At 36.0% G+C, this 134,121-nt stretch overlaps 5 protein-coding genes across 12 annotated transcripts; 3 read left to right on the plus strand and 2 right to left on the minus strand.

Annotated features, from left to right (window-relative positions):
- Positions 1-2,516: 2,516 nt before the first annotated feature.
- On the plus strand, positions 2,517-17,707 carry LOC148299755 (uncharacterized). Its single transcript, XM_088275733.1, has 7 exons — positions 2,517-2,698; positions 9,390-10,893; positions 10,977-11,075; positions 11,886-12,004; positions 15,608-15,769; positions 16,060-16,221; positions 16,540-17,707. Exons 2-7 carry the CDS (start codon positions 9,711-9,713, stop codon positions 17,005-17,007), a joined length of 2,193 nt encoding a protein of 730 aa, XP_088131859.1. The 5' UTR covers positions 2,517-2,698; positions 9,390-9,710; the 3' UTR covers positions 17,008-17,707.
- Positions 17,708-23,506: 5,799 nt separating this feature from the next.
- Positions 23,507-33,377, plus strand: LOC148299756 (vitellogenin-like). The gene is made up of 13 exons (XM_088275732.1): positions 23,507-23,588; positions 24,067-24,147; positions 25,133-25,335; positions 26,295-26,546; positions 26,927-27,145; positions 27,228-27,712; positions 27,796-29,022; positions 29,107-29,323; positions 29,416-30,409; positions 30,491-31,444; positions 31,522-31,717; positions 31,810-32,500; positions 32,802-33,377. The coding sequence occupies exons 1-13, from the start codon at positions 23,558-23,560 to the stop codon at positions 32,949-32,951; spliced, it is 5,700 nt and encodes a 1,899-aa protein (XP_088131858.1). The 5' UTR covers positions 23,507-23,557; the 3' UTR covers positions 32,952-33,377.
- A 16,432-nt stretch (positions 33,378-49,809) lies between these two features.
- LOC148299757 (hexokinase-1-like) lies at positions 49,810-83,918 on the plus strand. Of its 2 annotated transcripts, XM_088275734.1 has the most exons (12): positions 49,810-50,066; positions 71,105-71,197; positions 77,567-77,720; positions 78,242-78,353; positions 79,652-79,758; positions 80,454-80,588; positions 80,753-80,838; positions 81,277-81,497; positions 81,775-81,930; positions 82,125-82,398; positions 82,527-82,609; positions 83,479-83,918. In XM_088275734.1, the coding sequence occupies exons 2-12, from the start codon at positions 71,114-71,116 to the stop codon at positions 83,492-83,494; spliced, it is 1,428 nt and encodes a 475-aa protein (XP_088131860.1). In that variant the 5' UTR covers positions 49,810-50,066; positions 71,105-71,113; the 3' UTR covers positions 83,495-83,918. The 2 variants fall into 2 exon arrangements, with proteins under 2 accessions (XP_088131860.1, XP_088131861.1); XM_088275735.1 differs by lacking the exon at positions 83,479-83,918 and having other exon boundaries at positions 82,527-82,613.
- Positions 83,919-90,127: 6,209 nt separating this feature from the next.
- Positions 90,128-112,067, minus strand: LOC148299758 (protein dawdle-like). Its single transcript, XM_088275736.1, has 6 exons — positions 111,359-112,067; positions 93,490-93,614; positions 93,281-93,401; positions 92,701-92,873; positions 91,954-92,154; positions 90,128-91,209 (listed from the first exon to the last, which is right to left on the minus strand). The coding sequence occupies exons 1-6, from the start codon at positions 111,780-111,782 to the stop codon at positions 91,051-91,053; spliced, it is 1,203 nt and encodes a 400-aa protein (XP_088131862.1). The 5' UTR covers positions 111,783-112,067; the 3' UTR covers positions 90,128-91,050.
- Positions 112,068-114,951: 2,884 nt separating this feature from the next.
- On the minus strand, positions 114,952-132,736 carry LOC148299759 (procathepsin L-like). 7 transcript variants are annotated; one of them, XM_088275730.1, is made up of 9 exons: positions 132,458-132,736; positions 118,902-119,006; positions 117,251-117,394; positions 116,997-117,119; positions 116,804-116,919; positions 116,593-116,725; positions 116,353-116,513; positions 116,144-116,278; positions 114,952-116,049 (listed from the first exon to the last, which is right to left on the minus strand). In XM_088275730.1, exons 3-9 carry the CDS (start codon positions 117,251-117,253, stop codon positions 115,965-115,967), a joined length of 756 nt encoding a protein of 251 aa, XP_088131856.1. In that variant the 5' UTR covers positions 117,254-117,394; positions 118,902-119,006; positions 132,458-132,736; the 3' UTR covers positions 114,952-115,964. The 7 variants fall into 7 exon arrangements, with proteins under 7 accessions (XP_088131856.1, XP_088131853.1, XP_088131852.1 ...); XM_088275727.1 differs by lacking the exon at positions 132,458-132,736 and adding an exon at positions 119,570-120,079 and having other exon boundaries at positions 118,623-119,006; XM_088275726.1 differs by lacking the exon at positions 132,458-132,736 and having other exon boundaries at positions 118,623-120,079.
- Between the last annotated feature and the right edge of the window lie 1,385 nt (positions 132,737-134,121).

Here is a 134,121-nt window from a genome sequence, read left to right on the forward strand (position 1 = left end):
AAAGTTTCTAGGTATTTTTTTTTAACTTGAATGTTTTTTGTAAATACTTTGTGACACATTTCATAAAACTTTATAAAATAAACAAGAACTGTGTCTTTTACCACTTTATTTTTGGTACTTTTCTCCAATCGATTTCGACATCTTCAGAGATGGACATTTACATGTCCATTCCTGAAGATGACAAGGTTTATTCGAAACCAGTTGGAGAAAAATACTAAAAAAGAAATGTGGTTAAAAATAAACTTCTCGTTTTATTTTATTAATTTCGTATTTTTTTCTTATTTTTTTTAATTGTTAAAATAATACAATCTACCAATAAATAAATAAAAATATGAATAAAAAAATATGATTTCTCAAAAATTCCTTTTCTGTGTGACCCTCTAAACTAAGAATGAACTACCCCTCCCCCTGAAAGATGTAACTTCAAGAAAAGCCTGAAAAAAATATCAATATTTTCAAGATATCTGAAGAGAAGTCTGTTGAGGCGAAAAATAAAAGCTTGAGAATTTACAGGGCTTACGACTCGTCTTGGCTAGTTTAATCACTTTATACACTTTATAACATTTACCATTCTACAACCTATTTTGAATTTTGCACAAGTTATATAAATAAATGAATAAGCTCGTTACACTTTGAGAACCTCTGTTACGGTATACACTTGTCTCGATTCTTTTATCTCTTACACTTGGTGTGGTAATTCCTTTTTTACCGTTGCAAGGGAATATCGCCCCGAATGCCTCCTGGATGAGGCGCGGCAAGGATCACTTACGCGTGTCAATTTTTTACTAGAGCAAAATGTATTTTCATATTTTTGTAATTTACTTTAACTGAAATTAAAGCGCAGATCGACAACAGTTTGGCAACTAACGGATAATATTAATTGTTTTATAAATTTTGTTAAAAATAATAATTTACAACATTTGGTGAATGTTACACGTGTGTAAAGTGATCACTTAAATCAGTCTATGACGGTCGTTAACCCTGTAAATACCCAGCTTCCATATTCTTCTTCATCTATATTGAGATGTCAAAAAATAATATGATAAATAATGTTACAGAATGTCTGTCTGCTGTGCTGGTCGGGATTGTGGTGGCGTCTATGCACCAGACATCTGTTTGGAACTAGGATCTAGCTGCTTAATAGATTTTCGCTACGAAGTACGTCAATAAAATCGTATTCAATAGGGGTTCTAGATCTTCTATGTCAGATCTGGGAATACGGTTGGAGCTTTCAATAAAAAAATGCGTCAAGTTTATTTCAGAAATAACGCTTTGTTTACGTTCTGAAGACCTATGAAGCGAGCAAGGAGCTATTCTGTGCAAATCACTCGCAAAATTCAAAAATCAACGCACCTTCTCACAAATTCATACTTCTGTCTACCTAATTTCTAGACTTAATCCCGCGTGTTCACTTTTTCTAACCTTCTCCGCTTCAGAAATAAATAAATAAATGTCTCATCTTCTCCGTCTTCTAACTCAATTTGAAAAGTCAAGTTGAAAAAAGTCACTAAGATCTATATGATTAATTATGTTGACAATACAGTATTACAATTTCGGAAGCAAACCGGAGGTATGCAAAATGGGTAAAAAATATATTTCATTTCGAGAAATAAAAATACTTTGTGTTCTGATCCACTCACATTTTTATTAACCAACTAGTTTCGGCAACAACCTGTTGCCCTCTTCAGGGTTTAATTTAACCCTGAAGAGGGCAACAGGTTGTTGCCGATACTAGTTGGTTAATAAAAATGTGAGTGGATCAGAACACAAAGTATTTTTATTTCTCGACATAATATATCAATATGATCCACAAAGTTAATGCTTTCAATATTCCAAACATAAAATATATATTTAAATGTAGAATTGAGTCGAGTGGGGTGGCGTTATTAAAAAGAGCTTTTAAAGTGGTATTTGAAGTCACAAATTAAATATCTGTATTAGTAGATACATTATTATTTTTCTTTAACCTCGACTCGTACACGAATGGTGTATAGTGCGCCGCATTGTTATGAAGCGGATTTCTTGCTATGAAGCAATATCTTCAAACCAACCGAAAGCAGGCTAATCATATTGGGCTAAAATGAAGGGATTTATGACGTAGAATATTACAGCCATAATGGAAAGGAAAGGAGGATGAAGAATGGTTACAAGGAGAATATAATATAAGAAGAGGTAAGACACTCGGGGTTTCATACCCGTGCTCGTGCAGACTGGTGTAATTTGGATACTGAACTCAATACTTAATACGTACGAAGTCCCTGAGGTAATCTTAGAAGATTATTTAAAAACCTTTTTTTCGTTTTGGTTTTGAAAATAAATTATATGTAATAAATTCAAAGTCTTATCATAATTTACCTGAAAAAATACATTATTGAGGTGAGATTTTTTTAATAAAAAAAGGTTGTCGATTGTTTTCGTTTGCACAAAATGATGTAGCATCTGTGGTAAAGATGGAGACTGTCAGGCCGACCGAAACGCAGCCATAGATAAACCCCTTCTGCTTGTCAAAACCCTCATTTCGGTACTGGCTTTCCAATCGACAATCATCTTCAGCTAAATAAACTGTCACAAACAATCAATATTATTATTTGTGGTTTATTTGTAAAAATAAATAAAAAATACTGTGAATTAATTTCAAAATAATAATCGAGAAAAAGTGAAATAATTTTATCAATATTTGGGTTGTGCGAACTTCGAGGTGAGTTTTTTCTATCTATTTAAACTTTTTTTCAACCCTTATCCATGATGTGAAAATTTAATATGAATACGTCACCAGAAGTACTATGAATACATGGCATGATGACCCAAAAATAACGAACGGGGTTCTAACTCACAAAATAACTAATGTCTTTTAAAAACTTTATTATAATGTCAACCGGTTTCGAGGTAGATTAAAAAAAAATGACAAATATTGCAAAAAAAGCTTGCAAATATTTTAAACTTTTTTTAATTACAAAATACAGACTAAATATATTTTTTTCACTTGTAAAATAAGATACTTTGTACCTTAATTGTTCATCATACATCCTTTCCTTGAATCTTCTCCCTCTCTCCCTCTCCACCCTTAACTACTTAACTGATCCTACTTTCTTACTCTTCCAATTTTTTCATAACTTTTGGTATAATAACTAAAATACTATTTTTTTATACTACAACTTGTTATAATTTGTGTTTATTTCTCATACTTGTATACAAGCTTTATTATTTAAAATACCTTGACCACTATGAGCTTTTGGTTAGTTGAAATATATTGCTTCATAGAAAGAAGTCCGCTAGTGTACACATATCACTTCTTCTTCTTCGTCTTCAATCCCTTATCCCCACCCTAATGGTGCATAGGGCACTGCATTATATAAACGCAGTGTTATCTTGACCGTTAACACACGAAGGAAAGGTGATCAGCCTTCCGCGTCAGGTACCAGTCCAGGGTAATATTGAATAAATATTAGAGTGAAAAAATCATTTATATTTATTTGACTCTCCCTGGGAATCGAACCCGGGACCTCCAGAACGGTAGACGAGCGTGCTGACCATTACGCTACGGAGGCGGACATTGATTGATATTTATACTATCGTATATTTTTTATACTGTAACTCGTTATAATTATTGGTGAGATGTAAAGAAGCTTTTTTATTAAGCAGAAACTCTTATATTAGTATGTGAGATCCGAATCCCGGATTATAATCACACACATGAGAAACGCCAGAAAATACCATTTTCATTTTTATTATTAAGCTTATAATTTTACCAGATAATTTATTTACAACATTTTGAGTGTGTCCAAATACTTGTTCACAAAATCTGGATTATCTCCAATTACAGGAGTTATTTTCATATTATTTTTTGACATTTCATCAAAGATGAAGAAGAATATGTTTCTGCTTAATAAAAAAGCTTCTTTACATCTCACCAATAGATGTCTCTAGTGAAGTTCTAGTGATTCAAGAACAAAGTTTCTAAATTGGTTCGTTATAATTATGTTTATTTCTCATACTTATGTTTACAAACTTTATTATTTAAAATACCTTGACCACTATGATAAATCAGCTTTTGGTTAGTTGAAATATATTGGTTCATAGAAAGAAGTCCGCCAGTGCAGTGTACACATATCACAGAGACAATAAATTAAATAAATAAACAAAATAAAATTACAGCCAAATATTAATTGAAAGTGATCAGTAAACATTATTATGCTTTAGTTAGGTGTAGACCATGGGACGTAAGCATGTAAACTAACTAACTAACCATCACGCCGCTTCCCCGCCGGGGTAGGTAGAGAGAATGAAACGCCACACCACTCTACTTTGCAAAGATTCTTCGCCTCTCCCACGTTCATGTATCTCCTCATGTAATCACATAATATTGATATTATTTTTTGACATCTCATCAAAGATGAAGAAGAATATGTAAGTCTGGGCATTTACGGGGCTATAATATGAATATAACTCCTGTAATCACAAAATCTGGAGATAATCCAGATTTTGTGAACATGTATTTGGACACATTCAAAATGTTGTATATAATATTGACATTAACGTATTAAAACTGATGGGCATCGAACTTGGGACTTCACATGTGGTGGACAAAGACGCTCACCACTAGTTACAGACTAGGGAGGGACGCATGATATAGTGGAGAGTAAATAAAATGTTTTGCATACATTACGAGTACATACATATATATGTACAAAGTATTATATGTGAGGAATAATAAGGACATGTGGCGTGTCAGATTCGTTCAACCATTTCATCTCGTCATACTGCACATTGTAACAGGATAGTATAATATCGACGTGCCCTACGTAAAGTGCTCTAACTACATTTTTGTCAATTTTGAGATATTTGGTGTATGTTATCAACTGACCGCTATCTACAAATATAAACAACCAAAAAAATAAAATAACTCCTGTAATTGGAGATAATCCAGATTTTGTGAACAAGTATTTGGACACACTCAAAATGTTGTAAATAAATTATCTGGTCAAATTATAAGCTTAATAATAAAAATGAAAATGGTATTTTCTGGCGTTTCTCATGTGTGTGATTATAATCCAGGATTCGGATCTCACATACTAATATAAGAGTTTCTGCTTAATGAAAAGCTTCTTTACATCTTACCAATAGATGTCTCTAGTGAAGTTCTAGTGATTCATGAACAAGGTTTCTAAATTGGGTCATATATATAGAACTTCCAAGAATTTGAGTAGTGTGGTTGTCAATAATGGGTAGAATTGGTGAATGTTACACGTGTATAAAGTGATCACTTAAACCAGCCTATGACGGTCGTAAGCCCCGTAAATGCCCAGACTTCCATATTCTTCTTCATCTTTGATGAGATATCAAAAAATAAACAAAAAAATATATAAAATAAATTACGCCTAGTTTTCATGGGTATAAGAAGCTATATACATGGAATTTTCGAAATGAACTGAACTCCTAAATCGCTAACTACATAATTTTGACAAAGCATAAAGTTTTAAAATGATTTAATACATTATTTTATCGTGATTTGGAATGAATAATACTAGTTTAGAATTTCAGATAAAACCGTTAATTAATAAAAAAGAATACGTTGAAAAAATCTTCTAAGCTCTCTCCTGTAAAGTAACAGATTTGCAGATAGAGTACTTTACGTAGGGGCCGTCGATATATACTGTTCGTTTATGTAGGTATTCTGTGATATTGTTGCAAGTTTGACCTAGCGATGAAAAGTCCTAACAAAAATTTAGATAAAACGGAAAAAAATCTTCCTTCACATAGGTGCCCATGCGATCACATTCCTCCTTCAGGTAGATATTTCTTTTGCCAACGAGAACTATTGTCGATGAAAATGTAACAAAGATATTTACGAGAAAAGTTAACAATTTTATACAAAATTTCTATGAATGCAAAAACTAAATAATTTTGTAAACATTATAAAATAAAACAACTTTGTTTTAACCACTTTTTATAGGTACATTTTTTCCAACCGTTTTCAATAAGAACCTTGTCATCATCAGGGTTTATGCACTAATTCTAAAACATTGAAATACTCATAGTTAGGTTATAGATAATTACCCTTCTCTTACGATGCCAAAAACGTCCACGCACTCCGTACACCATATGAGTATTTCAATGTTTTAGAATTAGTTCATAAACCCTGATGATGACAAGGTTCTTGTTGAAACCGGTTAGAAAAAGTGTACCAATAAAAAGTGGTTAAAACAAAGTTGTTTTATTTTATAAAGTTTATAAAATGTGCTACAAAGTATTTGCGAAAAACATTCAAGAAATAAATAATTTTGGTTTATTGACTTGTTGAAATAATTGTTAATTGATTCGGCAGTCACTTTGTGGTAAAATCTATCCATTTTTAATAAATGTTTTACTTGGTAAATACCACTATTTCTTAAAATCACGTGTTTCGATGCATTCCGCATCATTTTTAAACACCGTATGTACATATTGAAAATGATGCAGAATGCATCGAAACACGTGTCACAGTAGATTTTAAGAAGTAGTGGTATTTATAAATATATAAAACCGTTATCCGCACCTCAATGGTGCATAGGGCACTGCGTCATATAACGCAGTGTTATCTTGATCGTTTTTACACATGAAGGAAAGGTGATCAGCCCTCCGCTTCAGGAACCAGTCCAGGGTAATATTGAATAAATATTACAGTGAAAAAATCACAAATATTTATTTGAACCCTCCTGGGAATCGAACCCGGGACCTCCAGAATGGTAGCCGAGCGTGCTGACCATTACACTACGGAGGCAGACAACCAGACCAGACTGGGGGGGGGGTATTTACTAAATAAAACATAAATTAAAAAAGAAATCATTTTGGTTTATTGACTTAAATAATTTCGAATAATTTGGTCCAGTACGAAACATAAAAAAAGAACAGATCACATTTTTTGCACTCTTGGAAAAATTATGTCCTTGAGTTAGCTTGTTTTATAATATCAACAATATAGTATATTCGGGCTTCTTAAATATAATATAGGGTGACCCGGATATCTCTTTACTATTAAAAAATCAATATTTTTTAACGTTTTTATTTTTGTTTCAAATTTTAGTTTTACTTATATATTTAATGAGATAATGAGATATTGCTAACAATAAGTACATCCCAATTTTTTTCTTATCAAAAAAATTATGACCAAATATTTGAATAAATTATTGAAATTTTTTGTAAAAATTTTATATTAATTATTCAAACATAGAGAAACTCATGTGGCATATGGGACCAAATAGAGATCTGAAAAGAGTGCAGTCAATATTGATGGATGATTCTCGGATTCTTGAAATACAATATTCTTTTCCGTAGGACACTGAGGATCACCCATCTACGAACATAAATTGCACTAACTTTTGTCACTATTTAGTGCAGTGTCTCCCATGTGTTAGCGTATTAAGCTACCATGCTGGAGGTCCCGGGTTCAATTCCCAGGGGGGGGGGTTAAAAATCAATATTAGTGATTTTACACTCTAATACTTATTTAATATTACCGTAGACTGGTCCCTGAAGCGCAAGAGCAATCACCTTGCTTTTATGTAAGTAACGATCAAGATAACAATCCATTAATACGCGACAGTGCCCTATGTACCATTGGGTGCGGATAAGGGTTAGAAGGTGTGTTAGAAGAAGTATTCCATACTACGCTAGATACTCTTAATTTTAAAATAAATTGTGGGAACTATTTCTATTTTCATTATATTAAATTAAAACCAACCCAATAAAATATGAAACAAATACAAAAAATGACCATTTTTTTAAAAGGTAACGCAAGTCCTTGACCATCCTGTATATAAATCGGCATACAAATTTCATTGTTGATGCGCAAAATTTGGACGTTATTAATCTTTAATCTATGTAGCTTGTTCGCTCTGGCTTTTTCAATAAATATTTAGATAATATATCGCTACTATAAACAGAAAACCCGACTCTGTTTATGTTGCAAAAAATATACATTGTGGAACCGAGAGGGTTATCTTTTAACTGGCAAAACACTGGCTGTTGTAATATTTTATATGCCAAAGTTGACAATTAGCAACCGATAATGTCGTAAAATAAATTGTGTGATTAATTTTTTTGTTTTTTTTTTCATATTTTCTTCGTTATCTGACAATTTTCGTCCAATATTATAAATGTAGATAACTGAAAATTTTAATTTTCAGGGTGATGGAATATATGATACAAGTTATCAACTTATGGCTATTCATAAGTTATACGTTTAAATTAAAAACGTTTCTACATAAGTATTTGAATATATTTTTTTGAAAAAACAAATAAAAACTTAAGTAAAAAAGTAGGGTAATCCTGATTCTTTCATTCATTCGAACCCTTATCCGCACCCCAATGGTGCATAGGGCACTGCATCATATAAACGCAGTGTTATCTTGATCGTTAAACACACGAAGGAAAGGCGTTCAGCCCTCCGCTTCAGGTACAGGGTAATATTGAATAAATATTAGAGTGAAAAAATCAATTATATTTGTTAGACCCCCTTCTGGGAATCGAACTCGGGACCTCCAGAACGGTAGACGAGCGTGTTGACCATTACACTACGGAGGCGGAATCCTGCTTCGGAAATATGAAACATTTCAATGTCCGATAGGATATTGTTTAGTATTTTGTTAGCTTTTCCACCGGCAAGTTGGTCCTGTATTTTAAGAATGCGAAACGATCTATCCTGACACTGCCTCTACCAGGAACACATAACACAATGAGCTGCTACCTTTCAGATCATATCGTGATGAACTGAAAAAATGCGTCATCAAATACACATTCATTCTTGTCACTAAACTAATGTAGAAGAAGAGCCATGGATACTGCATACCATAGATTGCTACATTTAATTGATCCATTGACTTTGGTCGATAATAGTATAAAGAAGAGAGGTGATCAGTCTTATGCTTCACTTGTGGTACCATCAGACAGTTTCAATGCTTCAAAAAAACTTTTCTAAAAACACAGCAATTATTATAAAAGTTTTTAGCCAAAGACATTTTTTAAATGTTATTGTCTGCTATGAAGAAACAGAAATGGTGTTGTGGCTTTTTCTAGGGTCGCGGTACTCGAGTGTACTTATCTCTTTCCAGCGATTTTATGAATGCAAACAATATCCATATTTGTAAATCATTGATTGTCACCACTTGTAACTACATACATACTATAGTTTTAATAATATCTTTATATCATGCTTCAATGTTTTTATGTAACACGTGTACAGTACAGTTTGTGTATAAAAAAAAGTAAAGAGCGCTTCTTCTGGTGTAAATGTGGTGTCTAATGACCATATTTTATTCAAAGTACTCGAATGCTCGACTCCAGGGCATACTTATATGTATTGTAGCCCGTTACAATCGAGTGAATTACTTATACCACGTGTTTTGTTACAGGCGCGGTCAGCGCGAGGTTTATTTTCATTGAGAAGGCTGTTTTTTACGCTGGTACAAAAGAAAAAATAATACAAATAAAATTGAACAAGTGCTGGCGACGCGCGCAGCCGAGATCAGAATAGCTCCACTGACATCTGGCGAGGCGGGGGGCAAACAGACTCTCTGATAGAAGACAATTCGGTTTCTCTACCTTCGATATTAATAGCTTTCTCAACTATTGAATGGGCGATGACTTCATAGATTCGAAAGAATGGAAGCTAACATTTTATTGCGGTGTTTACAGTAAAATACCAAATACAACTGAGCAATATCATTAGTACAATGGAATCAGACGCCTGTTATCCTCTTTTCATCCCACCATATTTTCCGTCAATTTCTAATCAAACGTACGCAGATAGGATCTTAGAAGAAGAACCGATTTCTGATCTGGAGCTACATTTTAATACCCTTTTTATGCTGGAGGCAGAAAAAGGCAAATCGCACAATCAGAAATCAAGCTACAACATTCCAACTTTTGATAAAAGCTACGCACTCCTGGATGACTTTCAAATCAACGATAATAACTGGGAATGCAATTCTACAACTGCGGACAATCATCACTCTATGAACTCCTGGTGTCAAAAACCCAAAGATGTTGAATATCGTAATGAAATCAGTCAAAAAAGCCAAGAAAAGATATCTAATTTGAGCAGTAGAACAGACAGCTTCAGTTCTGAGGTGTCTGCTTGCAGTCATGGAACAAGCGACTATCAATGGTCTGTTTCTGACTACGGATCATTTAAAAATTGCTCCGCCGATGGTGCTGATTGGAAATTTCCAGATTCGAACTTTACTCAAAACGTTCCAAGTCACACCAACGTCGGCGACGCGTGGCTCAATGAAAAAAACACAAAAGAAGATGATTTTTTCTTCGATAGAAACTTCTCTGGTAGACTTACTCCGGATTCGTTACCGGATGAGGTGCTGGCACCTAGAGGTGAGGTACTATCCCCCGTTATTAAAAAGTGCCCGTTACCACCTTTAGAAACAGCATTCTCAAAACAATTCAGAAGAAACCAGGAAAGAGATGCTTCCATACCTCAAAACGGAGCGACTTGTAATAACCTAGATTTATACTTCACACCAGATGAAACTAAAGCCCTTTGCATCGATAATTTAGATAGCTATTACAACCCTAATAACGTTACAAATTTTGCATCAAATAAATCAGACAGCAGAAAAGGGGAATTTAACAAACTGTTCGATGATATCGGCTTCGAAGAAAAAACTGACGAATTGAACCTGGATACAGTTAGTACGCCAAAGAAACACCTTGATTCTCAGACCGAGACAGACAGCTTGATAGAAGACTTGGATTCCCTCGGATATTACCAGGATGACGATGACGACATGATTGGATTCGAGGAGTATTATTCGCCTAGCGACAATGTCAGCGAGTTTTACGAAGATAGCAATAATTGTGTGGAACAACTGGACAGCAATTCCACCTTCAATAAACAAGCAGGTACACTAATTTGTTCACTTCTGTTTTTTTTTAATATTGCAATAAGAAATAAATATATAAGTAACTATTTATGTTTTTTTCAGATGAAAGAATATGTTTTTGGCTGAATTGCGATAAAAACTTCTCTAATCAGACTACTCTTGTAGAACACATTGAGAAGGTCCACGTGAATACATACAAAGGTACGTTTGATAAATTTATTCATTAATTAACGGTTTTAATTTTTTTTATAAAAATTTCCAATTAGTAATAATAATAAAATTTGGATAACATTGCGCCATTTTCGTAAAATAATACCTCAAGGGCGCTTTTATCTTGACTACTGTTTTTTATTACTATTTAATCAATTTAATAATCAAAATTTTGTATTAAGAGTGATCAAAGAGCAAGGAATACCATTTCAATGCCCTCGAGCTTGTATACATATCGCTCACTCTTTTCAACAACGCCATAAATCAAAAAACTTGATTTTTCGGGAGATCATTTTTAAAGTTTGAAAATATAATACAATGTATTACAAATAAATATCAATCCACTTATTGAATTTTTTACTGTGCAATAGATCTTTTTAGGTAAAACCTGAAGGTTTTTTCTACATTTGAAAAATATTAAGTATATTTAAAAAAAATCATTTAAACAATACATTTTCTTCAAAATCCTAAAACAATACTTTCTGCCCTGTAGCAAGTAAATATTAAGTTAAAAATATGCCTCTTTTGCTGGGATATAGTACATTTTCTGGGCATTCCGAAAACAACTGAAAATTGACAATTTTTGATTTATGACGTTCTTGAAAGGAGTGAGCGATATATCAATATATCTAAATATGTATTCAAACAAAAAAAAAAAAACTATGTACATACATATAAATACATATACTGTTTATATTCATTAAAAAATTATTAACGTAATTAACTTTTTTTGGAATAATGTACACACAAAAATAAAAGATATTTTTTTTTAAAACTATTTAACAATTTTGATTGTTCTAGGTGACGAATTCATATGTTTGTGGAGTTGCTGCGCTCGCGCTGCTAGGCCATTCAACGCCCGCTACAAGCTGCTCATCCACATGCGAGTCCACAGTGGCCACAAACCCAACAAGTGCATGGTAAGAAAAAAATTTTAAAAAATAAAAAATATTATATATGTATATATATATATATATATATATATATATATGTATATATATATATATATATATATATATATATATATATATATATATATATATATATATATATATATATATATATATATATATATATATATATATGTATATATATATATATATGTATATATATATATATATATATATTTAATTATATATTTTCATTCATCGTTAACATTGTGTAATACCACTTTAAAAAACACTACGTCGTGATTACCGGTTTCGGAATAATCATTCCATCATCAATTCAAATGTCGATTAAAATGAAATTTTTATGGTCTGACATTCATCCAAAAATATGATTATTCCGAAACCGGTAGTCACGAGGTAGTGTTTTTTAAAGTGGTATTACACAATGTGAACGGTGAATGATAAAGAGAGTGTTATTTGTGTTTTTATTTTTTTTTTTAATATTTCAATTTCATACTATTTCTGTGAGCCTAAGCGGCTCATTATTAAATATGTGTATCAAATTGTGATGGAGTGGGTTCGAACCCAGAAGCTCTGACTCAAGAGTCCGCGACACTAACCATGGGACCACACCCCGACACTGGTATCATTACGACTTGGGAGTGCAGAAAACTATCTGCTTCCTTCCTTATTTGCATCCAATGGTACAAAGAGCTCTGGATATAATCAACAAAGTGCTAACTTGATCGTTAAATAGTATGTAATAGTAAAGTAAATGAACTCTTTGTATTTTGACCCCCTCGGACATAATGCATAGTATGCTAAATAGTATCGAATTGTGCTAACGATTTATTCACGCACCAAGTTATAACCAGTATCACGCAATGATATGATTATTAGAATTTTGAACCGTCCACCGTATTACTGAACTGTTAGGGCGCTTGTCCACTACACGGAATTACATGGAATTTTACCGTACGGCACGTCAGTTAGCGTTTTAAAACAACGAATGGCTTTTGCTTTTGCCCATCTTTCTTCGGATTGGTGCTCTTGATCGGTGCATGAACACGTTGCGCGTAAATTCGATCACGCTAAACTGTCGTCACTTTTATTTTTCAAAACCGGACTGCCGGACGGTAAAATTCTGTGTAGTGCACAAACGTCCTTAGATTCGGGATTCACTAGTACTTTCAGTAGTATGCTTATGCATAAATGATTAAAGTAATGTTTTATTCTCAATATTATTAATATTTAAAGCATTTACTTTGTGGTTAGTCATTTTTATAAAAATGTAAGTAATATTAGTATATAACCACTCACCGAGATTTTTATGTCTACCGGTTTCGAGAGGTACCCGTCTCTTCATGAAGACAATCACTACTACAGCATGCCAACAATACTACCCTTCACTATTGCATGCTGTCGTAGTGATTGTCCTGACGAAGAGACGGGTAGGTACGTCTCGAAACCGGTAGACATAAAAATCTCGGTGACTGGTTGTATACTAATATTACTAACATTTTTGTATAAAAAAAGTTTAAGTAATGCTGATTGGGATCTCGAATATGGATGGACTCTGATGTTTCATACACCTTCGCTACAATATGGTGAAAATGAAAAGAATATCTGTGTTACATATCGTTCACTCCTCTCGAGAACGTCATAAATCAAAATACTTGATTTTTCAGGAGAACGTTTTTTAAGTTTAAGAATGTAATACAATGTATAAAAAATAAATATCACGCCACTTATTGAACTTTTTACTGCGCAGCAGATCTTTTTAGGTAAAACCTGAAGGTTTTTTCATCATTCAAAAAATATTTAGTATATTTAAAAAAATAATTAAACAATACCTTTTCTTCAAAATGCAAAAACAACACTTTCTGCCCTGTAGCGGGTAAATATTAAGTTAAAAATATGCCTCTTTTGCTGGGATATAAAGGGTCCGCCAAATAACTTTTTTTTTTTGAAAATGCTATAAAAAAAAAACTAACTAGCTTCGGCTGTGTGGCACGTAGCGCCGTCCTGTTGAAACCAAATGTTGCCAATATCCTCCTCTTCAATTTTTGTGAACAAAAATCCGTTCAACATGGCCCGATAACGATCGCCATTGACTGTAACGGCCACTCCTTGCTCATTTTCAAAGAAAAATGGCCCAATTATGCCTCTGGACCAAAATCCGCACCAAACAGTGACTCGTTTTGGGTGTACCGGCTTTTCAATGTATGCGTGCGGGTTTTCTGTGCCCCAAATACGACAATTTTGCTTGTTTACATACCCGCCAAGATCAAAATGAGCTTCATCCGAAAAGATGATTTTTTTGGCAAAATCGGCATCTTCTGTAAGTCGATCGCAGGCCCACTCAGCGAAGCGAAAACGCATTGGATGGTCAGTTGGCTTCAACTCCTGAACCAATTGGACTTTGTATGGCGTCATACCAAGGTCTTTATGCAAAATTCGTCTCAATGATGTCTCCGAAATGTTCAATTGTTGAGAACGACGGTGAATTGATGTTGATGGCGCTTCACGCACACTTTCTGCCACAACATCGATATTCTCGGGTGTACGCACTGTTTTTGGCTTTTCACGCTTTGGTTTATCGATGAGGATGCCAGTTTCTTTCACTTTTTTCACAAGATAACGAACATACGGAGCTGACGGTGCTTCTCTTCTTCCAAAAACCGTACGCAATTTTCGCACACATTCTGCAACATTACCATGATTTTCAAAGTAATGTCGCAATATTTTCCAGCGTTGTTCAAGCGTATACACAACCATATTCGCTCAGCGGAAGGATAAAACTAATTATCTGTCAAATCAGACATGAGCTAAGTGTTACCATTCACGAAATAAGCACTAGTTGAAAAAAAAAACTTTAGATGGCGGACCCTATAGTACATTTTCTGGGCATTCTGTAAACATGCACAACTGAAAATTGACGATTTTTGACGTCATAACGTTGTTGAAAGGAGTGAGAGACACAACTGAAAATTGACGATTTTTGATTTATGACGTTCTTGAAAGGAGTGAGCGAATATATCGACCGTTTTCTGCTAAAGGAGCATGATGATAAATATGTTTTCAGGAGACACATTTGAAGTGCTAAACTTGTGTTATGTAGTCTTGTACGTATTAAATAGAAATTTAAAATAAGTATTAAAAGACACAAGTTGATATGTTGGACATGTAGAACGAATGAGTGAGGAGAGAACGGTAAAACAAATTTATGAGGCGAATGTAATTGGGAAAAGAAGCAGAGGAAGACCGAGAAAAATATGGCACGATCAGGTATGCCAAATACTTGAAAGTGGTCAGTTAAGGAGTCGTAATAATCGTCGGGTATGTATGAGGAGATGCATGAACGTGGAAAAGGCGACGAATGTTTGCAAAGACAGAGTGTTGTGGCATTCTATTCTCTCTGCCTACCCCTGCGGGAAAGCGACGTGATGGTTAGTTATTAGTTAGTTAGTTAGTTATTAAAAGACACAATAACTAATAAAAAAGTAGCATTTTCTAAAAAGTAGCCTTTTGGCATTTTTAAAAAGGATTAACTGACAAAGCCAAGAGGCTTGGTCTACGGGTAGGGTAGTAAGTGTACCATACTATATAAGTAATGTGTGTGGTTGTTCGCAGCATCCCGGGTGCGGCAAGGCCTTCTCGCGCCTCGAGAACTTGAAGATCCACCGGCGCTCCCACACGGGCGAGCGGCCCTACCGCTGCCAGGCGCCGCGCTGCCACAAGGCCTTCTCCAACAGCTCCGACAGGGCCAAGCACCAGAGGACGCACTTCAACGCCGTGAGTACCTACCTCCACTTCCTAGTTCATGAAACCCATCCTCACTTTTATATCTCCTCAAAGATGAAGAAGAATATGGAAGTCTGGGCATTTACGGGGCTGACGACCGTCATAGGCTCACTTTACACACGTGTAACATTCACCGATTCTACCCATTATTGACAACCACACTACTCAAATTCTTGGAAGTTGTATATATATATATATATATATATATGAACCAATTTGTAAACGGACATTGAAAAATATGGTTCATTATCATCACTTATACGGAAGTTTGCTTGTTTCAGCGACCATACGCGTGTCAGGTCGAAGGATGTGTGAAGCGGTACACCGACCCTTCCAGTCTGAGGAAGCACGTGAAGAACCACTCCATCATCAGCGCCAAGTCTGCAGCCAGGTTTGTGCCAGATACAGACAAGCACCACTACAAGAAGACCAAAATCAGTCAGGTAAATTGGACTTCACGATTTTCTAAATTCAATGTCAAATATTTGGTATTCTTAATGAAATACCTTGACTCGAGATTTCGTAAGCCAATTTAACTAACTAACCATCACGCCGCTTCACGTAGGCAGAGAGAATAGAACGCCACACCACTCTGTCTTTGCAAACATTTTTCCTCTCTTCCACGTTCATGCATCTCCTCATACATACCCGCCGATTATTACGACTCCTAACCTGACCACTTTCGAGTATTTGGCATACCTGATCGTGCCATGTTTTTCATGGTAAGCCAATTTTATGATGATATATTTTTAATTTTATAGAATTGCGAGAGATCATCCACTACACCCGTACAAAAAACCAGCACGACAACTCAACCGCACAGAAACTCAAAAGCTGTCGCTTTAGCAGTTCAGGAAAAGATACACAGAACCTCATCGTTGAAACAAGAAAGTCTTTCCAACAAAAGATTAAATACCATTCCGGAAGAATGCGAAGCTACTTCGAGCAAAAAAAGAAGGAAGGACCAAAATCTCCACAAAACATATACAGAGTTTGCACAAAAGAGCGGACCAAATATTGGAAATACTTCTAAGACAATAACTCATATTTCTAACGCAGGATGTCACAAAATAAATGTCGTAGATGATAGGCAGGTGAATTGTGTAGAAGAAATAATAGAAAATGGAGGGTTTGGACCAGCGGAAACAATTGGTAATGAATGTGATCAGTTTTATTTGGAGAAAGAATTGAATATCTGTTATTATGAATATGATTATAATCACATATAAAAATATATAATAGGAAATACATTATAAACGTATCGAGATACATACTCGTAGAATATGTTAAAGTTAGGAAGGGCGCAGAAATACGGTTAGAGAAAATTAATTCATAAGTATTAAAAAAAATATTGATAACTTTAAAAAAATAGAAAAAGTTACTGACTGGTGGCAAAATGGATAATGGAAATCCGGATATTTAAAAGGAATATGGTCTGATAACAATGATTTGAAATTAAGACTCACAAAATGTTTTTGATCTGAAATTTAGCCAGGCACTTTCTATTATATGAACTAGTTCGGGAAAATCTTTCATATATCGCTCACACCTTTCAACAACGTCATATATCAAAAATCGTCAATTTTCAGTTGTGCATGCCCAGAAAATGTACTATATCCCTGCAAAAGCGGAATATTTTTAACTTAATATTTACCGGCTACAGGGCAAACAGTGTTGTTTTTGAATTTTGTAAGAAAAGGTATTGTTTGATTTTTTTTTAAATATACTAAATATTTTTTAAACGGAGAAAAAACATTCAGGTTTTACATAAAAAGATCTGTTGCACACTAAAAAGATCAATGAGTGGCTTGATATTTATTTTTAAAACATTTTATTATATTTTTAAAGTTTAAAAACGATCTCCTGAAAAATCAAGTTTTTTTATATATGACATTGTTGAAATGAGTGAGTAATATAACATTACAAAAATTAAATACAGTACTGATAACAGTATTGGAAATATAAATTTCTTTTGAATTTTGAATTGAATATTGGAAATGTGAAAGACTTTCTTTCCTGACCTAAAGAAATCTTTATTACAGGGGTGTTTCTCGAATATAATGTTGAACATTGAAACCAATCATTAACAGGTCGTAAGATCTTTCAAAAAATGAAATATATTCCCATCCAAATATTTTTTGTAAGTGTACAGATATCAATAAGTATATCTATATAATAGTTTTAACTAAATTGACTTATGTAAGTACAAAGATGATGTTTATTGGCATTTAATGATCTCAAAATGGACCAAATATGTAATAAATCATAATGATAGTATTCTGATTTATAAATGGATTATTTTGTAAATAAAATGAAAATTAATGTTGTTTATACCATGTTATCAAAGTGCTCGTCACTATCGCGTACTTAATATTTTGTTTCTAGAATTTATAAAATAATCTCTGTTAATTGCTTCAATTATTTTATAAATGTAAAACATTTCATATTTTGTATATAAATATATATTTCGCTTATTGATGTAATATTCCCATTATCTTATTTCACTTTTCGTTTCTATGGCATTTGGCCAGAGGCTTGCACACTTGCATCTCAAGGATCGGAATACATAAATTAATTAATTGATGACGTATGGAATGTGTACATATGTATGTATTTTAGGGTCAATTGAAATTATTCATATCATTCCCTTTGTACTACTTTTTAAAAAAAATGTATTAAAGGAAAAAAATATCAATTAAAAGATTATTTTATTATTACCATTGACGAAATTCTCTTGATCTCAAATAATATGAAATTATGAGTAGAAAGTTTAAAAAAGTTTTTTTTTACAAATTATGTATATATAAGTACTTATGTGTATAAAACATAAGTGCAAATGTTCATTGTTATTTTCCTAGAAAAATAATTGATATAAGTTTTATATTTTGATAAAAAATAAATAAATGTGTAAATCGATTTTATTTTATTTTTTGTTTAAAAATGATTTTATTTTCCGGCATCCTATATATATGTATGTAAGTAGTGATTAGAACGTTTAGATGTAATTCATAAGGTTTTGACTTCGATTTCCGATTGGGTTAATAATTTTTTTTTTATTAAATAAAGGGAATATTTATGTTTTTGTTTTTTACATAAATTCAATTTTATGTTATTTCTGTGAGCCTAAGCGTTTAAGCCCAGAAGCTCAAGAGTTCGCGCCACTTACCATGGGACTACAACCCGACATATAATGTAATGTTAACATAGGCTGTCACTTGAAGCGCAAGACTGACCACATGTCCAGCTTGCTAATAGATGTGAAGTATATAAGGAAAGGAGATACCCAAAAGAAAGAAATATTTAGGAATTACATCCATGTCAGATTGAGTAAAGTCACACTAAAAACCTATCAAATGATGGAAAAAATATTTGTGTAGGTTTTTTAAAAATAAGGTCCATAAAAAATGCCGGAATTAAACAAATATGAATTTCATAGCCTACAAGAAAAACGCCTGTACTACAAGAAGGTTGCATTTTTAATATTTATAATTTTTGGGTTGTATTTTTAATATTTATAATCTTCACTTATAATTTCAAAATTATACATCGGAACATCAAAAGTCCAATAAAAAAGCAACCTACTGTTACAAATTGAAGTTAAAATCACAAACTTATTTAATGAGGAAATATCCAATATATATTTCGACATACAATTTGTATTTCTAATTCTAATGAGCCGCTTAGGCTCACAGAAATAGTAAGAAATTGAAGTATTTTTGTGAATAGTAAAAACACAAGTATTTGCCTTTTCTTTAAATAATAAAAAAATACAAATCATGTTATTTGAAACAATTTTTTTAAATTTGTAATTTCATCAGGACAAATCGCTCACTCCTTTCAAGAACGTCATAAATCAAAAATTTACAATTTTCAGCTACGCATGTTTTCGGAATGCCCAGAAAATGTACTATATATCCCAGCAAAAGAGGAATATTTTAAACTTAATATTTACCCGCTACAGGGCAGAAAGTGTTGTTTTTGCATTTTGAAGAAAAAGTGTTGTTTAATTATTTTTTTAAATATACTAAATATTTTTCAAATGGGGAAAAAACCTTCAGGTTTTAACTAAAAAGACCTGTTGCACAGTAAAAAGTTCAATAAGTGGCTTGATATTTATTTTTAATACATTGTATTATATTTTTAAACTTTAAAAACGTTCTCCTGAAAAATCAAGTTTTTTTTATTTATGACGTTCTTGAAAGGAGTGAGCGAGATGTCAATCGCTATCTGTCTTCTCAATTTAATGTCTGTTCGTCTAAATATAATGGAAAATTTTGATATAATATAAATGTCCTAATTTAATAATGCTGACCAACCGAGTTAAAGATTATTATAATTTTCTTTAGTATTAATAGTTACATATTTCAAATAGTGTCACGAGCTACTTTATAATTACGAACGTTATAAAGTAAACATAATTATTAACGAAGAACAGAGGCAGATCTAGACATTTGCAAACCAAAGGCAAAATTATTCAAAATCTTAATAATTAGGTCGGTTCCTTAAACCCCGTTTGATTTTCAGTTTTTTACCGAGGCTCAGAGTATTGTATTCAGTGCTCACAGTGTTGTGGCTAGTGCGTTTGGATTAATTTAAAAAGAAAAATATTTGGGTTCTTATTAATTACAAAAATACTTCAATTTCATACTATTTCTGTGGGCCTAACTATTAAAACTAATTAACCATCGCGCCGCTTCCCCGCAGGGGTAGGCAGAGAGAATAAAACGTCTTCCACCTCCCAGGAGCAGACCGGAAAATGGCAGAAATAGTCCTAAAAGAAGAAGAAGAAAAAGCAAAAATCTGATGATGCCTGTCAGTTAATCAAGGAGTCAATTAATGTTACCGTGTCAGTCTCCGTAATGTATTAGTAAGCGCAGCCACAGTGCTGGAGGTCCCGGGTTCGGTTCCCAGGCGGGGTCAAAATGAATAAAGGTGATTTTCACTCTCATATTTATTTTAATCACTCCAGAGGAATTAGATGATCAACTGAACATTTCATACTTCGATAAGATGAGATAAAACAAATGCGATGGGTAAAATAATATTGCCGTACCCTTGCTGTTGCAGACCCGATGGCATGGAAGGAATTTTCTTCCACTAGCAGTGAGAAACAGTGAGAGTAAGATAATTTTTAAAGTAAAACGTTATTATTATTATTATTATTTTATTGCACTTAAACACTGGCCGCTCACACGGTAACATATCAAGATGTCGTAGTCATACAGGAGAAAGTGACCAAGTGCATTGTTTTACAAAAACGTGATCATTGACTACTTGATATCTTGCTAGCTTAATATTGCCGTGAAAAAATCGAAAAGGATTTTAAACTTGGAAGTATAATATATTGACTTGTTAAAAATGACTAACTGCATTGGTGTTTATTTTGTTGCCAAGCAATAGTGACTTAAATGGCCCTCCTGAACATTTTACGTTTTGGTAGTTGGTCACATTTTCCTGTACGACTACGATATATTAGTTATCTCAATAGAGACAAAGTATCTTTTCATTTGAAGAGATAGATTTCTATTTTACAATTTAATCAAAGCGAACTTGAGGTACTTTTATTTATTGACGAATCAAAAAATCATTTTTTTTATTGATACAGATCCAACACTGGTAATGTTATTGAATTGATAATTTCTTGCGCGTATCCTTTGCTCAGCGGACAAAGATCGCGAGAAACTGTACGTCATCGGTCATCCTATGTAGGTACTCGCACGTCTTCTTCCTCCAACATGTGAGTATCATCTGTTACCTCATCTGTTAATAGATACTTCCAGGATCCATCCCTCAAGACTGAGTATGTACATACTGCTCCATCATCAGGTCATTTCACGTGGTTATTTGTCTTGCATGAGGTATCTTCCTTTCAGCTTCTGAAAAATGCAGCTGGAGCCGCGAGCAGGAGACTGGGTGAGTACTGGTAAGGACCCATATAAACACATGGCAGGCCTAAAGAGTAAATCCACTCACAAGTAGGCATAGGCTATTAAACTTATAAAGTTGAAGCCTGAGTAGGGACACGATAAACGGTGTTGCATAAGCCGTAGCTAGATTTCAGAGTCACTTGGACGTTAGGTAATTAAAAGAAAACATTCCTCGAATGGGATGTAAGGTTTCTTGAGGTTCACATTCCTGATTCTCTTGGAGAATATACTGTATACTTTTTATCCCGCAAGCAAATGGCGACTAAAAAAAGTTCCTTAATAATTCATTCGATTTCATTCGAACCCTAATCCACACCCCAATGGTGCGTAGGGCACTGCATCATATAAACGCAGTGTTATCTTGATCGTTAACACAGGAAGGAAAGGTGATCAGCCCTCCGCTTCAGGTACCAGTACAGGGTAATATTGAATAAATATTAGAGTGAAAAAATCACTTATATCTATTAGACCCCCTCTGGGAATCGAACCCGGGACCTCCAGAACGGTAGCCGAGCGCGCTGACACTACGGAGGCGGACAAAATTAATAATTTTCCTTAATAGTTACTAACGAATATTTTCATAATCGGCCATATCTGACTAATATTCTTTTCATTAATTGATTCGGCAGTCACTTTGTGGTAAAATCTATTCATTTTTAATTAATGTTTTACTTAGTAAATACCACTATTTCTTAAAATCTACTGTGACACGTGTTTCGATGCATTCCGCATCATTTTCAAACGCCGTAATGCGGAATGCATCGAAACACGTGTCACAGTAAATTTTAAGAAATAGTGGTATTTACTAAGTAAAACATTAATTAAAAATATTTTTTTCGTTAACGTCATGGATTACAAGACTTTGATTAGATTCTAATCCTGGTGGTCGTTGACGATATGAGGAGCATCGAGCAAAGAAAAGAGCGACACCATTAAGTGTCAAGCTTACCACAGGACTATAATAATAGTCCTGTAATATAATATATCTTTTTATCAGGGAACCTCTAAGAAGGTGCAGAATCGATCCGGATGCAACGTGGTTATCTCTCGCTCGTGTTACACCCAAATTGTTGATAAAGAACTGAGTTGATCACCGTTTCATATAATTTACGATCAAGATGGCACTGCATTTTCGTATTTCCTTTAGTAACGGTTAGCTGCTATAGACGCACATGAAGAAAAGAAAAATATTTGTTAAATATTAAATAAAATATCAGGAAATGTTACGACAAATTTGTTTATTACTTTGATAATGAAATTTCAATGTTGCTTTGCCTAAATGAAATTTCTTTCAATTTGACACTGCACCTTTTTATACCGTTTCATACTGCAATGCAGAGCTTTTCTCTAAGTTTAAAATCTTTTTTTAAACATCTCATCAAAGATGAAGAAAAACATGAAATAATATGAAAATAACTCCTAAAATTGGAGATAATCCAGATTTTGTGAACAAGTATTTGGACAAATTCAAAATGTTGTAAGTTTAAAATCAGTCAAAATGTTGCCAGAAATTCAACAAAAAACATAAACGCAGACAACTTTCATGTTTTTTTTCCAAAAATGATTTTTTAAAGTTCTAAAAATGTAGTGGTTATTAACCGCATAAAAAATGCATATGTATTGATCAATTAATTAAAATTGATATATAGAAATATGTCAGCGAATTGAGAGATAACGCACTTTCGCTGACTGGATTATGTGTGCATCGGGGGTCAGATGTCACAACAACAGTGCTGGTTGAATTGTTGCAGCGTTAGGGTTTTCTTGGGGTATATAAGGGCTGGGATCCGCTGCAATCTTCAGACGGTCCTGATCTGTTCAGACTCAAGGTACCTCTCTAGGAGCTCAAATCATGAGGCCTTTCTTCTTCCTGGTATTCTTGGGTAAGAGAAACTCTTTGTTTTATTTTGTTACTTCCTGTTTTCCGATACAATTTGTAAAGGAATGTCTCAAGGATTGAGTCTGGATCTCTTGAAATATTTTTTGTTATTTTTATATTCAATCTGATGTATTAATTGTCTCAAAGGTAGTCGATTCTCCGAAATTATTCCAAGCTGTAATATTTTGTACTTAATATTTTAATTATCTGTTATTTTCCTTGTTTTTATTTATTTTTTCCCTTTCTTAATTAAGGATTGTTTGCTTTTAAAGTTCTTGTAGTTCGTTATATGCCCCAAAGTCATTGTTTCAATATTATTTGAGACACAAATATATCATATTCACACATATGAATTATTTTATCATGCTTTATTATATTTTATGTTTTCTTAAAATTGTATGTTATTCTTTATTTTATTTGATGATATTATGAGCCCGAAGGTTTACATGACCTTATTGAAAAACAAACTGTTTACTTTCCAGCTCTGGCCATAGCAGCCGTTAGCTCAAAAGACCAGAAATATGGACAGTCAAATAATGATTATCAAGGAAACGGACATGACCGTGAGTATAATATTTATATTATTGCGTATTCAAATATTGTTTTTTTTATTTAAAAGACAACTCCAAGAACCCTTTTCGTAACCGTATTAAATGTCTGGAACTGTCAGCAGCGATACTAGTATTTTAAAATCAGAATTCTAATTCCTTTACTCAATCAAGGGATAATAATTTATGCTTTTATTTTTAACGTTCTTCATTCAGACTGTTTTTTTTTATTATTTTATATTGTATGTTAAAAGCATTGTTAACTTTCTGGTATGATAATATAACACTCTCCTTATTATTGCCATTGTGATTCATTCATCTTCTTTTTCTCTCTTTCAAAATTTTATTTTTTGTATAAATGTCAGACCGTAACAATTTCATGTTATGACATGATGATGGAATGATTATTCCGAAACCGGTAGTGTTATTTTTAAGTGGTATTACACAAAGTGAATGATGAAAGATTATGGGAGTGTTGTTTTTATTTTACGTGAAGTCACACTATGTTTTTGTGGATATATTTTAATAGTACATTGATATTTTCGCGTATGTTATTAATTTTCTATGGTTTACAAAATACAATTCGGTTGGTAATTTAAAAAGCCCATTTTTAATTTCAGTTTTACTAAGTAAATACCACTATTTCTTAACATCTACTGTGATACGTGTTTCGATGCATTCCGCGTCATTTTCAAACATACGGTGTTGAAATAGTGGTACTCACTAAGTAAAACTTAAATTAAAAATGGATATATTATATACCACAAAGGGTTTTGAATATTGAAAGCATTAACTTTGTGGGTCATATTGATTTATTATTTTGAGAAATAAAAAGACTTTGTTTTTTGTTAGTGAGTGAGTGTGTGAATGTGAGTGGATCAAAAAGTATTTTTATTTCTCAAAATAATATACCACAAAGTGACTGCCGATTCAATTAATGAAATTAAAGCCCGGTTGGATTGGGAAAAGACCAGAAGATTTACAAACTAGCGCTTTGCAGAGTGGAAGTCCGGAGTGTACTACTACGAGACGGACGTGCGCACGATGACGTCAGTGCGCGACCAGTGGACCGGCGTGCGTCTCCGCCTGCGCCTGCAGCTGCAGTCCAAGGGGGACGGCAGGATCATGGGCTCGCTGGACAACGTGCACTACGCGCACCTCGACCACGTGCAGCTGCCGCAGGGACCCGAGGGAGATCTCCCGGTATGACGAGAACCCGATACGTGCCTTCTTCTGCTTCCTGGCTACATGCCAGCTTATTGCCCTTGTAGACTGCTGGGGTCAGATCTCCTCGTCCTCAGGCTGTAGGTCCTTCTGCCCTGGACAACGTCACTTAGGCCATGCCTTCGAATCATGTTATCTTTCTGCATCACCCATGAATTCCTTGGTCTTCCTGTACATAACTTTCGAGGAAGAACCATTTCTATTGCCAATATATATAGCTAGCTACTCTCAAAATGGAGATGGGTGTTGCAGAAAGATAACATGATTCGAAGGCATGGCCTATGTGACGTTGTCCAGGACAGAAGGACCTACAACCTGAGGACGAGGAAACCTGACTCCAACGGTCTACAAAGACGATAAGTTGGGATGTAGCCGGGAAGAAGATTCTCAAAATGGAGATGGATGCTAAAATGTAGTCAGGACAGCAACAGCCACTGAATCCAATCTGATAGTAGGATACTGAGAGTAAAAATTAACTGTAAAGTGTCGCTCGGCTACCGTCCTGGAGGTCCCGGGTTCGATTCCCAGGGTGGGGTCAAATAAATATAAGTGATTTTTCACTTAAATATTTATTCAATTTTACCCTGGACTGGTACCTAAAACGGGGGGCTGATCACCCTTCCTTCGTGTGTTAACGATCAAGATAACACTGTGTTTGTATGATGCAGTTCCCTGTGCACCGTTGGGTGAGGATAAGGATTTGAAGAAGAAGAAGTATGGTATCGAGAGTTGATATTTACGTTACTGGTATTCCTTCATCTTTCATCACAGCTTTTTTCATCTTCTCTAGACTGTAACTAGCTTCTGATTTCCTTAACCAGGAGTTAAAATTTTGTTAATATTTTATAATTTCTAAAACTATACATAATCATTTTTAATTATTCTTCCATGTGAAGTTTTTTTTGAAATATCTGTATGATATTATTGTTAAATTCCAGTCTCTCGAACCCCAATCGTACCGCGAGTTGGAAGGCAAGTTCTTCGTCGCTCACATGAGCGGAGGTCTCGTGAAGCGACTGGAGGTGCCTCAGTCCATGGGGGTTTACGAAGAGAACATCCTTAAGGGAATCCTCAGCACCCTGCAGTACGACACCAGCAGCCACAACCTCGCAGGCAGATCCTTCTTGGACGACCACAAGGGAGATGGAACTTACTCCAAAATGGAGTCTGACGTTACTGGCAAATGCAAGGTTATTATTTAATTAGTCTTATTATATTTATCAATACCTAATTCGAGTTGTTGCTTGACATTCATATGACAACAGTTAACCGATAATATACTCGTATCTTTATATTATACTAGATCATTGTAATACGATACGTTTGAACTGTGCAGTTCAATAATTTTGTCGACTAAATAATAAAATAGAAAAATTGTCATATAAATGAAGTGCAAATGCAATTTTTGAAACGCGAAGTAATTCAAACTATATATGAGCGACAGTTTATAACGAACCTTTAAAAGATAAAATGTTGGGAATGAAAGGTAGTTCAATCAAAGATTGCGGGGTTGTTATAAAATGTTCGATAAAAAATTATAGATAAATAATTATTGTATATCTCTTTATAGACTTTGTACACCGTTTCTCCACTTCCCCTGAATGTCCTCCTCCGCGCTCCCCACTTGGCTCCCCTGGTAGATGTCGAACAGCAGAAGCCCGGAAGACTCTTGGAGATCACAAAGACAAAGGACTATTCAGACTGCGACAAGCGCGTCGCTTACCACGTCGGCGTCTCCAACGAAGCTCGCTGGAAACACGCCTCAAAGAATGGCGAAAACTTCCTCAATGTGAGTATTATTTAACTCGTGTAACTCCAAGATATAGAGTAAAAACAAATTTAGGGTTTTAAAATATATATGAATTTTTCAGAGAGGTACCCTGTACAGAATTATCTCCGACAGGCAAAACAACACCGTGTACTCTGCCTACTCTTCTAGCAAAGTAGAGGTCAGCCCCGTCATGTGGAGCGAAGAAAAAGGAATGGTCGTGAGCAGTATCAACATGACTCTCCGGTCGTACCAACACTCCGGCGACATGACTGCCCAGCGATCCACCTCCACCCGGAACGCCGGAAACTTGATCTACAGGATCGCTCTCGATGACAAGGATGGTCGTAATGATGACTCTTCGAGCAGCTCTTCTTCATCCAGCAGTTCTTCATCTTCGAGCAGCTCTTCCTCGTCTTCTTCCAGCTCTTCCAGCTCAAGCGAAAGCAAAGAATCAAGAAACCAGAAGCATGGAAAGCAAAACTATAACAAACAGCATGGAAAGCAGGGCCATAACGACCAACATGGATATCAAGACCAACATGGATATCAAGACCAATCTCAAGAACGCGGAGGAAGGAGCAGGAGGTAATAAACTGTTCCTTAATATTTTAAAAAATGATTGTCATACAACCCTTTCTCTTTTGTTCTCATTTGAATAATTATTACAGATCCGCCTTGCCCGATGAATATTCAATCAGAAACCACAACAACAAAGATCAGAATAAGCGAGGACATAACAAGTCGTCCGACTCCAGCTCTTCTAGCAGCTCTAGCTCCAGTTCTAGCAGTTCCAGCTCTAGTTCCAGTTCCAGCTCTTCTTCAGTATCCTCGTCAGATTCTTGGGAAGACAAGCCCGAAATGGAAAATTCGCCGAACACCTTCTTCAGCAGGGGGGTTTCCAAAGACGTTACACGCAAAGAACTCATCGACATGATCTATCAGATCGCTATTGAAATTCAAAAGGATTTGGAGAAACCCAACAATATGCACGATGCTGACACCGTTACAAAATGGAACAGGCTTGTTAATTTTGTATTGATAATGAACGCTAAGGAATTAGACCAAGCCACCAAGAAAATATATCACTACTCCGATGCTCAATCTAATATAGCTTGGAGGGTGTACCGCGATGCCGTCGCCCAAGCTGGAACTCAGCCCGCTTATTATCAGATCAAGTCTTGGATCAACCAGAAATACATTCGGGGTGAAGAAGCCGCTCAGGTGATCGCATCTCTCCCAGAGAACCTTCGCTACCCCACCAAAGAGTTGCTCTTAGACTTCTGGAAGCTCGCCATCAGCCACGATGTCACGAACCAACGGTTTTTGAACAGTTCCGCTCTCATTTCCGCTACCAAATTCATCCGCGTAGCTCACGTTGACAACCAGACCGCTCACAACTACTACCCGACCCACACCTATGGACGTCTCGCTAAACAAAACTACCAAATCGTTTCCGAGCAGGTCCTGCCCTACTTGGAGCAGCAGTTGAACGAAGCCATCAGGAATAAAGACAGCCATAGGTATCAGGTGTATATCAAAGCCATCGGAAACTTGGGTCACCCGGCCATCTTCCGCGCTTTCGCTCCTTACATAGAAGGAAAACGTCGCGCTTCTAAATACGCCCGAACACAAATGGTCGAAAATTACCGCCATGTTGCTCAGTTATTCCCCCACGAAACACGAAACGCTCTATTCGCCATTTACCAAAATCAAGGAGATGACTACGAAGTTCGTGTAGCTGCCGTCTTCCAGATGATGAAGGCTCGCCCCACTGCCGCCATGTGCCAGCGCATGGCTCAAGCGACCAACACCGACGCCAGCTACCAGGTGCGCTCTGCCGTGCAATCTGCCATAAATCAGGCTGCTGAGCTCGGAGCGCCTCACTATAGGCAATTGTGAGTTCATAATATTGCAACAAAAACCAATTATTAAACCAATTATTTTCCCTGAAAATATAAATACGTATTTATATTTTTCAGATCCAGATATGCGCAAGCGGCTCAGCCAATGTTGAGTCAGAAGGAATACGGAGTTCAGTATTCTCGTAAATGGATGGAGGATTATCAATCGGAAGATAACGATTACGACGCCTATTTCCAAGCATTCAGCTATATCGGAAGCGATGACAGCATCATTCCCAAGAGCTTCAGCTATATTTACAATGCTAAACTGCAATCGTGGATGAAATCACCAAAGGTAATTTATACTCGAGATTTTGCAGTTGTCATTTTTGCGTGCTACTATTTATATTGTAATGTTATAATTTCTATTTTAATCATATTTTGTAGCTCGCTGGAAGCATTTCTAGTGTTGGGAAATTATACGAACTGCTCACTAATGCCTATAATGAGAAACAAAAGCACAAATATTCTAGTTCCTCTAACAGCAAAAACAACATCGAATCTCTGCTCAAAAAATTGAGCATTCGAGGAGACCCTGAAGATTCCTTGGAAGCTAACTTGCTCGTAAAAATCATGAACCAAGAACGTTTCTTCGCTATTGGAGAAGATTACTTACGTTACATGACAAACAACATCAATTCTTGGTCCAGTGATCTCAGAAGAGGAATGAATTACAACTACACTAAATTCTTCAACAAAGAGAATGTTGAAATTATGTTCCCACTTGTATCCGGTCTTCCGTTCTATTATAAATTCAAGAATCCGGTTGCCATTAATCTCGACAGCCATGTCAAGGCTCAAATTCAATCTCACGGATTCAATATTGCCGCTTTGAACGTGAGCGCCGAAATTCGTGCTGTTTATGCCAACGATTACGATGGTCGCGTAGGATTCTACTGCCCCATGGGAAGGAGACACATTCTCGCCGGAGTCCAGCACAAATCTCAAGTCCACGTTCCTCTGCGCATGCGAGTCGACTTGGACTTTGAAAACGCCGATGTTTCGATGGAAGTTGGCCTGCTCAGCCAGAAAGAAAATGTAAAGATCTACCAATACAAAGTGGTTCCATATACGGCCAACTTGGATGGAAAACATCCTCAAATTCCATCTCAAGATCCTGGAAGAAAGAACGCTGGAAATCGCTACCCGGAATTCGCTTACAACAAAGTATTTGGACAGCAAACCACCGGAATGGCTTTCCGTGTCCACTATGAGACTGAAGAAAAACCAGACTTGCCTTCTGTCTACCCTAAAGAAGAATTGATGCTCACCATGATCAACCCTCACCGTGCTGCCAACTCTCTTTCCCGCGCTTTAGGAACTGTCACTTTCTTGGCTTCCGAATCATCAACCAACAAGATGAAGTTCTACGCATCATACAGTAAGTTTTTCATAATGCATTTATCTTTTAATTGTAACTCTGCAGAATGGTAACTAAAAACATAATAACATTTTATTCCAGATAACAACAAGTATAACAACGTTAAGCCTGGACAGTGGGTAGATGGAAAACAAAATGGAAAGCAGTGGAGTTCCCCCAGTGAAGCTACCAAGGACGTACTCTCACGAGTGCCGATGCACATTAATGAGCACTATGAAAAAGAACAAAGAAAAATGCTGGACAAGGTTTCCGAAGGTATCCGTGGACCCGAAGCTCGACTCCTCGTTGTCAAATTGGACTTCGAAGGACAAAAGAAGGCTAGTTACGCTGCTGTCGCAGTCGGTGCGAGCAGCCCCGTTGACAAGACTGTACAAGGATTCTTCTTCTACACAAAGAACAATGTCAACGGCAAAAAATTCAACGTGTACGCTGCTGCCTCCGCTAAAATGCCATCGAGCCCGATGTTCAACTACGAGAAGGCGCTTCGATTCAACACCATCGCCGATGTTCAAATGCACGTCGGATATGGTAGGAGCGATAAGATCGAATCTTCTATCGAGATGAAGGCTCGCATGGAACAGTCTAGAGAACGCAAGGATTACTTGCAAACCACCCCAGAAGCCAAGCGGTGCCAGAGGGAGATGTCTCGCGGAAACTACTTGATGCCTGCCTGCAGGAATATCACAGTCGAAGCCAATATTATGGATGTCATCAAGCTACAAGCCGCTTATGAAAACATCGGCGAAGAAGCTAAGAACTTCACCTACCAGATTTATGATCTCGCTCGCCACTGGAACTTCTACGATGTAGAAGAAAACTGGGTTGACTCCAGAGGAAAACAAAATTACATCGAACTGGAAGCACGTCTAAACAACGAGTACACCGGTCTGAACGCCTCTATTAGTACTCCTCACGCTGATTTGCATTTCAAAGACATCAGTTTGTCTCCCATCACCGCTGCAATCTTTTCATTCCATCCGACTAAAACTCCTTTGTACTTCATTAGGGAATACATCTTTGATGAGAAATACAATCGTAAGTAAAATTTTGTTCATTAACTAACCCAATTAATAATTACTAAAATTTTAACCGATTGTTATAATATTTTTCAGCCACTTGCTCCATCGACAAGAATAAGATCAACACTTTCTCCAACTTGACATACGAATACCAAATTGATAACTGCATGCACACCATCATGTCCAATGGATCCAGCGAAGTGGATGATTGGGAGGAAGGCAAGTCAACCACTATTCTCATGAAGAGAGACGAAGGCAAGGAAGGAAGCACTGTCCGTCTTTATTACAGGTAAATTTATATTACTTTATTATTAATAAATAAATCACTTATTTTTGAAATCATATGAAAGCATAGTTTTTCTTCTATAATTTGTTTTTTAGGGAATCTAACGGTGATTATGTTGATGTTGAAGTCAGCAAAGATCATTTGAAGGTCGACAATCAAGTCAAACAACTGGGACAAGAGCAAGTCACCGAATATTGGGGCCAGACCGGTCAAGTACGACTCTTGAAGGCGTGGAAACTAGGAGAAGAAATTTCTTTAGAAGTCGGAGACGGCAAACTCTGGATCTTGTTCGACGGAGAACGCCTGTACATCGAAGGAACGCAGACATACCGCAACACAACCAGAGGCATCTGCGGAGCCATGTCCGGTGAAAAATACGATGTAATCTCCACCAAAGAATGCTTCCACAGCGACCCCGCTTACACCGCAGCCTTATACTCTATCCCCAACACCTCTTGTAATGGACCTTCCGCCAAGAAAGCCGAATTTGCCAAGAAGCAGCCGTGCGTTCCTCGAATGTACCAAGGCCCATCTCTCTACGTTCCCAAATACTACAATGACGGACAGAAGACTTTCTCTCAAAGCCAAGAGAGGTCCTCCAGCGAGGAAAGTAGCGAGGAACAAGGAGGAAACTTGAGGAAGACCAAGGCATACGGCAAAAGCCAAAACAACCACTTGCAAAACCGCGTTCAGTATTACGAAAGCAAGGGAAAGATTTGCATCACATACCGTACCCTCCCAGCTTGCCCGGACAACTCTCGCCCTGATGGAGAAACTCAACTCAGAGTGAGTCAATTACGATTCTAATTTATGACTTGATGGTACTCCTTTATAATATAAAAATATAAAGTTCACCACTATATAATCAATACATTTATTTTGATTATGAAATGCATGTTTTCTTATTATTGTAAGGCTAAGCATGTTTGGATGAAAAACAGAAAAAAACAACTTTTCCACAATTGAAACAAAAGCTTTTTTAGTGCCAATGGTTCTTTGTACACTTATTTAAACCAACCATTCATTGAAAAAAATTCAATAAGATTATACCCAAGACCCATTCTTAACGATTTTCTTTTTTCTCCAGGTGAATGTCCGCTGCGAGTCTTCAAAGAATGAGCAGTTCAAGCACTTCAAGGACCAGATCAAGAATGGACACAATCCTCAGCTCAACGAGAAGCAGCAGCAGCCCAATGGTCAGGAATACTTCAGAGTTCCAGTCGCATGCAAGAACTAAACTGTCTCAACCCATCGAAGGACGACACCCAGTCAATACAGAAACCCAATCGGTCCAACCAACCCATACCGAAACCACACCGTTCTTACCAAAATCTAACTGGTCTTTACCGAAACCAAATCAACCTATACCGAAACCTCACTAGTATTTACTGAAACCAAATCAACCCATGACCAAACAAAATTAAATCGGATTATGTAGTATATAAGACACTCTCAGGCTACCATAAATGACTGGGTAATGACACCGGCAATGTATTAATATATTGATTTATGTGAATATATCTTTAGTGTTTAAGAATTAGTTAATTAAGATAACAAAGCATTCTTTCGGAACATTTTTGTAACAATTTTGTAATAAAAGAACTGTGATTGTGTAAATTTAAAAGATTGCAATAAACCAAGAAAGTATTATCATATTATCATATTTATTTTGTTTTCATTTTACACTTACCTGTGTACTTGCCTCAAATTCCATGATATTCTTGATTGAATTTACCAAATGGAAAAGAAAACTATCATTTCTTAATGTAATTCAAATGACAATTTGGAAGTAAACAAAATACTTAATTAATTGCTTCCTTGTATTTATTTTGACAAAATTGGTTGTACTTTTAAAATTATTCATATATTATTTTTCACTCTGATCACTTTAGAAAATACATGTGTAAATTTTCAGCTTTTTGCATAATAAAAAATAAGTTATATCGATCATAATTCGGAAATCAATTGAGAATTTTCTTTGCTTCCAAATTATGTCAATAGATGGCAGAAGTCATCAGAAGGCAAATTGATCAACAGTTTCTATAGAACTTATGAGTAAATGAAAAAAACTTCTAGCTATCGATTATTTAGCAATATAATATGAATACATATTTTTTATATGGCATTTAATAAAAGACAAAAAATTACTAAATGAAAACATTAAAAAATTAAATAAAATTGATGAAAAACAAAATTAAAATCCTCTGGCTATTTTGACACTTTAAAAAGTAACTGACGTGGATGTAAGATTTTGTGTCTGAATTCCTTTTTTTAATTCCTAATGTCAATGAAGTTCTGATATTGGCAGCAATCAAGTATCTAATAACAAAGGAAATGGTAGCGTTGTTTGTCCATTGACACTTTATGCTGTAAATACCAAAGACATTTAATTTTAAATAGAAAAATGGAAGAGTTACAGATGTTCATGAAATTAGGTTTATTATAAATTAATTTTGATAAATATTGGATATAACTTTATATATAATTCGTAAAGAGATTATGATAAAATAAATATGTTTGTTTATATTTCGTTTCAATATCCCTTTGAATTAAATATATATTTCAACACACGTGCCGTTTTTGCACTACTTATCCTCACACAATTAAATTTACTGACATCTGTGTTTCAGTTTTGACATTAAGATTTTTTCTATAGAGAAAGGTTCCTACTAGATATATTGCCAAACTATCTGTGCTCTCGCAAATGAGTTACCATGGATATTTTAGTTTGCTTGTAAATAATTCTGTACTTATGATATGAGAATATTTCTATTCCTTGGGACGGTGACATGAACAAGAATCAGACTATGCTCGTACGGGCAAATCATACGTTAGAATAATAAATAATAATAATAAACCATATCCGCTCCCTAAGTGGAGCATATGGAGTCCACAAACTGTCTCCAGGCTTTTCTGTCGGCTGCCAGCTCCCTTGCATCCTCCCAAGTCAGATCCGCGTCCCGAAGTTCTGACGAGAACTGCTGACGAATTGTCAGCAGTGGTCGTCCTGAGCGGCGCGAACCTGATGCCTTGTAAAAGAGGCAAGCTTGATTAAGGCTCTCAGGAGGCATGCGGAGTACGTGGCCAAGCCAACTGAATCGCCTTTTCTTGACGTCAGTTGTGACTAAGATTTGCTGCGTCCTACGCCTTATCTCCTCATTCCTCACAAAGTCAAACCACCGCACGCCTAAAATTCTCCGCAAACACCTATTCTCAAAGCTTAGTACACGGCTGCTCTGGGCCCTTGTAAGGTGCCATGTTTCACAGCCGTATAAGAGAACAGGAGCAATGCAAGCATTGTATAGGCGGCATTTGGTCTTCACCGAGTATAATGTTAGAATAGTGAAGATAATATTTACATCTCAAAAAGTACCCTCGGCGACAAGTCACTTTGAATATGGGTAACATTATCTGTAATGCGTAAGTAAAACAAAATTGAATTTTATCAAAAAAATGTTCAATGTCCACGGACAGTATGAATATCAGCACATAAATACCAATATGATGAGTCAACTCAGCTGTCTCGGCCAATTTAATAGCATATGGTTATTTTATAATGAGTGTGAATGAAAATGTTGCGATAAACGTCAATTCAGCTTTAAAAGGATAAAATGCAGCAGAAGATTGAAAGTTTCTAGGTTTTATATATTTTGCTAACTTTAAGACAATCCAAAATGATTAATAGGATTCAATTTTACACATTTGTTACCTGTTGAGAGATTTAAAAAAATTTAAATATTCAATTTATTTCATACAGTTACAAGATTTTTAAAAATAATTTAATTCATTTGCTAGAAATTCATACTTTTGAATTTTTTTAAATCATAATAGCTACGCTGTTCCTCTCCAAAAAAGAGACTAAGCTCTAGTGCTTGGAGAAGGACTAACTCATTGTTTACTGTTTAAACTAATGAGTTTTTACGCTTTTAATAATGATATTTATAAACAGAACTATTTTATATACAATAATTTTGAAGTGAAATGCACTGCTCCCAATTATAGGCACTGGCCGCATCTGTATACTTGAACGGTTCAAAATATAATAATAATAAAAAACCTGATTTACTAAGGGCCATTTTATGAATTGAGTATGTAGTCCACTTGCAAACCATGTTATGTAAAAAAATCATAAAGTTTTTCAGAAAATGGCTCCGATCGGTAGAAAATATTAACTTCCGTATTTAACATTATCTGCAAAAACTCGTTAAGTTAGGAATAAAATGGAATAGAAAAATCAATACTCTTATAAAACTCGCTATGCCGATGGACAATTCACGTTCTGAAATCTCTCCAAAAAGTAAGTTTAGTTTCAAAAGTAAATAATTAGAATATACACTAGTAAAAAGTTAATTCTTAAGGAATAGGACTTGTGTACTGAACATTTATCTGCTTGATCGCCTATCAGCTTTACACAAACGTCTCTGACAATATACAAATCGCACCCCTATATCAAAAGAGTTTTTTTCATTCATTTATTCGTTCGCCTCCATAGTGCAATGGTCAGCATGCTCGGCTACCGTTCTGGAGGTCCCGGGTTCAATTCCCAGAGGGGTCAAATAAATATGGGTGATTTTTTTTCACTCTAATATTTATTCAATATTACCCTGGACTGGTACCTAAAGCGGAGGGTTGATCACCTTTCCTTCATGTGTTAACGATCAAGATAACACTGCGTTTATATGATGCAGTGCCCTATGCACCATTGGGTGCGGATAAGGGTTTGAATGAAATGAAAAAAAATATCAAAAGAGTAAAACTCAAATTCAACTCAAAAAAACTGTTTTTTCAAACGAACTGAGAGACGAAAAACGTATAGTGATGTCACCTTATGTAATACAAGTTTTCTGTTTTCTTTCATGAATGGACAATGCATATAAAATAATATTTACATTAAAACATTTCATACTAACTAACTGACTAACCATCACGCCCCTTCGCCGAAGGGGTAGGCAGAGAGAATCCAACTCTTTTATTCACCAAAAGGAACATATAGCGCTATAATATTTTGAAGAATATTTAAGATATTGACAAATCGGATAAATTGATATATGCATCTTCGTTTGTAGAATCCGAATAAGTGATTATCTAAAATATCATAATTTTTGAGTTGATACAGTTTTGATCTAGGTGTGCCAAATGTGTCGGCGGTACCTACCCAGAGTTCAAAACATAATTTCTTGAAACTGGATTCAGATTGTAATATTTTTTGTTAGCTTAAAACTCGATATATTATTTATATTGTGTTTCGATATTTGCTTGAAGAGTTACAAAGTAAAATTTGTTTTTTTTTTGTACTGTATTTAGATTAAATAATTCATAATGTATACCAGAAATATTATGTGTGGTGTTTTATCCTCTCTATCACCAACGATAAATTGTGTGAATTGGTGGTCACATGGTTAAGAAAACTTAACATATTTTATTTTATAAATTATTTTGTATAGTACTGTCATCTATGTATCAAAAATGACACTATTATCATTTTTATATTACGGTTAGTGTAAGTTTTCAAAAAATCACCAGATGTCTCAAACGCTAACTAATATTTTTTTATTATTCAATAATTTAATTATTTAAATTATTGAATTCTTCCCTTTTTTTAGTAGATCCTTTTATATTTTATCTATATTAAATTTCGACTGAAAATTGCATAATATGTTAAAAAAATATAAAATATTTTATTTTACTAATTATTCAGCATGTACTGCCATCTATGTTACGCTAGTAAAACGTTATTATCATATTTATAGTTAGTGTAAGAATACATATTAATATCAGCAAATGTCTCAAACTCTAAGTAATTAAAAATAATATAAATTTTTAATTTACTAAATTTAAAATTATAATAAAATCATCGAGAATAATAATAATTTCAATTATGGTAATTTTTTGGACATTGAAATTAAAAGGATGGTTTTAAATAAAAATAATGAGTGAACAAATACTAAAATGGTTTTCATATCAGTATTTGCAAATTCTGTTAATGTTTTGACCCAGTAACGACAATCTTATACAAAAAATATATATTATGCTGGTATTCATCGGCTGCCCAAATTTAAAACACAGTAAGGGACATTTTTTGTAGTAGGTTTTTTTTTGCATTTGTGGACTAAGTAGACTCTACTTAGTCCAAAAATGCAAAAAAAACGTACTACAAAAAAAATGTCCCTTACTGTGTTTTAAATTTGGACAGCCGTCATACCGTGTATCGTTTCCTCATCCAATTAACATATTCTTTTTTGCGAGAAAATTATAATATTTATTAAAGAATATGATGATTTAATATGATGATAACAATATTTATTAAAGAATATGATGATTTTGACTGGAGGATTTTTTGCATGGCGTTTTCGTTACTAGGTCAAATATTAATTACTGGTACTTTGTAATACGGATGTAAGTGAACGAAGATTCAACCTAATTGGTAGATTTAAAGAAATCTGCCAACATCTACTTAACTAACTAACTAACTAACCATCACGCCGCTTCCCCGCAGGGGTGGGCAGAGAGAATAGAGCGCCACACCACTCTGTCCTTGCAAACATTCTTCGCCTCTTCCACGTTCATGCATCTCCTCATACATACCCGCCGATTATTACGACTCCTAACCTGACCACTTTCAAGTATTTGGCATACCTGATCGTGCCATTTTTTTCTCGGTCTTCCTCTGCTTCTTTTCCCACTAACATTCGCCTCATAATTTTTTTTACCGTTCTTTCCTCACTCATTCGTTCCACATGTCCAAACCATCTCAACACACCTTTCTTAATTTTATCAATAATGCTCATCTCAGCTTTGCATTCCTTCCTTAAAGTTTATTTGAATAAGCATCTAGTAACACATTTATTACTTATAGTGCAAGTTAGTGCGTTTGAAGCATTATAATATTAACTAAGAACAGGTTTTGAGGATTGCCATTTAAAATTTTTCTTAGAATGTTTATTGAAGAGACAGATTTAAGCTCCTTTTTCTTGTAGACGTAGCACTCATGTAGTACATGAGTGCTAACATTTTACTTTTTCATCTTTTTTTTAAAAGTTTTTAATTGTATTTTTATTTTTTATTTTTAACTATTTTGTTTTCCGTTAGTCAAGTATTTAAAATTTTTTGTATTTTATATTAACACTATTATTCTAGTTTTACATCTTATAATATCTTTTGCCAGTGCTCTTTACTATGACCTAAAATATAATGTATACCCACACACAGGCCATGCCTTTATGGGATCTTTTTTTGCATTTTTTATTTATTTGTATTTTATATTATGTTTTGCATGCAAAAGAATTTTAAATAAAGAAAAAAAAAGGTAATAAATAATCAAGAGGAAGACAGAGGAAAATTTGGCACAATCGGGTATGTCAAATACTTAAAAGCAGTCGAGTCAGGAGTTGACATAATCGGCGGGTATGTATGGGGAGATGCATGAATGGGATAGAGGCAAAGAAGATTTGCAAAGACAGGGTAGTATGGCGTTCTATTCTCTCTACCTACCCCTGCGGGAAGCGGCGTGAGGGTTAGTTAGTTAGTCAGTTATCATTAAGCACTGTATTAAAAAGCCAACCTATCTTTGAGTAACTTTTTTCCATTGTGTTATCACAATTTGAAAGAAAATAAGTTTTTACAACATAATAAAATAAACTAAATTACTACACTTATTCCGCCTCTATAGTGAACACATTTGGCGACTGGTACCTGAAGCGGAGGGCTGGTCACCTTTCCATCTTGTGTTAATGATCAAGATAACACTTCGTTTATATGTTGCAGTCCCCTATACACCATCGGGTGTGGATAAGGGATAAAACAAAACGAGCATAAATCTTTTTAAGTAAACTGATTTGAAACTAAGTTTATTAAATCATAAGTTTTTTTAATGTGCTAATTCATCGTTAGTAAAATTATAGCTTTACAGTGTCTAAATACAAAACTTAGACATTTCTATGACATGGACTTACGTATTGCTATTAATTTTCTTATTTAAAAAATGATAATAACTATCGCGGAGTAAACAAATCCTATCTGAATTCTTATTTTTAATTATTAATGATAAACCAACTCTTTTTTAGTTAATTGCAAATATACAATTTAGCAATCAAAGGCAGGTCACGCGTGTCATAACAGATAAGTGATCACTTCTAAGAATTAATAATAATAAATAATAAATATTTTGACACAAAAAAAAACTTTGGAGTCGAGCAAACATGTCGATAAAACCATTTTTGGAGGAATAATTAATGAAAAAAATAATTACACAAGCGTTCCTTTAAGTACAATATTTTGCAAACTTCTCGTCTGTTTTTTGTTTTGTTTTCCATCTTGTTTTATAGTTCAAATCGTTCAAATTTCCGTTTGAGTTTATTTTTGGGAATGAAATCATGATCTAACAGACAATTTTTATTTTTAATTAACACACTCAGTAGGTGATTGTCTTTCATATAGTATTGCTAAGGAAAAAATGGTAAGGAAAAAAAAGTGCTAAAAAAATGCTAAGGAAAAAAAAGTGACCTGGATGCGGAAGGCGGAGGATCGAAGAGGATGGAGACTCATGCGGGAGGCCTACGTTCAACAGTGGACGGACACAGGCTGATGATGAAGGAAAAAATTAATTTAAAATGGTTATTTTAATCGTATTTTTGTAAGAGGTATCTTCTTTAACTAAACGTATATACTATTAAGGTTCTTCTTCTTCTAACCCCACTCACAGCCAATGGTGCATAGGGCACTGCATCATATAAACGCAGTGTTATCTTGATCGTAACACATGAAGGAAAGGTGATCAGCCACCCGCTTCAGGTACCAGTCCGGGGTAATATTTAAAAAAAAATATTTCTGGAGTGTTTTTCGCAGATACTTTGTGGCACATTTTTATAAACCTCATAAAATAATACAACTTTTCTTTTAACCACTTTTACATTGGTACATTTTTTTCCAACCGGTTTCGACAAGAACCTTGTCATCATCAGGGTTAAACATGATCATGTTGCATAGGTGATGGTGCATAGGGCACTGCATCATATAAACGCAGTGTTATCTTGATCGCAACACATGAAGGAAAGGTGATCAGGCCTCCGCTTCAGGTACCAGTCCAGGGTAATATTGAATAAATATTCCAGTGGAAAAAATCACTTATATTTATTTTCACCCCCTTTGGAATCAAACCCGGGACCTCCAGAATGGTAGCCGAGCGTGCTGACCATTACAATACGAGGCGGACGAATTATTTAAACTATGTACTCGATTATTTTTATCGAATTTCTTGTTGGGTATATTCTTTTACTAAACGTATATACGTTTAAGGTTAGCTGTCAGCTTACGTAATATCCCCCAAGTATACTTATAACGGCCTTACTATAGTTTAATGACTCCATGAGAATGGTGATTATTCAATCGAAGATATCGATAAGGGTCAATAACCGATATCACTCTTCCTTTTAGGAATGAGAATGGTTGAATGGATCTAGTCCAAAAAGGAGAATTCCCAGTTCTTTAGGGAACGAAGTGTGTGCAAAATGCAATACGACAAAGTTTCAAGAATATAACACGACACTTTCTTTCATTTAACTAGCATTATAAATAAGTCTGTTCAGTGCTAATTCTGTATCTCATTTCCAAAACAGTATAAAAACCTTGACAGGCTCTTAGTGAGACTTGCGAGTGTTTTTGCCTAGAATTTTCACTCATGAATTACATGAAATTATAGTAACTTTAAACATAAAGAGTAAATCCACTCACAGTTAGGTATAGACTACGAAACTAATAAAGTTGAAGCCAGAGTAGGGACATAATAAACAGTGTTGCATAAGCCGTAGCTAGAATTCAGAGTCACTAGGACGTTAGGTAAAAAAAATGGTGAGAATTGATGATCATCAAAGGCATCTGATATTTTTATGAAAAATAAGTCTTCTTTTAAACAATAATATTCTTTAAAATTTTCAGGTAAGTAGGAAAAAATCAATCGTTCTAGACTTCCTGTTATACGGGACCATTTTCAGGGGATTCGAAACAAAAATAATTCATTAAACATTGATCCGAGTTACGAATAATTCGGGTTACAAATTCACGGAACGAATTTAGTTCATAAGCCGAGGTTTCACCGTATTTATTTATTAGCAGTTTTTTCGGAGGGTTGTTGAAAACCAAATAAAAAACCTTTAACGAGGATGAAAGGAGAGCAGCATTTTCTCGAAAACGGATTTGTCCGTTGTTGAAATTTGGCTGAAATTTCGTGATAAGAAAAAAATTGTTCTAGAAAAATTATCTACAGTAATACATAAGTATGTTATTGGACTATGTACCCCCCCCCCCCCCTGTCCCGCGACTCCTGACTCCCGACACACCCACAGCATACAGGAGATAGCGATGGATGGTATCAACCTATCAACCGACAGAGGTCAACGAAATCAAAGTACACAGAGCATTAAATCACAAATAACACAATATCAACAAAAAAATAAAATAAAGCAATATCGACTAACCTTCATGCAGTGTCCGCAATGGAGTTCATAAGGCTCAATTCTGTTCATCGCTGTGTCGTGATGTCCGTATGTAGTTGACCAACTATGTAAGCTCAGAAGGCCAGGAAAACAGCTCTACGTGGACCGAACTGTTCAATAACAGGGTGTGTGCAGCGGGCAAAGAAGGCGCCTTCGCGTAATGTACGTTATTCATCATTGAATGCAGATAGGAACTAGAGGACTGCACTAAACACAAACACTAACACAGAAAAAAATACACAACTCACTGCTTTCATATTAAATTAAAAACACAATATTATATTTATTCCATATGTACTCGTATTAAAAATTAAAAATAAAACCCAGTCGTCACTCGTGGGACGCGCCCGAATGACGTCGGAATTGCAACTGAAAAAGTTTTGTTGCAAATCATTTCTTATTTCATATAAAACTACAAGCCAAACAAATACCATCAGTATGGCAATTTTGTATTATTTGCAACAATACTATACAATTGTAGGTAGGGGAGACTGAATTTATTTACAAATCTGTAACTTTATATCGGAGCAATGAACGTCTTTGGGACCTGCGATCGCCCCTACATAAAAACACAGCAAAAAATAATGCATATCAAGACATGAACGAACGAACTCTGACTGAAATTGTTTTTAAAAAATATTGCATTGGAAGCAAAATAGTGATTTTATTCAATTCAATTTTTCGCTACACTGAGCCGACAGAGAGCTTGCTTGTAAAGGCACGTGTGTTGGAGCATTGGATTTGAGAATGCTTATTCAAGAGCATGCTTATTTCAAGCGAGTATATACAAAGTAGAGAGCATGCTAAAATAGTACCATGTGTATCTGTACCTTTACAGCAGATAATTCTGAATTAATTTTTTCAAGGATTAAATTTCTATATAACATATCATGTTACAATATTGCGATTTTAATAAAAATGGAGATTAAACATGCTGTCTCCATATAGGTACTTCTATAATTACATAATAATATTCCGATTTCATTATTATCTAGCATTGATCAGGTATATTACGTAAATAACTGGATGAATAAAGAGTTTATAGCTGATAAAGTGTGTGGAATCCAGTGCGTATCTATTTTGTTGATCTTTGATCAAATATTTACCGGTTCTGAGTTGCCTTATTGTTTATTTGGTAAAATAATGAGGTTACAATAAATAATCATAGAAAATACAGCTGTATTTTCGTATATTATATATATATATATATATATATATATATATATATATATATATATATATATATATATATATACACATAGGAAAGTAAATAGGAACTAGGAACATCTAGGAATGGTCACCGTATTTTTCATCAAACAAACACACCAACGACGATCATCTCGAGAGTTCGATACATTGGATACAACCTCTGCATTTTATTTCTATGCAAATGATGTAATAAATTGTTAGTAATAATAATAACAAAACACCAATGGTAGTGCAAACGACAGCTGACAGCTCAGTTTAAAAAAAATGCCAGTAAAAGTGGGGCATATATCCTTGCTCTTCTTCTAACCCTTACCCGCATCAAATGGTGCATAGGGCACTGCATCGTATTGGCGCAGTTTTATCTTGATCATTACTCATATGATTGCAAGGTGATCATTCCTGCGCTTCAGGGACCATTCCAGTGTTTAATAATATTAACATTGCGTTTGGCAATGTGGATAGCCTGAAACGACTGGTAGTGATCGGTAGCCTGGAGAGGAAGAGAGGGAGAGGAAGAGAGGGAGAGGAAGATCCCACATGATGGACCGATGGAGTTAAGGCAGTAGCAGGCGCCTCGGTGGTTAGAGCGCTTCGTGCAGCGCAGTCAAGGGATAACTGGAGAAGAATCATTGCTTCCAAAAAGGTCACAACCCTCAGAAATGAAGATAAGACGGAGAAGACCTATATTGTAGTATGTGGTAAACGAAAAAGCTCGAAGTCAAAATTCCGCATCCCGTGATGCACCCAATTGATGCACGTTTAACTTGATTAATTTTTAATATGTATCGAGAATAATATGTCATCCAACTAACGTTTCAGTCACCCATGCAAATGCCTTCTAGAGAATACTAAATAAAAATCGGACCTCAAATTTTTGTATTAAATCAAATTTTGTAGCCTGTGATCGAAAACATGTCGCTCACTCCTTTCAAGAACGTCATAAATAAAAAAAACTTGTTTTTTGATTTATGACGTATGAGAACGTTTTTAAAGTTTAAAAATATAATACAATTTATAAAAAATAAATATCAATCCACTTATTGAACTTTTTACTGTGCAACAGATCTTTTTAGGTACAACCTGAAGGTTTTTTTCTACATTTGAAAAATATTTAATATATTTCAACAAATAATTAAACAATAACTTTTCTTCAAAATGCAAAAATAACACTTTCTGCCCTGTAGCAGGTAAATATTAAGTTAAAAACATGCCTCTTTTGCTGGGATATAGTAAATTTTATGGGCGTTCTGAAAACATGTGCAACTGAAAATTGACGATTTTTGATTTATGACGTTCTTGAAAGGAGTGAGCGATGTACGATCGTATTTTTTTCAATATAACGCTTAAGATTTTTTGATTCTCACATCGATACTGTTGTTTTCTTTGTTGTCATGCAACAATAATTCGGTTGCAAACTATTTCATAGAATCAGACTCAGTACAGGAAAGGTTACGACATTTGCTAGTGTGTGTTTTTAAATTACTTTTAGACTCATATTATTTTTGACATCTCATCAAAGATGAAGAAGAATATGGAAGTACTTTTAGACTCAATGTGAATGTTTATTATCTGTAAATTATTTGCATAACTTGTGTTTTGTGATGTCGACTTGAAGAGGATTAATTATGTATGTAAGTACCTTTATCTTTTTATTATTATAAGCTTTTTATTAGTTTGTTTGGCCATGGGGAATCGACTTGTTGTCCAAAATGATTTTAATTGTGAGCCACTTCATCGAATCCATCTGAAATTTAATAAAATAATTTAGATTAAGTATTTTTGTTAGAAATTAATTTAAAAAAATAGCGTACGAGTTCCATTTCAATTTTTTTACTCAGAAATGTCAACATAATTTATGTATGTTACATTACATTATATATTTGTTATTTTTATATCTTTATATGCTGATATAAGTATATACACACATATTTTTCATATCATTACAACAATTAAAAGGGGGCTTGAATACAAATAATACGTAATTTATTAAGACAGGCACCGTGGCTTAGTTGGGTAGAAGCTCGACTGAGAAACTGGCATCGCGGGTTCGATCCCGGCCAATCGCAAAATAAATTCAAGAAATATTTATTTTCAATTGGTCTGGGTGTTTGTGATGCCTGTTTTACATTTACCTTCCCTATCTTCACTATCCTACCTGCAGACAAGCATTTTAAAGTAGAGGCTTTGCGGTTTATTCCTTTAAAAATAAATAAAAAAAATATATAATGGAAACATCAGTATGCAGATGTTAGAATGTTCATATCGTAGTCGTACAGGAGAAAGTGACCAACTAATATAACGTAAAATGTTCAGGAGGGCTATTTAAGTCACTTTTGCTTGGCAAGAAAATAAACATCAATGCAGTTAGTCATTTTTAACAAGTCAGTATATTATACATCCAAGTTTAAGATCTTTTGGGATTTTTTAGGGCAATATTAAGCTAGTAAGATATCAAATAGTCAATGATCACGTTTTTGTAAAAACTGCACTTGGTCACTTTCTCCTGTATGACTACGATATGTATAATTTAATTTTGTCAAAAATGCTCCCCATTTAAAAATGTTTTGTATTGACATATATAAGTGGAACTACATTTTATAGAATAAAATATAAATTTTATTTGGCCAGCGACCGGGATTCGTCGTTCAGTGTGATGATATCGGTCAAAATTTATGTGGAAAAAAACTACATACTTATAAAGTATTAGTATATAGTAAATTTTACTATAAGTAAATTTTACTGTAAGTATATAGTAAATTTTACTATATAAAAAATTGTAAAAACTGGGTTTAAAATAATAATATTGGTTAATTTACACCACGGCTTCTCTCGGTGTCCCTGTATGATGATGTACTCTTCCCAAACAAGACTGTCAAACACTCCAGTCAGGAGGCCTGAGGATGCTGGCTGGACCAAATGGAGTAGTTAGTGTTGTGCTCGGTATGCAGTGGCGTGCACAGATTTTTTAATCAGAGTAGGCAGTAGGGTTGGGTAAGGATAAAGTATAGTAAGCACTTTTTATTGTATCTGCAGACAGTTGGTAGAATTCCATATTGAATTGTTGGGTAATATATCCAAAATTAAACAAGGTTTATTGGATTGAATTCTACATTTATTTATGTATATGTTAATACGTGACGCGTTTCGTCTTAATAAATGTAGAATTCAATCCAATAAACCTTGCTTAATTTTAGATATATTACCCAACAATAGTAAGCACTGGTCGTGTTTCTATATGGATCGCGAGTAATCCAGGGTAGGCACTGTTTTTCTGCCTATATAGAATTCACGCCTCTGTCAGCATGTGGCTGGTCCAGCGATCTCATCCTTACCCTTCTATTTCCTCAGCGAAGACGTTTTGGATGGAGATATTGTCCACCCATCACGAGATACTGTCCGCCGTGACGTCACGGCACCCGCGTGACCGCGCTCGCTAGTATTGTGGTAAGCGCACACATATATTAGCGATTATACTGTCGATCTGACACTCTAAATGATTCGTTATTTGTTTACCAGAACCCAGACTACACGGTGTTTCAGAAATCAAATATTGGAATCTTTAATCGTATCAGTGCATATAGAACAAGATGCATTACTGGTGTCGCAACAGATATGAATCAATTTATAAACAGGGTATTCGCAGTAAAATAATATAGAAAAAAAATTATTTGTAAACAGAGTATCTGTAGTAAAATAATAAAGAAAAAATGAGAGAAGAACTCAACTGGTTACTTATAAAAAAGAGACTTATATATTATGTATACTAATATAATATGCTTATCTTTATATACATTTTTTTTAAACTATAAATTACCCAAAATGTTTTAAGGATAAAATAGTTTTTATCAAAATTTTTCATGATCTACTAGAAATACTAGAATTACTAGAAATAAGGATAAAATAAGACTGCCATTTTTGAAAAAAACAGAGTAGCAAAATTGTTTAATGTATAAGGGTTTCAAAATGTATGATGAGATGCCTGAATGTATGAAGAATGAAAAAAGTCTGAAAGAGAAAGGTAAGCCGGTGCTACTTAGTTTAAAATAGTTTTCCAGTACATAAAAGTTATATTTTCAGAAGCTAGCATTTTATGTTTTTCTTTAAAGCCCAGTATTCGTTAAGTCGCAACTTAATTTTCTCTAAATCATGGTAACATTTTAATTAAATGTTTTTTTTCTTAAAACACCGTTTGTGCATTGAAAAATAAGTTTTCTTCGAAATAATTATATGGTTATGAAAAGAAAAGAGTAAACTTACAAATCCCTCACTCACCACCCTGTGGTAGGTACACACAACGCGTAAAGAGCGTTTCTATTTCTGAGCGAATTGAAAAATGCCGCGGCCGCCATTGCTCGCGCGGAAAAACATTTTCTTGGCACAAACACACGCGCGCATATATGTACATGTATGCACATGTGTGTGATGCATTAACACTGTCACTGCACACGCCTCCGTCGGCATCTCCATCCATATAAATAGTCAAAAGGTTGAAAGTATTTTCCACAACTGTTTGTTTTAAACCATTTTTATAGCTACTTTATTACAGGCTTTATACTGGGACGTGGGTTGGTACGGTGCGTATTTTTGCAGGATGTTTTACATGCGTACATTAGTTTTTCCCACCGAATAACCCAATCATGGAATATTTGGATGTTTAAACTCGTTGGCTTTGAGTATGATGAAAAAGTAAACGTCAGAGGTCGTGAATAGGGACGTTGTTGAAATACCTGATCAGATCAAATTACTAAAATGCACAGGTGTAACGTACATAACGTACGTAACGTAAGTTTCAACAATTTTTTCAAATCTAAAAACCATTTACGAAATTCTTATTCAGATAAAATTATAACAAAACATTAACGCTGTTAATGGTGTAGAAAGTTTATATTATATGTCGATTCGGCATTGACTTTGTGGAATGACATGTTGATTATTTAAAAAAAAACACCGTAATGAAATAGAATTCAATAAGTGGTTTAATACATGTGTTTATTATTTTTTTAAACAGATTGATTTTGTTTCAAGACGTGGAATAGATCAATGTTAACAGCGGTTCTTGGAGGGTCACAATATGTGTGATTGGTTAGCTTCATGCATGTTCAGTCTCTATCCTCCTCTCATCTCTTCAACTCGACGGTATAAAAGCTTAATAAAAACATTATTCATCCTGCCATAGATGTCTCTAGTGAACTCCCGCATACTGTGTTAAGAATTTGATCTATCTAGAAGTTTCAGGAATTTCAGTAGTGTGGTAGTCAATCTTGGGTAGAAATTAGTGAATGTTACACGTGTGTAAAGTAATCACTTAAACCAGCCTTTCACGGTCGTAAGCCCTGTAAATGCCCAGACTTGCATATTCTTCTTCACCTATGTTGAGATGTCAAGAATAATGTAAAAAAACTTATTTATAAAAGTGCAACATTTTGAGTGTGCCCAAATACTTCGCTCACTCTTTTCAAGAACGTCATAAATAAAAAAAACGACAATTTTCAGTTGTGCATGTTTTCGGAATGCTCAGAAAATTTACTATATTCCAGCAAAAGAGGCATATTTTTAACTTAATATTTACCTGCTACAGGGCAGAAAATGTTGTTTTTGCATTTTGAAGAAAAGGTAGTGTTTATTTATTTTTTTAAATATACTTAATATTTTTCAAATGGAAAAAAAACCTTCAGGTTTTACCTAAAAAGATTTGTTGCATGGTTAAAATTTCAATAAGTGGTTTGATATTTATTATTTATTTGTGCTATATTTTTTAACTTTAAAAACGTTCTCCTGAAAAATCAATTTTTTTGATTTATGACGTTCTTGAAAGGAGTGAGCGACTTGTTTACAAATCTGGGTTATCTCCAACTATAGGAGTTATTTTTTTATTATTATTTTTGACGTCTCAACATGGGTGAAGAAGAATATGGAAGTCTAATATGGTCGTAAGCCTCGTAAATGACCAGACTTCCATATTGTTCTTCATCTATGTTGAAATATCAAAAATAAAAATTTCATATGAGTTTCTCAACCATAAGATAAAATTTGAGTTCATGTTGTCTCAAAATTGTGACACCACTTTCGGGTTGTAAAAATACCAACATTCTCAATGCATTTGTATGCACATTCCTCGCGGCCAATTTATCCCGTCCGGAGAACTTGAAGCAATTCTCGCGGTAGAGCAAAAAGTTTTACGGGAAAGTTATGCGGAGTTTCCTCGAGTTTTCTCGCCTTGGGTACGGGTCACAAGGTGGCAAGTAGGGAAATGGAAATGTATTATATTCATGTCGCGGGTTTTCCCCTTTTGTGGTCTGCGAGTGGGAGTGGGAGGGGGGTGACCTTCCTCGAGTCGAGCCCCCTCGAGCGCCAGTGAGCGCGCTTCCCGCCAACATCACATTTCGCGCATTCCGCAGTAAGGCGACGGACTCGCAGCGCATGGCACGTGTGTGCACTGTTCACTCTCGATAATAATCAAACCCAACTATCGATACATTTATATTCTAATTGTTAATTAATTTACAATATATAAGACGGGATCTCATCTGCGAAACGTAAAAAAATCTGGACTGATTTCGTAAAAAGTGGCTAGTTTTCACAGTACAAAAAAAAACGGTAATATTTTGATTTGAGAAGTTGATATTTTCATCCCTTTCGCGAGCTGAAATTCGGTAAGTTTAATTTTATTTTATTATTTACGTATTTTTTTTAATTGTTTTTATTATTTATTATTATTATTTTGTCATTTTCTATCCTGAAAACTGTAAAAGGACAATTGCTGAAGTGTTGTCATGTTTGTAAATTATTTTAGATACATATTTGTAAACTACATATCTAAATAGGAACAAATTTTTATTTTAATTAATTGATTCGGCAGTCACTTGTAGTAATATCAATGAATTTATTATAAATTAATTTTTACCAAGTATATACGAAGTAAAATACAAATAAAATTAATAAATTATCATTATTATTCAAATTATCATAATAACACGTCTTACATTTTTTTCAATATTTAAATGAATATTTAATACAAAGTTTCGATATTCATTTAAATGTATTTTTTATCGTAGGTAATAAGATAAAAAAATCTATGTTCGTCATGTGATGCTGTATCTGAGCAAAAACTAAATTCCAAGGGATCAATTTTTAACTGATAATTAGCTAATTGATAACAATAGAACAAAAAAAGTATGTTGATTTATGAAATTAAATTTTTTTCCTTAAATAACGTTATTTATTAACAATGTGTTGAAAAAGTAGTATTCGATTTGTGAAAAACCAATTACAAGAATGTGAATGAATTCCGAAAGTTGTTCACCTCTAAACTTGTGTTTTGTTTTATTATGACATGTAGACATAGACGCATACGTACCAATATATTATTTAATATAAATGTGTATACATATAAATATATATATATATATATATATATATATATATATATATATATATATATATATATATATATATATATATATATATATATATATATATATATATATATATATATATATATATATATATATATATATATATATATATTATTTATATATATATATATATATTTATAAATATAGGGCTTTTTTTTAACAAAAAAGGTCCCGGAACACACTAAAAAATATTTTTAAATATCATTTATATATTCATTACATAAATGTAGATTGTAATTACGTAAGCACAGACATTGTTTCGTCTAATTGAATTTGTAAATTAAAAAAATATATATCAGTGAAAAAAGGTGCCGGAACGCCGTTCCACCACGTTACATGAAAAAAAAAAGCCCTGTATATATACATATACTGTATATATACACACATGCCTGTAAAAATGTAGACGAAATTGATTAAATTATGATATAATTTTTATCTCAAACGACCATAATATTCTTGTCGAATTTCTCTTATCCATAAAAAATTTAAGCCATTTTTAAATATTTGGTAAATCAGAGATAGGTTTTAAATTTGAGAAAAAAATAAGTGAATAATTTTTTATTTAATTATTATTGAAACGGAAATGGAAATATAGAAGTTAGGGTATAGTATGACTTACGACCTATCATTGTCTGGCTTAAGTGATTACTTTATTCTCTCTATCTGGTCTCATTCCTGCGGATTTGTCTGCAGCAACAGATGATATCTCCTTCGCCATTCTCTCCAGCTCTTCATACGTCGAGCAGCCCATGTCCTCGTATAAGTCTCCTAAGTGATAATATCTAAATATTCGCGGCGTGATACTTACTGTATACATATCGCTCACTCATTTCAAGGACGTCATAAATCAAAAATCGTCAATTTTCAGTTGTGCATGTTTTCGGAATGCACAGAAAATGTACTATATCCCAGCAAAAGAGGAATATTTTAAACTTAATATTTACCCGCTACAGGACAGAAAGTTTTGTTTTTGCATTTTGAAGAAAAGGTATTGTTTAATAATTTTTTTTAAATGTACTAATATATTTCAAATGGAGAAATAACCTTCAGGTTTTACCTAAAAAGATCTGTTGCACAGTAAAAAGTTTAATAAGTGGCTTAATATTTATTTTTAATACATTGTATTATATTTTTAAACTTTAAAAACGTTCTCCTGAAAAATCAAGTTTTTTTTATATTTATGACGTTCTTGAAAGGAGTGAGTGATATGTTAGATTTGCCATTCTTCCTATAATTGTACAAATTTTTAGATTTTTTTTTTTATAATTTATAAGTTGTTAATATAATTTATAATATTTCGTACGAAATATATACAACTCTGCACTATTCCGTGTCTGTCTGCTGTGCTGGTCGGGGTTGTGGGCGTCTGTGTACCGGCCAACGTCGGGTCGGAATCGAATCTAGCCGACTAAGTGAACTAAATACTAATCCCTTTCACTGCCTTCACGGGGGCACTTATTTACAAGCTTGTATTTATTTAGATTGGCAGTGACAGGTGTATTGAAAGATTTTAAATGTAAATTCACAGTAAAATCGGGATCAGTTTTATGTTGTTTCACATTTTCAATAAATTTCACAACTTAGTTCAAAAAAATAATTGCTTTGCAAGAGCAGATCGGAGAATGCGGTGGGACAGCTTTAAAAAAAATCGTACGAAAATCTCTTTATATTTCCCAATACAAACCTCATGTTAGACATGTAAAGTTTAATATTACAAGTTGAATAATTACAGCAGAAACCTTTACTTTATGCTTCTTATATTATTTTTCGAATTATTCTACATACTGGGGAAACGCGTAAAAATAATTAAAGTATTCTTAAATCAATTGTTTGTATATTGGAAATATTTATATTGTGTTAAGAAAACGGTTTTTAAAAGGTTTTATACTGAATAAAAATAAATCATTTTCGTTATACTACGATAATAATTATAATAATCGATAAGGTAAAATAAAATAAAATATGTAGTTACAATTTGAAAACGATGAGATCAAATCTTCTTAAAAGTTTTTCTTGTAAGTTTCACTTATTGTACTTAGATTTTTAATCAAACAGAGTACTTGTAGGGCTTTCGTTGCTATTACTGTGCTGATTGCGAGAAAATTTTCCAAAACCAAACACTTTTTCCGAGAATGCTCTATGAAGCCATTCTATGATATGAAAATATCTTTCGTACATTTATTTAGTTGTATCTATAAAAAGACATGTATTGGATAAAGAAAATAAGACTATACCGTGTTTTTTAAATATATGCATATAAGTATATAGTAAAATTTAAAAGAACTCTATTTTCTCATTATTATTCAGCATTCACAAATATTTTTAGAAAACGAATAAAATTAAATTCAACTGCCAAAAGAAAATCCCATAATGAAAGATTAAGTCCTATTACTGTGTCGGGTTGTGGTCCCGTGGTTTATGTTTCGGACTCTTGAGTAGAGTTTCCGGGTTCGAACCCTCTCTACCACAATTTGATACCTATTTTCAATAATGCACCGCTTAGGCTCACAGAGATAGTATGGAATAAAAGTAGTTTTGGTAATCATAAAAATAACTCGACACTGACTAGAACACTCAAGATGGGTGAACAGCCACTAAAAAGAAGAAGAAGAAGTTAATCATACAAACTCGAATTTATTTTATTTAAAAAAAAATATTCACCTTATTTTTTGACATCTCAACATAGGTGAAGGAGAATATGGAAGTCTGGGCATTTACAGGGCTTACGACCGTCATAGGCTGGTTTAAGTGATCATTTTACACACGTGTAACATTCACCAATTGTAACCGTGATTGACAACCACACTATTAAAAAATATTGTAAAATTTCACCCCTTTAATGATAGATATTATCTTAAAAGAACAAATTTCACGTTTTTAGCTTGAAGATTTTGAACTGGGAACTAGGGTGTTGTTGGACAAACGCGTTTCGTGAGAGTACTTCCGTTCAGTATTTACATATTTACTAAATATCGTAAAGTTCTAAGTAAAACATCACGTTATATTTCATGGCTAATTATTGTGAAACTGGTAATGGCCTCCGCTAAATACTAAATTGACGAAATACTCGGACATGTTTGGTTAGAGATGTGTATTAGTGTCTCGTCTCGTCTCGTCTCGCTTCACGTTACGAGTAGGGGAGGGTGGGGCGTGTTGTGACTAAATTACAAAAAAAAAATTGTTGAAAATATTCTTACATAATCCAAGAATTAATTGCAAAAATAAAATAAATGATTCTTAACCTACAATATTTTGGTATTATATCTTTTGTCTCCAAAAAAACAAAGCGATAAAATGAAGTTTTACAAATTATGGAAACAGTCACAACTTGCCCCATCAGGGGGGCCAGTTGTGACAAGGGTGGGGCAGGTTGTGACGAACAATATATTTAAGTATTTAAGAAATAAGTTTTGCAAAATGATAAGAAATTATTAAAACTATTAGTAGATACATGCAAAATATGATTTGGGATCATCAAATAAACTAAAACTGTATTAACTTTTGTAAAAAAATCTTATTTCCGATTAAATTATTCTGTTCTAGTCAAACAAAAGTCACAAATAAATTCAAATCGAAATCCTTAGAGAATATTAGTTGGGTTGTCAAAGAATATGCCCACGTTGTGCTTGTTAAAGCTTGTCATAACCTGCCCCCGTCACAACTCGCCCCACCCTCCCCTACTGCCATACAGGTTCTGGTTGTCACCGGTCCGAACTAAATACAATACTCGCTATCAAATTGTTTGCACAAACGGTAGTGTGTACCTAAGTATAAATTTGTCGTCCATTTTTTTATATTTCTCGCGATTATATTATTATATTCTCGCGATTATATCTGATTTAATTCCGTCCATTAAGATAAATTCGTCGAGACTGGAATTAAAAATAGGTGTCTGATTATTTAACATATGCTGATATTGATTTTATCTCTAAAGAGATAATAAGCCAATTAACGCTCGACTGCGAAACTGGCGTCGCGGGTTCGATTCCAGCCAATTGCTAAATAAATTCAAGAAAGATTTATTCTCTGTAGGTCTGGGTGTTTGTGATGTATTTTTCGCATTTACCTTCCCTATCCATACTATCCTACCTGCAAACAAGCCTAAAGTAAGAGGCTTTTATGGTTATTCTGATAAGAAAAGCAAAACAAAACAATGTTTCGAATAAAAATACTTAACAATACAATATTACACATTATTTTCATGCCGGACCACAGAACGCTTCCGCGACATTAGAATGGTTACTGGTGGATACAAACGGTGGATTAAATTCTAATATTACAATAATTTTTATAGTGCTTAGGAGTATGTATGAATTTTTATTAAGGCGCACTAAGCGCCCTTGACGAAGATTGTAATTTTTTTAAAGAGTTTCATTTTATTACACACGACTAGTTTCGAAAACTACTGATATTTTCATATGCAGGTGAATAGTAAAATGTAACGCGTTGGAACGGCGTTCCGGCACCTTTTTACAAAAAATTAAAATCAATTAGACCAAACAATGTTTGCGCTTACATAATTAAGGTCGATATTTATATAATTCGTCAATATGATAAAATACGGTATAGTAATAAATATTTATATGATATTTTAATATATTTTTTAGTAAAAAGCTTGACATGAAGTGAGTTCCGGGACAATTTTTTGTTTAAAAAAAAGCCTTGGTTTTACTTTTTACATGTAGATGAAAACAATATGTAGTTTCGTCGAAACTAGTGGTGTGTAATGAAACAAAACTCGTAAGCCCCGTAAATGCCCAGACTTCCATATTCTTCTTCATCTTTGATGAGATGTCAAAAAATAAATAAAACTCAATAAGTGGCATTATGCAAGTGTTTAATTAAAAAAAACAATAAGTATATCAATCCACAAAGTGACTGCCGAATCAATTAATGAAATTTGACACTTTTTACGTTGTTGTTCTCTCCTTGAATCCTTCATTTGTTCTGTCCATCTTTGAAGAGACGGTCCTCTTGTGAATTTTCCCTTAGTTCTCTTAATTACCACAAACATCTCGAGACTCTCTTCGTTCTTTTTGGAAATATTCCAAAGTAGGAGAAAATCATTTTCGTGCAATTTGTTGAGGGTCTTCCGATACCTGCTAGTTTCTGAAGGATGGAGATGTCTAAGTACTAGGCTGCGAGAGCATTAGCGGAACTTTTTGCAAGCGTTTATTAAATGCGAGTAGCGTTTGATAGCGGGTTTTAATAGCTGTTCATTGCCAGTTTAGTGAATAGATCTGATCTGGGAGGAGTGTGAAGTGCCACGTGACCGGCGCAGGAAGTACACACTAGTTACTTGATCTTTTGCCCTACAGTATCTCCCAGGCAAGCAAACATTGCTTAGTGAAACCACGCGTCCTTCTCCCTGGATACAGACATTTTATTAATACTTTTTTCTTTAAAAATTTCGGGTTTATTTTTTCGGAGATTTAAATTAAATAAATCATTTCTTTTACCCCCCAAAACATAAAAAATATTTACTTCTTCTTCTCACTCTAACCCTTATCCGCACCCAATGGTGCATAGGGCACTGACGCAGCCTTATCTTTATCGTTAGTTGTATGAAGGCAAGGTGATCATTCTGCGTTTCAGGGATCAGCCCAGGGTAATATTAAATAAATATTGGAGTGTAAAATCACTAATATTTATTTTCACCCCCTTCTGGTAATCGAATCCGGGATTTCCAGCACGGTAGCTAAACACGCTAACCATTACACCATAGATGCAAACACTTAGCGTATAAAAAAGATTATTATAATTACATATATGTATAGGGCTATATGTCACTATGATCGCGGATCGATTCCTGCCTGGGGGAGTCGAAATATTTTAGTTTTGAGTACTGGCATATTTAAATTGCCACTTAAAGTATAAAACTGATCACTTCGCTTACATTTAATTCCATCTAATTACTTCACTATCCGGCATAGTGCCATATGCACAACTCAGTGTAATATTACATATTATTCTTGACAACATAGATAAAGGCTTTAGTAAACGGCGTTTTACGGGTGATTTTATTTTAAAAGAAAATGTTTTGAATAATAGTTTGTCCTCGTTTTTCCTTTATGAAACATGGTAACCCTATTTTACAACGTAGTTATGTAGTATTCATAACACGTGCTTACTTATAATTATGTACTCTCAGAAGCAATCGCTTTTATAATGTGTGGGTGCAATAATATTATATCTATGCACGTTTATTTTATGTTTACAAAACATGGGTCCAATTCTTGGGTTTAGAAATGGTAAATGTTTTATAGAATACAAATGACGTAAATGAAGGAGGGTAAAAGACATAATGGATCTTTGTCAGACGGGAGGAATATCTAATTTAACATACTCAACCTATAAAGGATTGTGTTAGACTCGTGAAGTGTTTATAACAGCCGATTAATATTTTTATATATAATTAATATTTTCATTCATCACTTTTTTTGGAAAATTCGCCTTCCAAAAAACGTGCAAATAATAATAATGGAGGATTCAGACCTCACAAACTAATAAAAGAGTTTCTGCTCAATAAATAGCTTCTTTTCATTTCACCAATAGATGTCTCAAGTGAAGTTCTAGTGATTCAAGAACAATGTTTCAAAATTGGTTCATATATACATACATTTCGAGTATTGTAGTTGTCAATAATGGGTAGAATTGGTGAATGTTACAAGTGTGTAAAGTGATCACTTAAACCAACCTATGACGGTCGTCAGCCCTGTAAATGCCCAGACTTCCATATTCTTCTTCATCTTTGATGAGATGTCAAAATAATGTTTTCTTTTAACGAATACCGCATAAGTATGTGTACGAATCTCTCGAGAAAAATGTCTGGTTATCTACCCTTCGTGTTATTTACAATCTTATAAAAGGCTTTAAGCATAATTTGGTCGAATAAAGGTTATAAAACCAAGACTTATTATAATTATTGATTGTTATAGATTTTCCTCTAATCAACGAGCATAATGTTGCTGTTTGGTCAATACTATTTTCGTTGTAGCGGACATTCCAATGTTTACGTTTTTCCATTTATGCGTATTCTTTCACTGCCTTTTAATTATTAAGCATTATTTTGAAACTAAGGTTTATCTTACTTTTACACGATTGGTTATATTTGTATTGAGAATGAACAATCAAATAATTATGCAATTTCTAAGTCATGTATATACGAAATACCATACAGCCATTGATGGGTTTTCTTTGTTTAGTAGAAAAATAAATACCAATGCACACAAACGATGCAAAAAGAAGGGTAAATCCCTAGATAAATAAATGCGCGTCGGTCGACATGTTCAATGAGTAATATTGAGTGTAGGTACATCTAATGAAATCGGAAGGACATCCAGATTCAGAGTAAACAGGAAGTAAAAAAGAGAATGTTGGAATCTCGCTTCCTGGACTTGAAAACTCATTTTTTGCAGATTGCAATGAGTTAGTTGAATTATTTTAAATCTTGATAGGCGATGAGTAAATCCATATGAGGGGTGTTGCTTTTTTATATACAACCACCAACCAAACCTCGATCAATCAAGGTACAAACAAGCGTAGTATATTTTTACGTTCAACTCAAAGTCTTGTGTTAGGTTGTGGTCCCGTGGTTGGTGTCGCGGACTCTAAAGACAGAGTTTCTCTGTTAGAACCCACTCTACCACAATTTGATACCTATTTCTAATAATGAGCCGCTTAGGCTCATAGAGATAGTATGAAATTGAAGTTTTTTGTAAAATAATAAAAGCACAAATATATATTTTTTTTTAAAAGAAAACTTAACTTTTTTTTGACCGTTGATAGTTATAAATCAATGTCAGGATGGCTATTAAAAATACGTAATCAAACATTTTCATATAGGTATTGTCTTTGGTGTTGATATATATGTAGTTAGCTTTGATTGAAAAATGTTTTTGGTAGTGTTGCATTTCTCTTCTTGGTAGTATGCTTCATCACCGAGGAAGGTTACTTATAGGGAAGCCAAGGTTTGTCAGTCATTTCCACCCTCATTGTATTGGTAGCGGACGAAGCGAGGCTTTCACTCAGCTCCACTATCTGGTCGCTCCATAATGGGTGATAATTTGTTTGTATTCCAGGGAAACATCTTTCCGCAAGTCATTTGTGGTCGGTAGGCATATCAGTTTGCGAATTGAGTAATCGTAGAGTGGAAAGGTTTCAACTTGTATCGATAACCCGATAGTCAGCATCATAACATGTTTAGTATTATTAGTTTATAGAGAGAAGTCAATAAAGGTTAGAGAAACATCTGCCAAAAAAATTACTAGTAGAAATATGAACCTTTCATCATCAATAATGTGATTTGAACAACGTCCAGTTTATATGTTTAATATGAATTGATTTGACCCCTGCTCGACCTGGTGTCGCATACGTATGATGTGTTGGGACCGAGTGCTGTGTACGTACGTGCAGTTATAATACGGTAGATATATTAATATTGGTAAATCGAAGCATGATTGATTGTTTATAGTTTATTTTCCTTCTGTTGTCGTGTGCAATGTGCGCGGAATCACATTAGTCGAGTGCGCAGCGGTCGAGATCTCGGCGTTGTGATCTGATCGATAACGAGTTATTGGCTGTCGGCTCTCGGCTGTTGGCTGTTGGCTGCTGCGGCTTGTGACGCGGTGTTATGATATTGCAATGCACTGGCACCCGAAGAGGTCACGTTATTAAGAAAGATTTATGCGCACTCGTTGATGGAATAACATATCAAGTTGTTTATCGAGTTGTTGTGTTGTTTATTTCTCAGACAACGTGATACGTATAACGATGCATCGCGGAGACATTAGTTTATTCTTTTAGATTTACAGGGGCCGTGGGGTCGCTCAGCTGCGAAACTGACGTCTAGGGTTCGGTTCCTGCCAATTTCAAACGGCATTCAATAAATATTTACTTTAAATCGGTCTAAGTTGTTAATCTATCTTTAATCGGTTGTAATGCGTATTTTACATCTACGATCGCTTCCCGTACTATCCTACCAGTAGACAAGTCTATAAAATAGGGGCTTTGCGGGTTTTTCCTTTTAAAAAAAATAAATTATTGATGTTACAATGTCGTCAAAACGGTGTTCCTGAGCAGTCCGTATTCATTCCAATTCATTAATATTTTATTGATTGTCAATCTTATACATATCTCTATTATAATACATATATCTATTATAATACATATCTCTATTATAATACATATCTCTATTATTATGTGAACAGTATAACTGTTTCGTTCACTGTGTAATGCCGATTGCAAAATTAAACAACTTACGATTGTTAATATGCTCACGACGGATTAAAAATTAATTCCGTAAATTGTCAGCCAATTATTTACAACGAGAATTTATCGCATTTTATGAGATTTCCGAATTCTTTTGATCTTGAACAATCGACCGCAGTCGCTTTATTATGAACATTGCCTTCAAAATATTGGCATGAAAGGTGTGTTGCGTTGTGGGCCCGTCGGTCACGTGGTGTCCTTCCCCTCTCTCCCCTTCCCTCGCTCCTCCGACGTCATCGCTGCACTCTTTCGCGTGCATAACAGAGACTGTCCACGCTCAACCCACTCGCGCTGCAGCGAGATGGCACCTTGCGGAAGAGGCCATTTACACTTTTACATTCGAATTCGGATGGTGCATTTGTGGGAACCATTTGGTGTGGTGGAATGAATTTGATAGTCATTTTAGCATGATGCGTTTACTGCACAGAAGCGCCGGAGGCACGGCGTTCGTTAGTAAGCGTGAACCGGTGTGTTGACGTTTCAGGGCGTCGTGTCGCTTATACCTGTTTGTTGACGGCATAGTTGTTTAAACCAGTTCAACTAAATCAGCTTCTCTGATGACACTAATAATAAATTTACCTATTTTTTTTAGAAATTAAAATAAACTTTTGAACTATTTCTTGTATAATCTGACAATATGCGAAGTATAAATTTGGTAGGTAACTGGCCAATAGACAGGCGCCGTGGCGTAGTTGGGTAAACGCTCGACTGCGAAACTGGCGTCGCGGGTTTAATTCCCGCCAAGTGCCAAGTAAATTCGAGAAAGATTTATTTACAATAGGTCTGGGTGTTTGTGATGTGTTTTCCACATTTAGCTTCCCTATCATTCCTCTCCTACCTGCAGACAAGCCTCTAAATATAGAGGCTTTGCGGGTTATTCCTTAAAAAAGTACCTCGTAATATATCGTGAAGATTTCAACGAATCAAATAAGTGACAGATACCAGACTTGGCTATGATGTGTGGTCTGGCTCGGTAGCCAGGTTGCCATTCCCGGACGCGAGATTTAAAACTTTTATCTCGAGTGACGTACGCAAAAAAATTGGCAGAATTTCAAAATACCCCTTTCTACGCCCGAAACTAAAAATACAAGTTTGAATAATGAGAATAAATCATTTTAATGGATTGTAAGCATTGCTTTTCATCGTTGCATCATGGATATTATTCCTATAAAAATACTTCTCCATTTTTATGTATTTATACTAAAATCTAAACACTCGCATACTAATCTACTTACCAAAACTCTGTCATTACCTGCATAATGTATTTGGAAAATGTTTTGTAAAAGTTTATTACTTATATTGTACCTATCACCCAGCGATGAGAAATACCATATTCTTTTCGAAACCGTCAATGTTTAAAATATAAAAAGGGAATTGTTACAATTTCTTCATTAATGCAAAAGTTTGTTAATGGTCACGACCAGTGCTATAAGTTATTCCTTCGTCTTGGAAGAAGCCTACAATTATATGTTCCAGTCTTCCGGTGTGTGTACCACTACTCTCATTATTCATTTCGGTCTGCAGAATCAAGTAGCCAACTCTTTAAAGCTTGGAGTAAATTTTCTCGATTTGGCTTTTGAAGTGCTTTCTAAATACAATACATGTATATTGAATTCTTAAAGTAACCAGCAAACAAAAAACTAAAACATATCTTGCCAGATACGAGTTCTACAAATAAACTTTATTAAAACAACATTTTTCAACTGGGGATCAAAACGAGTGTGAATTATTATTTAACGCGGGAAAAGAAACTGTTCTCTGTATTTCGCAAGACGAAAATATCCCGTTTTTTGTAATCCATTTTCGTATATTGGACGATATGCCGGGAAATTACGCACTTGGCATCGCGGGTGAAAGGAAATAACTCTCGCGGGCGATTTACGAAGCTCGGGCGTTCCTATCGCGGCCAGTTCTTATGTCACCCCGGACGTAATATGTTTCCAATAATGAACAGTTTTTTTTACATACTTTGTTGAAAATAATTTCGTAGCACATATATTTAGATGTCTCATATTGTTTATGTTTTTTTATTACTCTCATAATGGATAGGACACAATAATTAGAAAAACGCATGACTTAAGTGAATAATTGGTGTATTTTAAATTATCCATATGTCTAATGATCTTCAAAACACCCTTTGATAAGAGAGTGTTTGGAAATTATAAAATTGAATTTTTTTTAACCAAATAACAAAAGTGAATAAATATAAATTTTAAATGACTTCTCACTACAATTAAATATTTTCTTTATTAATATGCTTTATTGAATTCTGTAATTTAGGATTATTTATATGAATCTTAACACAATTTGTAATTCTACCTAATTTGACCAACGATTTTCTACATATATTCACTCGCACATAAAAGAAGAATCCAATTGTATTGACTGCTTTCAAGAATTATTTCATGAAAATATTTCTGTTTTTTCGACACTGTTTAACAACGCCCTGGCAAGGCAAAACAACCGTCACAAAAATAAATTAATTCAATAAAATCATAAATTGTGTTTGTTTAAAAATATATTATGCCATGGATTATTTATCTATACAGTTAACAACGAATTTTTTATATCGATTGGTAAAGGTCAATTTGAAAAAAAACGTTTGAATTTGTGTATTTCGGATAACAATTCCGAGAACGAATATTTTAAACACCACTTTAGATGCAAATGTGTTATTTACATCGTTTTTGGGTTCACAAAAGCTTGTCTATCACCGGTCTAGGGTGTGTCTGGTATAATTAGTACGGAAACATCCGCGAGTGGCGCTCGCTGGACGCTGGACGCCGGACGCTGGACCTCGTGACGGGTACACGGTACACAGTGCCTACGCACGTAGACTTGTAGACCTACCGAAAATAATCTAATTGGAACCTAATGTCTTGGCAACTTGTTTGTTTTGGAATTTTCGCCGATCCCGATGTGCGTCAGAGAGAATTGATAAAAAACATTTACTCGAAGATATTGTTACTGAGCGATGTAAGTTTATTTTGTAGAATACCATATTCAATCATTGTTAAACACAGATCACGTTATTTCATAGTAAATAAAATAATATAATAAATTCTAAATACATACGTCAAGATCTGTTATAATATTTTGAGTTTCACAAAGTAGTCCCAATTGTTCTTCTTTTTAACTCTTCACATCTTCCTTCTTCAGAACTAAGGACATCTAGAATATTCCTGGATACTTGGGACCGTACATTTCCACGTTGTATGATTATTTGCTCTTAGTATTGCTTCTGGAATTAGGTACCCAGTGGTGAATGTCCCGTTCCATCTAGCATCTAGCAAGAGCCCTTCTTCGTGATATTTTTGCCTATGTAATAAGCCTAGGGCCAACAAGCCTTTCCAAGTGTAGGGTGCCTTCGAAATACGATTTATGACCCTATTAATTAGAGTTAAAAGATGTAACCTTTATCCATAACGTAACCCAACTTTTGCTTATCAAACCCAAAGGGTTTAGTGTTTGATTTTAATATTTAATATATAAATTAACCTAAAGGGATTTGATTAAGAAAAGCAAAGATTTAGTTTCATTCGTCTGCTAAGTATTGTACTGAATCTTACTCAATTGATTATATTCAGTAAAAAATATTTATGAACACTTTGCATATATTAAAGTCTGCGTTCGTTAAATTGACGTTTCAAGGATGCTGCTATTTAATATTTAATACAAAATTTGTGTTTTTTTAAACTATATTAATAAGTTAAGGCAATTCTCTATTGCCTTAACGTGTCGCATTCTGTTTAAGGGGAATAGGAGTTGGTTTTATCTAGTAAAGGCGTTGACCTCTTCTGTTTGGGAAACGCAAAAGGAAATCTGTTATTTTATTTGAGTTTGGCTCTAAGAATTCTTTCCGATCAACTGGATCGCATATTAATGAGGCTTTATTGCCCAGAGAAGAAATCGTAGTGACACCAGATGGAGCTGTGCGTGTATGTATATGTGCATATTGAACTAATACGAACCAACACGATTAGATGACTTAAAGAAGTATTTGTTATTGTGACACAGTCTGGAGGCCCGCAGGCCCGACAGGTGGTTAGAGCTATTTTTAATATTAATTTAAAAATATTACATTCAAACGTACACATACATATGTATGTTTAGTGATAGCCTTTTTTGTCGCGTATGTTATGCAAATTTACAATTATGTCAAGAAATTCACCCGAAACTTTTAACCGATGTAAACTATTAGATTATACATTAGTTAGTAATCGAATGTCAAATTCATTACACGCATTATTAATCAGTCACTCGAACTGATTTTATTTGAATTTACATAATTTTAAAGGGTAAAAATAACAAACGAATGGGCACTAACAAAAAAATAAACGATTAGTGATTTTATTTACTTAGGCTTTTTTTCGATTGATGAATTTTTTAAACAACTTTAAATTTAAATGTCTGATGCGGTAATACAAACTATTAGCAAATAAATCTTAATATTTCGTTTTGATGTATTATTGTTGTATATTTTGTTTTTTTTTGTGGACTAGCACTGATCGCTTGTGAGGTAATACTTGACTTTTTAAAAGTTAGATGTATATTTTGCATACTTGCTTTTAAAGCGTATGTGGTGTATATGTCAGTCAAAAAGTTTGGTCCTTCGTTTGTGTCTTCAGTGTTAGGGACTGAAGGGATGAGTGGTCATGAAAAATTTATGATAAAGTCACTCGAGTTACTGAGGAACTTTCCGTGTTTACTCTTATGACAAGAAAACCATGGAAAACTCTTCAAGAAAATCTCAACTGTTAATGGGCGTCGAGAGTGCTTTATGTACCATTATGTGTATGCAGAGAAAAGATGTTGATTTTACGAGAAAAAATATCAATAAATGCGTAAACCTGTAAGATGATTCTGGCCGTAGAAGCTGAGAGACTTTATGGAAATCCACTAAATCCCTGTTTCATAAGTCCGATAGCCCTAAAAGAAAAACCTCTTGTAGAAGAGAGTACCTAGAGCAGTAAAAAAACACAAAAATATGTAGTAAAGCCATTTCAGTAATTAAAAAATATCTGCAAAATTCCGACACCAGCTTAGTACGCAAGTAATTTAGAGAAAATTTCGGGTTGACGAAGGTAACCAAAATGTGCTATTCTTGGAAAAGTGAAATATGGCGTAGTAGTAATAAGCCGAGCAAACAATCTGAGACAGGTTCCTACTAATGAACTGGTTCTTGGTCAAACATTCTGCTGCAGTATACCGGTTACAGAATAAACGTTTATTTCAAAATGTTGTTTGTATTCTTTACCTGTTTAAGGTGCGTTAGTTTGTGTAGTACTTATGTATAATAGAATCTACACGTTCAAATTACATATTTAACGATAGTAAAACTTGACTTTAATGCTCGTCATGTCTATTTTATAGTATCACGTTTTCTACATATTGAATTTCAAGAAATCTCTGGTTCTCTAAATACTCGTACATTTTAGCAACAAAACTCTTCTATTGTTGCAAAGTATTTAATGTAAATTAAACGAAAAGTTAACACAGAACTAGAGATATCAAAAAAATCTTTGAAATACTCTTTCCACATTTTTCTTATTACTATTTCCATTTTTTTGCAAATTTAAAATTGTTATTGTGTATGATGAAAATGTTAATCATACTCAATTCCAAATATGTTTTTTATAGTATTTTTTCACATGCAAGACGCATATTGCACAACAGTTTGTTAATAAAACATAAAATAGTTTTCCAGTACATAAGAATTATATTTTCAGAAGCTAGTATTTCATGTTTTCCTTTAAGGCCCAGTATTCGTTAAGTGGCGACTTATTTTTTTCTAAATTCAGGTAGAATTTTACGTAATTGGTTTTTTTCCTTAAAACACCGTTTCTATTTTAAAAAAAATAGTTTTTCTCAAAAATAATTATATGGTTTTGAAAAGGAAAGAGTTATTGAAAGGAGGAGTTTAAAATTCTTTATATGTTCTAAAAAACAATAAAATATCCAATAACCTTATTTTGAAAAATCGGGCGTGAGGCATGTGACCTCTCTGGTGGTCGCCGGTGGAATGAATTCTGTGTTTGCGAATATCCCCTTAACCGTAGTATGTTGCGAAGGTTAGTCACTCTGCTGACCTTAGGTATTGATTGGGAGAGTGACGTCACGAGCCCTCCCGAAGTGACGTAACCCGGCGAGGGCGCGTCTCGGCGGAGCGCTGTGATAGGTCCAGCCGATCTGGGACCGGCCGACCACGTGGTGCTTCCAACATTTTATAGCAGTGTGTCTTTATTAACACAAATAGGGAATTACCCCATACTGTGAAGTTACGAAAAAATATTTAGTAAATAGTTAAAAATGCTAAAAATCTTATTTCCTCATATTCTGATCAGTAGATAAAAGAAAAAAACCTCAAAATATTATATAATAATCGCCCTTATCAGGACTTTTTTCCAGTGACCGAGTTTCGTCGTAACCGGCATCATCAGACTGGTGGTTACATTATCAGATGTCGGTTATGACGAAACCCAGTCGCCGGTCAAATAAAATTTATGAGGAAGAACTACCTCAGATGTTTTTTTTATTTTATAAAATGCAGTTCCACCAACAACTGTGTATATTTTTAAAAGCATGCAAAGTGGCACATGTGCTTTTAAATTATAAATGGTATTTTTTTATTTTTAAATACTACTTCATATTCTTCATTTGTATCCTATTGACTATTGTATATTCCACAATTAAGAATCTGGAACGCGGAACTAATCAACTCGCTTTCATATATGAGCTCGTAATTAACGTTAACTGCAGTACCCTGCGCACCATCTGGGCAAGGATAGGGAGATAAAAAAATATTAAATTTTAGGGTAAAAATGTATTTTGATAGTATCGAAGACTGTCGAACGATTTAACAAAACGATCCCCCATAAGAAGCCATACACTCGTATATTGTTAACTCTATGATATAATTATTAACATTTTGATTTCATAAAGAAATAACCTACCCTGTAGGTCAGACATAAGAAAACTCCTTCAAAAAACCTTTTGAAAGGTTGTTAAAATCACGATGTGCCAAAGGCCATAATGTATAGGTAATATATTCATTGATATATACAAAAAGTCGCAATAAGTCTTTTGCGCTTTTGAATTTCACACGATTTTAATGAGATATCCTTCCATATTATTTTTTAACATCTCGACAAATATGAAGATGAATATGGAAGTCTGGGCACTTACGGGTCTTACGACCGCCATAGGCTGGTTTAAATGATCTCTTTACACACCTGTAACATTCACCAATTTTACCCATGATTGACAATTGCACTACTTAAATTCTTAGAAGTTCTATATACATATTATCCAATTTGTTAAAAAATAATATGAAAAGTAACTTCTATAATTGGAAATAATCCAGATTTGTAAACAAGTATTTGGACACACTCAAAATGGTGTCTACATCGTTCCAGTTTCCAATTTTCTGTTGTTGTTCGCAACTATTTAACTCTACTAAGCTACTAAGCTAGGAGGCATTCGCCTCTCGGGGAATCGGACTCACACCCTTCTAAAATCGTAAGCTACTAAATTTAATAGTCTTATGACCTCTACAGAGTACGATACTATTTTAACGAATGTATTTGAAGCCGATCTGTGCGTACTCGTATAACATGCATTGTGGATATTGTCGTGTTGACAGATTTTATTGGCAGTCTTCACTATGTGACGTGGCATGGTGGGGCTCGGCAATATAGAGCAGTTTATATTATCACGATATTATAAATATCATAATAAAAATAGTACTGTTTTGTTGAAATTCATTTATTTCATTACACCACTATGTTCACGTTTTAACGTGATGTCGTTGAACTTGTAAAGAACGTTTTTTTAATGTTGTACGCAGTAAATATTTAATTCGATAATAATATTACGATATAAATGTATTTTATTTTCAAATTTACTGTATGATTTTTATCGATCTTTTATAAATAAATATAACTGCCATAATATAATTTCATAAAAGATAGCCGGATGATGCAAAGCGTATATCGAATTGTCTCATAAGTGTATTAAAAAAAATATAGTATCAAAAACTTCAGAAAGTTCTTATCAGACTCTGAAAACGAGATTGTTCTTCAAATCGTTGCGTATTTTTATTGCCGAATTTATTTTAAAACAGTACGAGGTTATAATATAGACGCGATAAGCACCTTGTTTGCTTTTAAGTCTCCTTAAATAATCTTGACCTCTTAACCTTCTGTTGATATTTTATCAAAAAAAATATATCTCATTTAAAAATATAATTTTAAAGTACCTACACAATATAATGTGATAATTTAATTTAAAAAATGAGATCACGGAGATTGGTAAATGTGTGCATTGTAATTCATTTGAAATATTCAGAGATTCGAGACTCGAGTCAGATTCTACTAGTTCAGCTATCATAGACACTATTCATTGTGTCCGTGACTTCAATACGGATGTTATTTTTATTATAAAATCTGCACGTTTTATTATACTTTTCTTCGAGCTCAATCTGCACCCGATGGTGCACAAGGCATCGAGGCATTGGATAAAGTAGTATTATAATGATGGTAAATTACTCGATGATAATGTGATGCACGTTATGACCGATCTTTTTATAGGGTAGGTAAGGTATTAAATACACGACTGTTACTTTTGATAGATGGCGAACACCGGGAGAATCGAATATTAATCTAATCATTATCATTACTAAAAAGTAAAAACAATACACGCTTTATTTTTTGATGAACGTCTCACTAGGCAGAGCCCGTGACGAGACGTCCATTTACAATTATAAAGAAAATATTATTTTGAAATTACAAATACATGCTACAACAAAAATGTAAAATAAAGAGAAATTAACAAAATAAGTACAGTTTAGTGCACTGAGAAATCGTCAAGTATGCGACAATAATAATGACTCGCTGACTTGATTTAGGTGGGGTGACCAACTGTAGGCAGCTCTCGAGTCCCATATCATGAAGCCACTTTTTTTCTAATTTTATTTTATGTGGCGCAACATTGTTTGGACCTTAGGCTCGGTAGTCTAACACGCTAATCACTACAATGTGGAAGATAATGTAGTGGATGAATTCGCCAATGGCCAAGTGTCATGAGGTGAACTTGTCTCGTCCGTCGAGCAGTTCCCGCGAGCTCCGCGCCGCGCGCCGCGCGCCGGCGCCAATTAATAATCGCGAATTTTAAAAAAGAACACCACAGTCACGAGTCGGGTTATTTTGGTCCACCTATCAGAATGTGCGGACTAAAATAATGCTCGCTTTTCGCCAATTCTCGCAAACAGTCTGCTGAGATAATGTTTCTGTAAATTCAAATCATATGACACAACAGTAAAATACACTGACTTAAAATGTCTAACCTCTCTTCTAAATCAAAGTCTCATGACTGAAAATGGGTCACATGGGATTGGCCCGAGGGCCTGTGGGCATGCCTCCGCCAGATGACCGTGACCAGGTCGCTCCATCACACTCCGTAGGATAGTGTGTCAGCCGCTGCATCCCATCTCGGGGTTCGCGTTCCTACCTGGGACTGCAAGCTAGGACACAATATGCCGAACCCTCTTCTAGTGGAACGGAAGGTCTGTTGATAACAGTCAACAATCCGCTTTCTCCTGAGGAGTGCAACGTGGCTTCCTCCCAGCAATGAGCAAATGCTGACAAGTTCCTGACTGGCTCACACTAGATTATCCCTCCTATTTCCAAAACAGATTTAAATAAAACATCTTTATTTAGTTAGAATAAACAAAAATCCACTTTAATGACCTTGTACATAATAGGCAAGGTAAATAATAAACGCAATCCCATCTCAAAAAAAGGTGGCAATGGCTAGTGATCGAGGATCCTATCCGAATTCGATGGTTGAAGTCAGGTTGTGGTCCCGCAGTTAGTGTCTCGGACTCTGAGTCAGAGTCTCCGAGTTCGAACTCACCTACCACAACTTGATACCAATTTTTTTAAACGAGCCGCTTAATCCAGCGAAAATAAAATGAATTAAATATATTAAATATAACTTTGTTTTAAAATGCCTATAAATATTTTATTATAACTCAATTATATTGTCTACCGGTTTTAAAGCTAACCGCTTCTTTTTCAAGACTGATTATTACTAGTATTAATCAGTCTTGAAAAGTAAGCGGTTAGCTTCGAAACCAAAGACATTATAATTTAGTAATAATAAAATATTTGTAGTGATTTTAAAACACTCATATTTTGATTATAAAATGGAAAATCACAACGTTATTGTTTCAAATATAAATAATAAAATAATATGAAACTGAAATATTTGTGTATATATAATATTTGTTATACAATAAGAACACAAATATTTCTCTTTAATAAAGGATGATGTATAAATCCATATAAAAGGATTTAAAACTATATTTTCACCTATCGTCAGCTGTGACTATACTGCTCCATGAGTAGTTCCTTCATAGAACTGTACTCATTCGACTGTAGGGCCAGCTTTACCATTCACTTTAAAGAGTTTAAATTCTAATAATTCTGATTCATTGAACAAGTCACGTTATCCTAATATCCATTTATATCATCTAGTTGCCGCAGCTAAGCGGACCTTTACATGGTGGGCGGGTGCGGGGGAATGGAGGGGGGGTAGTGGGGAAGATAGTAGAAAGTGATTACATTAGAAATGGAAATAGAATGGCATGATAATAATTGCTCAACACTTGAAGGGCTTCACGCTACATTCATTAATTCAAATTTTCCAACGCTGAAATGGTTTCTGTCGCGACATTACCAAGAGGAAAATGTTCAGTCAGAGAATCAGTTCAATTGATGGATTTTATTCATTAAAAAAAAAGATAAATGTTTGTGTTTTTATTATTTACAAAACTACTTGAATTTCATACTATTTCTGTGAGCCTAAGCGGATCATTATTAGAAACAGGTATCAAATTGTGGTAGAGTAAGATAAAACCGAGAAACACTAACCACGAGATCACAACCCGACACTTACCTTTCATTGGATTAAATGAAATTAATGGTGTAATTGTTTTATTGTTTCAGTAATTCAGGATGAGTGACTGCCATGAACAAATCTTCGAGGCGCAGTTCCTGGCGCCTCCTCTCATACTGCAAGACAAGGAGAGAGCTTCGCAGGTTTTTACCCTTTTGTTTATATTAACACTAATGTAGTTTAAAGCTTAAGTTAACACAAAATAGATTATTAAATAAACATTTATAGTAACTTCATTTGAAAATAACATGCCTAAACTGAAATAGAAATTGATCTTCAGTAAAACTAAAAATAAAATCCTTTTTAACTTACGTAGATATAAATTTGACCGAATTGAATAAGTGGTGAAAATGAAGTTGTAAAGTTTGATTTTTAAATTTTTGTAACCTGGTAAAAAATCATCAGTTGGTCCATAAAATATCTAACACCACCCGGACTGAGTAAAAACATTGTTATAGAATTTTTTGAGTTGAATTTATGGATCCCAATATGTAATACACTTCATTGTGATGTATAATATACCATTGTATAACAAACATATATGTAGAATCAAAAAAGAATACGGATTGTAAATACAAAAATATGAAGTTTAAATGCAAATGTTTTACATTTTAAAAAAACTGAGATTGCGTAGCGCAATCATTAGCGACGAAGCTACCAATCCAGGGATTCTAGATTTGATCCAAATTATGTTAATTTAATCTAAAAAAATAGTTTAAAAAATAAACGCTTTGTCATATTACTTAATTCTTTTGCAACACGCATTTCTTGCTTCATCGCACTATATATTTGTAAAGTTGTATGCACTATTGTGTTAAAATGTTAAAAATCGATATGGAATATTTAAAAAAAAAAATTATATTTATTATGTCAATACATATTATAACTGCAATGCTTGGCATTAAGTAATAATTATAGCCCCTGATATAAGGTAATCTCTTTAATCACATGTATTAAAAAACAACAATATTATGATCTCAGTACCTACTTACTATGTATATATTCCTGGATTGTTACAATAAACAGAAGTAGGGATCTGAATACCTCCTGATAATATGTAATCTGATAATAAAACATTGTTACTGTGTGATATCATCGAGTATTTTGATAATCTCGTGCGTGTTTTAGAGCTTCAGTAATTAATAATCCTACCATTTAGGATTAGAGAACGGTAAAAAAATATTGTACCAGTATTACATTAACATAGATATTATCATAGATAGGGCTCTAGAAAAAAGAACACTTCGTTATTCATTGTCTCAAGCAATGGATTATACACCCTACATTATCAATAACATATGTGGTAATGTATCAAGACGATGAATCTATTGTTTTTTTTTAAGAGGATGAATACCTGTGTAACGTTTACCATTCTGCTCATGTTTGAGACCCTTTCAAATAACACAAATTAAGTGAGAGTTTATTCTCCTTAAAACAAAAACAGAAAGCGATATACATTTTTTAGAAAAAGTATATAGAGAACAATTTTAATGATTTGAATTATAAAATGATTTATTGAACAGACTATCAGAGAACTTGACTGACAGGAAGCGTAGATCGAGTACTAAAATTGCGGTATATTTCTCCGTGTGTTTTCTCAGATAAGTTTAGAAAATTGAAAAAAAAAATAGTTCAGAGGATGTATGCTGCAATGCGATTTAATTGCTAGGATTAAGAGTAATCGCCTAGGTAAAGTCTTAACCACACATCGGCTGTCCAAATTTAAAACACAGTAAGGGACATTTTTTTGTAGTAGGTTTTTTTTGCATTTATGGACTAAGTAGACTCTACTTATTCCAAAAATGCAAAAAAAAACTACTACAAAAAAAATGTCCCTTACTGTGTTTTAAATTTGGACAGCTGACATGGTGCAATCATCTAATATTTACATAGGGCTAACCACACATAGCACAACTGCCTTGTTAAAACAATCTCGCCAGTATAATTCTCTTTGATTTCTTTTTAACTGTTATTATAAAATCTATAATCTTTTCGTAAATAACTGTCTGGCAATTTTTTTTATCCAATTACTTTTCTCTTTTATCTGTCTACAGTACTCAGAGATAAGTTTGATATAAGTTAGAGATAAGCTTTATCTATTAATCTTTTAATTAGAGAAGATACTCAATAATTTTTTTTAGAAAAGTAGGTAGTTAAAAATATTTACTTCGATAATATTATTTCAACTCACCACACCAAATGTGATCTTAGTTCATCCCTAGATACTCGTATAATAATTAGGTAGTAACCAAAAAAGTTTCTGCGGTTGTATCAGTAATCACACTAAACGTAATATATTAAAAATTATGTTGACGAATTACTCCGTTGTCTTTTTTTGCCTTTTTGTATCTTATCAAGACCTGAGATAATACCTTATAATGATATTAGACCAAAGACCAGCGCAAAATTTTTACGTAACCAACCAACCCGAAAATCACGTTTTTATTTTATTTAAAATTTAAGAGAAAAGATCTTGTCCGTGCAGTAACTTTCACCGAAAGCCGGAGAGTCTAAAGATGCTGGTAGTCACAAGGAGACTTCTGCGTTAGCGAGTGAGAGGCTGGCCTCCTGCGAGACAGGAACAAGAGGAATGATAGCAATATAGACTACAGCACTACTAAGCATTGAGCGCGACGATGAAGAAAAGTTAATATGGTCACCAACAGCATGTCTTGCCGGTTATATTGCCATCCATAAGACGAGAAAGATGGGGAAAAAAGAAGAATTTGTTTCCAGATTCATTAGCATATTCCTTTGAATGGCAGTAACTGGTAGAATATCGCATTTCACATTCAATGATTGGTAATGACAGTCTTCCTGTTTCTCTTATGGAGCGATCTCATCCTTGCGGATGGACTCTGATCCGTGCTGAGTGATCATTATCAAGTACTCACAATTTTGCAATCACTGCAGCCATTCCTTGTAATTGTGCATGACAGAAGTGATTTGTTCGCCAGATATGATCTAACCAAACGCAGTCAAACTTAATGCATCATAAATTTATAAAATCAAATAATATACAAGGATTACAATACAAACAATTGCTACATTTTCAAGGTATCATTCTCTTTTAAAATATTTATTTTTAATTCAGAAATTTGAGTGTTTGTTGTATCTTCTGGTAGTTGAAGTTTTTCATATTGTCTTAAAGTAGTCTGGGTTTTACTTATTTTTCAATCATGCAGTAGTGTGTAAAGTGTCCCTCATTTTACCAGTACTTAATATTCTCTTGTTGTAATAGACAGATTATCGGCATTAATATGTTTATATTTTACAAACTTTGGTTTGATATTGGTTAATTTGTTTCTTTGAATTTTCTTTCAAAGCGTAGATTACAAGCACAATTTTCTTCAAATAAAATTAGAATTTGTAACATTGACAGTAGAAACCAGTATTGTTGATAAGTACAGGTATTCAATAATCATTCTCCGAGTTAGTGACAATATCAGAACTTGATTAAACTTGTTGTTACGATGGTTCCATTTAATTGAAACTGTAATTAAATAAGTTTATAGTTAGCAACATGCTGATGGGTGATGTAGACGTTAATATGCCAGAGGCCGTGACATTTGGTCAACTCAGAAGTGTGCCCGGGCAATATGTAGTTACTTTGTTCTATCTGTAAGCTTATTATCAGTAATGTTTGATAAGGATGCTTGATCATGAAAATGAATTTATATTTAGATATAATTCCTGAAGTGTGCACATATAATATGAAGCAAAACTATTGTACTTTTTATAATAATTCTTCCTTTGGTCATCATATCCTGAAATTGAATACTGAACCAAAATTTCCCAAGTTGAATGTTTCTCAAGTGATTCATCACTCTATAGTATTTGGGTACTCTGAATTGAGCTTCTTTAAAAAAAATTATTTTTGGTAACAAATGATGGTCAGACCTCTCTGTACAAATTGGGGAATTATGTTTACCAAATGTACTAAATTTCCCGCTAAACCGCAGCGTTATTTTCAGGAAAAGCATCCCGAGATAAAGGATAAATCATCTGATTTTTTTAAAATAGGAGAGAAAGTTTTGGCATTATGAAAAACTGTTATAATACTTGCTTATTAATAAATAATACTTGTTAAATCAATAATGAAAACTACTGGAAGCTTCATACCCTATATGCCACCGAGTACCTTGTACCTCGACCTGGTAATACATATAAATTAAATTCGAATTGTAATATCTGAAAAAAAACAAACATGCGGGTTTTCGGGTATATGATGTAGTCGACATTGTAAAATTTCGGGAAGGTTCGTGTTGTAACATTGCGCAATAGTTCTAACATATTTCATCAGTCTTTTATGACAGAAAATACAAATCATGTTAATGTTATCTTCATCAACTGGATTGATGACGTCAGTAGTTTTGTCAAGTAGACTGTCCATTTATACAATATGTGTAGATAAAAAATAGTATTTATTTCTTCTGTTCATATGAGTAAAGAGGGATTTTGAAAGGTTTTAATTAATTTATAAAGAGTTGATTACCAGTGAATATGGATTTGTTGAAAAACTATGGTGATTAACCCCCCTGTAATATGTAATGAATACATACGCTGCTTTTGTAAAAATTCCAATTGTCTGCTCGTAAATGTAATGTGTACCGCAATTGTGTGCCATGCTGTAGTTGTCTTCGCGAAGATGCTAGCCATTACTTGTTACATGACAAAAACATGCGTCATTTAACATGAATTCATCTAAATTGATAGCAATTACAGCACCTAAGTACTCGATATAACACACATAAGTAATATATTGTATTCGCCAATTATTATTACAGTCTCACCATCGAATTCAATTGATTTATGGGCTTACCGAGAAATATACATACTTAGTACAATGTAACCAGTCAACTGGTTGGGAGTTTAAATGGCAACGTTTCGGTTAATGTGTTTGTCTACCGTGCATGAGGTCCCGGCTTTCAGGCCGAGCAAAATAAATATTTGTGATTTTTTTACTCTATCACTTGAAGCGCATGGTAACTTATCAAGTTAATAATGCATTGTAACATACATATATAGCATTTTACGCAGATTAGGGTTAAAAAAAGAAGAATTATAAACATTTAAGATTTGGAAAGGTTGCTGTTTTTTAACAATATCCACAAATATTTCAAATTTATTATAAAATAAACTTGGGTTCAAATATTTAAAAAAAATGTCTTTATTACATTTCATTTATTTATTTAGAGATGGAAATAAGAAATTAGGACATGGCGATTGGTTGTTTGTATTTATTTGCTGATAAAAATGATAATGCATTATTATTATTGCCTTTATGAAGTGCAATAAATTTACATCTAAACAATCCAATAAATATTAAAGTCTGTTATTTGCAAATGATGATATAGCTTCACCTTTTCGGGGGTTATCTAGTAAGAAATTACTGCCATCAAACTAGCAATAACATGGTTTGTAGTGGCGAAGAATTAGTTGTTATATAAACATAGGGTAATAAAGACAGATGTATTTGTTATCTACACATAAAACATCAAATAGTTAAATCAAAAGGGCATTTAAATGGAATATCTTATTTGCAAAATAGTTTTTTTATGTGTAGTGAAACATTACCAGAATATATGAATGGAATAAAAATGGAATAACTGAGGTGAAACCTTCTCATTTGCCATATCGTACCTAATGGTATATGCTAGAGCACTGCATCAAATAATGTACCCCAATGCCCTGCTTTAAATAGATGTAGTATTAATTCCATCATTAGGTAATTTTATGAAAGGCTTTAATCCTAAAATTACTCTTTACAAAATACATTTGATGTGTAGTGGGGGTATATTTGCACATATCTACAAGTGTGCAGGTGTATTAAAATACAGTGAAACCTCTATCTATCGTTTTTAAAGGGACCTATTAAAATAAACTATGAAAGCGGGAAAACAATGAATGTGGGATTAAGAGGCCAATACGCAAATAGATACGACCGAGTAAAGATACCGTCCTCCCAATCTACATAACCATTCGTAAGCTAAAATTCTAAGAAGAATACATGTTTAAGATGCAAATGTATTTATTTAAAAAAAAAATACAAACCTGAATAGAATAGTAAATAGTATTTTTTTCAGCATCGGTTATTGAATGTGCGTTGTAGAAATTTTTCTTCAAAGAGTGTGCACGCTTCTGGAAATGCAGGTACAGGCAGCGGCTCCTTTTCATCAATATCGACCTCTCCTGCTATCGGTTACACAAGCTTTTGATAGTTTCTATCCCATACGTTGCCGTTTAATGTAAGAAAATTGGAAATAATGTAAAAAAACAGACAAAATGTATCAAATATGCAGCTTAATTCGAACTATAAATGCGGTAAATGGTGATAGAGAAACGATCGATGCGGTTTAGTTTAGTATGAAATTAAGTCGGGATAGAAGAAATAAACGACTTATTCCGGAAAACGATTATTTGAGGAACGATAGATCGAGGTTTTACTGTAATTAAATATGTATGAATTGCCTGAAAAATATGTTTATTGTAATAAAATATGAAATTCCTAGGTGGAAGAGGTCACCCGGGGGCTGAGGGTGACAGGAGCAGCTCTGAGAAGAGTCCAGAAGATCTTCACAGACGAGATGCAGAGAGGGTTACTTCAAAAACCCTCGTCCCTGCAGATGGAGAACACATACCTTCCAGAACTTCCCGACGGCTCCGGTAAGCATCGCCCGATATGTTTTATAACCCTAACTATCATCACCACATGTTGTATTTATGTGGAATCTACAACATCAAATTAATAAGCAAATATCCAAAAAACTTGTCAATTTACACCCTATTTATTTAATTTAACGTGACACTGGGTTAGGCCTGCCGCTTAGTATATTCAAATTGTGTTGTTTATGTTAACCTGGATTGTTTTATTTTTTATTGTTCACATTGCAAGCTTTATGATGAGATGTTGGAATACAATACCCGGCTAACTCCATATAATATTTTACACTTTGTTATTAATTTCAGTGAAGTTATCTATTCTAAATATTCGTAACAAAGACTTAAGCGTACTTTACGAAGTGTAGTGGCGTCTACTTTATTTGAGCTAAATATTTGTTTAGCTGGATCCTGCGACTGAGAATGCAGAATTGTATCGGTTAATGCCATTCACAAAAACATGGAGGGTAAAACATTGATAAACATTAATGATAACAGTTGTGATAAAATAATCGGTTTGATTACAGAGGCAGGTAGATTCCTGGCGTTGGATCTCGGCGGAACTAACTTCAGGGTGCTGCTTCTGGAACTCAGTCAAGGAAACGTTGTCAGGGAGGCCGTCAAACATTACCACATCAGGTAATGTTCAATTAAACTTATTATTAAGGACAATTCTAAATTATTATAATTCAAACATAAAAAACAAGTTTCGAGAGCCATAATCCTTGATTTTCACAAGATGATGAGCTTTATAAAATTATTAGATCATTTCTAAATACACTTTCTGTTAGACAAGCGATGGGCGTAGTTGGGTAGACGCTCGACTGTGAAATTGGCATTGCGAGTTCGATTTCCGTCAATTGCAAAATAAATTCAAGAGAGATTTATTTTCGATTGGTCTGCGTGTTGCGATGTAATTTTAACATTTACCTTCCCTGTTCTAACTATCTTATCTGAAGATAAACCTCTATAATTAAAGACTTGAGGGTTATTTATCTTTTTAAATGCATCAAAATCATTAAAGATTATGTAGATGATACCAATAACTCTTCCAACACACATCAAAAGTGACAGTTGATCTGTCAAAGGAAATGAAATAAGGTGTGATGGAAAATAATTCAGGAATATATGTACATGACAACTTTTTTATCATATTGGGATTGGCAATAGTTGTCATGTGTTATGAGGTGCAAATCCCTACGTTCAATGTTCCCAATTGTTAGAAACATATATCACCGCAATGCATTAAATCAATCATTTAATATTGTTTAAATACAGGTACATTGAAATTACTTGCACAAGATTCATGTTTTACTGCAAAAATACATACAATTTATTTTATGATTTATTTTAATTAAAAATGTTAGTTAATGCAAGTATAGATTTTCACATGTACATATATCACCGGTCTTGACCTAACGAAAGATAAAGAGGATAATAAAATAAATTACAAGAATCTCTCCTTGTACATAGGTGACCTATCTTACCAGTTTCAAATTGTGCACAACGTACTTCAGTAACTACGTATAGTATCCAATCCTCTCCCAAGTCTAGGAGATATCTATGCGTCCTCATTGACGGTTTTGTGGTAATAACTGAATAAATCCGGAATCCTCAGTTGAAGGCTAATATTTCTGTACCTTTTAACAAATATTTATAGACAGAGACTAATTGACTTGTTTATAAAACTGCAGTGATTGGGTTCAGGTCGATGTTCGTCGAGTCGCCCTTCTGTCCTATCTCATTAGACTTTTCATTATTAATAATTCATTATTTTACTCTAGAAAATGAGCTTAGTCTTGGAACACGACAGAGCCGTCGATAAGTGTAATCAGTTGATGTGCAACTTCTTTTCATATGAATTTAACTGACTGTATCATTCAACTGAACACATATTTTTGGCTTGTTTGATTATTTGTTTTTATTTTTATTTCCAGTGATGAACAGAGAGTTGGCTGTGGAGTTAAGCTGTTTGACTATTTGGCAGAGTGTGTTGGTGACTTCATCAAATTTCAATCTCTTCAGGATACTCAGCTTTCTCTTGGTAATTATTTTATATCCAAGAATACCATTTACATATTTTTTAACATGGTTTATGATTTTTTTTTCATAAGAAAACACTTTCCATTACTTCATCACTATCCTTTTTCAGCAGTCTTTTTTTCTATGCGGTCTATCAGGTGATACCTCTTCCCGTGATGCACCTGATATCTTTCAACAAACCATAATGTCTGAAATCTAACTATTCGTTCATTGATTTCTAATCCTGCATGGATACTTACATTTGTTCTTAAATATCTATTTTACCCATTTTATTTGAAAAGGCTATGCAGTTGGTGGTTAAATTTCATAAATTACAGTTTCATCGATAAATTATAGAAATATTTTTTTCTTTCTAAAAAGTAAGGTCTAATCACACATTTTTATTTATTTAAACCCTTATCTGCACCCGATGATGCATAAGGCACTGCGTCATATAAACAGAGTGTTATCTTGATCGTTAACACATGAAGGAAAGGTAATCAGCCCTCCGCTTCAGGTACCAGTCCAGGGTAATTGAATAAATATTAGAGTGAAAAAATCACTCATATTTGTTTGACCCCCCCTAGGAATCGAACCCGGGACCTCCAGTACGGTAGCCGAGCGTGCTGACTATTACACTACGGAAGCTAAAATTTGAAACCATGTAACTTGTATTTAACTTTAATTCATATTACTAACTTGTATTTAATATTCTAGGTTTTACTTTTTCCTTTCCTATGGTCCAACACTCCTTGAACTCTGGATCTTTGCTGACATGGACCAAGTCCTTCAAGTGTAGTGGAATGGAACGAGACATGGTCCAAATGCTTCGAGAATCACTGGAGAAGTGCGGTAAGTTTTCTATACTCGCAGATATATCATTTCCACGAAACTGTTAAGCTGTTGGAAAAGCATCTCTTCTTACTGTATTATTTCTTAAAGCCTAAATTGGTTTATGAAGCTGAATTTTAAATGTATCATTATTTTTACTAATCAGTTGCATTTATTTATTACAGGAACGTATAATGTGAATGTTGTGGCTTTGTTGAATGATACTACGGGAACTCTGGTAGCTGGAGCGAGAATGGACCATCGCACCGGTGTAAGTATCATATCTAATAGTTGGTTTGTAAGTTGTCTGGGTTGTATTTGATTACTTATTTATTTTATTTATTGTAACTGCACAGTTGGTAGAATTCCATATTGAATTGTTGGGTAATACATATATCCAAAATTAAACAAGGTTTATTTGGTTGAATTCTACATTTATTTATGTATATGTTAATACGTGACGCGTTTCGTCTTCTTAGTGTTTGATAATGTCCTAAGAAGACGAAACCCGTCACGTATTAACATATACATAAATAAATGTAGAATTCAACTAAATAAACCTTGTTTGATTTTGGATGTATTACCCAACAATTTACTTATTTATTGTTTGAATTGTTAAATGATTTTGACAGTTCATCATTCGGTATAACACACAGCTCACTCGTTTAAGAATATGTGTTTGATGATGACATGTGACATATTCCTCTAGATCGCGATGATCCTGGGCACCGGCAGTAACGCGTGCTTCGTGGAGCGTGCGGACCGCGTGTCGCACTGGGAGGGCGGGCAGTCGGCCGCCAGCCTCGCGGCGCAGCAGGTGGTCATCGACATCGAGTGGGGCGCCTTCGGAGACAACGGCGTTATCGATTTTATCCGGACCCCTTTCGACAGGCAGGTGGACAGTCTGTCTCTCCTCGCCAACAGCTTTATGTAAGTGTTTGAATATCTAATTGAACATTATACCATTCCTCCCCAGAACATCCTCGCACCTGTCGATTGCTCTAACTTCTGACCTGTCCCTTTTCCAGTTTTTGCAATTCCAATAATCAGTCATGCCTTCTTTAGTCTTCTTCGGTTTTTATACCAATTATGGCTACGATATCAGATTTAATCGTATGTGTGATATCTTCATGTGTCTCAAAGTCAAATTCTTTAGTTTAAAAAAAAACTAACATTTTAAAATTCAAAACACATATTTGGATTGCAGGTTTGAGAAGTACATCAGCGGGAAGTACCTGGGGGAGGTGGCGCGCTGTGTTCTGGAGGGACTCATTCGCGCGGGACTTCTTCTGTCCGGGGGGAGGGCCGGAGCCCTACTGCACCCCGCTTCCTTTTCCACGGCCAGTGTGTCCGAAGTTGAACTGTTAGTACTGCTCATACACATATTTCATCAAATATCGCCTCGAATCTGTTCTTTTATATTGATGTTGTTTGCGCATAAAACACAGAATAACATTCCAAAGGATATCATCAACAGACTGCTTAAAAACCCTATTGATACACGTACATGTAGACCATTGACAAAAGTCATAAAATAATCAAACGATCGGTTTCCAGCGACAGTCTGGAGGGAGAGACGTGGCGCACGGAGCAGCTGATGGCACGACTCGGCGCCTCGCTGGTCGGGGAGGAGGTGCTCATTGTGCAGCACGTGTGCACGCTGGTGTCGCACCGCGCCGCGCAGCTGCTGTCCGCCTGCATGGCTGCCCTGCTGGAGCGCATGTGCTGGGAGCACGTCACCGTGGCCGTGGACGGCTCTCTGTACAAGCACCACCCCAGGCTGAGACACCTCTTCTCCAAGTTCACCTCTCTCCTCGCTCCGGACCACCAGGTATCTATCTACTACTCTCCTGTTCCGCGTGGTCCCCTCACTGAACTAGACGTGCTGTTCCTGACTGTACACATTTGATATATGAGATGTGTTTATATGTTTGTCCATAACTATTTTTTTGTTTCCAGTTCAGCTTGCTGTTGGCTGAGGACGGGAGTGGAAAGGGGGCAGGCCTCACTGCTGCGGTGGCCACGAGACTCGCTTCACGAAGGTAACTTTCTACAAATAGATAACATTATTTATTTCTGAAAATCTGCACTACGTTTACTATAAAAAGCCGGGTATAAGACTGATGATACTAGCTAGATATTGACATAGATTACAGAGTTGACAGTCAACTCTTTATACTTGCTTGAATCTTGTGTACTGTTGATTGATTTGACTCATTAAAACAACCAAGAAAAGCATATCAGTATTTGAAGGATGGTAATAACTCATGATATTCGGTTGGCTCACTAGATGGCTCGGTTAGGACTTTTTTTTATGTGCCAACAAAATTAAATATTATTCGAAAACTGTACGTCTCGGCTATAGTTCCGACCCTTGCCTTTGGTGGTAAATCAATATCTAAACTTGTCAGCTTGATGTAGCAACATTTATAGTAACAAGTTGTTTTCTGAAGTCGGCCTTGTCTATAAAAACAAAAATAATCATTTGTTGCCTAAAAACGCTGAGAAAGTTGTGTTCATTCATCATAATTTAACTTTAGTTAACTATGAACATTAATAAATTATTTTGTGAGCTTGTACCCGTATATTTCCAACAGTAAAAAACTTAAATTTACAATTTTTTTATTCCTTTGGCACTATTTTATTACTGATTCAGCATTGTACCCATCTTTTGTAATATGAAAAAATTGCAATTATTCAATCAAAATTAGATTTTTTTAACTATCCAGTATTCGGCCAGATATTGACATACTCTCCGGTATCGGGCCGGATAGTAAAACGAGGCCAGATAGGGTGGATACCGGATAGTTACCGGATATCCGTTTCATCTCTAGGAATAATCAAAATAAAATACTTCATTTATTAATTTATTTATGAATTTTTAATTACTGTTGCATTTTTTTTGTTCCAGAATGTCGCTGAAGTGAAAATTTATCTCATGGAAGAAAAAATAATTTAACTTTTAAGAATATTATCTATAATATCGACTGAAAACTTCACGAGAAATTCGGTCAACTGGTGCTAAGTGGACATCTCCTAAGAGTGGTTCAACATTTTACTAAATACTTATCGTAATATATTATTAATTAGTAAGTTAGTCACGCCCTTATGTGCCATATAACGTGCTACTGCAGTCGACACTTCACGGTTTGCTTCAAGCAATTCTGTAATGATGACAGATATTATATTAATATCTCTTCGTCAGGACCATATTCAAATTGATACGATAATACCACAAACTTAAAAAGTACAGCATTCTACCAAATGATGAAGGCATTTATGTAAGTAAGCAATTTAAGGTAATCTATTGCGCAAACCTGTTGCTTACCATAAATATACTGTGAATTAAAATAACTAAAATTGGGTCTTTTTGTATCTATTTTAAAATACACTGTTTTGACACAAAGTATTGGATCACTTAATTTAACGATGAATACAATTCATTTGCGATATTTTTATGAAAATTGATTATAGAAATGTATTTTTTAAAAAAACTATTTAACTTTTCGATTGTGTCTCTTTTATATCTAATTAAAGAATGGAACATATTTTTGTGGGTTGCCTAGAAACAAAAATAATAATCAGACGACGTGGTAACGAAGTAACTAGTATAGAAGCCAAAACGGCTATCTCCAAAATAGCAAATTTTTAATTGATTCAGCTCATTCATACTTTAACAAAAAATGTAAAATCTAGTTGAGGGTTAAGATGCCGATGGTGTGGTGGGTCGAACGGGTACATTGGACCCTATATCGCTCACTCCTTTCAAGAACGTCATAAATCAAAAAACTTGATTTTTCAGGAGAACATTTTTGAAGTTTAAATATATATTACAATGTATTAAAAATAAATATCAAGCCACATATTGAACTTTTTACTGTGCAACAGATCTTTTAAGGTAAAACCTGAAGATTTTTCTCCATTTGAAAAATATTAAGTATTTTTTTAAAAAAATTAAACAATACCTTTTCTTCAAAATGCAAAAACAACACTTTCTGCCCTGTAGCGGGTAAATATTGAGATAAATATATGCCGCTTTTGCTGGGATATAGTACATTTTCTGGGCATTCCTAAAACATACACAACTGAAAATTGACAATTTTTGATTTATGACGTTCTTGAAAGGAGTCAGCGATATATGATTTATGTAGTTAAATATAAAATACTCACGTACCTATATTTTTTTTGTGAACGACTTGACAATTTTGATAGCAATCGGCAAAATTTATTATTTTTTAAAAATTTATGGTAAGCTATATTTTGTAACATAATTTGTAAATCCTAGTTTGTTAAAATTATCTAAGTGTAATCTAGTAATGTGCCTTAATGTAACACCCTTATTCTATAAATGTATATCCGTATACATATAAACGCTAGCATACTACACTAGTTAGTTGCCGTTTTATAATATTCCTAATTCACATTTGCTCAATAATTAGTTTAAGATATAAATCTAGAAGTTATATAAAGATCTTTGTGTCATTTCCCATACTACAAAAAATGTAATATTTATTGTAATTTTTGTTTTGGGTTTTGAAACATGATAATACTTATAGTAAAATTGTATATGGTTTTGTAAGATTATTTAACTTACAAAACCCTCGTTACATTATGAAAAATTATTCTTTTTGTTTTGCATGACGAAAATATGTTTTATTAATGACTTTAAGTCATATATGTTAAAAATTAATTCAAAAACAAAGATGTCATATTATATATTCTAATTGTTATTGACACACCTTCTAAATTAATTAAATGATTTTATATTGATTTATATGTATATGTAAATTTATATCCTTAATGGATTTGATTTTATTTTCCATGGAAATGACGGGAACGGGTTGCTGGTTCGACTCTGTTCTTTGTAGATATGTACCTTCAGTTTTCATTTTGTAACATCTAAAACGAGTTTTTACGTTACAATACTCCAAACTCATTCTGAAAAGTGAGTATATTATTGATTTACTGGTTGGTAAGGGGGTAGGTGTTGTGACGTGGATTGGTCCTGCAAAAGGAGACTGTACCAGGTGCAACAATATTCACGAGTACCTGGTTCACGTGTGAATTATATCTTTGTATACTCTAGATACTCCTTACGGTACAACACAATTACCGTAGAGTTTCCTCACTTGACTGTGTTACCCTAAACTACATAACGGATTCAATATTTCAACAGTGCCTAATGCGTAGTTAGAGGCCTGCTGCTAATAATACAAATGAGAAGAATAAAAATACAAAAAACATTTTAGGTAAAAAAATATTTTTACCCAAGTTCGGCTTTTAGCCAGCAATGTGAATTTTTAAAATTTTACTATACGTATAAGTATTTCCTGAGCCCTGTACAATATTACAATTTTACCTATAAAATTTCATTATTCCTTGTTATTCGAAAAACAAACGACTGGTAATGTTTACATATTAATTTGACTTTAAATTCTTGAATGCATCAAATATATAGCCTAAAAAATGTTTGCAGTATAGTTACTCTGAACCAAATATATCATGTATTTCATTTGTATTTGATTAAAATATTTGTATTTGTGCATATATGGTTTTTAATTACTATTTTCAGTAATTAGCGCTGCTACTAATTGAACGTGGTGATATTTTAAAGATAATCAATTTATTTTACTGTTAATCCTTACAAATCTTCTAAACGGAAATAAAATGTTTTTATAATAATTTTTTATAAATTTTTCTCTTTCGGAGAATAAGATGATTTTTTGTACATATACTTTATTTAAAATATATTAAAATAATTTTTTTATAAATTTAAAGAGATTTTATTTCGTCATTCCTATCAGAAGTACATCTCCGCCATTTTCCTTTCGCTTGTGACACTCGTGACCCCTACGCGTGCTGGACTGCGGAAATATAAACGTGTGAAATATCAGATTTTTATCATAATCGAGTAAATCGTTGGCAGAGAATTGATTCTTAAATAAACGTGTATTTTTACTTATTTATAATAAATGTTTAAAGCGCTGTTTTTCAAAAACAAATGTCCATATTACAACAAAAAAAAAATCTAACCCAATAAAATTAAGAAAAATTTACGAAAACATATTAAATTGTATCGTGAATCTAAATTTGATGTTATTCGTTTGAAGTCACTCTTATCGTGAATTTCTAACACATAGTGAATGACAGTCTTGTGAAACCTCGGCTTTCGAGAGATTTTTTGTAAAAATAAAATAAAATTGTGATTGTTGTAATGAATGAGTAATATTCCTATATTTTTACTGCCATTCGATACTAATAGTGATTCTTTAGTTGTTTTGTGTTGTGTTGTGTTGTCGGCATTTCTCATCTAAAAGAACCTGCAAAATAACTGTAAGTACCTATTTTATTATTATAATTAGTACTTAAATGTCGATAAAAAATATTATTTTTGTTAGTAGCAACATTATAGCACTGTATTACTGTCACGCCTGTCACTTACTTTACCCTATATGTCAAAATAAATTTTTGATTACACGGTTATTGTTCGTTCTCTCGTCGGTGTAAATTATAGAAACTCGCGGGTGACCGACTTGATATGTTCGTTTATTAGTAGGTACCTGAATCCAATAAACAAGAAAAAATCCAAATTGACGTAATGATTCCTGGCACATCAGCTCAGATGATGGGCTCTACAACATAACCTTAAAACGTCAGCAAGAAGTACAATGACAAACGACAGAGTAAACAATAAAAACGCTATATCAGTAATGTGAAGCATGTTATTATAGATATTACTACTGTAGTAAAAATATTATAATATAATGACAACGTTTGGAAAAATAGGGGTTGAAAAAATATGCTGGAAAAATAAGTATACTATTAAATATTTAAGTATTTATTTCAGATAATCATTGATAAATGAATACTCTCTGCACCTAAATAATTTTTAAGAGAAATGTTTCCAACGTCATTTTCAAAACATCCATTTAAGTTAAAAAAGTAAAGTAATCTTAAAACTTTTAAAAATCGCATCTTGTCCGGCAAGATGCACTTACACGCTTTTTTCCTCGTCGAATAATTCATTGTTTGAGATGTCGCAACAAGAGGGAAATAAAAAGTCAAATTAAATAAGATAACGACTTAAGAGTTTTTAAATATCGCTCACTCCTTTCAAGAACGTCATAAATCAAAAATTGTCATGTTTCAGTTGTGAATGTTTTCAGAATGCCCGGAAAATATACTATATCTCAGCAAAAGCGGCATATTTTTAACTTAATATTTACCCGCTACAGGGCAGAAAGTGTTGTTTTTGCATTTTGAAAAAAAGGTATTGTTTAGTCATTTTTTTAAATATACTCTTTAATTTAAAATATACTTTTTAGGTAAAACCTTCAGGTTTTACCTAAAAAGATCTGTTGCACAGTAAAAAGTTGAATAAGCGTCTTGATGTTTATTTTTAATACATTGTATTATATTTTTAAACTTTAAAAACGTTCTCCTGAAAAATCAATTTTTTTGATTTATGACGTTCTTGAAAGGAGTGAGCGATGTGTAGTTTTAAGTAATATCTCCAAAATAAGTAATGGAAAGATTAAATGAAATCTATAATGAATTGGCACTTGTTTTCATTACTAATATTGTCCAATGTGTAGTAAATAATAGGTAGGTATGTAAACAAGATAAAAAGAATGTTATTATACAGACCTGAATGATGGAAGTTTAACTTCTGAAACATGTAGTCTTTAATAAAAACTCAAGTGGTAAAAAACAAAGTGTTTTCTTTAATTATTGTAAGATAAAAAGTAGTTGGTAAATTATTTGTCACTTATTACTTTATTGAAGAGTCTCATATCTCGCACCGTCCCGACTGCATCCGTTATTTTTAAAGTTTAACTTTAAAATTCATATCCAGTATTTTAAAACCAGAAATAAAAAGAATAGATGATTCCTCTCCCTTCTTATTTTCTGCCTATGCCTTTTTAAAGTGTTTTTCTTTGCAAGAATAAGAAAACATAGCAACGAATAGGTACTTACATTTGATTTACAAGTATGAAAACACTTTGTGTGGATTCCATATAAATCGTGAATTATTTCCTGAATTAAAAAATAGGAAAAAACCATGTGTCACAACAAAGCACCCAGTGACGCATGGGCGAGTTCCTAATTCATATTTTTGAAGACCACTTTAAACAGATTTTTATGCAATTTGCATAAAAAAATATTTGTGTGCGCTGAATTGAATTTATATTTAAATAAAAAACTTTTTATGAGAGCAACTGAATTTTTATTATGTACATTTGAAAATTTTGTTGCTGTTGTTTTGGAAGATCATCCTCTCATCAGAGGTAAAGGAATCTAAGGGTAGGAGGAACAGATGCAAAATACTAGAAATGTAATATACACAAGTACATACTGAATACAATAGAACATATTGCAGACAGGTGGGTAGAGCGATGGGAGACTTCCGTTAGGGTTTTTAGTTTACATAGTATGTTTGGTACTATTATATATAGAAAAAAACTAACTAACTAACCATCACGCCGCTTCCCCGCAGGGGTAGGCAGAGAGAATAGAACGCCACACCACTCTGTCTTTGCAAACATTCTTCGCCTCTTCCACATTCATGCATCTCCTCATACATACCCGCCGATTGTTACAACTCCTATCCTGACCACTTTCAAGTATTTGGCATACCTGATCGTGCCATGTTTTTCTTGGTCTTCCCCTGCTCCTTTTTCCGCTTACATTCGCCTCATAAATTTGTTTTACCGTTCTTTCCTCACTCATTCGTTCTACATGTCCAAACCACCTCAACACACCTTTCTTAATTTTATCGATAATGCTTATCTCAGCTTTGCATTCCTTCCTTATTTCACTATTCGCACATCTATCATACATCGTTTTGTCGCACATTCTTCTGAGAGATCGCATTTCGACTATACATTATATATAGTATATTTATTAAAAAGTTTTCTAGGGATGGAAAGATTGATAAAGACATAGAAAGGAGAGTGAATGCTGGGAACAGAGTGAATGGTGCACTAAAATCAGTTTTAGCAAATAAAAATCTATCAGCGGAAACTAAACTGGCAGTACACAATGGAGTTCTGGTTCCAACCCTTACGTATGAAAGCGAAGTATGGAGTTGGCAAAAGAAGGATGAAAGCAGACTGAATGCAGTCGAAATGCGATCCCTCAGACGAATGTGTGGCAAAACGATGTTTGATAAGTGTTCGAATGATGAAATAAGGATAGAATGTAAGGCTGAGATAAGCATTATCAATAAAATTAAGAAAGGTGTGTTGAGATGGTTTGGACATGTGGAACGTATAAGTGAAGAAAGAACGGTTAAACAAATTTATGAGGCGAATGTAATTGGAAAAATAAGCAGAGGACGACCGAGGAAAACTTGGCACAATCAGTTATGTCAAATACTTGAAAGCAGCCGGGTCAGGAGTCGTAATAATCGTCGGGTATGTATGAGGAGATGCATGAATGTAGAAGAGGCAAAGAATGTTTGCAAAGATAGAGTGGTGTGGCGTTCGATTCTCTCTGCTTACCCCTGCGGAGAAGCGGCGTGATGGTTAGTTAGTTAGTTATTTATTAAAAAATATACATTTTTGTGATCATATTATATATGTTCGAAACAGAGAGAAGCTTTCCAAAAAACAAGACATTCAAATTTATGAAATAATTATGTTTCATAAAAATGCCAATTCCTGAACTCTTCCTGTTCAACATTTGAAATTTATTTAACAATACCGAAGTTTTTGAATTGCGTCTCAATTTTTTTAAATTGATTTAAGTACATTAATAATTTTATGTTCAAATATTTTTTTTTAAAACTATTTATTTTTTATGTTACGCCAAAAAATATTTTATAGTAACTGGTGTATAGATAGGGAGTAAATTTAAGCTATATTCACTTAACTAAATAAATACGAATAAATAATTTTTATTTCCTAAAAGTCCATCTAAATCATTTAGTACATTTTACCACCGGATAAAATAAATATAAAATCCATCAATAATTATAATAATAGATTAGTGACAGCGCCGGATCTAGCACCCCGCCACTCGCAAACAAAGGACAGAAATACAAGTCTGTAAATTGGTACGAACATATTACGTTCCCATCCCTCGCGAGCGAGTGGCCGGGCACCCGCGGCGGGGAACCTACGGCGGTTCGGCCCCAGCTGGTGATTACACAATTGCATTAATAAAACACAATTTACTAAGACTTGTACGGAGAAATGACACAAGAGAAGGTCTGTCAGGAAGCCTAGATGCTTCTGTATCAGATCTGGGAATGCGGTGGGGCGGCTTTCGATGACACAAGATAAAACAAGCACATCCTCAGAGTCTCGCGTTCTGTCAGGACTAGAGATACTCGTACGCATAGCATGCCTCCGTCAGTAGCAACACAGTCCTTATTTAAAACGTTCCAGAGCTGCACAGGGTATAACGTATGTATGTATATACACCGAATCACAGAATTTGGTAAAAACTCTCGAGGCTGTTGTAACGGCGCGAGTGGAGGCTACAAGCAGCCGCACGACTCCACGATCATGTTGGGCAGAGTGGTCTGCGTCACGGTGAAGTTGGAGTCTCGGTACAGCAGCTGCATGGAGGAGAAGGTGGTCGGAGTGCAACACGGCTTCAGCTCCACGCGCCGAGAGCCCGTTCCGTGAAACAGTTTCTGCGCATACACAAAACATAACTTAATCATTATATTATCTTTTAAGATTTGGTCTCAGATATTTTAGTAATCGGAATAATGTATTATTTTGAGAGCTACCGGTCTGCCAGTTTTGTCTATCACAGTACCGTTTTCCTAAATGGGAAATTCATTTTCCTTTGAATCTTGAGAGCGAATACACCGATACAAGCATATAATAATTTTGAATGGAAAATGTTAACACTTGGCCTTTTTAGCGCATCTCTCTTGTCAGACTTTCATCTTAGCAGTCTGTGTTGGAAATTAGTGCTGAAATTTTTGTTCATTTATTAAGGGCTCATTCAACAAGGAGACAAATAAGATTATTGTATATGCCTTTCACAATTATAAGATGACACAATTAAGCTCAACTATTACATCAGAAATAGTGACCTTATTGTTTCAATAGCTGATGTAATAGTAGAAGAAAGTTAACAATAAAATACAGCATATTATTTTAAAATCCTCATAATTAACACTTAACTTCAAGGAAATTAATTTAATCTAATCGGATTCTTCTTCAAAAATAATATTTTTGTACACACACACATACATCTGTGCATAAAACAACAATAATAATAACAATACAATGACATCAAATATGCGTGTATCTGGTGGAGACAGGCAACGAGTGTTGAATATCTGCCTCACCGAGCGGAGATACTCTTCATATTCGGGATAGTGGACGACTCGTTGGTATGATGTGAAGACTGTTGTTGCACCCACCTTGATGACGGAGTGGTGGTGGCTGCCGCTGAGCGTGACGGCCGCCACGGAGGAGCAGGCGCCCCGACAGAAGTAGGCGTGGTAGCCGCGCGGCTGCAGGATCCAGTCGTCCCAGCCCAGCTCCGCGAAGGACACGTACAGCCGCTCCCGGCAGCACTCCGTGATGCCCTCCGTGCACTCCAGCTGCCGCACGCGACGCTTCTGGAACACTCCAACATTAATCATGGACTCGTTCCCTCTCTTACACCTATCTTATCCATATAGTTAATAAAATCTTAATATTTCTGTACCGATTATATTTCAAACCTTCACTGATATTCTGAAGGATTTTGTAGGTACAATAAATTCCATAGTTTATTCATTTATCAATATGACAATTGTAAATGTCTTTCAAAAGTTTTTGTGCCAGTTTGATTCTTTACCTTGTTAAAAACAAATAACTCTACAAATAAATACTTTAAAAAATGGGTTATTTTTTCAATTTGACGAGACGGTATAATTTAATTTAAACAAAGTATAATAAAACGCGGGATAAAATATGATGAATCAATAATGAAAATATTCTTTAAATTTTTATTTGGTAAGTATTCTTAATTATTTATACACATAAATTTCGGGATTAGAACGTGAAATATTCTCTATTAAATAAAATATTTCCCGCACACTGTTAACTAAATACACCAGTTTTTTATTTGTCGCAGTGTTATGGGAATGTGAAATAGTATGTGTTGCAATAGCTGTATTTACCTTGGCACTGTGTCGCGTGTTGATGACGAGGAAGGGTCTCTTGGCGCCGGCCAGCGCAAGCGGCGCGCTGCTCGGGTGCGCCCCGCAGGAGGGGCAGGTGGCCGCCAGGGTGCTGCGCCCCTCGTCCAGCCACAGCCCCACGGACCACCCCACCTCCGCCTTCAGCCACCCCTCTGTAACGGAAATTCACTGGAAGCGCGCAAGACTCGTATTCTGGTTTACTAAATACCTGTGGTTTCGTTGGCACAATTCGCCATTCAAACTATTCCGAAACAGCCATTAGATAACTATTCGGTTCTTCTTTACTTAATCATCACAGGCGTGATGTGTAATAGATCAAATTATACTTCTTAGATTCAGACGCCGTTTCTGTAACGATGCTGAAACGTCGACTACTGGAATGACGTTATTAGGAGCTAATGATCGAATTACCTCGATATAACGAGGAAACATCAACGTCTAGGAATCCCCAAAGAAGATCCTTTGGAAGTAATACCCCTTTTGGTCGACAGTAGTTGAGTATAATTTGATGCAAACATCGTTACCCGAGAGCTATATTCCTAATAATACACGGTCTTACCTTTGAGGTCCGTCTCGGCGATGGCGACGGGTCTCGTCTTGCTGTGCAGGTGGCTGTAGTCCCAGTGCGCCGCCTCCGTGACCACGAACGTCTGCTTGAACCCGTCCAGCGGGTCGGGCTCCTGCGGACGAGCGGGCGGTTAGTGGGCGCGGGTCGGGTTAGGTTAGGTTAGGGGGCTACAGGGCGCGGTCGGGCGCTAGCGCACTCACCTTGTACATCCAGAGCTCGGCGGAGCTGACGTCCTGCGACTGCAGGTCGCGCGGCATGGTGAAGGAGAAGCAGGCGGTGGGGTGGCGCCCCTGCCCGCACTTGCTGCTCTCGCGCTGACTCGAATCTGGAACAGAAGAGGATCGATCGAATAACACCAATATTTATACAAACGAGTAGATACCTGCTTATGCATATACGAAACTATCAAGGACGCGCAGTGGTTACTTCTAGAAGGGATGGTGAGAAAAAACATTAGAGGTATTTAACTTGTGTTACTTGCGGTGCTATAATATTGATTTAATGTATTGCCCTAGTAAAATACCATTAAAGTTTGTAAATTTACAGAAATACATATACATAAGCGTTAAATATAAATCACGTTTCAAAATAGAATAAGTTTATTCAGTTGGATAATCATGAAATTACAAAATCTAATTGTATTTATGAATGTGCGTGCATACATAGCTACATGGCTATCTTTTTTTTCATCGGCTCAAACTTTGATCTGACGTATTTAATTCGAAAAATCGTCGATGACAATCGGAAATATGGCCTTCTCTTTCAACATCGAGGAATTTGTAAATCTATCTGAGCTCACCATCTGTGAGTTGGGTATTAATGTTTTAAATTTGCTGCTACATAATTCATGTATGTCGGGGTATTTCTCAGCCAAATTTAATAAAGAACAGGGTTAATTATTTGATTTTTGCAATCAAAATTAGGTTTGGTGTAAAATAGCATAAAGCATAAATACTGAAGGTTATATTATATTTAAATAAACAAAAACCTTTTTTGCGTAAAATTATAAAGTTTTTTGTTTTTTGTTTTAGCTGGTAAAATTTAAATATATCGCTCACTCCTTTCAAGAACGTCATAAATCAAAAATCGACAATTTTCAGTTGTACATGTTTTCGGAATGCCCAGAAAATGTACTATATCCCAGCAAAAGAGGCATATTTTTAACTTAATATTTACCCGTTACAGGGCAGAAAATTTTGTTTTTGCATTTTGAAGAAAAGGTACTGTTTAATAATTTTTTAAAATAAACCAAATATTTTTCAAATAGAGAAAAAACCTTCAGGTTTTACCTAAAAAGATCTGTTGCACAGTAAAAAGTTCGATATGTGGCTTGATATTTATGTTTAATACATTGTGTTATATTTTTAAACTTTAAAAACGTTCTCCTGAAAAATCAAGTTTTTTGGTTTATGACGTTGTTGAAAGGAGTGAGCGATATGGGTAAAATACAGAAAATAGGCTTTTGTCACGATGTTGGATAATTGGCTAATAAATCAATATGAAAAATCACAAGACTATCGGTAACATTCTTATTGAAATCTGTAAGTAACTAAGGGAGATATTATAGTTTTAAACTTTAGATATTTAAATAAAACGAAAAACGTGCGTTTGCATACGTCATAAAATTTTCATCATCAAACGTTTTATGACGTCATATGGTTTATTGTCTATGGTTTATAGAGCTGTAATAGTAGCAGTACGGATTGTTTGTTTACCACTACACTACCATTTGTGTTATACAAATATGAGGGGAGGGAATAATTAAGCAACGACACCAACATTAAAATAACTCCATCGTCTCTGTGACGTCATTCATTGCCAACTTATGAAAATAATGTTTTTTTTAAAGGCAAATTTTCCAAAAGAAAATGATGAATGAAAATATGAATATTCATTCATGCAAAACGATTCTAATACAATCCTTTATAGGTTGAGTATGTTAAATTAGATATTCCTCCCGTCTGACAAAGATCCATTATCAACAACAAAAAACTCTCACATAAAAATACGTTTTCATAAAGTTTATCGTACAGTATAGTTAAAGTGTTAAATGATAAGTGGATAATTTGAGTTTTGTTTTTTAGTGTAACTTCTGGTATAATTTTAGGCATATATTAGTAAAAGTAGTTTGTATTTTAGTGTATTCATAGTAAGAATGAATTCATAAGTTTACTATTACTACTAATACTACTACCATCACGCCGTTTCCCCGCAGGGGTAGGCAGAGAGGATGGAACGCCACACTCTTCTGTCCTGACATACACTCCTCGCCTCCTTCACATCCATACATCTAGTCATACATGCCCTCCGATTACGCAGACTTTTGACACCGCCAGATTTTAGGTTCTGATTGATCTGATCGTGCCAAGTCTTTTTCGGTCGTCCACGCTCTGTTTTCCCTCTCACATTCGCCACATATATTTTCTTAGTCATTCTTTCGTTATCCGTTCGCTCCACATGTCCATACCACCGCAAAGAACTCTTCCTAATCTTTTCAATTATTCCTCTTTCAGCCTTACATTCCTTTCTTATATTGTCGTTTTTAATTCTGTCATACAATGATTTTCCACACATTCGTCTGAGGGAGTGCATTTCAACAGCGTTCACTCTGCTTTCGTCCTTCCTTTGCCAGTTCCATGTTTTCGCTTCCATACATTAGTGTCGGTACTAGCACGCCGTTGTGAACCGCTAGCTTGGCTTCCATGGATATATTCTTATTCCCAATCACTCTGTTCAAAGCACCATTTATTATATTCCCTGCATTCACTCTTCTCTCAATATCCTTATCCACTTTTCCATCCCTTGTGAACATGCTTCCTAGATATAAAAATTCTTGCACCTGTTCTAGGGATTCATTGTGCACGATAATCTTGCATTCTGTCAAATCTTTCTCTCTTTCAAACACCATGACCTTTGACTTACCTTCATTCATTGCCAGATCATTTTCCATACATACGTCATACATTCTTGACACTATTAGTTGCAAATCCTCTGCGCTGCTCGCTAGCAGTACGGCGTCATCCGCATACAGCAAGCAGCTAACAGTTATATTCATCATTTTCGCTCCGACTCCCATACTTTCAATCTCTTTCATACAATGGTCCATATAGAGATTAAACAACCATGGTGACATTACACATCCCTGCTTTACGCCTTTGGATATTGCAAACCATGATGTAATGCCCCCATTCACTCTTATACTAGCTGTGCTGCCCTCGTAGAGGGAAGCAGCTGCTTGTATAAGTTTATTGTCTACTCCATATTTTTCCAGCACGCTCCATAATTTTATCCTATCAACCTTATCATACGCTTTCTGCAAATCCACGAAAGCACAGAAGAGTTTCTGATTTTTAGCCAAAAACTTTTCCTTCAGCATTCGTAGTGCAAAAATTTGATCTGTGCAACCTCTTCCACTCATAAAAGCACCTTGCACATCCCAAATCCGTTCTTTCGTCACCATTCTAACTTTTTATAAGTTTAAGTATGTGTAAATAGTTGATAAAAGTTGAGCGAGAGAATGCCGTTACGTAGCAGTGAGGCTCACCACCCACTATGCAGCGTCTCTCACGGGGGTGCAAAGAGGAGGATGGAATGCCGCATAGGCGCGTGGAATATCCGAGGAGGAATGGATAAAAAGATGAATGAGTTGTGTGAAAGTATGAAGAGCAAAGCTCTAGACATTGTGTGTGTAAGCAAATGCATGAAAAGGGGAAGTGGTACGTTGAAGCATAATGACACGCTTGTTCTGTGGTCTGGAGTACAGGACACAGAGCGGCGAGTCAGGGCGTCGCGGCGCTACTATCCCCGAGAATGGTAGTGTTTGAAAGAATACAAATGTATCAGTGCCAGGCTCATATGGATCTCCTTCAAAATTGGAGTCACGAGCATCCTTATCGTAATAGGGTATGCTCCTGTGAACTCATCTTCTGAAGATGTGAAACGGGAGTTCTGGGAGAGTGTAAGAGAAGTGCTGACAAATAGGAGATCGAATGAAAGAGTGATTCTGGCAGGTGATTTTAACGGATGGGTAGGCACTCGGAGGGATGGCTTCGAATCAGCCTTAGGTATGTTTGGTGAAAACGGAACGAATGGGAATAGTCTGCTTGAATTGTGTCTGGAATGGAACCTCTTTATTTCGAACAGTTTTTTTAATCACAAGGGAATCCATCAGTATAGATGGGAGAGAGGGAACAAAAGGACCATAATCGATAATGTTGTTGTTGACTCGACATTGAGGAGAAAAACAATCGAATTCAGAGGGGCTGAAATGGAGTCGGACCATTTCCTCGTCTTATCGAGAGTAATTCTGTCCCGTGGATGACGGTCCAGGAACAAAACTGTTCCGGTTTTATCGAGAGTCAAAGTTAAAAAACTACAAGTCGATAATGTAAGTAAGACATATGCAAGGGAAGTGAGTGAAAGATTAAATATAAGGAATATGGATATGAATATAGACGATACCTGGGAGCACATCAAATCGTGTATGTATGAGTCAGCAAAGAGTGTATGTGGAGTTGCGATCCAAGGTAGAAAAAAGGAGATGCATGGTGGGACGAGGGCATGAAAGAACTTGTCTCTGAGAAGAAGAATGCTTGGCTAAATATTTTAGCAGTTAACGATGTTAAGAGTGAACTTGTTGTCCGGAATAGGGAAGGATGCAAAGAGAACAAAGATTACCTATTTAATTGAGTTTATTTAATAACAATATACGTGTTTTTCTAATCGACCGACCACTGTCGTAGATCTCCTTATTCACTCTGCGCCGCTCTCTAGCCCACCTCTGCTTGCTTACATCCGACGCCCACAGATGGCGCCATACAATATTTTCATTGCTTAAATCTAACACCCCCCCTCAATGAAAAATCCATACAAAAAAAAACAATAATAAACACCCGCATACTACATATTACAAATTTTCTTTAGCAAATACTGAGCCCTAACTTTGTTAACAATCTTTGTACAAATATCTGCAATTTGCTCGTTAGTTTTAATATAATTTAGTACTACCGACCCATCTTCAACTTTCTCCTTGATAAAATGATATCTTATATCGATATGTTTGAGTCTCTGCGTCCCTGCATTGAATGCAGACTTGATCGCACCTTGGTTATCTTCAAATATTAAAATCTTTCCTGTAATGTTAATTTTAAAATCATCCAATACTCCCCTTATCCAACACGCTTGTAATGCTCAAGGCAGTATATTCAGCTTCAGTAGATGACAAACTGACGCTTTGCTGTTTCTTGGATGCCCAACTTATGCAACAATTAAATACTTTACAAATATATCCTGTCGTGGATTTTCGATCCGTTTTATCGCCTGCCCAATCTGCATCTACATATCCCTCCAAATAACAATTAGAATCAGCAGTATATATTAATTTAACATCAGGAGTGGCTCTAACATATCGCAGTACTCGTTTCGAGGCTTTATACAAATCAGAAGATGCTTTGCTCTGAAATCTAGCCAATTTGTTAGTAATAAAACACAAATCTCTTTTCCTTGGGGATGTGCACATATGTATCGATGTCAATTTTTTTTAAATGATCGAATTTAAAACTCTTTTGAAACCATAACTCGAAAGGTGTTACTCTTTTCTGTGTACTTGGGCCTGTTTGATTTATTACGTAAACGCTTGCATTCACCGCCTCTGCCAACAAAATCTTCGGTAATTTTCTAGCACTAAGCAGCGTTCTTGCAGCTTCAACTATCGTTCTCATTTCTCTTTCCGTTTTTCCATTTTATTCAGGCGTATACGGTACTGTCTTTTCGTGCTTAATCCTATATTTATTTAGCAATGTTCTCACTTTAGTGTTAATAAATTCTTGTCCGTTATCCGACCTCAAGGTATTAATTTCATTTCCACATTCGAATTTTGCTCTCTTAATAAAGTGATCAATGTTTTCTTTAACTTCGTATTTATTTTTCAAAAAATATACCTTGCGGAACCTCGAGTAGTCATCCTTCATGAGAAGAAAATATCTTGAACCGCCTACCGAAAATTCTTTCATCGGACCGCATATATCGGCGTGGATCAACCCTCCCGTACGCAATGTTTTACTTATACTGTTGTTAAAAGGCAATTTTTGCTGCTTACCTTATATGCAGACTTCGCAAAAGAAGTTCGGATCATTTTCATACGATACATTATTTACATTCAACACTTCTTTTACATGCTTAATGTTCTGGTGCACCAACTTTTCGTGCCATTCTTTCAACGTTGCGGAAGCGAAATTTGCATATGAAATTGTAATTTGTATATAGTTTTTCTTCTCTGATTGCTACCGTCGCCACAAGTTTTCCTTGCATTATTTTGCATTCACGCTTATTGGATTCGAACGTGAATCCTTTATATTGAACAGCGCCCAGTGAAAATAGATTTACCTTTAGTCGAGGTACACATAACACGTTATCGATTTCTGTCTTGATCCAGTATTTTCCGTTGAATGCCTCCAATTCTACTTTTCCAATTCCCTCAATCTCTAAGCTTGTTCACAAATGCCTCGGGCACATTAATAAATGCATTTGTTTCTTTGGTCTCCTCCGGCTGTCTGGGTTCTGAATTTTGTTTATTCAGCCTTATTCTACAGTATATTATTTGATGCCCTGGAATACCACAGTAGTGACACCTTTGTACCCCGTTCCCTGCAGGTCTTGCGCCTCCTCCGCCTCTGAATTTACACTCACTCTTGAAGTATCCAAAATTTCCACAACTAAAACATTTTATTTTGCTTTTTGCCGCAAACGCAACTACGTCTGCACGTTTTTCCTCTTTACTTTCTTGCATGCTTGCAATATTCCTGTCTTCTTCTACCAACAATCTGGATGTTAGTGCATCTAGCTCCTGCAATTCCTTAGGCACCGAGTCCCATGCTGATACGAAGTGTCTGAATCTCTCGGGTAGTGACATTAAAATTTTAGTTCTTATCATGCTTTCTGAAACTGGTTCACCAGCCTGTTCCAAGTTGTTGGTAATCGTATTAAATTAGTTATAAAATCCACCATCTTGTCCGTCTCGTGAAATTTAAAATTATACAATCTTTGTTGCAGTAGATGGAAGCTCAGCTCCGACTTTCTTTCGAACACGACCTGCGATTTCCTCCACATTTCTTAGGCTGTGTCACATGATATAAGGTGAGCCATGCTGGATTCATACTATCGACAATGATGCCCTGCGCCTTATTGTCGCACGTTTGCCATTCCTTCGCCTTCTTCTCATAGTCAACTGACGCACTGCTCTGCCTTGGCTTCTCAAACGCACCGTCCACTACATCAAATACACCCTTGGCCTTTAGCGCCACTTTTGTTTGAAATTTCCAAAGATTCCAGTTCTCGCTGGTAATCTTCACTGCCTTTACACTATGAGTAGTGTGATTTTCTTGCATTTCGAATAAATTTTTACTCTCGACCACGCGTAATTCACACACAAACTTAAAACGACCGCGACACCCGCATTTTTCTTCCGACCACGATGCCGGGTAACCTCTTTTTTTTTCTAATCCACGAAAATCTTTGCAACCTTGCTAACCTGTTGTCGGGAATAGGGAAGGATGCAAAGAGAACAAAGATTAACTATTGAATTGAGTTTATTTAATAACAATATACGTGTTTTTCTAATCGACCGACCACTGTCGTAAATCTCCTTATTCGCTCTGCGCCGCTCTCTTGCGCACCTCTGCTTGCTTACAACCGACGCCCACAGATGGCGCTATACAATATTTTCATTGCTTAAATCTAACAGAACTTTTTAAAATAATGAAAGATAGGTATAAATAATGTAAGAGAAAAGTAAAAATGGGAGTAAAAGAACGGAATTAAATGAATTCAATTAAATTGTCTAAAGAGAGAAGAAGGTATGAAAATGTCAACCCACTTTCAAGAAAACATTAAGCTTTTCTGGAAAGAGGTAAAGAACGCAAAAAATGAGACTGAAAATGGAGGTATGAAAGTTATCAAATCAAATGATGGTAAAATATTGACGAATGAAAATGAAGTGAAAGAAAGATGGAAAGAATACTTTATGGAAATTTATAAAAGTAACGGTAATGTCTCCACCGAGACACCAATAGAGGGAAGTGTGAGTGAGGGTATGGTATGTAAGATAAGTATGTCAGAAATAACGAATGCCTTAAAATTAATGCGGAACGGTAAGGCTGTTGGGTATGATAGTATTGCTATAGAGTTTGTAAAATGTGGTGGACTGACCACCCTCTGAATTGGAGACGGGCAGTAATCATGCCTCTATTCAAGGGAAAGAGATCTCGCGCAGAGTGGGAATTATAGGGCGATAAGCCTGCTAAGCTCTGCTGTCGGTAAACTCTATAGTAAGATTATAATTGAAAGAGTTAGAATGGTGACGAAAGAACGGATTTGGGATGTGCAAGGTGCTTTTATGAGTGGAAGAGGTTGCACAGAAAAATTTCTGCACTACGAATGCTGACGGAAAAGTTTTTGGCTAAAAATCAGAAACTCTTCTGTGCTTTCGTGGATCTGCAGAAAGCGTATGATAAGGTTGATAGGATGAAATTAAGAAACGTGCTGGAAAAATATGAAGTAGACAATAAACTAATACAAGCAGTTGCTTCCCTCTACGAGGGCAGCACAGCTAGTATACGAGCGAATGGGGCCATTACATCATGGTTTGCAATATCCAAAGGCGTAAAGCAGGGATGTGTAATGTCACCATGGTTGTTAATCTGTATATGGACCATTGTATGAAAGAGATTGAAAGTATGGGAATCGGTGCGAAAATGATGAATATAACTGTTAGTTGCTTGCTGTATACGGATGACGCCGTACTGCTCGCGAACAGCGCGGAGGATTTGCAACTAATAGTGTCAAGAATGTATGATGTATGTATGGAAAATGATGTGGCAATGAATGAAAGTAAGTCAAAGCTCATGGTGTTTGAAAGAGAGAAAATATGACAGAATGCAAGATTATCGTACACAATTTTTATATCTAGAAAGCATATTCACAAGGGATGGAAAAGTGGATAAGGATATTGAGAAGAGTGAATGCAGGGAATAGAATAAATGGTGCTTTGAACAGAGTGTTAGCAAATAAAAATATGTCCATGGAAGCCAAGCTAGCGGTTGACAACGGCGTGCTGGTACCGACGCTAATGTATGGAAACGAAACATGGAACTGGCAAATGAAGTATGAAAGCAGAGTGAACGCTGTTGAAATGCGCTCCCTCAGACGAATGTGTGGAAAATCATAGTATGACAGAATTAAAAACGAAGATATAAGAAAGGAATGTAAGGCTGAACGAGGAATAATTGAAAAGATTAGGAAGAGTTCTTTATGGTGGTATGGACACGTGGAGCGAATGGATAACGAGAGAATGACTAAGAAAATATATGTGGCGAATGCGAGCGGGAAAACAGAACGAGGATGACCGAAAAAGACTTGGCACGATCAAATCAATCAGAACCTAAAAAAGTAACAAACAAACATTGGATTTTATCCCCGATTTTTGTGTTCCCGATACGCAAACGTTATTTGGCAAATACAGAGTGTTTTTTCTCGTTCCTAATAAGAATTATAATTAATTTAAATTATCTACTGACATTTCTTGGTGCAATTGCATTTTTATATTTATTATGCAATAAGAAAAATCCGGAATGGAAACAAAATGACAGACGTTAGAGAAGATAATTCATTCAGTAATTGACCATGTAGCTCGCAAAAGATAATGCAAGAAAACGAAGCAGATTAAAATCACATAATAAGCTCCAGCTAAATGCCTTTTGCATTTAGCTTATTTGCAGATGAAATGGGGGAAGAATTCCCCTCAGATAAACCATGTACTTCAGCATTCGATCCACCCACACAACGAGGTCGCTGTAATTTCTACCCCCGCAAATCTGACAAAAAAACGTGCGTGGTTTGCGACGAATTTATATGTTTGAGACTTAAACATGAGGTAAAAAAGTTTTACTGTCCAAACTGTTCACACAACGTTATGTGATTTTTTATATATTGTTTTTCACTGTCTGGATTTTTTTAAAACATTCTTTGTTTTTTCCCATAATATAACGACAAATTATAAACACGCTGTGTAGTACGCTTCTTTCTCTCTCCTCACCCCCCCCCCCCTCCGCACGCATCATTTCCGGCCGAAGCGCTACTACAAGTAGTGTCCAGTGATATTTGAACTTCAGGTGGAATTGAATGACATTTCCGCAGAGAACTTATTCGCAACTATGTTTTTTTTTATGTAGATGTTCTGTCAAACAAATATGCACAAGGAAGATTGTTTTTTTTTTTCAAATAAAAACAAGAACACTTTTTTTTCTAATATTTTCAAAATAGTGAATAAAACTAAAGTGATTCAGAACGTGACTTATTCGAGTGAGGGTTGAATTAGGAATAAGTAACAATGACGGGTCGCCTCGCGCTGAGGCTAAACACATCTCAAAAGTTACCCTGCACTTCTTAGTTTAAGATTTGTTCAAACAAACGCGTCTGGTGCGTTGAGCGCGTGGCGGTCATGTTAACCGTCAACGCGTCTCACGCGGTGTCAGCAATGAACGTGTTAGGGGCGTTTGTGCACTACACGGAATTTTACCGTCCGGCACGTCAGTTAGCGTTTTAAAATGATGATTGGCTTGGATTGTCTCGTGCTTTTGTCCATCTTTCTTCGGATCGGTGCTCTTGATCGGGTGCGTGAACACGTTGCGCGTAAATTCGATCACGCTAAACTGTCGTAGTCGCTTTCATTTTTCAAAACCGGACTGCCGGACGGTAAAATTACGGGTAGTGGACAAGCGCCCTAACTGTAGATATATAACTAATTTGCGCCGTGAAAGTTTTGTTCTTTTTCTTAAATCATCCTGTCCCTTCAAAATTCAAAGCATCGGCAAATAGGTACGTTCTTCGAGCGATACACAACAGGTGCGTACAATATATGGCCCTGATTTTCAAATTCTCCGCACCCACCTCTAATTTGCGTAAGTCGAGTTTAGTCAACTTCCTCTTTTTACCTATAATTTGTATAAACGGCTCCCGACAACAAATTTTTATTGACTATACGGCTGTCCAAATTTAAAACACAGTAAGGGACATTTTTTTTGTAGTGCGTTTTTTTTTTGCATTTTTGGACTAAGTAGAATCTACTTAGTACATAAATGCAAAAAAAACCTACTACAAAAAAATGTCCCTTACTGTGTTTTAAATTTGGACAGACGAATAGCATCTGCATTATTTCCTTTATTGCGCGAGTCACGCTCTTCTAAAAGAAATTTCGATTAGTAATTAATTTAGCTTACTTCAATGATTTTGATTAAACATAACTGTCAGCTTTAATATTTTTATTTTAAATGTTAATATTGATTTTATATATGTTTAGTGCTCAGGCACTAAAAAAGTTTTTCGCACGATTTTGTTTGACAAACTGTTTCAACCTTACAGATGAGTTGATTTAGTAAGCCGCTTATGATATAACGATTATTGACGAATGAGTTAACACCGCATCGATCCGAAGTGGTGTCTTTAGCACCTTTCGGGTAAGCATAGAGAAAAATATGTATTATATTTTTAAAAAAAAAATATATTTATCCCTTTGGCGAGATAAGGATTTTCTAGTAATTTTTTTAATTACAAAAAAGCAGCGTAACGATGTCATTAAAAAGCACTTGAAAAGACGTAGAACTTTGCACACAAGCAAACATTTGATAGTTTCCCCAACATCCCATCCCTCGCGACTCGACAGTGGCTGCTGTATCGTGAGATCGCCTGCCGATGACTAAACAAATATAGGTGCATTTTGTTTTAATATCTGCACACTTTAGCGAAAAACTGTGTATTATTTATTTATCGATGTTTTATCTCAACACGCGCGTTATTCGAATAATTAATTTATTGAACTCTATGTCGCCCGAGACATGCCGCAGGCGGCGCGCTTGTAGCGGGCGAGTAGGAGTAGCGAGCGGTGAGCGGTGAGCGGTGAGCAGCGAGCAGATGTGGGAAATCACGTATTACACAAGTGGGACGGACCGACCGCACTATCGTAAGTGTGTAGTAATGTAATGTGTTCACTATTAACTAGCCCATACATATCTATGTCACCCGAGACATGCCGCAGGCAGCGCGCTTGTAGCGGGCGAGTAGGAGTAGCGGGCGAGTAGGAGTAGCGAGCGGTGAGCGGGGAGCAGCGAGCAGATGTGGGAAATCACGTATTACACAAGTGGGACGGACCGACCGCACTATCGTAAGTGTGTAGTAATGTAATGTGTTCACTATTAACTAGCCCATACATATCTATGTCGCCCGAGACATGCCGCAGGCAGCGCGCTTGTAGCGGGCGAGTAGGAGTAGCGGGCGAGTAGGAGTAGCGAGCGGTGAGCGGGGAGCAGCGAGCAGATGTGGGAAATCACGTATTACACAAGTGGGACGGACCGACCGCACTATCGTAAGTGTGTAGTAATGTAATGTGTTCACTATTAACTAGCCCATACATATCTATGTCACCCGAGACATGCCGCAGGCAGCGCGCTTGTAGCGGGCGAGTAGGAGTAGCGGGCGAGTAGGAGTAGCGAGCGGTGAGCGGGGAGCAGCGAGCAGATGTGGGAAATCACGTATTACACAAGTGGGACGGACCGACCGCACTATCGTAAGTGTGTAGTAATGTAATGTGTTCACTATTAACTAGCCCATACATATCTATGTCGCCCGAGACATGCCGCAGGCAGCGCGCTTGTAGCGGGCGAGTAGGAGTAGCGGGCGAGTAGGAGTAGCGAGCGGTGAGCGGGGAGCAGCGAGCAGATGTGGGAAATCACGTATTACACAAGTGGGACGGACCGACCGCACTATCGTAAGTGTGTAGTAATGTAATGTGTTCACTATTAACTAGCCCATACATATCTATGTCGCCCGAGACATGCCGCAGGCAGCGCGCTTGTAGCGGGCGAGTAGGAGTAGCGGGCGAGTAGGAGTAGCGAGCGGTGAGCGGGGAGCAGCGAGCGGATGTGGGAAATCACGTATTACACAAGTGGGACGGACCGACCGCACTATCGTAAGTGTGTAGTAATGTAATGTGTTCACTATTAACTAGCCCATACATATCTATGTCGCCCGAGACATGCCGCAGGCAGCGCGCTTGTAGCGGGCGAGTAGGAGTAGCGGGCGAGTAGGAGTAGCGAGCGGTGAGCGGGGAGCAGCGAGCGGATGTGGGAAATCACGTATTACACAAGTGGGACGGACCGACCGCACTATCGTAAGTGTGTAGTAATGTAATGTGTTCACTATTAACTAGCCCATACATATCTATGTCGCCCGAGACATGCCGCAGGCAGCGCGCTTGTAGCGGGCGAGTAGGAGTAGCGGGCGAGTAGGAGTAGCGAGCGGTGAGCGGGGAGCAGCGAGCGGATGTGGGAAATCACGTATTACACAAGTGGGACGGACCGACCGCACTATCGTAAGTGTGTAGTAATGTAATGTGTTCACTATTAACTAGCCCATACATATCTATGTCGCCCGAGACATGCCGCAGGCAGCGCGCTTGTAGCGGGCGAGTAGGAGTAGCGGGCGAGTAGGAGTAGCGAGCGGTGAGCGGGGAGCAGCGAGCGGATGTGGGAAATCACGTATTACACAAGTGGGACGGACCGACCGCACTATCGTAAGTGTGTAGTAATGTAATGTGTTCACTATTAACTAGCCCATACATATCTATGTCGCCCGAGACATGCCGCAGGCAGCGCGCTTGTAGCGGGCGAGTAGGAGTAGCGGGCGAGTAGGAGTAGCGAGCGGTGAGCGGGGAGCAGCGAGCGGATGTGGGAAATCACGTATTACACAAGTGGGACGGACCGACCGCACTATCGTAAGTGTGTAGTAATGTAATGTGTTCACTATTAACTAGCCCATACATATCTATGTCGCCCGAGACATGCCGCAGGCAGCGCGCTTGTAGCGGGCGAGTAGGAGTAGCGGGCGAGTAGGAGTAGCGAGCGGTGAGCGGGGAGCAGCGAGCGGATGTGGGAAATCACGTATTACACAAGTGGGACGGACCGACCGCACTATCGTAAGTGTGTAGTAATGTAATGTGTTCACTATTAACTAGCCCATACATATCTATGTCGCCCGAGACATGCCGCAGGCAGCGCGCTTGTAGCGGGCGAGTAGGAGTAGCGGGCGAGTAGGAGTAGCGAGCGGTGAGCGGGGAGCAGCGAGCGGATGTGGGAAATCACGTATTACACAAGTGGGACGGACCGACCGCACTATCGTAAGTGTGTAGTAATGTAATGTGTTCACTATTAACTAGCCCATACATATCTATGTCGCCCGAGACATGCCGCAGGCAGCGCGCTTGTAGCGGGCGAGTAGGAGTAGCGGGCGAGTAGGAGTAGCGAGCGGTGAGCGGGGAGCAGCGAGCGGATGTGGGAAATCACGTATTACACAAGTGGGACGGACCGACCGCACTATCGTAAGTGTGTAGTAATGTAATGTGTTCACTATTAACTAGCCCATACATATCTATGTCGCCCGAGACATGCCGCAGGCAGCGCGCTTGTAGCGGGCGAGTAGGAGTAGCGGGCGAGTAGGAGTAGCGAGCGGTGAGCGGGGAGCAGCGAGCGGATGTGGGAAATCACGTATTACACAAGTGGGACGGACCGACCGCACTATCGTAAGTGTGTAGTAATGTAATGTGTTCACTATTAACTAGCCCATACATATCTAATGAGTTCGGAATATTTTTAATTACTTTCGAGACTCGATATCGCTTATCGCTCTCAGTGAACCAAATCCGTTAATTCGTCATTTACCGATTTCCAAGTTCCTGGTTAATAAAATGGCCAAAAATGTAGTGATTATTTATTTCTTAAATTCCCAGAAACTACACACGCCTACCTATAATAAAACGTAGAGTATTTTGTATGTGCGGATACGCAGTATTTATTTCTTAAATTCCCAGAAACTACACACGCCTACCTATAATAAAACGTAGAGTATTTTGTATGTGCGGATACGCAGTATTTATTTCTTAAATTCCCAGAAACTACACACGCCTACCTATAATAAAACGTAGAGTATTTTGTATGTGCGGATACGCAGTATTTATTTCTTAAATTCCCAGAAACTACACACGCCTACCTATAATAAAACGTAGAGTATTTTGTATGTGCGGATACGCAGTATTTATTTCTTAAATTCCCAGAAACTACACACGCCTACCTATAATAAAACGTAGAGTATTTTGTATGTGCGGATACGCAGTATTTATTTCTTAAATTCCCAGAAACTACACACGCCTACCTATAATAAAACGTAGAGTATTTTGTATGTGCGGATACGCAGTATTTATTTCTTAAATTCCCAGAAACTACACACGCCTACCTATAATAAAACGTAGAGTATTTTGTATGTGCGGATACGCAGTATTTATTTCTTAAATTCCCAGAAACTACACACGCCTACCTATAATAAAACGTAGAGTATTTTGTATGTGCGGATACGCAGTATTTATTTCTTAAATTCCCAGAAACTACACACGCCTACCTATAATAAAACGTAGAGTATTTTGTATGTGCGGATACGCAGTATTTATTTCTTAAATTCCCAGAAACTACACACGCCTACCTATAATAAAACGTAGAGTATTTTGTATGTGCGGATACGCAGTATTTATTTCTTAAATTCCCAGAAACTACACACGCCTACCTATAATAAAACGTAGAGTATTTTGTATGTGCGGATACGCAGTATTTATTTCTTAAATTCCCAGAAACTACACACGCCTACCTATAATAAAACGTAGAGTATTTTGTATGTGCGGATACGCAGTATTTATTTCTTAAATTCCCAGAAACTACACACGCCTACCTATAATAAAACGTAGAGTATTTTGTATGTGCGGATACGCAGTATTTATTTCTTAAATTCCCAGAAACTACACACGCCTACCTATAATAAAACGTAGAGTATTTTGTATGTGCGGATACGCAGTATTTTGTGTATCCACACATACTATTTTGTACGGATGCTTACTTCTAATTGATATCATTTTATAAAATTGCTAGTATTTTTTTTATCAAAATGCAAGTCACTCGCAGTTAAATAAACAAAGATATAAGAGTCAAAATCCATTTCTCGTCTGTGGCCGACTATCGTGTGACGTCACAATGTGGTATAGGTACCCATCCGTACGAGCTCGTAAATATTATTATTTTTCTCGAGCTAGTTGAAATGTGAAATGGTAAATATCGCGTCCATTACGTATTATTAATACGTAGTAATAAACTAGGTAAAAGTGCGCCAATAATTACAAACAGTACGCAAAATTAGTAGAAAAATTTAAAACATATCGCGGCATTTCTAAATAGTTACGAAAGTGCATCTTCTTTCTTTTTTATCCCTATTCGTATACATAGGTGCGCAGGGCACCACGCCGCGCCGTATCGACGCGGTGTTCACTGCACGAGGCAATAGTGGCGCTTCACGTTCTCGGACACGGGAGGGAAGTATACGGGTGACGAACATTACCGCCATATGGGAAAGGAAATGGAGAGTAGATAGTAGGTACTAAAATAAAATAAGATTCGAGAAATGCTGTGTACTCGTACTCGAAGTAGTTTGGACTTTGCAATTTGTACGAGTCATTTGAGGGAAAAACATTAACTGTATACTTGTACATATTTCTTCCATCTAATCTTTTAATATGATTATAAATCACAGATGGTGCCAACATTCATTCGATAAATTAAATTCCACACTTAAAATTAAATTATCTATTTGTTGAAATCGGGTTAATGTCCGCGTCGAACTTGAACATAAAATGTTTAAACTTTAAACGCACATTCGAAACGTCTACGAGTCTACGTCGGTGTAACGCGACGAGCGGCCGCGGAATTAGCGACCTTCTGTGAGCCATTTCACGCTAACCATATTGCATATTTTAAAAATTCAAGTCAACCTTATAGTTAAAGACTCGTTTTTATATTGTTATTCTATGAATATCACTGTCCATTAAATAAATACATACACTTACATAAAATATTTTATATAAAAAAAATGCTTCGATTTTGGGTGATCATAGGTTACTAGAGCCAGTTGTATGTACCAAGTGCAAAATGCCCTCGGCCTCACTCACCGAATTAAACGTCCATCGTGTAAAGTTAGTTGTTTAAATAATGTTATACCGTTTCTTTCTTTTTTGTTTGAGGAAACAAACAGTACACATAAAATAAAAAATTATCGGAGCAATAACAAAAACGTGCGACGACTTTACTTATATAAAGCGTATGAATGCGATTCTTCGATAACTTTTATTGAAACTAATTAACCCTTTGAATTATTATTGTGAAATGAAATGAATTATTGTGTTTATCTCATAAATTTAGTTTTTAATTCATCAAGTTAGTAAGCATATTTTTCTAGCTTATGGTGTATTTTTGCAGGAAAACGCACATTTTTTCCTAATTTATCTTCAGATTTGACCATTATAAAATCTTAATTTAAGAATCTACGTACGTAATATTTTGATATCCATATATTATTTGAAAATGTATATTTATATCTAAAATTTGATTTATTTTTAAAACAACTCTATATTTTTTTGTAACTTGAATTTTTACTTGTAAATTTTAAAAAATATACATAAACATATATATATATATATATATATATATATATATATATATATATATATATATATATATATATATATATATATATATATATATATATATATATATATATATATATATATATTTTTTTTTTTTTTTCGGGCCATAGGCGTAAGTTTTACTTTTGTTGATCCAAAAGGCTTCCTACTTTTTTGAGACAGGCAAAAAGAAATATAAAAAGTTTTTTTTACTGTTCAGAATTTAATACGTCAATAGCCGGGCAAAACACTAGCTCGTATATAAAATATCAAAATGCTACCGTATATTAGTTACCACTGATGCGAAAATGTGGAGAATAATAACAAACTTTCCTATCGTTACCGGCTGCTGTCGGGGGTGAGTCACCGATTGCATCGTTATCGGACAGATGAATGAACCATCTCCGTTCTCCGTTCGTGCGGACACGATCACTGTCTAGTGTATGGTAAGTGCGGGCGGAACTCACCGTCGTCCGGGAAGACGATCTTCTGCTCCGTCTTGCCGTAGAAGTCGTCCGCGTGCGGGTCCTCCGGGTGGCGCGGCCGGTCGGGCCCCAGCAGCGTGCGGCCCTGCGCCACGGGGCCCGGCAGCGCGCCGCCCGCGCCCAGCGAGGGCCGCGCGCGCAGCCGCAGCTTGCGCAGGATCTGGTTCTGCACGGACTGCACGCGCAGCGCCTGCAGGCGCGCCTGCTCGCCGCACCCCGCGCACGCGCCGCCCTTCTCCTCCGCGCCGTTCTGGTGCAGCATGGTGTCCAGCGCCTTCTCCGTGTCCTGCAGGAAGTGGCTCCACGCCTCCACGAGCCCGCCGCGCGTGCGCTCCGCCGCGCCGCCGGCCGCCCCCAGCGCCAGCGTCGCCAGCGCCGCCAGCACCAGCGTCGGCAGCCTCCCCATCCCTGTCTGCCCTACCCGCTGCCCGCTGCCGGACCCCGGGCGGGATGCGACATCCGACGGTGCCGAGTCGCTCCCGGACTCGGACGATGAGGACGAATCGGTCACTCGGCGCTCCCGGATGCGCGCGGCCGGAGGGAAACCGGAGCGACCCTATTAATTTACTCGGATCGTTTCCGACGAGATTCCGATACGATTCGAGCGCAAAGTCCGCGGCAGTCGGCGCGTCCGGGTTATACTCTGTCGCGAAACTACGGTACGCCGTCGACGATTGTTATTATTGTTCGATTTATTGGCGCATTCCCTCGACCAGTGATCGCTCTGTACCTTGGAACCGTTCGCTAATCGCGTCCAGTGTCATTCTCCTCTCGGTCCCGCGGGGCTCCGGGTCGCTGTCTCCTGGCTCCGCCTCTTGCGGGGCCCCCATGCTCCGAGCTCCGCCGCCTCCGCGAGCCTCTTCCCTCTTCCCTCTTCCCTCTTCCCTCTTCCCTCTTCCTTACCGGGATGCGGCGCACGCGGACGACTGCATGTTGCGAGAGCGCGTCGTGGTTGACAATGAAGAAGGTCCCTGTCGCGAGCGCTCGGAGTTCCCGGCGATGGCGCGCGGAGTACGCGAGGACAGACAGACGACAGTTCGGAGAAGCGGTCACTAGAGTATTAATTTGCGCGTATAATATCGTGATGAAGTTCCAGTAATGTAGAGCGAGGAGCACGCGCGAGGGGAGTGGGACTAGACTGATAGTGGAGCGGGCAAAGACTAACTTTATATTTATATATATCGAGTGGCAATGGTGGCAAGTATATCACTCCAGGGGCGAGGGGTGCTGGGGTTTTGTTTATGTATTCGACATGAAAATTAATGTGTTTATTTTATTAAATTATAATTTGGCACACGTAAGTACAGAAGAAAGCATAAAAATCCATTTCAAAGTAGTTCCATTCCTTTTTTCTTATCATTTATTTTATTTTCTTATTGTATTATTTTTGGCTTCCATTGCATAGCAGATTTATTGAGTATTAGAAAAAAAACAGTAATTTTAATGAATGGAAAAAAACTTTGAAAATACGGTCTTTGGGGGTTTATATTTTTGTTTTTATCAAAAAATGATGCAAAAATACGATTAGTTTTACTTTAGTAAACAATAGTAAACAAATCTTTTGGTGCCATTTATTGTAAAAAGCTACCCCACAAATTAGATATCTACACCTACATAGTTATTTTTAGCTTACGCCAGTAAACTAAAATGAAGGCCAACCCTGACAAGGTTCTCCCGAAGGAGAACTCGAATGTTTCTTCATTCTTTTTACTTAATGAAATTAGTAAAGATAAAAACTAAGGATCTTAATAAAAACTGAGGTCGGTCCTAGCTTCTAGGCACCGCCGCCACTGCTCCGCTTTCTATCTCGTACTAACGGAATCATCGGTATTATTAATTTCATAGTTCCGATTTGCGGAATCAGCTGTACCGGGCATGGTCACAATACTACGCTGCCTCGAGCAGCTCTAGCGGGGTACTCTCCGCTAGATCCAGTTAGAGATCAGTAGAGGCAGATAACCTCCCAATACTTCCGTGTCAATACTGTGTCGAGGACTCGTAAAGACGGATGATGTAATATGATTAGGTAATCAAAAAACTTCCTACCAATAACGTGAATTCAACCCGAACGGGGTGAATCGGAGGGATCCATTGACTCTTCTTACGGTAGGTACTTTACGCAACTCGACGTGAACTACAAACCACGATACATTGAAGATTGAAATGCTGGACCGAGTTTTCCAGCGTATGAACACTGCATACCTTCGATAGTTTGGAGAATAGCAGGAATATGTATTTGATTACAACGTTCATTGTTCAAGTTCACTTTTATAGTGTAGTGGATTTCTCTGCCATATTTACAGATACGTCGCTAGATTTGGCAGCCTTTAGGCAGGAATGCTTCAATAGTAGACTTATCAGCACTATCTGCTATTCGGAGTTTATTGACTGCGAGTCGGTGTACCAGTAACCAGTGACCAGTAACCAGGTCGACAGGCGACAGGCGACAGGCGACAGGAGAGGATCATGCGGCCGGGCTGTGTGGCCTTCCGCGGGCAGATAGCGCGCCGAGAGTACCTACACGGCGCAGACGAGCTCCAGACACTTCCTGACGACCGACTCCAATGTCCGGATATGTGGCGATAACGTTCCTTCCCAACGTGATCTATTTACAATATATTGTCTCATAATGTATCCGTCTGTATTATTCCATTTTTATTTTGTAAAGCTCTTTTAAAACGCGTCAAAGCACTTTTATTGACACGCTGTATTTTTTTCTTTCAAGGTATTTCTAATAAAAAATCGATATTTTTCTTGCAAGAAAACATAAATGTACACCGATCAACTTCATACTTATAAAATATTTTTTAACGAATATTTATTTACATATGATTATTTTTGTTGAATTATTTTTTTAAAGGAATTGATAAAATTGATATTTTTGTTTAAACAACATTTTTAACATTCTTTCCTTCGCACCCATTCCACTTATTAAAGTCGATAAAAGCGGAGTTGCTCTTTTCTCTGAGAGGACCTCGCGGCTGGAGAATCGGTGCTCTGCGCAACGAGTATCCACGCGGCTGTCACGTTTCATTTGGCAATCAATTTATACTAATTAATAAACTAACCATCGAGAGGAAGATCCGCAAACTGAGAGCCGCTGTTATCGGTTCACGGATGTATAGTGCATAAATAACTGTTTCGGTTTATCATTATCATTCTCGCTATACTCTTGCTATGATTCATTCTATATACAGTTTACATATCGCTCACTCCTTTCAAGAATGTCATAAATCAAAAATCGTTAATTTTCAGTTGTGCGTGTTTTCGGAATGCCCAGAAAATGTACTATATCCCAGCAAAAGCGGCATATTTTTAACTTAATATTTACCTGCTACAAGGCAGAAAGTGTTGTTTTTGCATTTAGAAGAAAAGGTATTGTTTAATGATATTTTGAAATAAAATAAATATTTTTCAAATGGAGAAAAAACCTTCAGGTTTTACCTAAAAAAATCTGTAGCACAGTAAAACGTTCAATAAGTGGCTTGATATTTATTTTTAATATATTGTATTATAATTTAAAACTTTAAAAACGTTCTCTTGAAAAATCAAGTTTTTTGATTTATGACGTTCTTGAAAGGAGTGAACGATATGTTTATGCATATTTACATTTTGACTCTAATTTTTACGAATTTAAATGAAAATAAAATAAATCGCGGGAAATACCAATCAATCATCAAAAATGAAATAATGATATTAATACAAAATCGTACTCCAAGCTGGCGTATTACACGAGTATAAGATTTACAAATTAAATAATGATATTAATACAAAATCGTACTCCAAGCTGGCGTATTACACGACTATAAGATTTACAAATCAACTACGTATTTACGTATTTTAACGTCTTTAAAATCGTGATATGCTGCATAATACTAACATACTTTATCTCCGCTTCCGTGGTGTAGTGGTTAGAACTTTTGTCTACTTTGCTGGATGTTTCGAGTTTAATTGACAATTGCTCTAAACAAATAACATTAATTTATTAGTGTAATTTTTACTATCACCCGGACCGGTACACGAAGCGCCCGACCGATCGCCTTGCCTTTGTCGCGAGTAATGAACGTCGAAGATAACGCGCGCAATGTGGACGCATGGTGCGGTGCCAGCTGCTGCAGCTGCTGCAGCTGCTGTGGAGCAGGAGCGAATGAACGTATTGACACAATGAAATAAAGCAACGAGATGTTTCAGCTACATTCGAAGGTTTCATTTCTCTATTCGTTAATCCCTAACCTTACTGTCGACCATTTGTTTTACTTTGTTATATCTGCGTATCAAACATTTTACCATTTTTTTTTAATTTTTAGGAAATATTTTAACGTTTACGTCTAACAAAGTATGAACACTTATATAAGTTTAATCGAACCCTTTGTGTGTTAATAAATATTATACAAATAAAATTTGGTTATTTACAAAAATTGTCACAGAAAATCATCCTAATCTATACTTAATCATAGATAGCGTATAAGTTTTAATTTTTATTAAAAATACCTTTATTTTATGTTTAGGCGAAAACACAACTTGTTGCAAGATACCTACGTAATTTTTTTGTATAAAATAATAAATATCGATCGACAAAATGTTCGATTTATCCGCGATGACCTTCCGTCTTCACGGCCTGCGAGAATATAGCGAAGTTGGCGATCCCGCAGACGTTCCGGCCTCTACGAAGTCTGCAACACGCAATGCGCAATCAGTTATCTCCTCTCGATTCTACCTCGCCGATATTATGTATCGTTCGTAACAGTACAAAAGGAGTACACTTACCTCATGTAGCCGCCCTCTCCCCAGTGCTCGCCCCACCAGTTGAGGAGCAGCCAGTGCGAGCGCGAGTTGCCCACCACCAGCGCCGAGTGGTTGGGGCGCCCGGCGCCGCACGCGGGGTCGTCGTACACGCCGGAGCTGCAACAGTCGCGAGCGGTCAGCGTGAGGGGCGTGCGGCGCGCGCGGACCACCGCGGAGGTGCGTACACTCACTGGTACAGCTGGAAGGTGCGCGGCGCCGCGTCCAGCGACACCGCCACGGGCCCCAGCAGCGCCACGGCGCGCCGCAGGGCCGCCTCGTCCCCGCGCGGCAGCACGCCCCACGAGCTCACGTTGGCCACCACGCGTCGCCGCTCCCAGCGGCAGCGGGACTGCTGTAAGGTAGAAGTCGCGAGTGTCGGTATTCGTGTCGGCCCTCGCGCGGCGCGTCGGCGGCGGGCGAGCGCTACAGACCTTGCCCGTGTAGGGGTAGTCCCGTTCCGCCATGACGCCCTTCGCCTGCAGGTAGCGGAGCGCCACGCGGACGGAGCCGCCGCCGCAGCCGTAGTTCCCCCAGCCGCCGCTGCAGTCCACGATCTGCTGCTCGCTGTAACGGGAGACGGGAGGATGTAACGTTGCGGTATACGGCGTATACGCGCATCCGGTATATGTGCCGCATACCGACCTCACGGGCAGACGGAGCTGCGCCTCGAGAGCGCGTGAGACGCTGAACGCGTAGCAAGCTCCGCACTTCCTCTGGTTGGGGACGCGCGGCCGGAAACCCCTTTCGGTCCAATCCAACTGCGATACACGAGAAAACGTTCGGATTATTCGTCGTCTCTGTGTACTCGGGTCGGTAGGTGTCGGTAGGTGCGTACCTCTTCGGGGATGCGCGCTCCGGCCGAGTGGTGTCGCGGGTCCGGAGGCGGGGCGGTGCGAGCAACCGGAGTGTCCCGCTCTTCCACCAACTTCACCACCGCGCGCAGGTACTGCCGCATGCTCTGTACGCACACAAATACCTTATATCGCGACGCCGTGGCGCCATTACTTCCCCTGCCCCACGGAAATAGCGGGGTAGGCAGAGAGAATAGTAGTGTATACACACACACACATATTATATGTACAAGCCTACCATGTCGCTGAGATGATTATCGTTGAGCCGGTAGCGGTGGTGGGCCGCCGCGTTGTGCGCGCGCACGTGGCGCCGGCTGGCCTCCCAGGCGGCCCTGGCGGCGTCCTCGCGGTCCGCGCTGCCGTAGCTCTTCCCGTAGCGCTCCTGCAACCAACCAACCGACTTGCACGGGTGTGTACGAGTGTGTTAAAACCATTCTTTTCAAATCCCTTAATTATCCGACCTTTATTTTCACATCGGAAAAATGAAACCAGTATAGTGTGAAACGTGACCAGTACTGAAACTAGCACCCGCCTATAAATACGTGTAAAATGGGAAAATACATGTTTCCAAATTTATTCGAACATATTATGTAATCTGCCCTCGCATGCACTTGCCGGTCCCAGAGATGATACCAACGGCAGATGGTAATAATTGAATCAATTTGTTCGCTTATTTGTCAGCCAAAATAGCGATCCGCAAGTACCTACTATTGAAAAACGATTGTCAAAAGTCATATATCGTCGCTCTTCGACTAATACATAGTCGTATCTGCTGAAATTTTATTAAAAATAGTATTTTTATATTTCGGTACTATGCACTCGCTATCGTAAAACTTTTTTTACTGTTTATTTTGTCTTTATCAATACAAAAAAAGTTAATATTAAACTCGATTTTTGTAAAAAATAATCTTAATACACCTTTTTTTAATATTATATTGTATATCTCGCGGTAAAAGATATAGGAATTGTCTACGTGAGCATATGCACGCTCAAAATACTACATAAATGCATTCCTAACGGAAATTTCTCAAAAACGTCACATACGACAGTTAGTCAAGAGTGACAATTTATACATTTTCAAAAGGTAAATTGGTGTTATATAAAATAAGTATAATAACCTGTGACCTATGAACCAAGTTGCCCGAAGAATTTACCAAACATTTCATAATGTCACGAAAATTAGATTGTAAGTCTGCTCACATCCATTAAGCGCGAGAAAAATACGTATTCAAATTGTAGCTATGTCCATTATAGCATGTGCACTACACGGAATTTTACCGTCCGGCAGTCCGGTTTTTAAAAATAAAAGCGACTACGACATGATCGATTTACGCGCAACGCGTTCACGCATCGATCGAGAGCACCGATTCGAAAAAATATGGACGTGCCAATCCGAGCCAATCGTCGTTTTAAAACGCTAACTGACGCGCCGGACGGTAACTTCCGTGTAATTCCGCGTAGTGGACAAACGCCCTAAGGGTAATTAAAATCAAGTTTGTTTTTTAAAGTCAAGTATTATGGAGAAAATTACCTTTTTATGGAGGTTTATAGTATAATGTGTATAATAACAATATGTAAAAAATATGTATAGAAGAATGACCTGTATGTACCTTATAAGAAATCCATAATTTATCGCAACCTTTTATCGTACTCCGATTCGAGAATTGCGTTTCTTGTACCGTTTCCACTTCTACGAATGAGGCACTCGCGCAAACTACGAGTAGGATGACGAGTCCCGACACTGGAAGGGAACACATCGTCCACTAGTGGCGTAAACGCAACTCCCTCACACACGATGTAGTAAGTGGAAGAGACGTCAACAATAACGCAAAACCTGCTGACGCTATATTCCTGGGAAAACCTAAAAATGCGAACGAAGTAGTTCTCACGGTCCGTCGCCGTCGTGTTGACTCGTCTCGGCTCCCGTGCCCGCGTCCCGCGTCCCGCGTCCCGCGTCCCGTGTCGGGCGGGCGAACACGTCGGCACAAAGTGATCTGAAAAGGACAAATGTGCAAATGCGAGATACTTTAAAGCGTTCAAATGGCGGCATAATTTATCATGCCTGAATTCGATGACAACTGATTCTCTGAAATAAAAGAAAAATATACCAGAAACCGAAGAAGGGGCAACTAATGTACAACCGGATGGCTAATATTTGTTATCCGGAAGGGTTTTGTCGATGAGTAGCGGAAAGTGTGTGATGGGATGTCATTTGCGGAAGAATGATATTTTAGTTATTAGTTTAAATCTCTTTAAAATATTTTAAAATTTCTCTTGACATTCTATTTTTTTTTTGGAAATTCTTCTTGTTAACTATTATTGTTTTGTAAATTTATTCAGGGAAGTGGGAGTTGGCAATGGCCAACGGACTTTTTTTAGAGAATTCTACATACTACCCCGCCGCGCGCCGACTGATTATTTTTTGGTAATTGTAATCTGAAATTAATCCGGGATTTAATCCCGGATTTATTTTTAAATGTTTATATTTTATGTAAAGGACCAAATTTAAAGAAATATTGACGGTAAACATAAAATCAAAATATAAACATTTTATTACTAATTCACAATAACGCGTCAAACGGAACCGTCAGTTACACGGATAAACGCAAATGAAGTCAGCGGCACTTTGCAAAACGATCCTGACCAAAACAAGTATTGTTAAAAAAGGATAGTAAATTACTTGCGTAATAACTACCGCGTAATCGCTTCGGGTCTAGCACGTTCGTCGTGCGTATTTATCAAAACATATCCCGAATTCATTTCGTGCGTGTTTATTAAAACATATCCCGAATCCGATAAGCGTTGGTACTGCGAATATAAATTACATATTTTTATACTGCACTATTTATTTACATTTTACAAGTCGTCCAAAATGCTGCAGGCGCTGGTTGTATTTGTTCATTATCATATATATTCATACGTCAATCTCACCTCTCGCGTCTCGCGTCTCGCGGTAACGTAAATCCAACTTCGTAAAAATAACATCCTGGATCCCAGATTATTCTAAATTATTGTTATTATTGATTATTTCGGAATAAATTTGAGTTAACTGTTCGATTTTTATTGGTGAATGACGCATTCCAAATTTTAGTTAATCAATTTTTATTTTTTACCGACCAATTTTCTTATGCGGGCTGTCGATAATATTCTTCATCATCCCATCGGCTTAACTAACCAACCAATTAAATAACAGTAAAAATAAGAAACCCAAGAGGAATCCATATTTTCTTGAATTTTTTTAACAAGCACAAAAATTGCTCGTTTTATTTATTATTCAGATTATTTTTTTATCGCAGTGATAGTTTGCAACAACTAAAGGTTTTTTGTTTTATTTGTTAAGGCAGAAAAGATCGCGCAAAAGCGCATGAAAAAACGTACATATCGTAATTCATTAATTTTTCCGTCACCTATTACTCGACAAATGAATAAGCAAACATTCTAGGACTTACTCGTAGTTCTCCAAAATATCGTAAAGCACCAACACACTCCGAGCGACTACAGTTAAACCTCTCATAACGAACATAATTCGTTCCAGCATCTTACTCCTTTAAGCGAAACATTTTTTTCCATATAAATCGTTCCAGGCCGAAAGAATGAATTTTTCGAATTATTTTTTTAACGTTTATTCAAATAAAATTACTAATAAATTGTTAAGGAGTGTAAAAACTTGGAATACAATTTAGATTGAAAAAACGTAAATAATAACATGAATTTATGTGAAATAATTAGCCCGTTTTACCTAGAAAACTGTCAACTGTAAGACATTTGTTTTTGCCGACGCTTCAAAAGTTAGCGGAAATGTGTCGGACCATTATCATTGAATAAATTAGGAACACGAATAGCCACCTCCTTATTAGGGTAGGGTATGCTTCTTCAATTCAATTCAATTCAATTTATTCAACAAAAAAATAATATATACGTAACAAACAATATTCAAGGCGTATATATTAAAAGTAAGCACGAAGACTTAAAGGTGTAGAAGAATCCCGCTTCGGAAAACTCCTTCGGACACATGGAACAGATCAATATCCAATGTGATATTGTTCAACATAGCGGTAGCTCTTCCTACAGGCATAACCATCGGCAGGTTGGTCCTGTGTATAGGAATGTGAAATAATAAATGAATGTGAAAGTAACTATCGGGAACATACAGACCAATGTTCCGGATAATTTCAGGATTATCGATCGTACCGCGCAACAATCGATAAAAATGCGTAATCAAATACACATTCCTTCTAGTCTCTAAACTGAGTCGGGTAGAGCCAAGGATAATAGCCGTACTCTCTCATGTAGAGATACCTCAAAAACTTCTTTTGGACTTTCTCTACCATAAGAGAGTACTTAAGCTCGTGTGGCCCACAAATCATCGAGCCACTCTCGAATCTACTTCGCACCGAGGAGTTATAAAGAGTTCTCAGCACGCGGGTGTTTTGGAAAACCCTGGCAGTACGCAGAACAAATCCTAGCATTTTCAATGCATTACCACTGACTGCCTCTATATGATCGTGAAATGTCAGGGTGCTCACACATTTAACGCCCAGATCCCTAACATTCGATGCTCGCATCAGATTTTGGTCGTTCATTTTGTAGCGATAAAATAAAGTTTTTTGGGCCCTAGTGAAAGACGTGACCGAACACTTAGAAACATTAAACATTAGTTTTTTTCGTCTTCCCCATTCACATATATTTGATATATCTGCTTGGAGAAGATTTTTTTTGTAAACATAATTTAGTACGGCTATACGAGTATGTTTCCAGATGCCAGACGCGCCAACAGACCGATTAGTGACCGACTGCCGCAGGAGTCGGACGCTCGATTTATGACCTATTGTATGTATATTATATAGGTATGTACTGGAATTTTGTGTACCTTATTAAAAAAAAAAATATTCCTTGGTATGGAGTCTAGGTAGGGGTGAATCATATATGTTTTTTAAATTTAGTTTTAAAGGTTTGATAATTTAAAGTTTATTAAAGTTTTTTTTTACCTACGTACGTATAATGGTTTAACGCTGCCGTTGTTTTACATCTGCGCAATATTAAATGATTGATTCGTTGTTTGTATTTTTGTTTTCAGAAATCACAAACCAGATGTAAAAAAACAACATTTGCATTTTTGCAGCGTGGTGCACATGGGAGTGAACCATTCCGCAGTAGTTACTACTCGTAGTATGTATTACATAGGTCTTCGGTGTTTGGACGTACATACGTACATAATGTTGGAAATAAATTATTGTATTATTTGTTTTCTCAATATTATATTTGTATTATTGTATTATATTTTATTGATCAAATAATTATTGTAAAATCAGTAATATTCGCGACCATATACAAATAATACGCGTGTAGGTATACAGTTTCTCCCTCTGCCACAACTTGATTGACGTCTTCTGACGTCACACCATCCATAATTTTGTCGTGGTTTAAGGTAAAGTAAATAGCGAATTCTTACTAATCTAAAAATCTGTATTTCATGCATTATGAAAATACTTAAGTATTACATTTCCGATATCGTATTTGTAGTTCAAATGTTTTTATATGAAGTAATTAATTCAATTAATATCATCAGTTATTTTATTACGTAATACACAGCCCTATATTCAACACGCGCATACTGAGAACAGATTGATCACCTACTGCAGACTGCAGGTAGACAAGTCCCGTCAGTGCAGTCATTATATTGATTTATAAATTAAGATCCAATCACGCAACAACAAAACCGGCGGCCATTTCATTCCAGTGCAAAGTGCAAAACGACTCGGAATTCTTTTCGACAGATTTGCTTTTAAAAGATCAACAGTAACATTCTAAATAAATATAGGATTGCGATTTTTTTTAAAAATTAACTAACGTCCAAGTGACTCCTAAATCTAGCTACGGCTTATGCAACACCGCTTATCATGACCCAACTCGGGCTTCAACTTTTTAAGTTTCATGGCCTATGCCTACTCGTGAGTGGATTTACTCTTTATGTTTAAAGTTACTATAATTTCATGTAATTCATGAGTGAAAATTCTAGGCAAAAACTCTCGCTCGCGAAAAGAAATAGCGCTGACAACCTATTTACTTATATATGATTTATTATTACACTACGCACCAATAGCAGTTCCTTTACCTGCAAGCAAAGCGTCCATACGGCATACTTACACCAAAATTATATCCATACAAAATACAAATAATCCTTCGTAAAACCGGCTGCTAAAATATTTCAATAAATAAAAAAATCAACGCTGTTCCTTGTTTTGTATTTTCGATTTCAATCGAGGCAATGTTTTACGTTTTTCTGCGGTCTCTCCCAACTAAATTTATTTTTCTTCACAAATTTTGGAGATGTTATTGACTGTTTTTGCAAATTCCTAAATACGAATGTCATACGAAATTCAACCTAATGTCCTCAAAAATGTTCGCCGATGTAATCTATATTCGCGCGCATTTTTAATACGCGCTTAAGTGTTTGTTATTCTGCACTTTGGTCATTATTACCCTTCAGAAGTGAGCGCGGGGCATGCGCGCATGTCGTGTTTTGTAAATAACATTTATGTTGACAAATTTGTATTACGCAATTATCGGGATGCTTTCACGTGCAATTCATTTTTCATCACATATAGTATGTTCATAATGTGCTTGAATTCATAATATGTACTTACATTAAAAAAATGTGCATTTAATGTTTATTATAGTAATATTATGTTTTTTTTTATTAATATTATAGATATATATATATATATATATATATATATATATATATATATATATATATATATATATATATATATATATATATATATATATATATATATATATATATATATGTATATATATAATATTATATTATATTATATTAAAATAATTCATTACTCATTGTTTTTTTCATTTATTTTTTATTATATTCAAATTGGATATGAATAATTAAAAGAATTGATTATAAATCATTATATAATTCCTATTATTATTATTGTGTTTTGTGTTGATCTAAACATTGATTTAAACATCTGATTTTTTGTAAAATTGTCGCTGTGAAACAAAGATTTTTTATGTGTGAAATTTCAGTCGCATGTCGCATGCGGACACTAGCTAAGCTCGGCTGTAAAACACAGTAAGGGACATTTTTTTGTATTAGTTTTTTTTGCATTTTTGGACTTAGTAGAGTCTACTTAGTCCATAAATGCAAAAAAAACCTACTACAAAAAATGTCCCTTACTGTGTTTTATATTTGGACAGCCGAGCTCTGACTTTGATCAATCTATATGTGGTATCAACTTATTCATCTAAAACTGAATAAAATAGCACGCACGTTGGTTCCTATGGAACTTCACATTAAATGCTGATCTTTCATTTATCCGCAGATTTTAAATTTCATCAGCACGTGTTACGTGACATATACTTCAAGGGTGACATGCAAGTCATTCTTGTAATTATATTTAGTTGCTACTCCAGCAGTAACGAGAAAATAATCCTCATTGCTCCTACATAATTCCGTTGTGTGCTCGTGAAATTTAAATCATTTATGTTTGATGATTATCTTTATTGTGTAGCCTTTAATTCATTAGTACAATGCCTAAAGTCAAAAATATTAACGAATATTGAGTTTTTTTTTTCTCAAAGTTCAAATCATATGCACCTATTATAACTGATTTTGACAGTTCTCCGTATGTCCCACATAAATTTTAAATTTTCTCGAACACCGGCTAAATTCGAGTAAAAACGATTTAAATTCGCTAGTAAATTATGGGGCAAATCGAACTAGGTATCTAGAAGAAGAAGAGGGCGATACACCCCAAACTAACAAAAAAGTAGTAAAAATATGTAAACAAATAAATATCTTGATCGCAATTCAGAAATTAACTCTGGAGGTGATGTTTTTTGTCCGTGTTTGTTCCGAATCGGAACAAGAACAGACATGCATCGCGTCGCCGCATCGGCCGTCCGACATCCTCCCGGCTGCGGCTGCCGGCAACCGACGAGTCTCCTATCATAGTTGGATATTTGCGTTCGTTTTTTGTTTATCCGAGCCGTAATCATTCAAATGTCAACATTACGTCGGACTCGGAGATGTTGCGAATTTTTTTGAAGCAGAGAACTAAACCGTATAGATATACTCAACAGCGACTTTGCAGGGATCGGTATACCGTCGACGGTGACTTGTAAGCAGTGTTGCCAGGTCTTTTCCAAATAAATACCGAACAGTGAGCAATTTTTTTTATCGTATACAATCGAACTCGGTTATTACGAGCACGGTTATAGCGTGATGTAACGAGGAAACATTCGTTGATATTTTGGTTTCTGATTTTATCCATACATTTATTCACGATTATAAAGAAGAACTTCTCGGCTATAGGATAGGGAGCAAAAAGAGATCGTCTTTTTTTTAATGTTGAATATATTTGAATGCTTTATAACATTTTCGACCTTAAACAATAAAATCCGACCGGGCAATTAGACCGTTGCCGCCGGGATCGGATTGTGTTTATGACTATTAAGTACTAATTTGGTGTTGTCACCGACAGTAAAAAAAAGGTTTCACGCATATGGGTTTTGAATTGCATGTTGCAAATTGCAAGCTTTGTCACGTCTGTAAGGACCTACTTTGATACGAACTTATTATATAGTTTTGAACGTCATGCTTTTTTCGGGGATTTTTACGATTGTTTCGTAATTTTGTATGTTCTATGCTTACTATGGACATAGCATAATAAACATTACGAGGTGGGGAATGTCAGATCAATTCTAGAGCAGGTCCGTTAAAAACAAATCCACGAATTATCAACAAATGTAATATAATAAGAAAAAGCGTCTCTCGTGAACAGGCAATTAAAATTGAAGTGTTTAAAAAGTTTTCGTCATTCTCAGTGTCAATATTGTATTTTTATCTGCATTAAAAAAATCATATAGGAACTGTGAGCGTACGAATTTTAATCAAACTGCTACAATGGTTTTGTACTCAAGCAGCACAAGATTTTCCATTTTTTATAGGAAAACTGGATTGACAGAAAAATATGACATGTGTGTAATGGGTGAATTGTATGAATTATGTTTCTATTATGACATATTGTGTTATGTTACCGTTCCAAATAAAAAAACTTCATGTGATAGGTATTTAAAAATAATAATACATATTTTCGGACGAGGAACGGTTATAACGAGCAAAATCAGTCGGTCCCCATCCTCGTTATAACCGAGTTCGACTGTATATATATATATATATATATATATATATATATATATATATATATATATATATATATATATATATATATATATATATATATATATATATATATATATATATATATATATATTATGAATTTAGAAGCATAAAGTACCTACCACAAGAGCAACTAGCTAACCTACCTTATGCACTGCATCTTGATCAATACTTACATGAATGTAAAATGATCACTCCTGCGTTTCAGGGACCAGAACAGGGTAATATTAAATAAATACTTAAAATATTAATAATATTGAAAATAGTGAAAATATTTGTGTAATCTCAAATATAGATGACTCTTTAAGTGATCACAATGTTCTATCTCAGCACACTTACTACTTCTTCTCCATCTCCATCTCCGTCTACATCATCGTCTTCATCTCCGTCTTCATATTCATTTCATCTTATTGTTCATTTCATCTTCCATCTCCATCTTCATCTCCATCTCCGTCTTCATTTCCTTCTTCATTTCGTCATCATCTCCATCTTCATCTCCGTGTTCTTCTCCGTGTTCGTCTCCGTGTTCATCTCCGCATTCATCTCCGTGTTCATCTCAATCTTCATCTCCATCTTCATCTCCGTCCTCATCTTCGTCTTCATCTCCGTCTTAGTCTCCGTGTTCATCTCCGTCTCCGTTTTCATCTCCGTCTCCGAGTTCATCTCTGTGTTCATCTCCGTGTTCATCTCCGTGTTCATATCCGTGTTCAACTCCGTCTCCGTTTTCATCTCCGTGTTCATCTCCGTCTCCGAGTTCATCTCCGTGTTCATCTCCGTTTTCATCTGCGTTTTCATCTGCGTTTTCATCTCCGTTTTCATCTCCGTGTTCATCTCCGTGTTCATATCCGTGTTTATCTCAGTGCTCATCTCCGTGCTCATCTCCGTGTTCATCACCGTGTTCATCTCCGTTTTCATCTGCGTTTTCATCTCCGTGTTCATCTCCGTGTTCATATCTGTGTTCATCTCCGTGTTCCTCTCCGTGTTCATCTCCATGTTCATCTCCGTCTTCAACTCCGTCTCCGTTTTCATCTCCGCGTTCATCTCCGTGTTCATCTCTCTCTTCATCTTTGTTTCCGTCTTCATCTCCATCTCCGTCTTCATCTTTGTGTTCATCTTCGTGTTCATCACTGTGTTCATTTCCGTTTCATCTCCGTCTTCATCTCCGTTTCCGTCTTCATCTCCATCTCCGTCTTCGTGTTCATCGCTGTGTTCATTTCCGTTTCATCTCCGTCTTCATCTCCGTTTTCATCTCCATCTTCATCTCCGTGTTCATCTCCGTGATCATCTCCGTGTTCATCTCCGTGTTCATCTCCGTGTTCATCTCCGTTTTCATCTCCATGTTCATCTCCGTGTTCATCTCCGTGTTCATCTCCGTATTCATCTCCGTGTTCATCTCCGTGTTCATCTCCGTGTTCATCTCCGTGTTCATCTCGGTGTTTATCTCGGTGTTCATCTCCGTGTTCATCTCCATGTTCATCTCCGTTTTCATCTCCGTTTCCATCTTCATAGCGTGTTCATCTCCGTGTTCATCTCTGTCTTCATCTCCGTGTTCATCTTGGTGTTCATCATGGTTTCATCTCCGTTTTTATCTCCATGTTCATCTCAGTCTTCATCTCCGTGTTCATCTTGGTGTTCATCTCCGTGTTCATCTTTGTTTTCATCTCCGTTTCCATCTTCATAGCGTGTTCATCTCCGTGTTCATCTCTGTCTTCATCTCCGTCTTCATCTCCGTCTTCATCTCCGTGTTCATCTTGGTGTTCATCTCCGTGTTCATCTTTGTTTTCATCTCCGTTTCCGTGTTCATCTCGGTGTTCATCTCCGTGTTCATCTCCGTGTTCATCTCCGTTTTCATCTCTGTCTTCTTCTCCGTGTTCATCTTGGTGTTCATCTCCGTGTTCATCTTTGTTTTCATCTCCGTTTCCGTGTTCATCTCGGTGTTCATCTCCGTGTTCATCTACGTGTTCATCTCGGTGTTCATCTCCTTGTTCATCTCCATGTTCATCTCCGTGTTTATCTCCGTGTTCATCTTTGTTTTCATCTCCATTTCCGTGTTCATCTCCGTGTTCATCTCCGTTTCCGTGTTCATCTCCATGTTCATCTCCGTGTTCATCTCCGTCTTCATCTCCGTTTTCTTCTCCGTTTCCGTCTTCATAGCGTGTTCATCTCCGTGTTCATCTCCGTGTTCTTCTCTCTCTTCATCTCCGTGTTCATCTTGGTGTTCATCTCCGAGTTCATCTCCGTGTTCATCTCCGTTTTCATCTCCATGTTCATCTCCGTGTTCATCTCCGTGTTCATCTCCGTGTTCATCTCCGTGTTCATCTCCGTATTCATCTCCGTGTTCATCTCCGTGTTCATCTCGGTGTTCATTTCCGTGTTCATCTCCGTGTTCATCTCCGTGTTCATCTCCGTGTTCATCTCCGTGTTCATCTCCGTGTTCATCTCCGTGTTCATCTCCGTGTTCATCTCCGTGTTCATCTCCGTGTTCATCTCCGTGTTCATCTCCGTGTTCATCTCGGTGTTCATCTCGGTGTTCATCTCGGTGTTCATCTCCGTGTTCATCTCCGTGTTCATCTCCATGTTCATCTCCGTTTTCATCTCCGTTTCCATCTTCATAGCGTGTTCATCTCCGTGTTCATCTCTGTCTTCATCTCCGTGTTCATCTCCATGTTCATCTCCGTTTTCATCTCCGTTTTCATCTTCATAGCGTGTTCATCTCCGAGTTCATCTCCGTGTTCATCTCCGTTTTCTTCTCCGTTTCCGTCTTCATAGCGTGTTCATCTCCGTGTTCATCTCCGTGTTCTTCTCTCTCTTCATCTCCGTGTTCATCTTGGTGTTCATCTCCGAGTTCATCTCCGTGTTCATCTCCGTTTTCATCTCCATGTTCATCTCCGTGTTCATCTCCGTGTTCATCTCGGTGTTTATCTCGGTGTTCATCTCCGTGTTCATCTCCGTGTTCATCTCCGTGTTCATCTCCATGTTCATCTCCGTTTTCATCTCCGTTTCCATCTTCATAGCGTGTTTATCTCCGTGTTCATCTCTGTCTTCATCTCCGTGTTCATCTCCATGTTCATCTCCGTTTTCATCTCCGTTTTCATCTTCATAGCGTGTTCATCTCCGAGTTCATCTCCGTGTTCATCTCCGTTTTCATCTCCATGTTCATCTCCGTGTTCATCTCCGTATTCATCTCCGTGTTCATCTCCGTGTTCATCTCGGTGTTCATCTCCGTGTTCATCTCCGTGTTCATCTCCGTGTTCATCTCCATGTTCATCTCCGTTTTCATCTCCGTTTCCATCTTCATAGCGTGTTCATCTCCGTGTTCATCTCTGTCTTCATCTCCGTGTTCATCTTGGTGTTCATCTTGGTGTTCATCTTGGTGTTCATCTCCGTTTTTATCTCCATGTTCATCTCAGTCTTCATCTCCGTGTTCATCTTGGTGTTCATCTCCGTGTTCATCTCCGTGTTCATCTTTGTTTTCATCTCCGTTTCCGTGTTCATCTCGGTGTTCATCTCCGTGTTCATCTCCGTGTTCTTCTCCGTGTTCATCTCCGTTTTCATCTCCGTGTTCATCTCTGTCTTCTTCTCCGTGTTCATCTTGGTGTTCATCTCCGTGTTCATCTTTGTTTTCATCTCCGTTTCCGTGTTCATCTCGGTGTTCATCTTCGTCTTCATCTCCGTGTTCATCTCCGTGTTCATCTCCGTGCTCATCTACGTGTTCATCTCCGTGTTCACCTCCGTGTTCATCTCCGTGTTCATCTCCGTGTTCATCTCCGTGTTCATCTCCGTCTTCATCTCCATGTTCATCTTGGTGTTCATCTCCGTGTTCATCTACGTTTTTTTCTCCATGTTCATCTCAATGTTCATCTCTGTCTTCATCTCCGCGTTCATCTTGGTGTTCATCTCCGTGTTCATCTGATCGGAAATCCGTTTCCGTGTTCATCTCGGTGTTCATCTCCGTGTTCATCTACGTGTTCATCTCGGTGTTCATCTCGGTGTTCATCTCTTTGTTCATCTCCATGTTCATCTCCGTGTTTATCTCCGTGTTCATCTTTGTTTTCCTCTCCGTTTCCGTGTTCATCTCCGTGTTCATCTCCGTGTTCATCTCCGTTTCCGTGTTCATCTCCATGTTCATCTCCGTGTTCATCTCCGTGTTCATCTCCGTTTTCTTCTCCGTTTCCGTCTTCATAGCGTGTTCATCTCCGTGTTCATCTCCGTGTTCATCTCGGTGTTCATCTCCGTGTTCATCTCCGTGTTCATCTCCGTGTTCATCTCCGTTTTCATCTCCGTTTGCGTCTTCATAGCATGTTCATCTACGTGTTCATCTCTGTCTTCATCTCCGCCTTCATCTACATCTTCATCTCCGTGTTCCTCTCCGTGCTCATCTCCTTGTTCATCTCAGTGTTCATATCCGTCTTCATCTCGGTTTCATCTCCGCGTCCATCTCCGTTTTCAACTCCATCTTCATCTCTGTCTTCATCTCCGTGCTCATCTCCGTGCGCATCTCCGTGCGCATCTCCGTGCTCATCTCCGTATTCATCTTCATCTGTCTTCATCTCCGTCTCCATTTTCATCTCCGTCTTCATCTTCGTCTTCATCTCCGTGTTCATCTCCGTGTTCATCTCCGTGCTCATCTACGTGTTCATCTCCGTCTTCATCTCCGTCTTCGTCTCCGTGTTCATCTCCGTGTTCATCTCCGTCTTCATCTCTGTGTTCATCTCCGTGTTCATCTCCGTGCTTATATCCGTGTTCATCTTCATCTCCGTCTTCATCACAGCGTTCATCTTCGTGTTCATCTCAGTTTTCATCTCCGTCTTCATCTCCATCTTCATCTACATCTTCATCTCCATGTTCATCTCCATGTTCATCTCCGTGTTCATCTCCGTGTTCATCTCCGTGTTCATCTCCGTGTTCATCTCCGTGGTCATCTACGTGTTCATCTTCATCTCCGTCTTCATCTCCGTCTTCATCTCTGTGTTCATCTCCTTGTTCATCTCTGTCTTCATCTCCGTGTTCATCTCCGTGTTCATATCCGTGTTCATCTCCGTGTTCATCTCCGTGTTCATCTTCGTCTTCATCTCCCTGTTCATCTCCATCTTTATCTCCGTGTTCATATCCATCTTCGTCTTCATCTCCGTCCTTATTTCCGTGTTCATCTCAGTCATCATCTCCGTTTTCATCTCCGTGTTCTTCTCCATCTCCGTCTTCATCTCCGTCTCCGTCTTCATCTTCATTTCATCTTATTCATCATATCATCTTCCATCTCTATCTTCATCTCCATCTCCGTCTTCATCTTCATTTCTTCTTAATGTTTATATCAAAGGTCAAAGTTGAAAGTTCAAAGGTCAAAGTTAAAAATGTCTTACTTCAAAGATCAAATGTCAAAGTCAAAATGTCTAAGATCAAATGTAAAGGTTCAATGTTCAAAGTTAAAAGGTTAAAGTTCAAATGTCTAAGTTCAAAGATCAAAATTCAAATATCTAAGTTCAAAAGTCAGAGCGCAAATGTCAAAGTTCAAAGGTCAAAGTTCAAATGTCTAATTTCAAAGGACAAAGTAAAAATGTATTAATTTTAAGGGCAAAGGTCAAAGTTCAAATGTCTCAGTTCAAAGGTCAAAGGTCATAGTTAAAATGTCAAACGGAACTGTCAGTGAGTGCGATTACACGTAAAATTACACGTGCGATTACACGTACAATTACACGTGTCATTACTCGTAGATTTACACGTGCGATTACACGTGCTATTACGTGCAATTACACGTGAAATTACACGTGCAATTATACGTGTAATTACTTGTGTTTTTACACGTGAAATTACACGTGTAATTACTCGTGCTTTTACACGTGAAATTACATGTTCAATTACACGTGTCATTACTTGTGGATTTACACGTGCGATTACACGTGTATTCACACGTTCAAAACAGTGCAATTACACGTGCAATACACGTGCAATTACACGTGAATGTTAATTACACGTGCATGTACGTGCAAATCCAAGAAATAAAAATGAACACACACTTGCACACGTAGACGTAGATGTCACGTTATGGTTATCCCAGCAGAACTCATGTTGGGTTTATAAACGATGGGGATCGGTGGATTGTTCAGAGAGATTTGACGAATAGAAAAATCTCGAAGCATGACTGTAATAAATCTGGAAATGACTCCAAAAGGAAACGTAAGAGAATTCACAGTTTTCACGGGCACAACGGAACAGTGTTGAGAGGATAATATAATTATATACCTTTCCAGAAGAATACCTTTCTCAATTGAGAAAGGTATTCTTCTGTGGAAACAATCTTTCTTTCGGAGTTTTGAGGTTATCGTTTTCTGAAACGTTGTTCAAGTTGATTGGAAATAATGACAACGAATATCGAGACGAAGATCAATAATGTAACGTTAGAAACCGATTCTTCCTTTTTTATACAATATATTAATTAACAAAACTTTTTATCTTATTTAGAAACCGATACACTGAGAAAACAACGCGTCAAAAGGAGCTGTCAGTGACATCGATAAACGCAAATGAAGCTAGCAGCAAAACGATCCTGAGCAAAACAAGTATTGTTAAAAATGGCAAGTAAATTTTGCATGTGTGCAAACAATGCAAATATTGCTTCACCTTTTTGCACGTTCGTCATTGCGTATCATCATAATAAGAGTTCATTTCGATTAAGGCTTAGGTACATATGGATATAACGTATATCCGATGGCGTATATGTTTACGTGTGTGTACATATATTTACGTATGTACATCCGTCATCGGGTGCTTGATAATATGAATCATCACATAATTCTCTTTAGTCGCTAACGATGAATGCAACGTAAAAATATCAAGGCTACTCGCATAACATATATTGTTATTATTGAAGTATTGTGAGCGGTCGATATTTTTCATTATCCCATCATCAACAAACACGTATAAACCGATTCAACAGTAACAGTTACAGCAATAAAGCAACACTATAGTAATAGGGTTTTTTTTTTTTTTTTTTTTTTTTTTTTTTTTTTTAAGTCCCTGACGTTTCCCCTTACAGGACAAGTCTTCTACTTTCCTTCTCCCTCGCCTCTTCGAGTCCTCCAATCACGCACGCAGATTCCTCCATAGACAATAAAATCATATGTTTTTCGATCAACGACAATAGTAAAAAATAATGAATTCTTCTCACTCGTTCATTTCAGGCACACTACCGCCACCTGTCTACCGGTAGAAAGCGGAAAGCAGATTTCTTCTACCATACATCGATTCGGAGTTTCCTACTATTCGTCTACAGGTGACAAAATATCTTCATAAAATGGTATGTTTAATTCATTTAATTATTTTTTTGTTCTTCGTTCATTTTTCGCTACTTAATTTAGTTTATTTAGTTTATTCTTTGCGTACAAGATAAGAGTTTTGTTGTGTTTCTTCTTGCTGTTTATTTATTTATTTATTGATATTTTCTGTTTGATTTTTGACAAATTTCGTGTTTACGTTCTTATGTAAATAATTTAATTTAACCTTTTTTGGCATTCGCAAAGGCGAAACTTAGACATTTTAACTTCAAAAATCTGAACTTCTTCCTTTTGATCTTTGTACTTTGATTTTTGCTCTTTGCCCTTTGACCTTCGACATTTTCCTTTTTACCTTTGACATTTTCCGTTGACCTTTGACAATATTCTTTGACCTTTGACATTTTTCTTTGATCTTTGACATTTTCCTTTGACCCTTGACATTTTTCATTGACCTTTGACATTTTCCTTTGACCCTTGACATTTTTCTTTGACCCTTGACATTTTTCTTTGACCTTTGACATTTTCCTTTGACCCTTGACATTTTCCTTTGACCCTTGAATTTTTCTTTGACCCTTGACATTTTTCTTTGACCCTTGACATTTTTCTTTGACCCTTGACATTTTCCTTTGACCC

This window comes from Brachycentrus maculatus, unplaced genomic scaffold, assembly GCF_059751285.1.
Source record: "Brachycentrus maculatus isolate JH-2025_06_01 unplaced genomic scaffold, ASM5975128v1 h1tg000966l, whole genome shotgun sequence".
In the NCBI taxonomy this organism is placed as follows: domain Eukaryota; kingdom Metazoa; phylum Arthropoda; class Insecta; order Trichoptera; family Brachycentridae; genus Brachycentrus; species Brachycentrus maculatus.

What these genes read in the sequence shown, in the direction of transcription:
- LOC148299755 (XM_088275733.1), top strand. Translation starts at nt 9,711, where the DNA reads ATGGAATCAGACGCCTGTTATCCTCTTTTCATCCCACCATATTTTCCG. An exon ending in CACCTTCAATAAACAAGCAG is followed by an intron (nt 10,894 to 10,976) that starts GTACACTAATTT and finishes TGTTTTTTTCAG; the next exon opens with ATGAAAGAATATGTTTTTGG. An exon ending in AGAGGACGCACTTCAACGCC is followed by an intron (nt 15,770 to 16,059) that starts GTGAGTACCTAC and finishes TGCTTGTTTCAG; the next exon opens with CGACCATACGCGTGTCAGGT.
- LOC148299756 (XM_088275732.1), top strand. Translation starts at nt 23,558, where the DNA reads ATGAGGCCTTTCTTCTTCCTGGTATTCTTGG. An exon ending in CTTCTTCCTGGTATTCTTGG is followed by an intron (nt 23,589 to 24,066) that starts GTAAGAGAAACT and finishes TTTACTTTCCAG; the next exon opens with CTCTGGCCATAGCAGCCGTT. An exon ending in CGCGGAGGAAGGAGCAGGAG is followed by an intron (nt 27,713 to 27,795) that starts GTAATAAACTGT and finishes TAATTATTACAG; the next exon opens with ATCCGCCTTGCCCGATGAAT.
- LOC148299757 (XM_088275734.1), top strand. Translation starts at nt 71,114, where the DNA reads ATGAGTGACTGCCATGAACAAATCTTCGAGGCGCAGTTCCTGGCGCCT. An exon ending in GAATGGACCATCGCACCGGT is followed by an intron (nt 80,839 to 81,276) that starts GTAAGTATCATA and finishes ATATTCCTCTAG; the next exon opens with ATCGCGATGATCCTGGGCAC. An exon ending in TCCTCGCTCCGGACCACCAG is followed by an intron (nt 82,399 to 82,526) that starts GTATCTATCTAC and finishes TTTTGTTTCCAG; the next exon opens with TTCAGCTTGCTGTTGGCTGA.
- LOC148299758 (XM_088275736.1), bottom strand. Translation starts at nt 111,782, where the DNA reads ATGGGGAGGCTGCCGACGCTGGTGCTGGCGGCGCTGGCGACGCTGGCG. An exon ending in CCGAGCTCTGGATGTACAAG is followed by an intron (nt 93,402 to 93,489) that starts GTGAGTGCGCTA and finishes GCTCGTCCGCAG; the next exon opens with GAGCCCGACCCGCTGGACGG. An exon ending in CGCCGAGACGGACCTCAAAG is followed by an intron (nt 92,874 to 93,280) that starts GTAAGACCGTGT and finishes TTTCCGTTACAG; the next exon opens with AGGGGTGGCTGAAGGCGGAG.
- LOC148299759 (XM_088275724.1), bottom strand. Translation starts at nt 118,769, where the DNA reads ATGTGTTCCCTTCCAGTGTCGGGACTCGTCATCCTACTCGTAGTTTGC. An exon ending in ATAATCATCTCAGCGACATG is followed by an intron (nt 117,120 to 117,250) that starts GTAGGCTTGTAC and finishes GTGTGCGTACAG; the next exon opens with AGCATGCGGCAGTACCTGCG. An exon ending in CGCACCTTCCAGCTGTACCA is followed by an intron (nt 116,279 to 116,352) that starts GTGAGTGTACGC and finishes CGACTGTTGCAG; the next exon opens with CTCCGGCGTGTACGACGACC.